Below are 140,240 nucleotides of genomic sequence, written 5' to 3' on the forward strand. Positions count from 1 at the left end.
GTTTAAGACTCTTGCTGAGCTTTCTTGTTGGCTCTCCAGAGCTTCTTTATCTTGAAGAACGGACTCTTCATTCATTAAACAATAACTCCCCGTTCCCTACTTCTTCCAGCCTGTGGCAACTACCGCTGTCTTTTCTGCCCGTATGAATTTGACTAGCAACCTCACGCATGTGGAATCACACGACACTTGTCTTGTTATGAATGCCTTGTTTCACTTAGCATAATGTTCTTAAGGGTCATTCATGTTCCTTCTGAGGTAGAATAATACTTCATTGTGTGGGCCACATTTTGTTATCAATAGACACCCTTTTCCTTACCTCTTGGCTATTGTGAATAACTCTGCGGCAGCAGCATTGGCTGGAGAACTGTCTTGTTGATGCGGCTTGTACCTCTTTTGGATTTACACAGAAGTGTGTGTGTGTGTGTGTGTGTGTGTGTAGGGCATGGGATAACCTCTGGCATTTTTCTTTTTCTTTTTTTTTTTTTGAGACAGGTCTCTCTCTCTCTCTCTCTCTCTCTCTCTCTCTCTCTCTCTCTCTCTCTCTCTCATCCCAGACCTTACTGAATAGGCTAGTCTAGCTGACCAGCCTGCCCAACACCCTCCATTTCTGAGATTAGAGTGTGTGTCACTGTCCCCAGCTTTTTATGTGGGCTTTGGGGATCCGAATTCAGATTCTCATACTTTTAAGGCAAATGCTTGACCGACTGAGCCATCTCCTCTGCCCATTAGTACTTACTTAAAAGCCCGTGTTTCTTGTGTCTTATCAATCATGTGGTGGGAACTAGGTCAGATACTTGATATATGCTGTCTCTTTCTCTCTCTGTATCAACCGGGTATAGCAGATAAAATCATCCCCAATTTATAGCTGACAAATAAAAGCTCAGAGAGATTGCTCATTTGCTCAAAGCCAAACAGCTCGGAAGCCTGGAGGCAGAGTTGAGAGCTGGCTGCTGCCCAAGCCTGCTTTTAATTGTCGTGAACTGCTGCCTCCCCGCGGCCTCAGCTCCACCTGTCTGGGCAATTTTCTGCCTCAGTAGTGCTGTTTCTCTGTCCTGCTCACATCCCCCCCATTTTCCTGCCTCTCCTGTGTTCACACTCACTGGAAACCCTGAACAACTTTCGTGAAAGCCCTTTGACTGCCAGGATGGTTTTGTGTGCTGGAAACTGACAGAGCAAGGCCTGTAATTTACTTTCTAATCATAGACCTCCAGATTCACAGTGGCTGCCGGGATCTCCTACCACATCATGTGGCCACCAGCTAGTGGATCTTCCATGAACCAGCCCGGGGCCAGGTTCTTGGGGGCAGGGACACTGTACTCCCACGGAGAGTCAGGGGAGGGCTCAGCCCACCTGGGTGAGGTTCTCCTAGCTCTCAGATTCTTGGCTGAACAACATAAGATTTTTCTCTCGAAAATTTTGTAGAAAGATTTCACAACACTTGCCCTTCTCTGACTTTCAAAACTGTCAGAGCAAAATATCCCAAAGTTTGGGTGATTTTGTGGATTTCTGCTCATATGAGACGGCCTTAAAATTTGCAGGCTTGCTGCCATCTTTTTTTATTGTGGAGAATTCCAAATGTATAGAAAAGTAGAGAGAACATAATGATTTCCAAGAAGCCACCGTACGTAGCTCTTCTAGCCAATGGTGTGGAAGATGGACTTTCCTGCATTCATAGCTCACTCATAGCTGCTCAGTAAATCTGCACGGTGACCAAGCACACGTTCCTTTTCCCATTGCTGCAGTAAGAAGCGAGGGCTGGTTAATTTTCAAAGAGAGTCAATGGCAAGAACATGCACTCTGGTGTCAGACACAGTTGTTCACATTCACAGAACTAGGTATCTTTAGGCAAGTTAGTGATCGGTTTTATTGTCTGTAAAATGGGCATAGAAATAGAAGTGCTTATTTCTTGGGACGTGATTGAGAGCATTTTGTAAAGATAAAATAACTGTCTTAGGTTTGTTTTGTCTGGAGACTGGGCTTGGAACTTGCTATGTAGCTAAGGATGTCCTTGAACTTCTGATCCTCTTGCCTTCACCTTCTAAATGCTGGGATTATAAGTATGCACACTATGCCCCGTTTATGCCAACATCAAATCCAGGGCTTCAAACAGGGTAGGGAGCTCTCTGCCAACTAGGCCACATTCTAGCCCTAGCTAAGGCATTTTAAAAAGTTTTCTTGTTTTTGATGCATGTTTGGTTTTGGTGCGCACGTGTGTGTGTGTGTGTGTGTGTGTGTGTGTGTAGCACAGGATCAAACCCAAGGCCTTGCCTTGCGCCTCTAGACAAGTACTCCACCATTGGTCTATATCCCCAGGCCTATTACCATTAATGCTTTTCATTATTGCTTTGAATATGAAACATTCTAGTGGGAAGAATCCATGTATTTTAAAAAGTACGTTTAAAATAAGTTGGAGTCTACTAGAATTGACACCCTGGCTTTGGCTCCATTTTTGTCCCAGTCAGCATTTAGCCGTAGGCTCAAGAAAAGGTTGCCATGCCACAGTCAGGGCCTGTGCCCCAAATGTGGAGGCTGGGAGCAGCCCCAGCATGGGGGCCATGCAGGCTGGCTCCACCTCTTTGCTTTGCTTCCATCTGCCCCCTGTGGGTGCAGTGACCCCCATGAGAGGGACAGGCCCAGCTGGAAGAGCCCAGCGGTGGTGAGCAGAGACACTGCGGGATGTCTTGTTGCTAGGAGACCCGAGGAGGCAGCAGGGCCCATTGCCAGAGGAGGGAGGGAACGGTGGTGGGTTGATGTGGGGATGCAGGGCACGTGGCCCCACATGGGCTTTTGTAGGGTTCTGGGAGCATGGTGCTGCAGCCATTGGGATCCTTGCCAGGAAGGGAGGATGGGTAGGAGCAGAGCCTGGAGAACCGGACCATGGGCTGAGGACAAGCCGCTCAGTTCTTCCTGCTCCCTGCATGTCAAAATCAGACCAGCATTGGCATCCTGATTCACTGTGTGGCTCTAGAAAGTTATGTGGCTACTGTGCTTGCTGGGCCGCAGTCAGGGTCTTCTTCATCTGCAGGGTGGCTCTGTCCACTCCACGATGTGGTTTCAAATGTGACCTACAAGGAGCAAGAGCAGGTGCAGACGTGGCTTTGCCACCGTGCCAGCATTTCTTCTCATGGATTTTTCCTTTGCTGTACAATGAAGGAACTGGAGTCCCTCTGACCTGGCTGGATTCATGGGTGTGGAGCCCTGGAGGGGACTGCCACTGTGGGCCTATGTCAGATGATGGAGACCTGCTGGCGGGGCTCCCAATTAGTGACACTCCAGGGAGTGGCTGAGAAGGGCGGCAAAGGTCACACGCAGAGAGAGGCTGAAACTGGGGCTCTGTTGAGATCCCAGGAAGGACTTTGAATAGGTCTAGCCAGAAGCCGAGTGTGAGTGAAAAATACCTCGGGTAACATTAATAAGTTATGTATTTTAAAACACGAGTGCCAGGCAGTGATGCCGCACGCACGCCCTTGATCCCGGCACTTGGGAGGAGGCAGAGGCAGGAACATTTCTTTCAGGTCTTAGACTACAAAGCCAATTCGAGGACAGCCAGGGCTACACAGAAAAACCTTGTCTTAAAAACCAAACCAAACCAACAGTTTGACCCCAGAACTGTGTTTTTTGTTTTGTTGTTGTTGTTGTTATGTTTTTAAAAGCTGGGTGTGATAACATGCATTTGTTTTTTTGTTTATTTTGTTTTGTTTTTGTTTTGTTTTGTCTTTCGAGACAGGGTTTCTCTGTATAGCCCTGGCTGTCCTGGAACTCACTCTGTAGACCAGGCTGGCCTCGAACTCAGAAATTCTGCCTCTGCCTCTCAAGTGCTGGGATTAAAGGCATGTGTCACCACCGCTGGGCGATGACATGCATTTGTAATCTCAGAGATCCTTGGGATTTGCTGGCCAACCAGTCTAGTCTATCTGGGGAGTCCCACGCCATTGGGAGAGCTGGTCTCCACACACATACACATACAGGTAGGTGTGTTTACACATAGAATATATATATATACATACATATATATATATATATATATATATATATATATATATATATATATATATATAATTTAGTGTGTGTTGAGTGTGTTCCTGCAGAGGCCAAGAGGGGGCACTGGATCCCCTAGAGCTGGAGTTTCCAGTTGTTGAGCTGCCTAATGCAGGTCCTAGGCACTGAACTCAGGTCCTCTGAAGAGCAGCACCCACTCTTTTTTTTTTTTTAAAGATTTATTTATTTATTTATTTATTTATTTAATGTGAGTACACTGTAGCTGTCTTCAGACACCCCAGAAGAGGGTGTCAGATCTCATTACGGGTGGTTGTGAGCCATTATGTGGTTTCTGGGATTTGAACTCAGGACCTTTGGAAGAGCAGTTGGTGCTCTTAACCGCTGAGCCATCTCTCCAGCCCCAGCAGCACCCACTCTTAACCAATGAGCCATCTCTCCGGTTCAAAAGGATTTTTCTAGTTGAACGTGATGGTTCAGGTTTGTGATCCCAGTTCTTGGGTGACTGAGGCAAGAGGATTCCAAGTTTGAAGCCAGCCTGGAAAAATGTTTCTCTCTCTCTCTCTCTCTCTCTCTCTCTCTATATATATATATATATATATATATATATATATATACACACACACACACACATGCACACTCTCCGCCTCATTTCAATATGTTTGTATTTCATAGCTGCTTGATGTTTAACTGTATTGTAGCTATGACTACTTAGCAATGTATTAAATCTTTATCATTATTTTGTATGTGTATGTGGTATGTGTGTTCTGTGTGTGTGGGGTTGATATTTGCACACGTATGTGTACATGTGGAGGCCAGAGATTGGAATTGTCTGTCCCCCTCTGTCACTCCCTACTTTATTTTTTGAGACGGGTCTCTTCACTGAATCTGGAGCTCTCCTGCTGGCTGGCGGTACTGGCTGGCCAGCGAATTCTGAGACTCCACCCACTTCTACTCTCGTTCCTTGACAAGGTCTAAATTGGCTGTTTCCTCAGTCCTTGCTATCTAGACCACAGTAGCTTGGTAGGTAGAGGGACGAGGCAGCAACAGCTACCCCTAAGGGACCCCGACTGGCCGGGCAGGGCTGGAAGGACTGTGTCACAGGGGTTTACCTGTGCGCTTGGACTGCCTTGGCTCATACTGGTCAGGGGAGATTGTGCTGGTCTGTAGCTCCGCTCTGGCTGCTCCTCTTCACACCTGGTACCCTTTTCCCTGCTGCCATGCTGGGCCTAGCCTGTTATGCTAAGCAAGGTCCAAGCCATCCATCCCAGAGGCTGGCATGGCTTCCCTGGCCAGGTTGACAGATGAGAGCATCCGCATGGTGGGCAGTGATCCGTGGGAGCTGGTGGTGGCAGTTGTATCTCTAACTGCCTTATGTCCTGTCACTTGTCCTCTGAAAATAACCCTGGTCTGTTCCAAGTGACCCATACTACGAGGTATCCAAAGGTACAGCCCATTGGCTTAGTTCCTAAAGTGGGAGTGGGGGGTGATTTGGGATGGGATTTGGGGAGCCTCTTTATTGGTTGGCCTCTGAGCCAAGGATTTGCAGTGGGGCAGGGATAGGAGGCAAGCCATGTTCTGCTCCTTCTGTTCTGCGGAGCTAGGGACAATCTGTCTATTTTGGGGGAAGCAGCAGAGGGGGCATGGTTTCAGGACTGCGTTGCTCATGCAGAGCTCTTGAGACAGCCAGCCAGGTTGGGACAGACAGCAAGGGTCCAACCTTCAACAGTGTTCTGCCAAAGCCCATTTCAAATCTTCCTTGGTGGACTCTTTTACTGCAGGATAAAGATTTGCAAGTTTGATGCTAGCCTGGGATATAGAATGTGATCCTATCTCAATACATATAACAAAAGTGAAAAGGTAAATACTGTTCTAATGTGTGTATACATAGAAAGAGTTTCTTTAAGTTATATAGGAATATAACACACACACATACACCGAGAGAGGGGGGACTTACCATTGTTGATTAGAGATCACCTAGGCCAATGATTCTAACCAATCATGGACCCAGAAGGTGATCGATGCATGGGCTTCAGGGAGTCTCTTGTACAGAGAAACTCTGTCTCAAAAAGTTTCTATGTATGCTTGTTTCTATTCTTTTTTCTTCTTGAGACAGGGTCTTACTTTGTAGCCCAGGCTGGCCCAAATTCACTATCCTCCTGTCTCTGCCTTACAAGTAATGTCCATTGAGTACTTGCTTTAATTAGATGTTTTACTTTTTCTTTTTTTCTGACACAGGGTCTCACTATGCTGTCCTCGAACTCACAGAGATCCTCTTGTCTCTGCTTCCCAAGTGCTGGGATTCTAAGATGTGATATATCACCTCTGTTAATCCTTATGATAACCACATAGAGCTGTAACAAGGGAACAGGGACACAGAGAGATTAAGCTCTCTGACTCCAGAGGCCAGAGCTGCTCTGGACCTATGTAGTGTGGCTCTGTGTTGTAGATATCAACTGTTAGCATCTTTCATAATGACAGGGGAACTGAGGGATGGATACTCTTGAGCTGGCTACTTATTCAGTAGTTCTGGGCGCATTCAGAGGATCCTACACTCGTGAGTTCCTGGTGATTCTGCTGCTGCAGGGAGAATACATGGAGAAGCACTGCCTGTCTGTTTACTGATAGGATAAGATTCTTTTATTTCCCGTGTTTGTATGTGTGTGTGCATGTGTGCATGTTCACAGGCGGGCACATTTGTGTCACAACAGACATGTAGAGGTCAGAGGACAACCTCACATTTCTGTTCTCATGTTCAACCTTGTTTGAGAAAAGACTTTTTTTTTTTTTTTTTTTTTAGCTATAGTGTTCACCTGATTAACTGCACCTCCAGCTCTGGGGATTCACCCATCTTTCCATGCCCCCCTCTATAGGTGTGCTCTTGGATTATGGACATGTGCACCCCTTCAAATTACAGAAAAACATGCCCCTGCCTGGCTTTTACTGAGGTCTGGGGATTTGAACTCAGGTCACCGGGCTTGGACAGCAAGCTCTCTTATCCTTCTCACCTGAGAAATGCATCTTGATCTCTGCGGGGCTGGGTGGGTAATGGCTCTCACCTTGGCTCCTGACCTCCCCTCTCCCTGTCAGGCACAAACCATCTCCAGCTGTATCCTGCCTCGTCCCCAAGTCCTTACCTGCTCTCCTGTTGTCTCCTTTCACTATGCCGTGGGAAGTTTCTGCGATGACCAACTGGTTCAAACCTTCAGAGTCCGCTCTGATAACCGCTGAGTGTATGTGGCTGTGAATTTTACATTTTGTTTCATTTTCTTTGGTTCAAATATAGGTCCCATGTGGCTAGCTGCTAGACAGGGCAGGAAACTACTTGGAATGTCATTCAAGGCTCTGACGGGCACCATCTGCCTTTCCAGCCCCAGCCTCAGTGCTCAGCATCCCAGGGGCCAAGCCACATGTGCCCAGTTTCCTACACTTGCTACCCATATCTTTTCCACCATGCCTGTTTTTGTGCAAGCTTTCGATCTGGGTTGTTCTGCAGCCCTGCCTTCAGAGCTCGGTCCAAGTGCCACCTCTTCCTGAAAATCTTTGACGTCTGCTTTCCTCCAATTTCTTTCCCCTCCAAATTCCTGCAAACATCATCTTTTCCTTTGCATCTTTCCTGATTTCTGTATTCTACTGTAGTTGGCTGCGATCCCTAGCTTATTTTCTACTGAACTGTGAGTTTTGAGAGCACGTAACCGTTTCCCATAGCAAGTTCTTTCTTCCCACCACAGGTCCCTTCCAAGTATACAGAGGAGCTAGATAAATGCCACAGACTTGCACTGGGAAAGCAAAGATGATAATGTGTCGTTCCTATCCTCCAGATGCCCAAGATGCTACCAGTCTCATCCGTGCCCAGAGAGCCATGGAAGCCAATGGTTATTTTGGGCAGGGAGATAAAAGTCACAGAGGGCTCTGTTGGCCAGGAGAGTCCGAGCAGGAGCGGTTGAAGCAGAAGGCTGTGTTTACACACAGATATTTTCTCTCCCCAGCCTGGCCTGGTACACGTAGATGGGTACACCCAGACATCGGTGCCTGGTTGCCTTCCAAAGCTGGGATTAAGTGGTGGTGCAGTGGCTGGTGTGGCCGTCTGGTCTCTGCAGATGGATGGATGAGGAGACGCTTGCAGAGACTGCAGAGCAGAGCCAGCTTGTGCAAATGGAATGCTGGCTGGGTGCTCCCAGGGCGGAGACTGGGAGGCAAGCTTATCAGCAGAACGCAGGGCAGCAGGTGACGTTTTGTTTGGCCAGGTTTGGTGATTCAGGAGGTTTTCAGATCGGCTCCTGTGTGAACGTAGAGACAGTTGGAAAGAAGCAAAGAGACATTTTGCTATTTTGAGATCCTAATGCTAAGTAAGAGTATTTCATGCCACCAAAATATCCAGGTTATAGAAAATATTTTTTTTTCTTTCTCAGGCCAGGCATGGTAGCTCATGCCTTTAATCCCAGCATATAGAGGCAGAGGCAGGCAGATCTCTGTGAGTTCACTAGCCTAATCTACATAGTGAGTTCCAGGACAGGTAAAGATCTTGAGAACCAACCTCCCCCCCCCCCCCCTCTCTCTCTCTCTCACACACACACACACACCAGCCTACCTTTCTTGAGCTGGGAGATACTTTGAAGATACAAGTTAAGTCCCCAGGACCCATGGTTTTGGTTTTGTTTTTAAATAAACCCGGCCTGGTGGTCCCTGCTTGTACTCTCAGTGCCAGGGAACAAGGGGCAGGCAGATCCCTGCCGCGGTGAGAGACCCTGTTGTAAAAACAAACCAGGTCGGGCTAGAGAGATAGCTCAGTGGTTAAGAGCACTGGCTGCTCTTCCAGAGGTCCTGAGTTCAAATCCCAGCTACCATATGATGGTTTATAACCACCAGTAATAAGATCTGATGCCCCCTTCTGGAGTGTCTGAAGACAGCTACAGTATGCTTTTATATAATAAATAAATAAATCTTTAAAAAACAAAACAAAACAAAAACAAAGCAGGTAGACAGCATCTTCAGAAGAGCGGCCAAGGCTGTGCTTTAGCTGTTACACACTCTTGCACATACACAATATGTAAACTATTGAAATAATAACACAGATACAAAAAAAAATGCACATAAGGGCATCAGAAATCGACACGTGCTTTGTGTAATTGTCCCTTGACAAGATCTAAAACATCTCATCATTTCCACAGTATGTTTGTGTTCAGCCAAATGAGTGCAGGGTCATGACGGGGCAAACACAAGCTCCTGTGTTAGGTAGTCTGCGGCCGAATCTTGGGTCCCCTGTCCATTACCAAAGGGACACTGGACTAGTGACTTCAGTTTCATCCCCTGTAAAATCGGGTGGATGTGTAATTTCTGCTTTACAGGGTAGTGAGAGATTTAAGATGGGAAATGTAGGCAAATTGCTAGGCAGCATGCCAGCCCGGAGCTGGGGATTCTAACGCTCTGCAAAGATGTTGCTGATTGATAAGACGCTGCAACCTCTTCCCACACCGGGACCACAGGCACACAGACAGCCCTTCTCCTCTCACCACCCCCTCCAACCTCTGTGTGATGCTCTCTGAGATCTCCTCTGACTACAAGGAACCTGAGAAGCCACAACAATGAAACCTCAGCTGACACTTCCGGTTCCTAAGAGACTAGGTGGCAGTCTGTATCCAGTGGGAACTTGGCCACACTTTTTATGTTCAGCCCCCATAGCATGGTTCCCAGACTCCTAGAGGAAGGCACATTTCCCAGACAGTGGCTGGAAGCATGGGGACCCCAGAAGGAATTGTAGCTAAGGTGAAATTGAGGCACTGGAACTCATCCTCGGGCTGCCCTGACATTTGGGTGGACTCCTAACTCGTCTTGCTTCCCGACCCTTGGCTCTGGGGTTAAGGTGACCAGAACGTGCATACATGACTATCAAGAAGGGTCCTTGTGGTTTGAAATATGCAAAGTGGCTTCTCTCCTAAAGCAACAGTGTGCCAGGGGGTTAAGGGCCTTCTGCAAGTCACATAACCTGTGGCCACTGGGGAAGGCCAGTATTGTAACTAGTCATGGGGGGGGTGTCTCAGGAGGGAATGAAGAAGGACTTCCTGGACGAGGACTAGAAGAGTGACCATGGGGAAGGGAAAATTCATCCAAGCAGAGGGCAAAGCTCGTGTGAGAGCAAGCACGTGTCAGAGCCACTGTACCCCGGGGACCCAGGACTATCAATCCGACAGAGCAAATCACATAGCTTCTGAGACTAAGGCTGAGGCACAAGGCGAGATCAGGCTGGTGAAGGGCTCAAGAGTCAAGCTGAGGTGAGTTCTTTCATCAGGGAACCGGATGCTGCTAAATGCTCTTCACTGAGAAGGTCCCCCTGATGTGACCCTGGAAATCAGCAGCAATAGTCAGCTGTCCCTGCCGGGAGCATGTCCAGCTCTGCCCAGGGCTTGCTTGTGGGTACCAAGATGGCAGTGGAGGGCAAGCTTCCTGCCCGAGAGGAGAGGCAGTTTAAGTCAGAGCCCCACCTTGACGACTGAACCTGGATTCAGAAGTAGAGATAAGGCATTAACTGGTTGCTAGTACAGCATGGTGGAGGAACCAGGCTGATAAGAAGTGGAAGGAGACAAGAGTAAGACAGAATAGAAGGAGACAAGGTGTGTCAGCATAGAAGAGGGGACAGGAAGTAGGGGTGGGGGAGTTCCTTGGAGAGAATACAATCTTGAGGATATATATGCACTTTCTTTTTTTTTTAAAGATTTATTTATTTATTATATGTAAGTACACTGTAGCTGTCTTCAAATACCCCAGAAGAGGGCATCAGATCTTGTTACAGATGGTTGTGAGCCACCATGTGGTTGCTGGGATTTGAACTCAGGACCTTCGGAAGAGCAGTCAGTGCTCTTAACTGCTGAGCCATCTCTCCAGCACCATATATGCACTTTCTAAAAATGATTTTGTTTTATTTTATTTTTTCGAGACAGGTTTTCTCTGTGTAGCCCTGGCTGTCCTGGAACTTTGTAGACCAGGCTGGCTTCAAACTCAGAAATTCTCCTGCCTCTGCCTCCCAAGTGTTGGGATTAAAAGACTATCTATCTATCTATCTATCTATCTATCTATCTATCTATCTAGATATCTAGATATCTAGATATCTAGATATCTAGATATCTATCTATTTAATGTGAGTACACTGTTGCTCTCTTCAGACCCACCAGAAGAGGGCATCAAATCCCATTACAGATGATTGTGAGCCACCACATGGTTGCTGGGAATTGAACTCAGGACCACTGGAAGAGCAGTCACTGCTCTTAACCACTGAGCCATCTTTCCAGCCCAGATATGTGCCCTTGAGAGAGACCAAGGACACTGCAGAGGTAGCTGAGGGGGTCTTACCTGTTTTGGAGGAGGGCATCTGAGCTGCCAGGCCGCTGGTGGATAATGTCCTATGATCCTGTAGCAGCGCTAAGAGGGAGTGCCTATAGTACCCCCAGGTTCAGGCCAGTCAAAGCATTGGCAAGGTCACGGAGCTCCTGTACTGAAGAATGTCCCCACCTTGTGCCAGCCCTTCACATGGGCAGCCTGGCTCCCCCACCATGCTATACTGGCGATGAACTAGCTAGTACCTTATTCTCATGGCCTGCCATGCAGCTGTGGGGCATCCACAGCTGTCTACACCAGACTACGTGGGATCTTTCAGTTTCCAATCTAGGCCAAGGTTCAAGAGGAGGTGAGACCCTTGGGGACTGCGGTTTGGGGAGACTTCCTAGTAAAGTGGAGGGAAGCGGCTAGCAGGCGAGGGCCCTGCCCTGTGTGTGCTGTTGCTCATCTGACCCAGCCTTCTCCTTCCTCTTGGACCCTGCTGCCCCGCAGCGCCTTCTCAAGAGTGAGTGCCAGCAGTGAGGGAGAGCAGCCTTGCCGGGCAGAATGTCCCAGGCCCGTGGGACACACTGCTTTAGAAAGTTTGGCTCCAGTAACTTCCTCCCTCTGGCTCAGCTCTTAGCTGCCTGGGGCTTAGCTCAGCCCACCCAGGCCCTGTTGCCCTGATGTCTCGCAGATCCCTTGCCCTGAAATACCCTTGTTGTGTGACCTCTGTTTTCATCCAGTGTATCTTAGCTGTCCCTCCTTCAAGATACCTTTTCTTATCTCCATAGGCTCCGTTAGGATTTCGGAGTATCTAAGTCCATACTAACCAAAAGAAGCACAGTGTGAACCACATGTGCAAGTCATACATGCAATTAAAAAGACAAAAAAGCAGCTCACACATGCTCTTAGTCTCAGCACTTGAGAAGATGAGTGGGAGGATCCCTTGAGTTCTGGAGTTCAAGTCCGGATCACTGGGCAACATAGCAAAACATTATGTAACAACAACAACAACAACAACAACAAAATGCTGAGTGTCCCAGCACTTGGGAGGCAGATGGTGATGGATCTAGCTGAGTTTGAGGCCAGCCTGGTTAGTCCAGCCACTGAGTTCAGTGAAGAGGTTCTGTCTCAAAAAGGTCAGGTAGAATGCATCCAATGCATTCCACATGTACTAACATATGTGTAAACCTACATGTACCTATGCATGTACTGCATACAGGACTGAGGTTGTAGCTTAGGGATTGAATGTTTGTCTAGCCTATACAAGATCCTGGGCTGGATCCCTAGAAATACACACACACACACACACACACACACCCCAAATGAAATCATTCTAATGAGATTTTATTTATAGCTATAACTTTTAGTTAATTACTTTGTTTTGAGACAGACTAGTCTCGAACTCCTTTTTCTTCTGCCTCCATCTCTTAAGTGTTGGGATTCCATACCAACGTACCTGGGTCCCATAATATTAAAACAAGAATTATTGAGGTATATAAACATTCTCTTTAATTTTAATACTCAGACTTCAAAACCCACTCTTACATTTACCACTCCTTTCCATTTGTGCATTTCGGGCACTTGGCAGCTACCGGTGACCAGCAGCTCTTGTGTTAATTAGTGCAGACCTGGAGGAGAGGGGGAGTCTGTGAGGGTTGAGGCTCAGTGTTTGGCATCAGATGGCTCTCTGGTCACATTCTAGTCCTGCCATTTATCAGCGGGCGAGCATTGGCACCTCATCAGTCCTCCGAGGCTCAGTCACTTCAGCTGTGAAAAGGATCGGTAATTTCAGGGCCTGAGAATCATTTCAGGGATTAATCCCCTGAATGTGTGTCTCGTGCCAGGCTCAGGGAGGTGCTTAGCAAGCAGCACAGAGGTTAGTCTCTAGGACCTTCCGCCATCGGGCCTTTTGGAATTCAGGGTCACACCCCCCAGTTCTTCCTCCTCTGGCATCTTGGGCTTGCCCCAGGGTAAACATCTCTGCTTCCTGAAGGAAAGCTGTTGGGAGGGCAGACTCAGGACAGAGAACAGAACTCCCTTATACCCCGTTCCTCCACCAGACCAAGACACTCTGGGTGATAAAATCTCTTGGGGGCCTGAGTTCCTCCTCTGGATGGTCAAAGGGTAGAGGGGGAGTCCCGTCTGGAGTTTGGTGGAGTCTCTGACCCACCATAGTTGTGGCGGCTTGGGGCGGATGCCCTGTGCTCTGCCTTCTGCTGTCCTGGCTTTCTTGGGTCTTAGACTTTTAAACTTTCAGGTCCCCTCATTGTTAAAACTTAAGAGGGAAGACTTTCCCCTCCTTCTTAGGCAGAGGCAACAGGAAGCGCGGTATCCTGTCCTCTTTCTCCTGTGAGCCCCTTTTGAGCTCCCCTCACAGCACCCCAGTAACAGATGGGCAGCAGGGAGTTCCTCTCAACAAGGCTCAGAGAGATCAACTTGTAGAAGTAAAACAGAAGGAAGAGACGGAGCCAGGGCTGGGAGCAGCCTGAAGCACACCCTAGGCCACAAGCGCTGGGCTCTTTCTCATCATGGTCCCTGATCTTTCTCTATGGTGACTTTCATGGGGTATGGTGGTGCTGAATCCCGTGCCTCAGTTTCCCTTCTTGGAGAATGGAGGCAAGAAAGTACCAGAGTAGTGATTTCAGTGATGCCTGCAGAACCCGTGCATTCTTTTGAGTTCCCATGCTGTGTCTTGTTTGTTAATTTCTCTGGAGAAATTATAAGGGGAAAGTGGAAGGGACCAGAAAGCCCACATTACCGAGTATCGTGACCTTAGCCAAATCACTCGCCATTCTGGGCCTTGGCTGCTTATTTATAACTTGGGGGGAGGGAGGGGTGGTGTTAACTCAGATGATGCTGTGGAATCAAGTACTTTGCAAACTGGAAAGAGCTAATAATAGACCTAGAAGAGAATCACAGAAAATGATAAAAACAATAGAAACAGAGACAGACATCATCCTAGAGACGGCCCAGCCTCCAGTGCGTTGCCACTGGCCGGAAGTGAATTGGGCCCTTTGGGTATGAATCTAAAATGAAGTCTGGGAACATCCTGCTTTGGTCCAGAAGTAGCCTGGGTTTTCCTGGGAAAGTGAGAGGCTCCATGTGGCCAAGGAGGCTGGGAACCAGGCTCTGCCCCAGGGGACGAATGGGGGTGGGGGGATGGCAATGTTGTCTGGGCTTCTGGGAAAGAGTTAAACTGAGGAATGGGGAGGGCCTTGGTTCTGCAGCCTTGGGAGCTTGCAGTTGAGAAAGCAGAAGAAAAGTTAGCTCGGAAGCCAAAGGCCTGGAGGCAGGCAGCCGTGGGCGGCCTCTCCACACTGTGCCCACGGAGGAGCAAGTTCCTCTGATGGCGCTCCTGAACTCCGCAGGTTGTTCCAGTCATTAATGTGAATAAACATCGCGCGCAAATAGTGTATCCCCCTTGAGAGTTAGTGACTTGCTTGGAGGAGACCTGTGTGAGCGAGGCTCCTTGGGTAAAGGATGCCAGGAGACACCGGCTGGCAGGAAGCCCCTCCCACTTGGCTTAAGCTGATTGGTTTCCCACCTCTTGTCTGGAGTGGGGTTGGCTAGTGTCATTCTGCTCTGTCCACTCCTGAGACAGCAGGAGCAGCCAGGAGCTAACTCTTGAGGCATCCAGTGAAGAAGGGACTTGTCCACACTCAAGAAAAGGCCTGGCTTGGAGGTTGAGCATAGTCTATAAGATTCTAGGTGTGGGGCAGCAATCTAATGTTATCCTAAAGGAAGGGGGAGGGAGTATGGGACACCCCTCCCCCACTTCCTACCTCCTCCATCCTCTTCACCGCCCCCACTCTCTGCCCAGTGTGGTATAGTACAGACACAACTGCAGTGTGTGTGTGTGTGTGTGTGTGTGTGTGTGACAGAGGGCTCAAGTACTATGGCCCAGACATTGGCTTACACATAGCAGGTATGCAGGGTGATTGGAAGACTGAAAGAAAAGTTGAGTATGCCTGCGGCTAATGGTGATGTTTAGAGGTGAGGGTCACATGGGTTGCCATTGTAGAACCATGGTTACCGTCTCTGGTGACCAAGTATGAGTTGCTGCCATTTCTCCCAAGCCTTCCTTGTACACTTGGGACCCAGAGACAGGTTAAGTCCGAATCTAATCCAGTCTTTCATGGTTTACAAACTGAAGCCTGGAGCAGGGCAGCAGCTTGCCAAAAGGACTTGCTGAACCAGTCGCAGAACTAGATTGGAACGCAGGCCCTCTATTTTTCAAAGTGCTCTGTGGCTGCCAAAGGCTTGGATAAAAGGGAGGTGACCTGGTGGAACTGGCTTTTTGAGTTGTAACAGTGAGGCTGGAGTGGAGGAGTAAGGTTTAGCTTGGCTTTGAGCCATGACCTCTGTGGCCCCTTCGTAGAACCTGGGAGCACACACCATGTCCGTGTATATATAGTAAACATGTCTGCCCAGGTCCAACCCCTACAGGATTCCTTCGCTGTTACACTACTGTCATGGTCACCTAGGCACAGAGGTACTGGGGAGCACACCCACCCTAGGGACACTCATGCCGGATGATTCCCTGAAGGCAGTTGCCTTGCGGATTCCCTACTGGGAGAAGAACGCTACGTCCCAGGCGGGTTCTGTCCCCGCGCTGAGCTTGCAGGGGAGTGAAGGGGACCCGAGTCTGTGGGATGGGAGGCCCACAGAGGCTGAGTCACCTCTTCTGAGTCAGGGATCCTCCTCTTTCTTCTCCCCTCCCCCTCCCTCTCTCCCCGAGCCCCCACTAGGGCTTGGCCCAGAGAGCCCGCGAGCGAGCTAGCGAGCGAGGAGGCCGGCTGGCCAGAGCCAGGGCGGAGACGGTCATCTCGTCCCGCAGTGGTCCGTGGGGTGGCGGGGGGGGGGGGGGAAAGGGCGGGGGAAGGCAAGGCAGGCAGCCGAGGAGGCGGAGGCAGGGGCTGGGCACAGCGAGCTAGGAGGCAGGCTCGCGGCCGCCCCTGGGCTGGGCGCGGAGGCCGCGGCGGGGGCGGGCCGCGCGGCGGGCGCCAGGCCCGGGGCTGTGGGCACGGTGCCCAGCCCCCGGCGCACGCCGACCGCCGCGGCCGCCGCCGCCGCTGCTGCAGTCGGCATCCATCAGCGGGCGGGGGTGTCGCGGAACAGGCTGCTCCGCAGAGCCCGCCCGCGCCGCCCCGCCCCGCGGCCTGCGGGCCCGGAGGAGCCGAGGGGACCGGCCCTCGCCCAGCCGGCCCGAGATGGGGACCCCCAGGCCCAGGTAGGCACGTGGGGACCGGTGATCAGACGGCATGGGGGACCCGGGATGTGCTATATCTAGGCCCAGTCTCCGGCTGTGGGGGTAGAGATGGGGTGAGATTAGGAGCTGAGTCTGAAGGCTCTTAGCCCCCTTGGCCAGTATTGGAGAGCCTTTTGCTGGTCCTCTCACCTCTACAGCTTCCACAGTGCCAGGAGTCAGATGTGTCAGCTGGCACCTTGGTGTAGAATGGGCCTTTGCTGGACGGTGGGCTCAGGAAGCTGGCCCACTCTGTTCTGGAAAACCATCCCAGCTGCTTCCTTTGGTGGCCCAGGGCTCTCTGGTTTTCTTCTCTTGGCTTCTGATGTTACAGGACAATATCTTGGCTAGAGGTCGGCTGCTTGGATACTGTTCTCAGTACCTTCCTCATCCTTTGCTACAGACCGTTTTCTCACTTGCGTTGGCTCTCCGTCCCTCCTCCTTTCCCTGCCTGAGCTGGGTGTATGAACCTTACCTCCAGGACGTTCTGAGGGTTCGGACTGGCTGGTAGTTCTACCCTCTGATCAGAGATACATGCCTCGTGTGTGTCATTTGTACCTGGAACCTTCACACTTGGAGAGGTCAAACTCCCAAGAGGCTGGGGTCTTGGCGACAGGTATAGGTGTTTCGGTAACTCAAACCACTATGGTATTTATTGGGTGCCGAAGTCTCCGACTGGTTGTATGGGTCAGAGAGTCCATGGTTTTGGAAAGGCTGAGCAAGCTCCTGGAGGATATTCTGAAGCTGCTGCCTCTCTCTCTCTCCTGCCAGCCATGGCTCTAGCATCTTGCTTCCCCCCCAGAGCTCTGCGATGCACTGGGTGGTGGGGGGTGGGGGAGAACTAACCACGTGTTCCTACCATCACTCTGTATTGGCATGTCACCTCTCCTGCACACCAAGGTGGGAGTGTAAAAGGGTTGGATTTAGGACCTCTCTGGAGTGTGTGGGAGCCAGCTGCTCCGTCGGCCTGGTCTCTGTGAGCCTTAGGAGCCTTCCAGATTCATAGCAGTTGGATGGTGGCCCCAGAGGCTCCTGTCCTAGGCTAGGGTGTACAGAATAGAAGTGCTGTGTGCCTGTCACCCATCCGTGACTCCAGATGGAGCTTGTGGCAGAGTCAGCCTGTACCAGCTTCTTGTCAGTCATGGTGGCCCAGAGAGACTGCCAGTCGTGGGGCCAGTTCTGGTGGCCGGCCTGAGATCCCACGTCCCCAGAAACTGATGCACAAAATGTATGACTTATAGGCACGGAGCCTCTAGGATTTGGGGGACACCTGACAGCAGGCCTGGAGGAGAGCATTGTGGGGAAGGGGCTTTGTTCCTTCCTCTTAAAGCATTCCCTGGGCCTTGGGGCAGAGCTCTGGGTCCTGCTCTGTGAGCTTCTTGAAGAAGTTCTATGGTGGAGCCCCACATGAGATAAGGCTGGGTCCTATTCTCACGGCATTAATATAGAGAGGTGGGTAAAGGTTTAGGAAGCAAGAGAGACGTGTCCAAGGTCACAGCTCCTGAGCAAGAGCCAGTACTCTCTTAAGTTGAGGACTTAAACTTTTTGATTAAGGTTTCTTCCTCACCCAGATGCCTGCCCCCTGGCTGCCATGGCTGTCTCTCCCTATGTCGCACTCTGCCAGAGGATGTGCCCTCCAGGCTGAGGCCAGGGCCCGCTTTCCCGAGAACCCTCACGCTGCCTCCCAGCTCAGCTTCCTCGTGGTGAACATGCAGACTGGCTCGTGAAGGGCCTTGGCTCTTCTTGGTGTATTCAGGATGGACAGGGCTCTTGGGGTCCAGAGATATTCTGCGCCTGAGCTTCCAGGGCAGGGAGAGGCGAGGTGGTAGAAAAGGGCTCTTGACTAAGCTAGCTGCAGTGGGAAGCTCCAACCTCACACCGTGTCTAGACTTCTCTGCACTCCTTATTAAAGGGACATGATCATTTCATCCTGGAGCAATCCTGGTGACCGTGCAATCAGAGGGACGGTATTTATTGAGCACTTAACGTGTGCCATGCCCTGATAAGTGCTTCGAATCCTCTCCCAGCTGCTCTATTAGATAATATTATTATACACTCTTAACAGATGAACAGAGGCTCACAGGGCTTGCCTGCCTGAGGTCACACGGCTGGAAAGTGTGGGGCTGCAGGAGCCCAGAGCCTCTTCTTTCACCATGACATTATAGCCGGGACAGTGTCTCGTCGGAGCACCTGGCTAGTGTCCAGCAGAACCCAGTAATTAGCTAGTAGACGGGGAGGGGGGCTGGTCCAGATAGAGAAGTCCATGTTCCCAGTAGGATGAGCCAACGGCAGCTCTATGGGCTGAATGCAGCCCTGGTCTTCAGGAGACGAGTCAATGAGGTATGGGTGGGAGGGGTCAGCTAGCTGGCCCTGCCGCTTGCCCCTGCTACATTTGGTAGGGCTCCAGCAGGCAGAAGCCACACAGAGGGGAATGTACAAGCACCGGCTGGGACAGTATCTCTGTCAGCAGGGACCTGTGCCTGGCTGGGGGTGGCAGCAAGCTGGCCCTGCTTTCTTAGTAGGAAGGAGACTTATGGATAAGAATAGCAACAGCTAACATTTATTGAGCTCCTACTACATGCCAGAAACTATTTTCACATCTTACGTGTACAACTCCTACATTCCTCACAAAACCCTGCGAGGTAGCGACTTTTCCTCCTCCTGCTTTCATATTAGTAGCTTACTGAAGGAAGCTGAGGTGTCTGGAGGCAGGCTGGGTTAGAGCCGATTTCCCGAGCTTTCACAGAGAGACACAGCCTGTACCCTTCAGGGTCATCTAATCAGATGTGGGCCATTTCTCAGAAGTCTCAGGTTTCGCTGGCCAGGCTGGCCATGGTGCACATGTCTGCGATAGCAGAACTTGGGAGGTGGAGGCAGAAGGATTGTCATGAATTTGAGGCTAGCTTGGGAATACAGAGTGAGCTCCTTGCTAACCAGCCATAGTGAGATTCAGTCACCAAAAACTGAACAAAGAGAAAGGACCAGCGAGATGGCTGAGTGAGCACGGTACCTTGCTGGACAAGCCTGCGGATCTGTCTACAGTAGAGGGGAGAACTGATTCATGAAAGTTGTCATTTGATGGCCATGCATGTGCCACACACCCATGTACATACTAATGATGATGATGATGGTAGTGGTGGTGGAGGTGATGACAAAGATAAATAAAATTTTAAAAGTTTGGAGAGACGGCTCAGTGATTAATCCTTTGCTGCTTTTGCGGGGGATCAGGATTTGTTCCCACCACTGATATTGGGTATTGCTGTCTGTAACCCCATCTGTAGGGAACTTGATATCCTCTTCTGGCCTTTGAGGGTGCGCTTGTGCATTTGAGCACACACACACACACACACACACACACACACACACACAAGGGGGGGGGGGGAAGGAGACCTCTAAAGGTCTTATCAAGTCATGGATTACAGAACCATCTTGGCCCCAGAGATAGATAGTGTCTGCCTATTTTGATGCACAGGGAAGGTTTTAAGAAGAGGTGGGCCCCTTAAGCTGGATACTAATTCTAGGTGAGAGTTTGGACGTTATAGGGATGTGGGAGGAAAATGGATGCCTTTGAAGAACAGGTGACACCATGTGCCGGTGCCAAGCCCAAGGTGCTGAGAGGTGACTCAGAAAGTCGGCTTGTGTGTGTGTCTCTGAGCAAGCTCTCCGATTCGCTCTGCTTGGGACCAGGTCTGTGGCCTTGGGGACATCACTTTGCTGCTTTGGACTGTGGGACCCTCATGGTGGTTATTACATAAAGCCTCTCCATGGTCCTGGCACATCGCAGCAACTCTGAGAATTTCTCCTCTTCCCCTTCTGTCTTTTAAATGTCTGGATGTGAGCCTGGAGATGCTGGGGACCTTTGAGAGGATTTGGCCCGCGGAGGCGTGTGGCGGGATGGTGTTTGGGAAAGGTCTCTCTGGTAGGTGTGTGGCCCACAGAGAAGGCCCGGACTGTGACCTTGCAGAGAAGCCTCCTATTGGAGAGTTGGGCTGGGAAGGGAGAAAGGTTGAAGCGCCATTGATGTCCCTCCATGGGATGTCACGTAGCTTGCCAGGTTGAGGGAGGAACAGTGTGGGAGTGGGAAGAGCCATGGGGAGTTCAGCTTGAGGCTTGGTGAGATAGAGAAGGGCTGGTCCCCTGTCAATCATTCGGCGGGTTGGACAGCATCTTACTTGAGCATCTGGCTTTTTTCTTTTGAATGAATTCCTTTGGATAAATCCCCGTCAGAGCTCATCTATAATAGCAGCAAATTGGGACTAAATGTCCAACAATAGGAAGATGATTGGGAACGTTTCGGAACATACACTGGATAAAATAGTTTGCAGTCGTGAACAGCCGCCAATCTCCTCAGAGCGTGGAGCTGGGTGCTGCAGAGTCCCTGGCCTCCATTCTGTGTGTCACGCTTATGACTGCCCAGTGCCAGCCATGCCGTGGGTCCCTTCCTGTGCATGAGAAGGGAAGGCTTGCCCATGTCATCTGGAGGGCGGGATTCCTGTCTTACTCCTGGCTTTATCCCTGCCATGTGCTTCCTCTGGGATCAGAGAAGCGAAGGGGGGAGGGGATTTGTTCAAGGTCGTGTACTTTTTTTGTTTCTTTGTTTGTTTGTTTGTTTGTTTGTTTTTCGAGACAGGGTTTCTCTGTATAGCCCCTGGCTGTCCTGGAACTCACTGTAGACCAGGCTGGCCTCAAACAAAAAAATCTGCCTGCCTCTGCCTCCCAAGTACTGGGATTAAAGGCATGCGCCACCACTGCCTAGCTGGCCACGTACTTTTTAAACTTTTATTTTTAAGTTTTTAAAATACTCATTTTTATTTTATGTGTCTGGGTGTTTTGCCTGCATGTATGCTGAGTACCACATGCATGCCTGGTGCCTGCAGAGGCCAGAAGAGGACATCAGACTCTCTGGGACTGGAGTCATAGGTGGTTGTGAGCCGCCGCATGGGGGCTGGGAATTAAGCTCTGGCCCTCTGGAGCAGCAGCCAGTGCTGTTAACCACTGGGGCAGCTTCGAAGTTCTCATTTCTTTGTTTGTTTGAAATTGTGTGTGTGTGTGTGTGTGTGTGTGTGTACCAAACCTTTGAGCCCAGTGTAGAGAGCAGTCTGCTCACTATGTCATCGAAGGGATGGCTTGGAGCTGGGACTCACCTTTTGTTTTGCCCAGCATCCCTGGATGGCTTTTTGTGGCAAGTTCTAGCTCAGGGAAATGTCAAAATTCAAAGTATAGTCTTACTAAATGCCTATTGTTTTCATCTCCTTGTAAAGTCAAAAATCACAAATTGAGGACCATCTTTAGTGTTGAGGGAGAAGAACAGGAAGACACCATGCAAGGACTTGGGAGTCTCACAGGTCAGGGCTGAAGTCGTATTTCTATATTTTAGCAGTTGCAAAGGGTTGGGGAAATCAGTCGATGTGTTTAAGACTCAGTTTCCTCCCCTTTACTGTGGACAGTCCCCATACCTGCTCCTAAGACTACCAGAGGACATTCATTAAGGCACACAAAGTGCTAGTGCTAGTTAGTCCACAGAAAAGCACTGATGAAAAGGCCGTGAGGTGGTAGGATTGATGTTTAATGAGAAGACCCCACAAAACTCGCCAACATGCAGATTACAGTGGTGTAAGACTGGGTTGGCTCATTAGACACAGGTGGGAAGGGGTCAGCTGGAGTCCCCAAGTACAGTGAGAGGGAAAGAAGACGGACGCAAGCAAATCGTTTTTAAAGTGCTCTCTTGCTCTCTCTCTCTCTCTCTCTCTCTCTCTCTCTCTCATATTTGTGCGCGCATGTGTGTGTGTGTGATATTTTCTGTGAGAGAAGACACACAGTGGCACAGAAATGGAGGTTGAAGGACAACTTACAGGAGATGGCTCTCAACTCCTGCCTTGTTTAGAGGCCGATCTCTCTTCCCTCTCTGCTTGGCCTGTGAACTTCCGGGAGATTCTTTTCTCTGTCCCTTCCACCCCATGGAAGTATTGAGATTACAGATTCGAACTACCATGCCTGGCTTTTTATGTGAGTTCTAGAGACCCACACCGGAGGTCACCAGGCTTGTGCCGCCAGTGCTCCGACTCCCTGAGCCATTCTCTAACACCTTAGTGGCTTCGCTGTGTTAATTAATTCAATTTATTTTTACCTTCTATCTTCACATGGACTGAACTGGGTTGTCAGGCCTGCAAGTGCTTTTACCAGCAGAGCTGCCTCTTAGTTTAATTACAAAGAGGGTCCAGAGAGATGGCTGAGCCGTGTGAAGTACTCGTCCAAGTCTGATGATCTGCATTCTCAGGAAACACTTGGTGGAACTTTAGTGAAACCTACTTCCAAAAATTACCCCTGATTTTCACATGTGCCATGACATGCACCCCCTATGTGTACGTACACACATACACACGCACACACACATACACACAAAATAAGTAAATATAATTTTACAAAAGATTTTTTTTTTAAATCAGAGTAATTCAGAAAATGTTCTCATTTTCTCCACCAAAATCCTACTTTATAGAGGAAGCCAGACCCAATGTGAATCCTTACAGCAGATTTCTGTGTCAGGTCAGGGTCACGAACAGCATCCTTGTTTTGTAGTTGCATTTTAATTTGAGGGTTTATTGTTATTTTTCATGTGCATAAGTAAAATGAGTCTCACAGATGTTCATACCCAAAGATATAGTGTAGTGTCGGGTGCTCCCCAACCCTGGGTTCAGGCCTCAGAACTTCAAGGAAAATGACCACATTAGGCAAATAATGCTTTTGTAGTGGCTTTAATGGATAAATCCTAGCTGGTCTGTCCAGCCTTCTGTTGATGGGCTTTTGAGGTTTTCAGTTTTACTCTGTTCTCAGCAGTACTAACAAGGGAACTCTATTGGTGTTTAAACAACTTCTAAGAATCAAGTGGAGAGAGAGAGAAAAAAAAAGAAACCTCGAGGCCATGAGTCGTCCTTGAAGGTCCGTTTCTCCTGCCTCTTCCCTTCAAGAAGCTTTCCTGACACTCTGAGCTTGAGAAGGAAGGGCCCTGACTTTCTCTTCTCTAATGTGCCCCTGGCCAGCGACATTCTCAGCTTCCTTAGGATGCTGTAAGCTGCCCTGTTGGATCTTGCTGCATCTTATGCTCTGTGTCCTTGGACAAGTCTGTCTGTCTATGTCCTCTGACCGTGGGCACCACTGCCCCAGCAGGTACCTGCTGTGTGTTGTGTGCTGGGCCAGGGTGAGCAGGGCATGTGGCTCCAGGTTGTTTCAGTCTCACTAAATGCCTTTGCCGTAAGAGGCCCTGTTCCCATCTTGCCTGCTCACACTGGCTTCCAGAGAGGCAAACTAAGGTGCCCAAGTTTGGCTAACCCCTTGGTTTTGTGACCTCCACTCTGGCTTCATTTTCAGAACTACTTTTCTCTGTGCTTCTTCAACCAACCACCTCTCTGTCATTGGTGAGATCCAAACAAAATACTAATTCTGGAAGAATATTCTAGTGGGGCATGAAGATGATCCCAGCTCGTGGGAAGCTGTGTCAGGGTGCTCTCTGAAGGTCAAGGACAGTCTCACCCCCATATTGACTCAGACAAATCAACCAAATAAAAACAAGAATCCTTTAAACTGTAAAGTGTCCTTCATGTGTGTGGGAGAATTAATAATACTATAATTATTTCTACGTCCAGGGCAACAGTAGTTTTGGCTCCGTGGTTTACAGCAAGTTAGAGGTTGTTGGATGTAGCCGGGTGGAGATAGAGCCATCCCAGACTTCCAGCCAGTGGACCTGGGTCTGGTCCTGACTGTGCTCAAGCTGACTAGCTGTGTGACGTCAGCTACCTGATCCAGCCTGGAGTAAACCCTCCACCCTGTATGGCAGCATGAGGAAAGGCCCTGAAAGACTTTCAGACTACTCTGACAAAAGGAGGCCTGGCTGCCTCCTGCAGTGGTTAGCGTGGTCCAAGCAGGAGGTATCTTTCCTCTTTGATGTCCGTACTCTGCAGATCAAGGAAGTCCTGCGGTCCCTGTCCCACACTAGCTAATCCCTCTGCGGCTCCACAATGGCCTCTGAAACTTGTAGACAGAAAGCCAGTGCTGGTAGGTGGTAGCCTCATTGTCCTGTTTCATTTCATTTAATGCCGTTCTTGTGGATACCACAGGCCTTTGACAAAGTGTCCTCTCCCAGTGTCACATCCATGCCTGAGCACCCACCTGTAAGGACAACTGGAGGCTCAGATCCTTTTAGACCACGTGGGCCTGGCTCAGAAAGAGCACAGCCCACACCCTCCCGTTGATTCATTCACATTCGTCTGTCCATCCGTCCGTCCACATGTCTGTCTACTGTGACTGAAGGAAGCCAGTGTTCTCAGCCTTGGGGAAAACCCTGTGGGATGGAGCCCTGCTTCCAGAAGAGAGAGAGTTGCCCTAGGCGGACACCTTTGATGCTTTCTTTGGTGACTTCTCAAGCTTATTCACAGTGGGAACAATGAACGCCCAGAGACAAAAACTACAAGTCCCACATTTTCCTCTCTGAAGGAGTGTGAGTGTTAGCGTGTTGGTCTTTGAATAAAGGTGAGGATGCTGAATATCTCTGGAGCACTAGCTGTGGGTGGGGCTTAATATCACCAAATGCTTTATTGGAGCCTTGCTCATAGAAACGGAGAAGTTGAGTTACAGAGGAGGGTTTTAGAGACTTGCTTGACGTTGTCCTGCTGAATCACCTAACCCGTGAGGGGTATGCTGCCTCTTCCCAGCTCCCGCACCCCCACCCCCACCCCCAGCAGGAACAGGAACAGGACCCTGGCTGGGGAGCAGAATTCCAGCAATGCCTCAGCTCAGGACCTGCTGGTGCACAGGAGAGAAGAGTTAAGGGAACCCAGAGGCATTTGTTGAGGCCCCCATGCTGGCAAGGACAGAAACAGATTTCAGTCCCCAGACCAGATGGGCCAAAGGAGGGAGCAGGGTCACCTGAGCACCACAGTAGCAGGAGCTAGGCAGGGAGCTGAAGAGCTGTCACCACTTCCCACAGAGAGGAAACCAGGAAGGCAGCTCACCACTGTCTTTCTCCTGTCTTCCAGCCAAACCCTTTGAAATCTGCAGTCATGGGAGCTTGAAGGGACAGTTCAGTGGGCTAGCCTCCTGCTTCATGCATATACAGTCTGGATAGGGAAGTACAGACGGACCCACAAGCAAACAAACCAAGCCTGGTAGGCATTGTTGCCAGGGGGTGGGAGAGATGTGTCCCCTTGACACCCCCCCCCCCAAAAAAGAAAGAAGTCTTGTTTGTTGAAAACACCTGCCTGGAATCTCTTGGTGTTTAAGTTGTCTCCTGCACCTCTGACAGTTTCTTTAGCCGTTTCCTCTTTCCCAACTTCCTTCCCACCTCCTTCACGTCCTTCCTCTCCCTTCCTCTCCCCTCCTTCCTACTGCTGCTTCTAGTCCTGAATCAGAGTCCCCTGGAAAACCTGGGGAGAAGTCTTTGGTGTCATCCATGCCCAGGATTTAGAAGAGACAGACACCGTCTAGAGGGTGACTGCTCATGCGCACTCTCCTCTGACTGCAGAGTCCTGGCAGTGTCTGTGACCTGTTATCCTCATGGTATTACTCCAGTGGGTGGGAGGCACACAGGGAAACAGGGAAGTAGCTTACCTGGATGCTCCTCAGGTAGGAAGTGGTAGCGTTGAGAGGAAAACCAATGGTCCAGATTCCCAATGGCTTTGTATCTCAATCTTGAGAAGGCTGCCCTTTGCCAGCTTCACCCCTGAAACACTTAGCATCCACTGAGCTCCCCCAGCCTGAGGATGTTGACATGCAGCATATAGGAGAAGCCTGGATATCCTAGCAATCTAGCCCAGCGTTACGTCCTTGCGAAAGTCAGTTTCTTGGCAGCTGCCGGTTCTCATCAATTTGGTAAGGAGGATAGTGGCAGGAGATTGGTTTAAAAATCCTGTGATTCGGGTCTGATAAATCAGAGGAGAGACTGCCTGGCTAGGAGCCACGAGGGCTCCTGAGGTGACTGCAGCCCAGAAATCCTGGCACCGGTACCAGTTGTCTGATCTTGGGCAGGTTGCTTAACTTTTCTGCTTTATTTTTTCCCATTTGGAAAATGGAGATCCTAAGAGTACCTATTACAGGCTCTTGTAAGGATTAACTATGCAGATTCCATAGATCAATACCTGGCAGACAGCAAGCTATGAATGTTTACTTTGTATAATATTAATTTTCTTATCGTTTCATTTTGAGGTAGTCTCGTTATGTAACTTAGGCTAGTCTTGAACTTCATATCCTCCTGCCTCAACCTCCCAAACTCTGAGATTGCTGACACAAGCCACCACCCAGGGTTCTGTCTGGCTTGGAGGTGGGGTCTTGGGGTTGCCCAGACTGGTCATGAACTCGGTTTCCCATACACTGTGCTCAATATTTATAGTCATTTATCAAAAATTGCTAGAAGGCCTGGCCATAATGGTGAATGAGACAGAAAGCTCCACGGAGCTCATATTCCAGAGGAGAAATAGAAATAAGCAAATCAATCACTGAATGTAATGTCAGTTTGCGATGATGTCTCAAAAAAAAAAAACCCACTGGAAAAACAGACAGACAAAAGGACTTGAATTAACACAATCATAAACAAATTAGCATGCTGTCATGATGGGAAGTTACAGAGACAGACCCATGTCAGATAGGGTGGACAGATGGATGTGAAAGTTGTCACACCAGGAGAGGGGACAGAGTCACTGCTCATGAACAGGGAAGGCAAAGTCCTGATGTAGGGACAAGACGGCACAACCGAAGCACAGGCAGAGGCTGCAAGGACAGCCTTACTGTAGAGGAGGCAGTGTCCGCTGGCAGGGGTAGGAGCAGATGCTAGACAGACAAGGGCAGAGGCCTCTAGAGTGTAATGAGGAGGGTGTGTCTTATTTTGATGGGAAGCCATTAGAGTTATTTTGGGTTTTGTTTGTTGAACAAGAGGCTCAATATGTTGCCCAAGCTGGCCTTGAACTAAGATCCTCCTGCCTCAGCCTCCTGAGGGTTATGATTACAGGCTTGTGCAGCCACATACCACTGGAGGGTTTAATAAGGGCATCCGACTATACTTCTGCAAAGATTCCTGTGGGTGCTTGTGGAGAATAAATCCTAGGAGTGACTGCAGGGAGGGAGACCCCGAATCAAGCAGGTTTTGGCCCCCGGCGGTAGCTAGGGTGGTTGAGAAATGAAGATATCTGATGACTGGACTTGGAGATGCTGACTCACCCCACTCTGGTTCGAAGGTTAACCAGATGTCAGCTGATTCATTTTAAAGAGCTGGTACAGCCGCCAGGCCTAGTGGATATTGCCTCGGCTGAGGAGCCGTCTTCCTGCAGGCTGGAGCCCCAGATGCTGACATCCTGCTGAGCCAGCGCTAGCCCAGGCCACACGGGGCCCCTCCCTCCAGAAGGAGGTGGTATGGGCCCCGTTCACTCTGACATTCTGACTGACCTTTCTTGTCTCTAACCCTGTGTATTTGCCTTCGTTTCGGTGCCACAAGGCTGGCCCTGCTGGCTGGCCTTTGTCTTGTGAAGCCTCCTCTTCCTGCCTGTGTTCTAGGCAGCCATGTCAGCGCTCCTGGTCTGAGTGTTCACTGCTGTGCCAGAAGAGGTCTATGAATGGTGAGGACTCCTTAGCCTGGGCCTGGCCACATTGGTGCTCCGTGATGCGAGTCCTGACACTTGTGACTTGCGGGAAGCTGCCTGCAGGACGCTGGTTCCAGCTCCTCTGCCTGGTCAGCCAGTCCCTCCTGCCAGGTGGTATGAAGCCTCCTTTGTATGGTTCTTGAGAAGAAAGAGCATCACAGCCTGGCCCTTGGCCCACAGGATGACTCAGCCCAAGTGCCTCCTCCTCCTATATGTTTCACCTCTGTTCCTGCCCCCTACCCTAGAAGCCTGCCTTGGGAACAAAGACCACATTCTGGATCAGCCCAGAGGTACCCAGACTCTTGTGCAAGGCTAAAACATACCTCGGAGGATCTAAACCCCTGCAGTGAGCTCCATGGGAACCAGCACAGGTTCCCCCAAGGGCCCTGACTGTACCGCGTCTGCCTGGCCACCCAGCAGCTCTCCCAGTGTGTGCTGGCCTGAATAAGAACCACGTGCACGTGACATAGCCTGCTGTGACAGAAGCCACAGTGCTGTTCTTGGCTCCCTTTCTATGGCCTAGTGAGAGACAATGCTGTTATCCTTGGGCTTGTCAAAGAAAGATTCTTATTATACATTTTTAAAATGTTATTTTTATTTTTAATTAATAAAATTTTAAAATAGGCTTAAACAGGATTTGTTGAGCTCCTTCTCATCCTGTTATGTGAAGCCATGAGCATCTGAAAAAAATTACTTTTTAACATCTAGGGTTTATGTATATGGATTTAGTTGTTTATTTGAGGCCAGATCTTACTTTGCACTTACTATATAATACAGGCTGGCCTCAGACTCATAGCAAGCCTCTGCCACAGCTAGGATCACAGGCATGAACTTCCTTTCATACCTGGATAGCCTCAAGTTTTAAGGCAATTGTTTAAAGATTTGGGCCCTGCCATGGAAGCAGGCGAGGTGGACAACACCTTTCAATCCCAGCACTTGGGATGCAGAGGCAGGTTGGTTTCTGGGAATTCCAGGACAACCTGGTCTACAAAGCAAGTTCCCCGCCAACCAGATGCAGAAGGAAGGAGATGGAAGTGGGATGGGCAGAGAAGGAAAGAAAGAGAGGGAAATCTGGTAGGATCAGCATCATTGTCACCAGCCTGTGGCATGGTGGCGTGTCCTTGGGACGGAGAGGGAAGATTACTTGAGGCCAGGTGTTTGATGCGAGTCTGATCTTGAACAAACTAGAAGGAAAATGTTAGTCTGTTCTGATACTTGGAGATAACATAGTTTGCTGAAATGTCCCTTGCAGATGCCATTTGACTTTCCAGGATGCTGTCCTGACAAGCCTGCTGTAAGCTGAAAACGAAGGCACACTTCATTATTCCCGCTTTATTGGTGATATACTGTAGACAGCCAGGACTTCCTAAAGAGACACAGTGGCAGCACAGAACTAGGAGGAAGAACCCCTGTCCTCAGAGAGCATGGCAGAGGGTGCTGGCTTGTAGTCTCAAGTCTATTTGTTTAAGAATTAGGAGCTACTGAGAAACTTGGAGTGAAAGTGAACCAGGCTGATGTGGTGTGGGGATCGCTGTGGTGTTCAGGAAGAAAGTGACAACCCTAAAACACTGCACTGAAATGTAAAATCCCCAGTAGCAGAGTACTTGGGTTTTCAAATATAAAAGCCTCAGTATTTTCATAGGTTTACTTGTATGACATACTGTCTAGGTGATTTTAATATGCAGTCTTGAAACACACCACCAAGGAGATAGAAGTGCTGCTCGATGTGGAGAAATGGGAATGTTGTGAGCACTGGGACAAGAACAAGTGACTGACAAATGTGGGAAACACGATGTGGGAGCAGAACGCTTTCATGGAAGTCACACAGGGCTCTTTTGCTTGTCTTTGAAGACCTAAGAGATCCCACTCTGTCTTCCATGGGTCCATTCTTATCCCCACACCAACATTACATATGACCACAGCGGGGTCTGTTCAGTTCTAGTTTCCAGTAGATGTGACCCTTAACCCTGAAAGGAACACCACAGTGGACACAGCACAGTGTGAAAGGCCAAGGCGAAGCCAACATGGAATCAGTACAGATGACGCTTGCCAAAAAAACGTGCAGGGAAAAGAATGTTCCGCGAGGTGCGGCTGTAAGAGTGTGCAGATGCTCTGGCGGGGAGACGGCTGGGAAAGGCTTTCTGGAAGCAGGAACAGTTAAGCCACATATTCAGGAAAGGATGTGGAGCAGGCAGAGCACTTGAGGATGCAGGCTGTACCACGCACACCACGAACCTCGGCATGTATCTGGGAGCAATGTAATTCCGTGTTTACCTTGTGCCGGAGCGTTATGTAAGGAGGCGCTTGAAAATTCATGGGGAGTGCTGAGACGGATGTAATGAGAGAGGCCAGATAAAGGAGTTTGAAATTTTAATGCAGGAAATGATGAGCTGTCAGGTTTAAGCTGGAAGGTGGGGATGGGACCAGCATCTGCGAGTCTAGGCAAGCTGAAGTGTTTCTATTCCTGGGCTGAAGCTTTGAAGTCCCGCAACTCTTCTTCTTTTAATGGGGGCTGTGGGGTCCTCAGCATTCATTTCCCTAGCTGTTCATATTTTTAATGCTTTTATTAGCATATATTAAGTTACACAGTGACAGGTTTTCCCATTTCCCATTGTCATGAGGATCTGTGTGTTTACTAAGATGGTGTCGTATGTGTGGATCGTCCACACCTGCCCGTTCGCTCAAATGCTTGCCGAGAAGATACGCCTGCATCTGTGTATCAAGCCCTCTGGCTGTGGCCTCACTGTAGCTCCTTGGTGTTCAGCCTGGGCCTGGTTATGTTGGGTTGGTTTGCTGGGGGTAGTGGAGTACAGGAGAGAGATGGGCTTACCATTCAGATCTGGAGAGCTAGGCCGCCAGTGGGGGAGAGCAGACTGAAGATGCTAAGGGGCAACATTTGAAGATGTGACTGTAACTCAGGTCTTACCTGTGACAGAAGTGGAGTAAGGTAGTTATTTCTCAAATGGTGTCCAGATTTCCACCTGGAAATTCCCCTTGAATGAGTATTTCCTCTGGAATGGCTACCAGAGGATCTGCAGGGAAGTTTGGAATATTCCCTTAAAAATTTCTCTCCTAGCTATTTCCAGGAAGTTACATGTTGAGGAAAGAGTTCCAAGGGTCTGGGCTGAAGCCAAACAGAAGGCCCAGGAAGGGGATCTGTGGATGTACCCTAAAGGCTGCCTGGACACTAGGGTCATGTGAATTCTGCTAGCCACAGCCAAAAGTGTCTAAATATATGCTTTCTGATTTTTAAAACAATTTTAAATATGTTTTATGACTTATGTGTATTTGCCCCGTGTGTGTGTGTGTGTGTGTGTGTGTGTGTGTGTGTGTGTGTGTTGGTGATGGCAGAGGCCCTAAGATGGAGCCAGATAGCCCTCCCCACCCCGCAGCTGAGTACCAGGCAGTTCTGAGCTCCCTGATGTGGGTGCTGGGAATTGAACATCAGGCCCTTTACAAGAACAGCAGGTGTTCTTAACCACTGAGTTCTCTCTTCACCCATCTTTGGATTTGTTTTAAACACAAAGCTATGTAAAGAGTTTTTGCCCATTGACCCCACCAGACCAGGACTGGATGCCCTCAAGCACAGGCTGAAGGAATGAGGGCTCAGCAGATAGGACTGTGAGTGTGACTTTGGTCTCCCTCAGAGCGGCTGTTGTGTGTGTCCAGAGCTCACGTGAGTGGCGGAGTGTCTATGTGAATGGCTTGAAGCTGTCTCCTGGCTCCTTAAGATCAGGGTAGTGGCTGGAATAGAGCCTCTAAGTGAAGCAGTGTGGTCCCGCCCGCTCTTCCTCCCCATCTAGCTGCACACCAGAAGCAGTGGGAGCTGCACCAGCACCAGCTCACAAGGACTTCATGTGGGCCTGTGAGTGGAGGACCCTGGTGACCTCCTCACGGCCCTGGGTTCTCCTGGGCTCTGTTCTGGGCTTGTCCAGTGCCCATGGGAATGCAGCGAGGCAGGCATAGTGACCTGTGGGCTCGAGGCCCTGGAAACCACCCCCCTCCACAGATTTGAATAGGTGAATAAATTAAATGTTTTGTTTGATGTGCCTTGGTTTGGATTTTTTTTTTTTTTGAGATAGGTCTCATTTTGTAGCCTAGGCTGCCCTCAAACTTGTGACAATTCTCCTGCCTCAGCTTCTCACATGCTAGTCATATAGGTGTGACACCCCCCCCCCAACACCTGGCATAGATAAATAAAATGTCTGTGAGCCCTGAAGCACGTGGGTGGTTCCGAGGGCTGGCTGCCTGTCTCTCAGGCCTTGTGTGAATGTTGCTCATATACAGGGCCCTTAGAGGAAGGGTCTAGACCAAAGAGAGATGGTTCCTGCCCATTTCTCTTACTCTGGGTGTGGTCGGGGAAGGGGTGCTTTTGGCTTTAAAACCAAACAACCTTACAAGGTAATATACTTATTACAAATACTCACGTGTTGGTCATGATGGCACAGGCCTGTAACCTCAGCTGGAATCAAGAGTTCAAGCTTCAAGCCCGGTGGGTGGTGGTGGCGCACGCCCTTAATCCCAGCACTTTGGAGGCAGAGGCAGGCGGATTTCTGAGTTCGAGGCCAGCCTGGTCTACAGAGTGAGTTCCAGGACAGCCAGGGCTACACAGAGAAATTCTGTCTCGAAAAAAAACAAACAAAAAAAAAAAACAAAAACAAACAAACAAACAAAAAAAGAGTTCAAGCTTTGGCTGCTGGGGCTGCAGGGCTAGGTTGGACCCCCAGAACCAATCATGGAAGAGAGAACCAAGTTCTGAAAAGTCGTCCTCTGTGTATGTACATGTGTATACATGCAATGGCAACAATAATAAACATTTAAAAATAGTTTTAGTGCCGGCACGGACCACATAGTGAGTTCAAGGCTAGCTCGCCTAGGCTGGGTGCTGAGACCTATGTCTCAAAACTAAAAAAGATCCAAGTGATTCCAAAGTGTCTGGAGTGTAAGTGAAGCTTCCCTCTTGTCCCGTCTCATCCCTAAGGTCTTTTAATTTCCCTAACTTCTCTTGATGGTGGCAAGGACAATCCTAACAACATGAGTAAAACACGGAGCTGCACTGTTGAGTTTGCTGTCTGTAGCATCAGAATAGCTGGACAGCAGCTCCATAGCCTTCTCTGGCATCTCATTTAATGTTTCAGAGGGGAAACCTGTCCCAGAGATATCCCCCCCCCCCCCGAAGTCCCTCAGTCTGTGGACGAGTCCCAGAGAGGCGAAGTGACACATTTGTGGCAGACAGCCTGAGCCCTGCTACCCTGACCACTCCATGGGCAGTAAGGAGAATTTTCTACTGCTATCTACCTGTATTGATCCACGGGGCCCCATCTTGACAGCATTCTGTGAAGCTGAGGCTGGTGTGTGTGTGTGTGTGTGTGTGTGTGTGTGTGTGTTAGAGTTATTGCATTATTGCAGCTTGGGAAGTGAGGGAGCTGCCTAAACTCACACACACAGGTCTGGAATCCAAGGCTTTCTCAGTTTGCACTCAGTGTCCTGCATTAGCTGAGGGGCTGTTATAGGCCAGGTGTAGTGGGACAGTCAGCATGACCGGGGCCTTGCTGGCACCTGGTGCAGAGCACAGCACCCTAGAGACACCCTCATCATCCTTAGAAAGGGTCCAGATCCCAGGTCTGGACACTGAGCGCAGAAGGCCCCACACACTCTCCTTCCCCGTGGCCCCTCTGTCCCTGTCTCCCACCCCTGCCTCCTCTCTGGTTCTTTGTCCATTTGTCTCTGTCCCTCACTGAGTGTGGTTCCTGCCTCCTTGTCACATTATTATCCTTCCTCCTGTCACATGCTCTCTGTCATTCCAATGCAGGCGTGCTTGTCACCATGACAACAGAGACAGGCCCAGATTCTGAGGTGAAGAAGGCTCAGGAGGAGACTCCCCAGCAGCCTGAGGCTGCCGCAGCTGTGACCACCCCGGTGACCCCCACGGGCCACAGCCACGCAGAGACCAATTCCAATGAGAAGCATCTGACCCAGCAGGACACGAGGCCTGCTGAACAGGTGTGTACTGGGGTCTGGGACATCCCTCCTCCCTCCCCACTAGTCCTCCTGGTCCAGTTCTTAGGGTCCTGGTATTTCCTCAGCTGGAAAGGAAGGATTCAGATGTGTTCGTGACCTATTACACATTAAACTCTGGGCTGGGGCATGCTGGCCATTTTATATTTAATTCCCCAGTCCCAAGAGAGAAGGCGTCATCTCTCCCATTTTATGCTGAGAGGATCTGTGACTCAGTGCAGTGAACCCTGTTACCCAAAGCCACATACAAAGCCAGAGGTGGAGCTGAGACCCAGAACGCAAGCCTTTTCACATTAGTCTCTGCCTTCTGCTCAAGCTTGACAAAGCCGGTGAGACCTTGACGGACTCATCCCCTGAGAACTACAGAAGCCTGAGGGGCTCACTGAGCCCTCCATTTACGCTTTCCTCATCTGTAACAGGCACAGAGAGGCAAGGACTTGGCCACACTGATGGAGGAAGCCAGCTCTTTCCTCCATTGTGGTCACCACAGCTTCCATCTTACGTTAGACCTAGAACAGGTAAGATGGGAGAGACCAGACAGATGTCCTGATGAGTCACTCACTGTTCTAGGGAGAGGGACAGGGCAGCTGGTGCTGACTCTGGTTCTCTGGGCTGCTCCTATCTGCAGAGGCTGTCCATCGTAGTAGTAGCCTGCAGGAAGACGACACAGACCCCTCAGCTTGCATGGAAACCGCAAATTCCTATCATTATACACCAATCTGTTTACAACCCCTGGTCACCCTGAGGGTCTTAGAAGGTGGCACGTCTTGTTTTATGGGCATCTTGGCCTCAGGCACCCAGCTACTCCTGGTTGTTTCAAGTTCTCTGACTTCCTTCTTGCTTGGCCCACAGAGCCTGGACATGGGGGATAAGGATTACTCTGAGGCCGATGGCCTGTCGGAGAGGACCACACCCAGTAAGGCCCAGAAATCACCCCAGAAGATTGCCAAGAAGTTCAAGAGTGCCATCTGCCGAGTCACCCTGCTTGATGCCTCTGAGTACGAGTGTGAGGTGGAGGTAGGAACGCCCAGCGCCATATGCCCTGCCCCAGGCTGGCTGGCCGCAGCGCCAGGCGAGCTCCTGTGTGTCCTGAGTCCAAGCCAAAGCACAAGAGGAGCCACTGTGGTGTCCGGAGCGGTGGCTTGGCCTCGTACACCCGAATGCAGATGGTGACACCAAGGTCCAGGAAGGGTCATTACTCCAAATTAAGACTCAGCACAGCCTAGTATCAGGAAAAAAGGTGTCTTGGGGTGCCCGTGCCTTGGTAAAAATGTCACCATTTAAGGATTGATATGCAGAGCTGACCACAGAAGGACAGTCCCACTGTGATTCCAAGTTCCACTCTGTCTCCTGTAACCCCCATCCGCAACCAAAGGCTCACATCTTTTTTTTTTGTTTGTTTGTTTGTTTTTTTGTTTTATCGAGACAGGGTTTCTCTGTGTAGTCCTGGCTGTCCTGGAACTCACTCTGTAGACCAGGCTGGCCTCGAACTCAGAAATCCGCCTGCTTCTGCCTCCCAAGTGCTGGGATTAAAGGCGTGTACCACCACCGCCCGGCTAGGCTCACATCTTTTGATGGGCAGGGAGGCGTCTTCTCTTTCTCTCCCACAAGCCTTAGAACTTTGGGTTTCAGCTGCTTCTCTTGATTTCTGTTAAGCAGAAATCTCCAGAATGCTCCCCTGCAGGTCCATGGTCTAGGAAGACCCTGGCAGGGCCTATAAGAGAAACCTAGATGCTGTGGACATTGCGAACCCAGACAGCAGCGCCTGTGGCAGGAGTGCTGGAGCCTGCCTCCTGTGGGAAGGCTTGCGGGGACTCTTTCTTTGGGCAATGGATCCTGGATCAACTCCCAGCCCCACCAGCAGGTCCACTAGCCTCACAAAACCTCTTCTCTCTTCCTCAGAAGCACGGCCGGGGCCAGGTGCTGTTTGACCTGGTCTGTGAGCACCTTAACCTCCTGGAGAAGGACTACTTCGGTCTGACCTTCTGCGATGCTGACAGCCAGAAGGTGCCCGGCTGGGGAGGCAGGGTGTGGTGAGAGGGCAGGGAGGCTTCTGTAGGCCTGACTTCCAGCTTCCCCCAGACTTTCAATAGGCATCTCCTGTTTCTACATTAGCAGCCCTAACTGCACACAGGTCTCTGGCCTGGCTCCCGGCCCCTAGTCTTTTCTAAGGTATTCCCAAATGGGTAACTGGAGCGCTGTGGTGAGCTTGCCTGGGTTCCCTGAGTAACCGAGCAGTCCTGCCCACCGTCTTCCTCCCACCCTAGTCGGGCTGCCTGGCTTTCCCGCTAGTTACAGCTGCAGTGCTTGGTCACCGTGGCCATCTCAGGGCAATACCAGCCCTGGCACCATGTCTAAACCCTGCTGGGAATCCAGGCCTCATTCCCTAATGCCAATTAAGTGGATCCAGACAAGGATGTCCCTGTACGCGTCTGTGGCTGGCCACTTCTGGATAGCTGTCTCCCCCGGTTCCACCCTGCCCACTCCTGCGACTTCCTTCTAAAGGACAAATCTGTCCTCTTGCAGAACTGGCTGGACCCCTCCAAGGAAATCAAGAAGCAGATCCGGAGTGAGTGTTTGCTTGTGGTGGGTGTGTGAAGATGGGTGGGCAGGGCCTGGCTCCAGTGCTCCCACCTGCTTTGTAGTGTGCTCCTGGATCTCCATACTCGTCTGCCACTCATGGAGGGCCTAAGAGAAGGCAGTGCAGGAATGATGTAGCACTACCTTATAGGTAACAAGTCTGAGGTCCAGAGAACGGAAGTGACAGTAAGAGCCACACAGCAAATTAGCAAAGAGACCATAAATGCGTACAGGAAATCAGCTCTGCAGAGTCTTCCAGAAAAAGGGGTCAAACAGATGACCTAGAAATAGCTAGCCTTCTGTCCAGGGATTGTGTAGTAACTAATAGCCCTTAACTCAGGTCCAGCGAGTGGTAGCTACTTACACAAGGTCACAGAGCCAAGTGCTGGCTCAGCCTATCTTGAGCCCTGGCTTTTGTCTTGTTCTCTGTTTCAATGCCTCTGGAGGAGGGAGATGAGCCGGTCGGCAGCCTGTCTTTTCTGACCTGGGGAGAAGCATGTTGGAAGGGGTGCGAAGGCTTTCGAATAGTGGCAGGAGGCGGTGGGGAGCCTTAGCAAACGTGGACACCTGGGACCTCCATCCCAGGCCCCGCACCTTCCATATGCTTGGCCTCTGCAGGGTTGGACTCCCCGGTCCCCTGGCTGGGAAGCTGCAGCTGAATCTGTTGCTATGGCAGCAGGTAGCTGGCCCCTGGAAGCCAGCTGACTACAGGAGGGGGCTGGAGGAGCTTTTCCTGCAGGTTCCTGACAGTTGGAGACAAAGAGGCAGGCACAGAAGCAGAGCACGCTTCTGTGGGTCAGCAGGGTTTTAGGTCTGAATTTTACACTGTCTTCTAGTAGTGCCAGTCCTGCTGGGAGGCCAGCCTTTCATGCCTTGAAAGAATTGGAACAGATACAGGCAGCCAAGTGGGTAGAGGTAATAAAGACTAGTAGCCTGGAAAAGAGAGGCAGGCAGGCCCAGTGACAAAGCCCTAGGGTCACTGCCCAGAGCAAGCCTGGAGGTCCCGCCCACCTGTCTCCACACATGGGCATGGTCCTGTGACAACTCAAGCCATGGCCTTCACACCTTGTAGCCTCAGACCTTAGGAAGCACCTCCTCCAGAGGACAGGGGAATTGCCGTACTAGGCAATTACGTGCTTGCTACTTAAGCACATGGACCCAAGTTCAGATTCTCAGCACCGAGGTGAAGGCAAGAGGGCAGTGCACATTCGTAACACGGGTGGATTGCAGGGCCTGCTGGGAGCTACGTTGATATGCTTCGAGTTCAGAGCCTAGTATCAGAAAATTAGGTGAAAGTGGGCGACCCAGCATCCATGCCGACCGTCTGTGACAACTCGAGTCTGTCATAAGGAAAAGAGGGAGGACTTAAGGGTGACAGTATGGGGTGTGTGGGGTATGGGGAGGCATGCGATACATGGTGCACATGTATGAACCTGTCAAGAGTAAGGAGTGCTAGAGGGATGGCCCAGTGGTTAAAGAAAGCACTTGCTCTTGCACAGGACCTGGGGAAGCTTCCCAGCACCCACCATCTGTAACTCCACTTCCGGGGGAATCTGGTGCCCTCTTCTGGCTTCTGCCGGCACTGCACGCACATGGTGCACTTGTTACACAGGCAAAACTCTTATATGTGTTGAATAAAAATAAATAAATCGGAGCTAGAGAGATGGCTCAGTGGTTAAGAGCACTGACTGCTCTTTCAAAGGTTTTGAGTTCAAGTCCCAGCAACCACTTGGTGGCTCACAACCATCTGTAAAGAAATCTGACGCCCTCCTTCTAGTGTGCCTGAAGACAGCTGCAGTGTACTTAGATATGATAATAAATAAACCTTTAGGTGGCAGTGTGCAAGGCCAGAGTGAGTGAGAAAGCTAGCAGGACTGACCAGAGCAAGCAGAGGTCCTGAATTCAAATTCCCAGCAACCAATGATGGCTCACAACCATCAGTACAGCTGCAGTGTACTCATATTCATACATACAAATAAATAAAGAAACAAATCTTTAAATAAATAGATAAATCTTTAAAATAATAATAGAGCATTAGAGAAAGATACAGCACATCAACTTGTGGTCTCCATAGTACATGAACAAGGTCAACACACAGTGAGTGCACACACACACACACACAGTGAGCACGTGCGCGCACACACACACACACAGTGAGTGCACACACACACACACATGCACACACACACACAGTGAACACACACACAGTGAGCGCACACACACACAGTGAGCGCATACACACACACAGTGAGCGCACACACACACACAGTGAGCGCACACACACACACAGTGAGCGCACACACACACAGTGAGCGCACACACACACACAGTGAGCGCACACACACACAGTGAGCGCATACACACACACAGTGAGCGCATACACACACACAGTGAGCGCACACACACACACAGTGAGCGCACACACACACAGTGAGCGCATACACACACACAGTGAGCGCATACACACACACAGTGAGCGCACACACACACACAGTGAGCGCACACACACACACAGTGAGCGCGTGCACACACACACAGTGAGCACATACACACACACAGTGAGCGCACGCACACACACACAGTGAGCGCACGCACACACACACAGTGAGCGCACACACACACACACATACACACACACACACACACACACAGGGTGAGCGCACACATGCACACACACACACACACACACACCTCCTCTATTAGAGCTTTGCCTCTGTGCCCGTCTCTGAAATGCCCACCTACTCACCTGCAGTGGTCACTTCCCCTCTCCCTTGATCGCAGTGGCTGCAGAGCCCTGATACCCTGGCTTTCCCAGATAGCTATCCTTCCCTCAAGCCACACTGCCTGTCACCTAAGACACCTTGGGCCATGCCTCTGAGGCTCTGCTTCTTATTGGCAAGTGGACCCGCCTTTCCTGCCTTAGCTGGAGTGACAGGAACGTGACGCGTATTTAGACATGACCAGGCACAGCTGCCATCGGCTTCTGGCCACAGTGCTTGACTGTGAATTCTAGCTCAGTGCCTACATCTTGCGTTTCAGAACTGTCCCGTGTCTCAGTCTCCTCGCTGTAAGGTGGGGTCATGAGAGCAGGGCTTTGGGTCAACAGGGTTTTAGGTCTGAATTTTAGACTATCTTCTAGACACAGAGGCAATTGCCCGGGCACTCAGTGTGCACTGGCTCTGAGTACTATTTGCTGTCGCTGCTGTCCTTCCTGAGACAGAGCCTGTGTCCCTGGAGGCCTTTTCTAAGGGGTCTATGTAACTAAGAACCTGGGCTCTAGGGTCAGCTGACCAGAGTTTGGAAACCTGCTCTCTGTTACCAGTTAGCTGGCTGGTCCTTAAAAGCTTCATCTATGAAAAGGAAACAGAGTTTGGAAAGGTAACTTGCCGGCAGAGTGCTTGCCTGGCAGAGTCAGGGCCCTGGTTTGATCCTGAGTGCTGCAAAAAACCTGCAGCAAAACAGAACAGCAACAAAGTTAACCAGCCAACCAATCAGCAAACACTGCACTCTTAGGGGCATTATGAAATCTAAATTCCGATGCCGTAGATAGAGGTGGTCACCTTGTTGACTGGGTTTCTGTGTTCTCATCCATTAACCATGTTTTAGTGAAGGGTTACTTTTCTTGTGTGTGTGTGTGTGTGTGTGTGTGTGTGTGTGTGTGTGTGTGTGTGAGAGAGAGAGAGAGAGAGAGAGAGAGAGAGAGAGAGAGAGAGAGAGAGAGAGAGAGGTGGGTGGAGGCATGCCACACATGTGGAGGTCACAGGATGCTCTCAGGAGTTTCTCTTTTCTGTGGGTTCCGGAGCCTGGAAGTCATCCAGCTTGTGTGACAGGACTGTTCCCCACTGAGCCACCTCACTGGCCTACTCCCAAGTTGTTAGCCTGGGCCTCTGTTTCCCTGTCTATCAGATGGGAATGATGTTCCAGGACGGGGAAATCCATGGAAGATTGCTCACAGGCTAGCGCGTCTAGAGGTTGGTGAGGCCTCCCTGACACCTTCCGCCTGGTGATGTCGCCTCCCCCTCTTCCTCTTAGGTAGCCCCTGGAGCTTCGCCTTCACTGTCAAGTTCTACCCTCCCGACCCCGCCCAGCTGACAGAAGACATCACAAGGTAAGGATTGAGAAGAGAGGGGTGGTGTGCTGGTCCTGTGGATCTGTGAGTGGGGCCGGGCATGCTGGCCCTGGGAGACAGAGTCTGTGTGTGATAGAGTGGCAAATGCAGATGCCTTTCCGAGCCAGTGTCTCAAGAAAGCAGAGACTGTGAGGGTGTGAGGACCACAGTGCAAAGGTCACCTCAGCGCTGGTGTTAGACCCATGCGCCTTTGAAAGGGCAGATGTATCTAAATGCTGTGTGACCAGCAGCATGGTTCGTGAGGTAAAGGCTCGTGCTCCACAGACCCGACACCTTGAGTCCGAGTCCAGTCCGTGAGAGCCAAGCAAAAACAGGAGAGAAAACAATTCCAAAGCCGTCAATTAAAATGGTTGTTGTCGGGCTCTGGGAAATCTCTAACCTATGGGAACTGGGCCTGAAAGTTGAGTGAAGTTAAATATTTTAGATATTTATGTTAGAAAAAACACACATTTTAGATCTTGACGAACTTTTTGTAAACCCAGTGGGAACCCTCCCTGGGCCAAGCGACCTGGCAGGCATAAAGTCTGATGTTTTGGGTGGAGCACCAGACTGTGGTGTCGAGAGAGAAGGAGGATGGCAGGCTTTGTGTGTGGGAGTTTGACGTCCTCTGTGCAGGTCAGGCCTGTGGAGGTAAGGAAGCAGGTGAGCCCTGTCGGGGCGCCTCGGCTGCTGCCGTGACCAGGGACATAGGCTCAGTGGCTTGAGAATTGGCAGTGGGAGCCGAGTGTCCCTCGGGGTAGAGCTTGCGTGAGCTCACCCTGCCACTGGAAAGCAGGACAGGGAGAAGCCCCTGTCTTCCTCATCATAGGGTATCCTGGTCTGGCACCGTTCACACCGTGGGCCTTACACCCCCAAAGTAAGCAGAGGACTGGGAGCTTTGCGCAGTGGGAGGGGCTGCTAGGCCACGCTTGCTCCTGCCCACCTCGCCTGTTTCTTTTCTCTCTTCTTTTGAACCTAAGGCCTCATGCATTTTAGACAAGCACTGTGCACAAGCTATATCTCCAGCCCTCTTTTTTTTATTAAAAAATTTAATATTTATTATTTTATTTTAATATTATTTTAAATTATTTTTTAAGTATTCTTTTATTAATACTTAGATGTCTGTGTGAGGTGTGTGTAGGTGCCTGTAGAGGCCAGAAGTAGGTGTCAGATCTCCTGGCTCTAGCATTTCAGGCAATTGTGAATGACCCGCAAGGGTCATGGGAGCAGCACAGGTCCTCTGGAACCTGTGTATGTTTATTCCTAACCACTGAGCATCTTCCCAGTCACTTCTTAAGAAATTTTAAAAGTCTCAGTAATCTTCCTGGGCTGGCTTTGAACTTCTGATCTTCCCACCTCAGCCTCCTTAGCCTGAAGTTATAGGCCTATACCACCAGGCCTGGGTATCAGGTCCACTGTTAATGGCTGATACCCACTGGCTAGACAGTATACCAAGTTTTAGGATGCTGCCTCTGGCCTTGGGAGAGACAACAGATGTTTCTGAAATAGAGCAGGTCCCAGGCCTTGGCCTCATAGCCCTTCTGTGAGCCCCGAGATCAGCTTGGGGCCAAGGTGACAGTAGCCATCTCCTAATCCATAACTTTAGGTCAGCACAGCTACCAGAATGTGTCTTTTCTTGTGTGCCAGACCCTGGGCATGGGGTTTCTGGGGACACCGGGAGGAAGGTTGGCCCTGTCCAGCACAGATGGCTCCAGAAGGTAGGGTCGGAGGAGCAGCTGATACAGTCAAAAATAGTGAGGCCCCAAATAAACTGGTCAAAATGACAAATTGATGGAAATGAAGGATTGGCCAGAGCGTTGGCAATGATCTTTGAATTTTTAGACTCTTGAATAAATGTCACAGGCCCGTGCTGGACTCCTGTGGTGTGTCAGCCGCTGCAGATCCTGGCCTGTGCACACCCTGACATTGCATGTGACCGTTCCTGGCTTTGGTTCTGAATTTGAAACAATGTCACAGAACACTAAGTATTCTACTAAGTCAAAGTGACTTTGAAGGAGGAGACTTGGGCCGTGAGTGAAAAATTGACAAAACTCAGAAGAAAAGGGCATGGAGACGTCCCTGGCTGAGGAAGCAGCAGCCCAGGCCTTTCCTCAGTGAGCAATAACTGTGGAAGAGGTCGCAAAATGGCTTAAACGGTAAAACCATCCAACCGTGAATGTAAGCAGAAAAAGCCTTAGCCTGGTGTCTGGAAATGTTTCCTTAGACCAGATTGGTTAGTAAACAATTCACGTAGGACTGGAGGCAGAAGAAAGTTTGCGGAAAGGGCCAGCAAGATGGTTCAGTGGTAAAGGTGCTGGCTACCAAGTCTGATGACCTGAGTTCGATCCCCAGGACCCCACGTGTTAGAAGGAGAGAATCTACTCCCGAAGTTGACCTCTGACCTCTGCACACTCTGTGACATGCTCATGACTCCTCCCTGCCATATACTCTCTCTCCCCACCCCGCCCACCTCTCTCTCACTGAATCAGTGTAGAAAAAGCCCTGATAAACAGGTCCACCAGGGCTGTAGAATGTGGTAGAGAGGTTATATACGCATGGAGAGTTCTGAGTGCTAATGGGGAAACCTCTCTTAAGTTATGGCCTTGGGTGTGACAAAGAGCTCTAGAACCCAACAAAGCTTTTGGTCCTGTTTGCATATTAAAGCAGCCGTCAGTTAAAGCCTTGTGCCTGTCTGTGTTCACAGAGCAGCAGTGTTTGAACACCATGTGACTAACTGGTGGCCTTGGAGAAGGAGCTGGAAATGGCCCTCTAGAGGAAACTCAGAGACACTGCTAAAGTTTCCTCCCTTCCCCCATCTGAAAAAAATATCAACTTGCAAGAGCAGGGGAGGTAGAGCGTGTGCCTAGCTTGCAGGGAGCCCTGGGTTCTGTCCCCAGCACTGCATAAGCCACATGTGGTGGTGCAGGCCTGCTATCCTGTCACTTAGGAGACTGAGTCTGAGTCTGGGGCCAGCTTCAGTTATGCAGTGATAGCCTTTAAAACGGAAAACACAGAGCATGTTAGATCTCATAACAGCCTGGCATAGTGGAGCATACCTATAATCCCAGCACGTGTAAGGTGGAGGCAGGAGGACTCGTATTCAAGAATAGCCTGGGCTATATAATGAGTTCCAGGCCAGTCTGAGACCCTTGAAACCAACTAATTGGGTGAGGGAGATGGTTCAGTGGGTTAAGTTCTTGCACATAAGTGTGTGGAACCGAGTTTGAGTCCCCAGAACAGATGTGAAAGGGCAGCCGTGGTAATGTGCGTCTGTCATCCCTGTGCCCCTGTGGTAGGATGGGAGGTAGAGACAGCAGACGCCTCACAAGTTCCACAGCCAGATATCTTGCTGTACACAGGAGTGAACAACATAAAGAGGCTGCTGCACACAAGGATCAACAGTCACGATTGCTCTCTGGGACTGGAGAGATGGCTCAGTGGTTACGATCACTTGTTGCGCTTACAGACAACCCAGGTTCAACTCCCAGCATCCACACGGTGGCTCGCCACCATTCAGAACTCTAGTGTTGAGGGATCTGATGTCCTCTTCAGACCTCCACAGACACCAAGCAAGCACATCATACACACACATACACACGGGCAAAACACTCATTCACATACAGTAAAATGAATAACCTTTTTTTTTTTAAGATTTATTTATTTTATGTATGTGGTGAATACACTGTAGCTGTCTCCAGACACACCAGAAGAGGGCATCAGCTCCATTACAGATGGCTGTGAGTCACCATGTGGTTGTTGGGAATTGAACTCAGGACCTCTGGAAGAGCAGAGACAGTGCTCTTAACCACTGAGCCATCTCTCCAGCCCAATAACTCTTAAAAACTGTTCTCTGACTTCCACACACACACACTGGTATGTGTGCACTTGCACACATTGTACACACATACCGCCAAACAAACCAATTAACAAAACAAACAAAAACCTGCAAGTCATTTTCCCCCAAGAGCCAAACTAGTGGTCGTCCCACTGAGCTTGTCTCTCATGGTGTCTCTCACAGCGTGTCTCTCACGGCGTGTCTCTCACGGCGTGTCTCAAAACCTGTTCATCAGACACAGCCTCTCGTCAGCCAGGACATCTCACTGTCCGGTGGGCTGCTTTTGTTTGGTTCTCTGGGCCTTGTGGAGGGGTAGAGCCATGCCCACCTCTCTCCCTGCTGTCCTCAGGTACTACCTGTGCCTGCAGCTGAGGGCAGACATCGTCACAGGCCGTCTGCCCTGCTCCTTTGTCACGCACGCCCTGCTGGGCTCCTACGCAGTGCAGGCTGAGCTGGGTGACCATGATGCCGAGGAGCACGTGGGCAACTACGTCAGCGAGCTGCGCTTCGCCCCGAACCAGACCCGGGAGCTGGAGGAGAGGATCATGGAGTTACACAAGACATACAGGTGAGCGAGCCCGGTCCACGCCGCAGCCCTCGCAGGCTGAAGGGCTAGGCCTCGGCTGCTGGGGCCCACGTAGGCCACCGGGCACTGCTCCCACCCCGAGCTGCCTGGGAACAGGTCATGTCTCTGGGGTGGGAATAACTGGGACCATCTGTGTGATGGTGAGTAACCACTTGGATCTCCACTTCTTGGGTTCCTGTGTGGGTCAAATTTCCTGTCCTGAGCCTGCAGGGATCAGTTTTCCTGTTACTCAGAGATATAATAATGGTGGCATGTCTCTGGGTAAGGGTCCTGATGCAGAGGCTTTGGTAGATATTCTAAAGTTTGAATGCAGATGCCAACCTGACTGTGCCACTTTGTAACCAGGGGATGGTGACAGGACGTTTCGCTTCCCCGTGCTTTGCTGTGCTCATCTGTTGGGCGTGGCACTGGTCAACATGCCCCATGCAGCTATGAGGGAGGCTACACGGCAGATATTAAAGACACATCACATGTGGGCTGAGTGTCACTCTCCGTCAATTGGGGCATTTGTTTTGTTGATCACGCACTTTGTAGAGTTGTTGATTGCTTATTTGTTGAGTTGTTGATTGCATACTTTGTTCTGGAGTTAGAAGATAATTGGCCAGATGTGTGATTGTTGGCTCATGGCTGAACCTCTGTGAGCGCCGTTCTCACCTATAAATACCCAGTCTGAGATGATGTGTGTGGCTCAGAAGCTGGTGTCTGGAACAGCAGAATTCCTCAGGCAGGGTCTTAAGCTTCCTGGGCTGCAGACACTGAAAGCCCGAAACACCCCTAAGCCATGGTGACAGAGGGAGTAGAGTTCACTGGCACTTCTCGGTGCCTGCTCTGCAGAGAATGCTACCTACCGGGGATCGAACTGATCTGTAGGGTCTTTTTAGGCTGGAAGTGCTTAAAAGGATCCAAGCTCAAGGTTGTTATGGGCACATTCTAAAGGGTACAGTGCCAACCTACAGGAAAGACTGGTGATATTATCTCGTCCCTATACTTCGAGGGAGCAGGGAGGGTTGTGTGCTGTGAACTGCATCTGGAGAGGATGATCATGACCAGATGTGATGATTCATCTATGGGGATATGCCTGCTCAGTGTGATGGATGCTGGGTCAAAGATGGCAAATAAATGCTCTCAGAGATTTGCACGCCAACGTGGCTGGGTTCATACTGACTACATGGAATCATGTTGAGCAGGACATAAATTGCCATGACCACCTGGAGATTCGATGAGGATGTCCTGCCTGGCATATGCTGTCCTAGAGAGCAAGGTGCCCTGGGGATTTGTAAGAGTCGTAGTAATTCATAGACAGACAGATCAATATGAGCTTGGTCAGTGCCAGCAGCAATCCTCATAAGTCTTTGGACTTAAAGCACATCGACGTCTGGCATCCGTGAATCCCACACAGACCTCCAAGGTGCACAGGGTGCGGTAAATGGAGGCCAGAGGACGTCAGAGACAGATTTGCCTTTGAAATACAACTCAAGCCGTATTGCCTAGAGTTACATTCAGACACAGCTGTTGCTTAATAGTGGCGTGCTCTTCAGCAAGCTAACGAACCTCCCCCAGCACAGGCTGCCTCATCTGAGAGCAGCGCCCGCCTTAGAGTGTATAGGCTGAGTGACCGCAGATAGGTCAAGTGTGCAAACAGGTAACAGCACCATGGTGTACGCTGTCACTGTAACCTGTAGCCTGAGCTCCCTGGCAGCCAGAGCAAAGATGGAACTTGATCTCTGACACAACTCTTACGAAAGGGGTCTGTTTCTTAAGGGAGATTAATTGGCATCTGACACTAAACTGTCTTCTGAGGGGGATGAATAGGAGCCACATTGGGTGATTCTAAAGAACACTCTCTTCATAAGTGGGGTGCCAGTCATGAGAAGCGGCTCTGTAAACTTTATACTTGGGGGCTGGAGAGCTGGCTCAGCGGTTAAGAGCACTGACTGCTCTTCCAAAGGTCCTAAGTTCAAATCCCAGCAACCTCATGGTGGCTCAAAACCACCCATAAAGAGATCTGACTCCTTCTTCTAGTGTGTCTGAGGACAGTTATAGTGTACTTACATGTAACAATAAATACATCTTTAAAAAAATTTATACTTAATTTGGTAGAAACTGAAATATCCTGACTCCCAGTTTAACCCTTGTCTGCTTCCTGAACAAAACAGACCAGACCTGAGTGTTGCAGAAGACAGGGCCTAAAATCCAGTCGCTCTCAGTCCTGTCCTGAGCGCAGAGGGAGGGTCTCAGACAAGGCTCAGCCATTATCTTTCTGGAATGGCCGGGTCTAAAGGTGATACCTACAGCCATGGGCCTTTGTCACAGTCCCCAATCATCACTTTCTTTCCTCAGGGGCATGACCCCGGGCGAGGCCGAGATCCACTTCCTGGAGAATGCCAAGAAGCTCTCCATGTATGGAGTTGACCTGCACCATGCTAAGGTAGCACTGAGCTCCAGCAAGCCCTCTCCTCAGGTGGTTCCTGGGGAACTGCAGGCCCTCCAAAGATGTTTTGCCTCCAGACTGTTTTGCCTCCAGCTTGGAACCTTTGGGGTTCTCGTTTCTCAAAGTTCATAACCTTTAATCCTCTCAACCTTTGCCATCTCCCCTTGGATTGAGTTTCCTCTAAAGCCTGTCTGTGCCACCACTAGACTGGGTGCCTGTGAGAGACAGACTGAGGCCTTAGCTTAGTTTGGTCACACCCATGGCCTGACATGAGTATGTTCCTAAATGTTTGTCGAGTGGATGCACAATTGACAGACCAAGTGACCTAAGAATGGGTGGCCAATCGGGTGAGGTGAGGGGGACAGCTAGGTGACCATAGGGGTTACTAGTTGAGGACTCCACCTACCCCCAGAGCTCAGGATGATGGCAGGCTGCTCCACCTGGCTCCAGAACTCCCATTTTGTGCTCTCTTCTTATGCAGGACTCTGAGGGCATTGACATCATGCTAGGTGTCTGCGCCAACGGCCTGCTCATCTACCGGGACCGCCTAAGAATCAACCGCTTTGCCTGGCCCAAGATTCTCAAGATCTCCTACAAGAGGAGTAACTTCTACATCAAGATCCGGCCTGGCGAGGTGAGCCTGGCCCAAAGCTCTGTCTCCTCACTCACCCCCACACTCCAGGGGTGACCAAACCCAGTAGAGCAGACCGCAGCAGCTGGCCTGGGCTTCTCCTACCCTGGAAACATGAACGGAGTTCTGGGGCTTATGGAAGATGGGTCTCCTTCCTCCCTGCATCTCTGTAGATGGCAGACTCTGGACATGTGACTTTAGATTTTATTCGTGTGTGTTTGTATGCTCAAGCATGCGCACATGCATTCACATGTGCACATGTGCCATGGTCCACATGTGGAGACCAGAGGTCAGGTCATTGGTCGTTTTGCTGTAGTCAGTTTTTCATTATACCATTATTGGTCCTGGGGATCAGACTCGGGTTGTCAGACTGAGTGGCAAGTGCCATTGTGCTGAGCCCTCTCGCCAGCCCTGGCCGTGCACTTTCAAGCAACATGTGTGCATGTGAGCATGCGTTCTCACACATATACTTTATGAGCAAAAATAAAGTGACAACCACATGGATTCAGGCTACATGGAAAAATCAGTACATGTCTGTGTGCGTGCACAGATTTGCCTGCGTGCAATAGTTCACTGTGTCTGCACACCAAGACACACAAAGGCATGTGGTCTTTGTGTGACACACAGTAGGGACACAGGCAGGCATCCACACCTCTTCCCCTTTAACTGCACAGTCCCCTCAAATGCCCTTTTGACTCCACTGCTGGACTAACCATGACCCACCTGCACTCCTCACCACTGTGCCAGCCACAGCAGCCACTATCTGTCACCTGTAAATCAGATCCTACCAACCACTGCCATCTCCACCCCCTACACACACCAACCTGCTGTCACTGTAACAAAATACCTGGTGTAATCTGACTATGGAGAGGAAAGGTTTGCTGTGCTCACAGTTGGGGAGGTTCAGTTCATGTCTGATTAGCCCATGATTTTGGGCTCATGGAGAAGCAGTGCACTGTGGCAGGGGCAGGGTGGGGTAGGGCATAAAGGACTAGAATGGCCATGCCATGGTCACAGCGCAAAGCAGACAAGAAGAACAGAGACGCCAGCATGTGAGGCAGACCCCACTTCTTAAAGGTTTCCTACACCTTCCAAATGCACCTCACTGGGATAAGTGTTTCACACCTTCACCTTTGGGAACATCGAAGATCCTGACTGTAACACGACCCTGGCCTTCCGGTCTCAGCACGATGCCCATGTGTCTGGAGAGCAGGCCTTTCTCTGACCATCCACTCAAGCCTGCCCAACAAACCCTTCCTTCTTCTCTTAACTCTTGCCCAGATCTGCAGTGATCTTACTGATTTTGTCCTGTGAGTGTGTGTGTATGTGTGTGTGTGTGTGTGTACGTGTGTGAGTGTGTATAGTATGTACATGAGTGTAGTAGTTATGTGTGTGATTGTACATGAATGTGTGCGTGGTGTGTATATGAGTGCGTGTGTGTGGTCGTACATTAGTATTTGTATATATGTGTATGTGTGTGGTGTATACATAAATGTGTGTATAGATGTGTATACCAGTCTGTGCTATGTATGGTGTGTACATGAGAGTGTAAGGAGTGTGGTATATACATGAGTGTGTGTGATGTGTACACGAGTATGTGTATGGTGTGTGGTTGTTCATGAGTGTGTATATGAGTGTGGATGTACATGAATATATGTGTTATTGTACATGAGTGTGTGGTGTGTACATGAGTGTGCATATGTGTGGTTGTACATAAGTGCGTGTATGAGTATGTACGTGTTTGCATATGTGTGTGTAATTGTACATGAGTGTGTGTATGTGGTATGTACATGAGTGTGTATGATTGTACATGATTATGTGTATGGTTGTACATGATTGTGTATGATTGTCTATGAGTGTGTGTGTGTGTATGTGTGTGTGCACGTGTGTGTGTATATGTGTGTGTGTGTATGTGTGTGTGCGCGCACACGCGCACGTGTGTATATGTGTGTGTGTGTGTGTGTGTGTTTGCAGGTGGAGGCTGATGGAGGACGGCTCAGTCGTTCTTCCTCCTTATTCAGTGAGGCGGGGTCTCTCTGCCAAAGCCAGCGCTCCCCAGTGTGGCTGGTCTCAGGGTCTAGCTGGGCAGATTGCTCTGGGACCCTCCCTCTTCCTCTTCTGGGGCTGCAATTGCTGGTGATCTGCTGCATCCTCCTGCCTTTTATCTAAGTTCTGGGGACTTGAACTCAGGTCCTTAAAGTTGCAAGGCATGCACTCCACCCTGCAGCCTCCCCCCCCCCCCCCCCGCATCCCCCGCCCCTCAGCCCTCTTTAGTTATTTTGAGACCTCCTACTGCCTAGAATCTTCTGTGTTGATCCTGCCCGTGTCCAGCACAGGATCCGTCATAGAAAAGGGCTCAGTCCACCCTGTTTACATACTTGAACAGGCAGAAGTCACGCCTGCTGAGGAGAGGGTGGGCAGACGGGCTGGTGTGTGGCGGGCCCACCTCTAACCCACCCTTCTTGGCTTCTCAGTACGAGCAGTTTGAGAGCACCATTGGCTTCAAGCTCCCTAACCACCGCTCGGCCAAGCGGCTGTGGAAGGTCTGCATTGAGCACCACACGTTCTTCCGGTGAGTGGAATGAGGGGATAGGATAAGAGAGGCCATGACGGTTCAGGGGAGCAGGAGGTGGAGTTAGCACAGAGGCAAGCCTCACCTTTCCCTAAGTGTCCCCTTTTGGGACTGTGAAGTATCGTAGTTGGTGGGACACTGGAATGAAAAGTCGGCTGATGTCTGACCTTCGGCCTGGAAGTGGAAGATTGGTTCCTATTCTTCATCTGCATTACTTTCTTGTAGGCTGGTGTCTCCGGAGCCCCCACCCAAGGGCTTTCTGGTGATGGGCTCCAAGTTCCGGTACAGTGGGAGGACCCAGGCACAGACCCGCCAAGCCAGTGCCCTTATCGACCGGCCAGCGCCCTTCTTTGAACGTTCTTCCAGCAAACGATACACCATGTCCCGCAGCCTTGATGGAGGTGTGGCTCAGGCTGCAGTCGAGTGGTCCTCTGGGGAGACAAGGGGTGTGGGCATGGCAGGCTCTGCAGAGGAGGCAGATAGCGGTAGTAGTTGCGGAGGATGCTCCCAAGGTTGTTAGCACTGGACAGGGTGATCCTGGGCACCGTTGCCCCTGGGCACCATTGCTCCTGGGCAGTGCTGGCTCAGGCATGACCCAGGGATGTGACACAGACCCTGAGGTCTTCTCTGGGCCATGACCTTGTAGAGTGCCAGGTTCTCCCGTCTGATTTTCTGAGCCTCTGACCAGGAAGCTCTGCAGCACACATTTGGCATTCTACCAGGAGAGTGACATCACATGGTTTACAAGACGGCAAGAGGACCTGGCCTGGGCCTGGGCCTGGCCCTTTCCTACAGGCCCCATTTCTGAGACTGGGCTGAGCGGAACCTAGATTGGAGGGAAGGTAGTGACAGAGGTTAGCCCAGAGCTGGGAGAACCTGTCAGGGAACCAGAAGAAGTCTGCACTGTAGTCCTGAAGGTTACACTTCTTGTGTTGACTTCCTGAAAGGATACCTACAAAACCTTCCCCTCTTGAAGCCGCAACTTAGCCTGTCAAATGGAGGTGGTAATTCCAAGGCCAACCCCAAGCACAGAACAACGGAAATCAAGCCAGGCAGCCACTCAGCAGAGGGAAGTAGCCCTGAAATCTCACCATGGCAGAGGGAAACTGGCATCTCTCTCTAAGGGAGGCCAACCCCAGGTTCTGGTTGTTTTCATGAAGTTTTTTTTTTCCAAGCCTTTTTTCTACTAAGATTCAGTCTGCAGCATTTTGGGTTGTACCCAGGGCTTGGTGCAGTCTTTAAGCCTGTTCTTCCTATATTCAGAAAAGTATTTTAGAATCAGGGCAAGAGAGATAGATGGACATTAAGGAATCCCTTTGAATTCCTGTTGATTTATTCAGAAGGTAAACCATTTGTAAACTTCTGCTGCTGAGTCAAAGCTAATCTCTCGGTATTGCTAAATAATGATGCGTCGGGGACCACAACCCAAACAGCAGTGTTTGCTTGGCCAGCACCGATGGAAGGCTCCCTCTGGGCCAGACGCTCTCCTCAATACTTCGATACATTAGTTTATTTGGTCCTCATCTCATCTTTCCGGCATAGATACTACTTACTGATGAGGAAACTGAGGCCCAAAGGGGTTGTGTAACTTACCCACTATCACACAGCCAGGAAGGGGTTGGATTTGAGATGCAAACCCAGACTCTACTGCTGTAGAAATTAGGACAGAGCCCAAGGCCAGGAAGCAGCTTTGGAGTCCTCCGGCCGTGGACCAGGGTATGCAGTGGGTTGCAGCGGGTTGCAGTAGAGGAGTTGTCTGTCCCATTGCTGATGCTGTTAGCACTGGCAGGGGTGGCTTTCTGACTGTGCGGGAGCTGCCTCACACAGTCACTCTGCCACCTCTGCCCACTTTAGCAGAGTTCTCCCGCCCTGCCTCAGTCAGTGAGAATCATGATGCGGGACCTGATGGGGACAAGCGGGAAGATGACGCTGAGTCAGGGGGTCGTCGATCAGAGGCTGAAGAAGGAGAGGTCAGGACGCCCACCAAGATCAAGGAGCTGAAGGTAGGGGCCTACTGGGATGCCATATGCTCTGTTGCCCCGGGGGACCCGGAGGGTGGCTGAGGCCTCGATGTAGCCTTGACCTTCTAAGTTCCAATTGTATTCAGGCACCCTTGCTGTGAGGTGCACCATGGACAGGATCTGGGCTTTGGACTGTTCTCCACGCCTGGACATGCGGAGTGGGTGGGGTTGGGGGTGGGCATGCTGACCCCTTTTGCCCACCTTCCCTGGGTTGAAGGTGCTAACCTCCTAGGAGTCTCAGACACCTTCCTCCTTAACTCCTCGTCTCCCTTTTAAGTGTTGTCTGGCTGTGTCTCCTCTCGTCCCCTGAGCATGACCAGGTCACCAGAGACCTCAGTGTGGAATATTAATGTGTCCTTTCCTGCAGCCTGACCCTCACTGTGACATACACACCCCAGTGAACATATGTACATGTTCCCCAGTCTTAGACTCAGGCAGACATGATGACAACACAGGGACAGGCTTGGCCACGCACAGGCTGGGTGTGCCTTCCTTGGCATTGCCGAGCGGTCCTTTTCTGTCATGTTCTGTCATGTGAATACAGGTCCCCTAAACACACCCTCACTGCTGGAAGCAGCCGGAAACCCCAGACATACATCTACCCGTTGGCGTTTCTCCACCCACAAGGCCTCTAGTTCCCTGGCCCCTCTGCCTTCCTGCCCCACAAGTCCCTCTGTCTGTCCACCTAGCAGCCTAGCAGCTGTCCTGGCCTGTGCTGCATGGTGAGACTGGGTGTGAGTGCACCTAGCCTCACCTGATCTGCTGGATCAGGCTGAGGTGGTGTCTCTAATGTTTGTCCTACTGACCCTGCTGGTTCCTTTCCCTCCCGCTATCCTACCAGCCGGAGCAGGAAACCACGCCAAGACACAAGCAGGAGGTACTGCATGGGCCCGCCCCTCCCCATAGCCATCAGATTCCCATCTCATTCCATCCCTGGCTCCCGTCACTCACCTTCTGTCCTGTGTTTGCCCTCCTTCCGCACCCTCGTACTTTATCTTCCTTACTGGTCACCGCCCTCTCCATTAAGCTCCTGTCTTCAACTCCCAGGTCAGATTCTAGTTCCATCCATGTGCAGTCCCCACCACCCAATGTCCCTCATTCCTGGGCCTGCTAATCTATGCTTGCCTCCCACCCCACTTGCATCCATTCAGCTCCTCCCCCCACTCCCACCCTTCCTTCCTTAGCATCACCTCCCCCCCACACCCCCATCTTCTCTGTGTTCTTTGTACCTGCTGACAACCAGATGTGAGGGTGGGGCTTGTGTTGGGAAGGAGGAGCATCTGCTCAGTCAGACTCCAGTCCCACTGCCCTCCTAAGTGGGCTGCTGGTGCCTCCCAGGAAACCTCCTCTCCTCCTCTCTTCTCATCTTCTTATTCTCTTCATCAACTTCTGCCTCCTACCCACCCCCTTGTTGCCTTTCACAGCGTCCAGATCTCTGTGGACATCAGTACAAGAGAGGCAGGTTATTCTTGCTGAGAGCAGGCCACAGTCAGAGCCTGTCATGGTGTCCTGTATCCTGGCTGCAGCCCAGCTCCACTACCGACTTTGAGTCTTAGACGTCATGGCCCTGATCTCCAGTTACAGCCGGGCAAGCATATTACTGTGCCTCCAGCTGTACCTGCCTTATTCTTGTGCCAGGCTTTGACACTCAGCCCTTGGTTTCTCCACGGCCTTTAGGCTCTAGGAATTCCAGGACTCAACAGTTGTTCTTTTGGGAGCACACCTCACCCCTCCCCCTCCGAGTCCAGCAGGCCCATTTGAGATCATCTGCTGTTAAGACCCACTAACCACTGAGGCCAATTCTCAAACTCTGTGCAAAGTCCATCGAGTTTGACCTCTTAGACAGACTGTGGCCAGCTTAGCCTGGGTGGGAGGCCTAAGGTCCAAGCAGGTGTCTAGGGAGAAGGCAGAAGCCTCAGATGGGTTGGCTTTCTTCCTGAGAAGGTTTGAAAACAACTGCAGTGACTCTTAGATGCCAGAGTTGAGTCCAGGGGAAGACTATAGCCTTACCCAAGGGCAAGAAACCAGGTGGTTCCTCTCAAATAGCCTTACAGATAGGCTTTGGGCTGCCCGCCCACCTCGCTGTATCCCAGAAGACGTCCCACGCAGACGACCAGCGTGGCAGCTCTCTGTGGCACACTGCTTCATCTACAGCACGGGCATGGGCTCACACGTCATAGATTAGTTAGGGACACACCCAGGGCTCCAGCTCTGCCTGACACACCCGTGTGCTAGGCCTTGACGCTCATCTCTCTTCTTCCTCATCTCAAAGTTCTTGCCCCCACAAAACCTTCACTTCCACCCCAGCATCCTGGTCTCTCTGATGGTGTCTGACTTTTTCTACTTTTAGAGGGTCAGTAATCAGAAGGCATCTGGAAGGTTCTGGGTGACAGAGAAGGCAGTAGCTCATGGCAAAGAATGCAGCATAATCTTCCTCTGGCCCCGAGGGAAGGAACAGGGCCCAGTTTTCTAAGTGGTTCAGCTTAGACACGTTTTTATCCCAGGCCTCCACGGGGCCTGAGCAGTTGGATAGGGGCTCCGAAGAGCCCAGACTGAGCACACTATCGAGTACAGTGGTCCGAGTCTGGACCAGAGGTAGGAGCTACGATGCAAGGGGGTTCTGGGAAGCCAGTGCAGCTCAGTGACCAGAGCGGGGACGTCTCACCTTGGTACACGCAGCCTACTGTGCCTGGATCATAAACAGGAAAGTGTGTCTGACTCAGTCTGTGCTCAGAGCACAATGGGAACTCACCCTGACTTGAGGGCTCAGTGGAGCTGAATGTTTTTGAGTAAGGGAGGCAGGGGAAGAGAGGGCGTGGTGCCCTTGGAGGTGCTGCCCTGGCTCCTCGCACTGTTAAGAGGAGACAGTGTAGGGATGGGTGGTGGAGGGCGGTGGTGTGGTTCTTCCCGTGTCTTCTGCTCACAGTAGGTCTCCTGCCCTCTCCTCTCATGCCTAGTTCCTGGACAAGCCAGAGGATGTCTTGCTGAAGCACCAGGCCAGCATCAATGAGCTCAAGAGGACCCTGAAGGAGCCCAACAGCAAACTGATCCACCGGGATCGAGACTGGGACCGCGAGCGCAGGCTGCCATCGTCGCCCGCCTCCCCCTCCCCCAAGGGCACCCCTGAGAAAGCCGGCGAGGTAGGTAGCACGCTGAGACCCTTGACAGGGACTTTGAGTAAAGAGACACAGGGTGGGGCTGGGGGAGGGGGCTAAGCACATATCTTCATTTATCCTCCACACAAATAATGCGTCCCCTTGTTGCTAATAGACGGGTGGGATGGGGAGGCAGGTTAGGCTGAGAAAGTCAAACCCACTAAACACTGGGTCCTAGGTTAAAACATGAAAAACTCCAAAACCTCATGGCATCTTGTTTGTATCCCCCTTCAGTCAAGCAAAGAAAACTGGGAAAAGGGTGCTTGTTAGAAATGCGGGTCCTGCGACCCCATGTGGGACCCACTGAATCAGCTGTTTGCCAGGAGCGTTCCAGGGAACCAGCCTTTTAAACAAGTGCCCCAGACAAGTCTCTTGCATACTCAACTTTAAGAATCCTGAAGCCCTACCCAGGAGCCAGCCCCTTGGGGGCTTGTGTGAAAGGACAGGGAAAACACAGTATCTCTTGGAAGGATTCTCGGGTTCACCAAAGTAGTAAGTCCACTATACAAACCCAACTGCTCCTAAGACCTTCCCAGAAGGACCCATGTGTCCTGCCCTCCAGGGTGGAAATCATGGGGCTGTTTTCTTGAGAAGGATGAGGATAGGCTTTGGGGAACTCCCATGTCTATACCCCAAGCCATTGTATGGCTTGATTCACTTGCTGAGTCTTGGCAGGATTTACCCATTTCAGTGTAGGTGTCTTCGCTCCCACGCTGCCGCTCTCTGATCACCAGATTGATCGTGGTCTAGACTTAGGCTCCTGGTTCCATTATTTGTCAGTCAGAGGATTCTGAGCTTGTTACTTAATCTCTCTGAGGACCTGTTAGGTGAATAAGGATGTTTATAAAGGTCAGATGAAATAATGCCCGGAGAGGGACCACATGGCAATCATGCTGTCTGATACGAAAAACCTGGTGTTCCTTATGGAGTCCCAGGACCGAGCCTTGCAGAACTCCAAAGCTGGAAGGGCCCTGGGAACCGCCTCTGTTTAAATGCTGCCTTGTACTAAGACCCAAAAAGACAAAGACCGACTCGGCATGACGGCTGCGTTTGTGTCCACGAGTCACTGTGCTTGCTTGTCTTTAATTCACAGCTCACTTGAGGCAAGACCAGGTCGTGTGCAGAGCAGTCAAAGAGCCAGCTGTGTATGCGCTTTCTCTCCAGCGCTTTGAAAATTGGTGATGCAGCTATGATTTAATTCATAGAGCGTTTGATTGAACTGGTACTCGCCATGGTCTGAGCTCACCAGATAACAAGAGAGCTTGTCTTGTGAGACACGAAACTAACACAGCTGGGATTCCATGGCTGCCAGCATCACAGGATCATGGTTGCTTTGGCGACCTTGGAGCCTGGTACTGTAGAAAAGAGGCGAGTTTCTGCACCTTCTAGCAGAGGTGACAAACTTAAACATTATGACACCATGTTGTCAACTATGCATGTCTGGATTGACATTTGTAGTTACCCAGGATGCACGTGGTCCCCAGGCTGTAGATTGGAACAGCCCCTCTTCTGAGGGCTTCAGAGGTTCCAGCACAACCAAGACTCAGACTAGTACACAGCACTCTCCTCTTGACCATTCATTCCCTCGGCAAAGACTTGGTCAGGTGACTTCTAACAGTCCTGAGATGGGCCAGGTCTTGGCCTGGGTGCAATTGAAGTGTGATGGAGAAGCTACCCAAAGGGTGAGATGCTCGTGAGAAAGAATGGGTAGAATGAATGTTGGTGAGCTAGGACCAGAGTTGAGGGGTGTGCCCCACCTGCTGGTGATAACTGGAACTGCTGACAGAGGGACCTTATTAAAGATGGAGGCTGTTCCAGCCATTACCTCCTTAGCCCTGAAAACTGCAGCCAGCACTCCTGAGGAGTACAGGAGCCCACCTTGGAGTTATGGACCACTTAGAACTGCCTTTTAGGCCCCTTGGCATTTATGGGTTCTTTAGGATTTGCAAAATGGGGAGGAGCCATAGACAAGACCTTGACTCTGCCCTCAGGTGGGTGATGTCACCTCTGTGAGTCTCATTGCATAGGTCATCTTAAAGGGACCAGAATGTCATTCCGTTGGGAGGTCATTGTCAAGGCTAATCGAAACAATGGAGGTGAAGCTCAGCGTCCCCTAAGAAGTGTTAATAGTTACGGGGCCACTGCTGAAGGTGACTGGATCCCTGGCCAATGTGGCTCTACAGAGGACCCTGCAAGGGCATACCCCCAGAGACGTCTCTGAGCTTATGGGTCCCACCCAAGCCAAGGGGTAAAGCAACAGGAACATGAACTGTTCCCAGTGGTCAAACCCAGGTAGTTTGAAAGCCAATTGTGTGTGTATGTGTGGGTGGGTGGGTAGTGGTGTGGGGGTGTGCACAGGTGCATTACTGCGTGTGCACGTGTGTGTGTGTGTGTGTGTGTGTGTGTGTGTATGTGTGTGTGTGTGTAGGCCAGAGGTTTACATTGGGCATCTTCCTTAATCACTCTCTACTCTTTTTTATTATATCTTTATTTATTTGTGTGTTCATATGCAGTGTGTGTATATGTGTGTGTGTGTATGTATGTGTCTGTGTGTTGTATCGAGGTCAGAGGACCACTTTGCAGAGTCTCTCCTTCGTCCCTTGGCAACGGGCACTGTCACCCACTGAGCCATCTCACTAGCTCCTCTACTTTAGGTGTTGAGAGAAACCAACCATGGAACCTGGAGCTCACTTATTCAACTAGTCTGTCTGGCCAGCGAGCTCCGGGCGTCTGCCTGGCTCCTCCTCCCCAGAGCTGGGGCCACACCTGGCTTTGTTTCATAGGCACTGGGGATCTGAACAGAAATCCTCATGCCTGTGTGAGAATTTTACTAATTATGGCGTTTCCTCAGCTTCTCAAGGCCAGCTTTTAAAATATGTGACTGTGACCTCACCTACAAGTTCCAACCATAGTCTAAGCCATGGTGCCTCTGGCGGGCTTGAAGTCAGAGTCTAAACTCCCTCGGGTGTTAGTGAGAATGGGGGACTGGCCAGAAGCCACAGGATTCCCTTGCTATTGTTTTCCCCTCAAAATGACTCCTAACTGACTATGAACTAACATGATAATATGGGGTTTACGAAGCTGGACTATTTACAAACTATGTGTAAATACATTACAAAAATGTGTGTGTCTCCTGCCTCTCTCTCTCTCTCTCTCTCTCTCTCTCTCTCTCTCTCTCTCTCTCTCTCTCTCTCCTTTTCCTTGGCCTGGGCCTCTCCTGCAGGCCCAGAGGATCCAGGACACTTCTCAGCAGGACTTGGTGCCTGGAACAGCAGCGGGCTTGGAAGTGTTCACTCAGAAAAGCCTCGCAGCGTCTCCTGAGGTTACTGTCTTCACTTTCCCACACCCCTTGGCCCTGGGCCACCGGCCCATCCCTGTCTACCCTCCGGGATCTTAAAGTGCTTTCCCTAGGGTGAGGGTACTAGGCCAGCCTCTGCCGTGGAGAGGATAACAAAGGTGGTCCTGTTGTCCCTGTGCTATAAATGGCCCCCATCCTAGGGATCCATGAAGGGCCAGCCTCTCCCTCATCTGTTATGTACCAGTGAGGACAGAATTGCATCTATGCCCAGAAGACAGAAAAACCGGTTGCCTCTAGCTCCAAAGGGGCAAAGACGATTGCTCCTCTCTGGAGGCAGGCTCTGACAGTAAGCTTGGGATTAGGTGTCTTGACCCTTGAACACATCCTGCTCTGAGGTCTTGTCTGTGTTTAGGAGCCTGACTATAGTCTGTGGGTCGGGCGGGACACAGTCTCCCTTCCTTCCTCCGCTTCTAGCCATCTAAACTCATCGGACATTGGTCTGAGTCTCCAGGAAGGCAACAGTATATGTCTTCCCTCCAAAAGCATCCTTGAGTTTGTAGAGAGACAAGCCTTCTAAGTGAGGGGGGCATTGCTTCTGGGTCCAGGCGAGCATCAGGTCAAAGGTTCTTGGGGTCTCCCATGGCCTTGTGTGGATGCTGGGGATGGATTCCCACAGCCCCCATCTGCTGAGGTTTCATTATCTGTTGGCACTGGGAGTCTACTGATAGGAAAACATCCTTCATCTAGCCTCTGTGCCCCATCTGTCTGTCGGTGTGGCTTCCGGGGATACAGATGCTGTTCCTTCCACAGAGACAACTTGTGTCGCTGACGTGAGTTTGCTGTGAATGTGGGATGGAGATGAGGCAGCTCCGGACAAGGGGAGCACAAACCGAGGCTCTCCTTGAAGTCGTCTTCATGTAAACATGCAAACAAACCATTCATGTTCTCTCCGGAGGGCAAGTGAGACAGGCATCAGCAGCAACCCAGCATTAGGGACATGAAGATGTCCTGGTGTCTGGAGATGCTCTTAGAAGCAAGGACAGAGCCTTGTGAGGACTGAGCCAAGTGTGCACCTTTCTCCAGTGACCTGCCACATCGGCCTTACTGTCTTGTCTACAGTCAACTGGAGCTTTTGTTCCTCCCTGCCTCCCTACACACCCTCTACCACCCTCACCCTCTGTCTTATCCCTCCTTCCACAAGGTCCTTCCATGTTGCCCTGGCTGGACTCAAATGTATGGCCCTCCTGCTTTGGCCTCCCAAGTGCTGAGCATGAAGTTTTCTGTCCTTCTGACTGAAGTCTGTCCTGATCAGGACTTCTTGCTACCTAGTGGCCATGGTCTGCTCTGCAGCCTCCCTGAAGCTGTCCCTCAAGAAATTGAACACCTCCTCTCTGTATGTACCTCTTCCAACAGCTTCTCCTAGGATACGGGTTCAAGAGAGCCCCCTTCCTGGGCCTCCTCTGACCCCAGATGTAATTAAGAGTTCCAGGTGGGGCCAGAACAGCCAGGAGTCAGCGGAGCTGCCCTCTGGAGTTTCTTCTTGTCCATCATGAAGTGGACTTGTCCCCTTCTTCACTCCTGTGGCTGGAGCAGAGGCAGCTCTGTCAGATGGCAAGGGGGCACTCTCAGTAAGGCCCTGGAGAACCAGGGACTCAGGAGAGACCCCATGGGGGGCTGGCCCATCTGCAGAGATCCCAGTGTCGCACCATCTTGGGACTCAGACCAGATGTGGTTTGACCAGTGCACTGGTGCCAGCCAAGTGGTCCTTTCTTTTCTTTCCTAAATCATGCCCCACCCCCATCCGTGTTGCTTTTTTAGCACCAGAGCCCTTGTTTCTTCCCTCAACACTCCTATGTGATCTTCTGCAAATGCCTTCATCGGGAACCCTGGTTCCCCCCTGCAACAAGGTTGCCAACTGGAGGAAATTTAATTATGTAGATGAAAGGCTGGCACTGCCTGGCATCTAATAACTAAACATTACCATGTGTTTCCCTTCTCTGCCTCTGGAATCCTTCCTGTCTGTGCCAGCTCCTGCCGCACACACTAGTGCTCTTCTAGCCTATTTGTTATTTGGAATTGGAATGGGATATTCCAAAAGGGGCCTCTTTGGTCAACTTTGACCACCATCATCAGGCTGATAATATTAGATGCTGAAATGGAAGCAGCTGACAGAACTTGCTTCCTGAGAAAATGAGACAGGTCCTTACCTCTGCAGGCTGGCAGAACAGGTCCCTCTGAAGCCTTAGGTAGAGACACCCGAACCAACGTCTCAGAAAGCTGCACTAGGCTGAGTCTGGACCTTCCCTTCCTTTGATCTTTCTTATTGGCAAGATTCTCTTAATGAGGTCAGATTCCCTGACCTGGGAAAAATGTCTTACAGTGTTGATCTGCATCGAGCTCTGTCAGACCATACAGGCTCGGCAGGCTCATCACCAAGTCCCAGCCTGAAAAAGAGCCTGTTTCTGGGAGGAGTTTCAAGAATACCTCTTCATAGAAGCTGTCATGGGATGGTGGGGAGGTTAAACTTAAGAGACCTCAGAACCGTGTCTTGGGTTCTGGGGTCCATAACTAGCTGGTCAAGAGCTGTTTTCCTCCCCTATGCCTTGATTTGGAAGTTGATTTCCATGTCTGCATCTTGAAGGCGTTAAGTGAAGTCAGTGACTTCAGGCCTTTAACTTCCCCAACAGGGCTGCTCACTGTTTGCATTATGCATTTATGAGATGGACCTTTGATGATATTTTGGGGGAGAAAGTAATCTATGGTCGGAAGAGTAAAATCCCAATGGTCTTAGGGCTCTGGTAAGGATTCAAGAAGGGAATCATCATTGCCCCTAAGCTGGTGGGGATGGATAGAATACTGTAAAGTGTTCTGTGAAATCCGAGAGGGCCACACTGTCTCTTCGGCTCTGCAATACTCCTGTCTGTGCTTCTTTCCTTCTGTGGTATCACGATCATGTGAATCTGGTCAGTTCTTTTCTAATTTCCATGGGTTTTTGTTAGAATTCTCCGAGGATTGGTCTTAAGATTGTTTCTTTTGGGCCGAACCCCAGAATGTTCAAGCTGTTAGGCCATTGCTCCCCAGAGAGAGATGACACTGGATGTCTTTGGAGCTCTTTTGCCTCAATATCCAGAGATTCCTTGTGGTGTGAGTGCCTTCCCCTCTGACAGAGGCAAGCATTCATTTACCAGAGGAAGAGGCCTGGCCCCCGTGGGTCTCCCTGTCCCACTGTTCCCAGGGAGGGCGCAAGACACTCTCCCAATCTATCAGGTTGGAATCAGTGATTGAAGAGGGTCTTAATGGGAAAAAGAACTTTGGCAGTAATGATGGGCTTTGTCACCCCTTTCTGTCCCTGGTCAGTTCAGGGGACATAGCATAGACCCTTTGGTGGTAGATTGGCCCCTTTTACAGAGGGAAGAGGCCATCCCTTTAGGTGCCTGCTATGTCATGTTAACTCTTCTTACTCCAATTGAAACACAGGGCTCAGAGCATTGGGTATTTATAGAAAGAGTACACACTAAGCCGGAAGACCTTGGCCTGCTAACAGTGGCCTCCACACAACGAAAAGCAAGTGAATCAAGCCTCACTGAGATCCTCGCTGATGGCAGACTCTCCAAGGTAGATGTTCTGGTGGACAAGTTCAAAGTTGAAGTGGCCACAGAAGAAACAGTGAGGGCCAGAAGAACAAGTACTCAACGGCAAGGGGAAATGATGGCAAGTCCAGAAGACTCTGAAACAATGAGAGAGGAAGACTCATGCATCAGGGGAGGCCCCAGAGAGGCTCCTCGGGCTGCAGGCCACACATCAACAGACAAGCTCCCTGAGGGCTCCAAGCTCAAGATCAGAAACCACCGAGTCTCAAATGGTCAACCAGAGAGCCAAATAGAATTGAGCAAGGGGCCAGAGAGGCCCCCAACCTGGGGAAGACCAACAGCTGCAGGGACTGGGCCAGTGCAGGGAGAGGTTCTTTCTCCTGAGTCAGACAAGGGCGGACTCCAGTCCTTCCTGTTGGATCCAACCCAAGCAGAAGCCAGAGCTGACTCAAGCGATGAGACCGACAACTCCGCAGAGAGGAGCTTCTGTCTGAACTATGGAGAGAAAGTCTCTGAAGACCAACTTCTCGCTCCATCCTCAGAGGGCAGAGAAGAGCACCTGGATGCCCGTCCTGGAGACGGGACCTGGCAGGAGCTGGCCGGGGTGCACACAGAGACCTGGGAGCCAAAGTCCTCAGACCCAAGGACTTCTGCTCCAGGTTCCAGTCAGAATAAAGATGAAGCCCACATGGCTTCCTCAGCAGAAGAAGACTGGGCCCCCAGGCACCATGGAAGACCCGAGGACCTGCTGGGTGCTACTGTCAGTCAGATTCTTGAAGAGGGCTGGGAAAACACACAGCAAGGGCTGGAAGGAGAGTCGGCCTACCCAGTGGCCAGTGTAGCTGAAGATGAGGTCCCCACGAGTATAGACTGGATGGGGATGACTGAGAAAAGTCCCCCTGCAAGGTGGAAGAAGAACCCCCCTGGTGGAGGAGGTGGGGTGCACCTAGATGGCCAGGCTCGTGCCCTTCTGAGGACCATCCCTCCCTGCGTTAGGAAGCCAGCCAGGCCAGACCAAGACAGCTTCCTGCCCAAAGAGAAGGGGGAAGTTTCCACTCATGCAGTAGGACCTGAGACAGAGCACAGGGAGGCAGTCACCCGCCTGCCAGCCCCCTCTGCTCACACTGAGGTTCTGACAACTACGGAGGACACTTCTCTAAAACCAGTCTCTCCTGGGTCAGGGGAGCCTTCAGAGTCCAGGGATTTCTTTAGAGATCAGTTCCCTGTAGTTCTCAAATATATCCATCTTCCTGAAGAGAGCCCAGGATCCAAGGACCCACAAGGAGAACGCAAGGCACCTCCAGTTGCCAGCAAGAAGCCTAGAGTTGTCCCTGAAGGAACCGAGGGACCTGCCCTCCTGGGGTTGATGTTCCCTTCAGGAAAGCAGGAGACTTCACACCAGGAGAGGGACCAAGGCGGTTCCCAGGAAGATATTAGCAAAACCTCAGTGGCTAACAAAATTCGGATATTTGAGACCCATGGAGCTGAGCCATGCAGAGCCAGTCAGGGTGAAGCGAGGATCCTTCCACATGAGCTGTCTTCGGAAGCTTCCCCAGGACAGGCAGAACAGTGCAAGAAGCTTCTAGACTTGGGCCTTGTCCAACTCCAGCCCCCTGGGGACTTGGCCAGCCCCAGAGTTACCTGTTCTTCTGCCATGCTTCTGGCTACCCAGCACTATGGAGAGGTCACCCCAACTACCTCCCACCAGGGAAGATGCACAGACCCCGAGCTCGTGTCCCCTGATTCAGGCTGTGAAACCACGCTGGAGGAAGCTACTGGGATAACTGGCCACGTGAGCCCCTGCACCCACTAAGTCCCCATCTGTGGAGGCTGAGCGCATGCTACGTGGCTTAGAATCCTGTTTCAGTGACCCTCACCATTCCTGCAATGATGCTGCTTGTTCATCCTTAGAAGGTCTTCTCCTACATGGTCCTGAGATAGCCCAGGCTGAAAGACGGGGCCATCTGCTTAGCTCGTTAGATTCCCCCGCCTTTGCTGTGACCTTATGTTCAGAGGATCACACAATGGCCACAGAGAAGGAGCCACCTGCAGCAGCAGTTTACATACCTGCTTTGCCTTGCCCCTCCCACCTGCCCGGCCCCTCCCTGTCACGCTTGGCTTAGCCAGTGGTCTCTCTTCACCCTTTCCCACCCCTGTATCCTACTTTGTAGAGGCTGACAGTTCAGATGTTTCCTCCACTGTTTCCCTCACCTTCCTTCTACCTCCTTAAGACTAACTGTCTTCTCTAATCCAGAGCAAACCCGGAGACGTGGGCAGGGAAGACAAGAGCTCCTCCGGCCGCTTAGCGCCAAATACCCCTGGAAAGGGGGGGCGTCTGAGATTCGCCAGCCCTCCGGGCCCTCAGGTCTCTGCAGTCCCTCTGTGCCCAATGACCTCGGTCATCTTCATCCAAGCGGGATGCGCCAGTCCCTAGATTCCCACCTGCTCTAGTAGCAACCCCTGTGGCTGCTCGTACTCTGGCCTGTCTGCAGTGTATCCCTCACACCTCTCAACCTTCCAGAACCTGGCCACATGGAGGGAGGCTGGTTAACAAGGGAATCTCTGGAGTGTACTGAAACGTGTTCTTTGAAAATATCGTATGGGTGTTAGATTGGTCTTGGAAAAAAAAAAGTCACAAACCAAGCCAAAAAAAAAAAAAAATGCATGTGTGGTGTTTAATCCCTGACAGGCCAGTTGAGAGGTATGTATTCAGGACACAGTTTGCTGGTTCTCCTTGGGTGTTCCCTTGGCCTGCCGTTGTCAATTACACTGATGTGGACAGAACTTCCTCTCAATGGTTACCATCAAGTTCAAGGTGGTACTGGTGTGGCTCCTGGAAGCTGGGGTCCAGAGGGCCTGGGCCAGTTGTTCTTCCTCTGGACCATGCTGCCCCTCCCCCAGAGACTCAGTGCAATTGACAGCCGCCTGTTTCCTCTGTGTTCCTCCAGCTTCCGGCTCCAGCCGCTCTGCCTCCTCTCCCGGGTTCCCCCGAATCCCTGGCCTTCTTCCTCAGTTTGCCTCTCGATGCCGCCTGCACGGATGGGCCTGTGGTCCAGGCCTCCATCCCTGCCTTTTGCACAATGCTGCTTCTGATAGGCTTTCGGATCCCAGCCTTGGAGGGGCCTCCTGTCCAGAACTCGCTGGAAGGATGCTAGCTTTGGCTTTGGCATCCATGCGAGACCCTCCAAAGGAGTATCCCCACTCTCGAGAAGGTTTTGTTTTGTTTTGTTTCGTTTTGAGTTGGATTCCAAGGAAACCTTTCTGGGGTGTTTCTTCATTTCCCAACCTGTTCTTCCGCTTGGGAACATCATCAGGACCTTGTGATTTCCTTTGGCATTCACCATCTTGACCTCTCTCTCTTCCCGCCCCACACCCCATCCCCTTGATTTTATCTGGCCATAGAGAGCAGGGCTGAGGGAGGGCTCGGAGGAGAAAGTCAGACCAGTGCGCCCACGTGCCCCGGAGAGCGACACGGGAGATGAGGACCAGGACCAGGAGAGGGATGCAGTCTTCCTGAAGGACAACCACCTGGCTATTGAACGCAAGTGCTCCAGCATTACAGTCAGCTCCACGTCCAGCCTGGAGGCTGAGGTGGACTTCACAGTTATCGGTGACTACCACGGGGGCGCCTTTGAAGACTTCTCCCGAAGCCTCCCCGAGCTCGACCGGGATAAGAGTGACTCTGAGACAGAGGGCCTGGTGTTCGCCCGGGATCTCAAGGGGCCCTCCAGCCAAGAGGATGAATCTGGGGGCGCTGAGGACAGCCCGGATCGAGGGGCCTGTTCCACCCCAGAAATGCCCCAGTTTGAGGTACAGTGAGCTTCATGGAAACAGGGCACTGCATGTTCAGAGGGCTCTGGGCCGTCAGTAAGAAGAGCAGCCATCAGCTGCAGCCCGAAGCTCTGGTGTTGCATGACTGCCCAGCCTCGTAGAACAGCATGGTTCTGCAACGCATGTCTGCAGTGTCGGTCACCACTTACAGGTGCTCCGCCGTGGGGGTTTTAACCCTGTGGCTCCCATCACTCGCTGAGGTCAAGTGATGTCTTACAGACTCCTTGACCCTGAACCGTGTTGCATGACAGGTGGAGAGAGCATGTGTCCGTGGACTCTTGAGGCCCCCACAGCTGCTCTGAACACTGAGTGGTTTTTCAGGCCAGGGCTCATTTTACCAGGGCCTGGACAAGAGGCACTTATTTAAATCTACCAGGTCCTGAGACGTTAGGGCTGGACGCTCCAGCAGAAGAGAAGACACAGCGTGTGGGGAGGATGCAGGGCCGGCATCCGAGCTTCTCTGAGTGTGGCTCCATTATAGAGCTGCACAGAGGATTCTCAGAGACTCCCCCTTGCCCTTTACCTCTAGCTGATCCCCACTCCTCCCTCCCACCCCAGACAGTGATCCCACTCCTCCCTCACACCAGACAGCGAACACTAGCTTCTCCACCCTGGGACCCTGTCCCCTCTGGGTGGAAGGCTTGCTCTTCCTTTCCATGCCTCACCGTGATCCAGGACGGCCTGCGCATGCTCTCTCCACGCTTCTCTGGCTCCCCGGGAGGCAGTGCCACCCCTCCCACATCCTGCTCCGCCCAGTCAGGCTTTGGCTCTAAAGCTTCCCCGCACAGTCAGGACAGTGACTGGTCACTCTGCCCGTCTCCCAGCAGGTGGCAGCTGTTCTAAGGCTGAGGTACACTCAGCACCAAGGGACCATTAAATGAATGAGCGGCTAGAGCAGAGGATTCTGGAAGAATCTCTCCCTTCTCCCTCTTCCTTCCATCAATGTGAAAAGCTAGATCCATTCATCAGACCTTCAGTGTGTATAGCCACGAGCTAGGCCTGAGTGAAGAGTGAAGAGAAGCTATCCCTTAGCGTGAGACACCCAGAAGAGTTTATAAAGCTATGACCCTGGGCCACAGCCAGCCGAACAATGTGTTTTCTCTGGATTTAATTTAAAAATTACAACATTGTATTTTCTTATATCATAAAAAATACCAAAGAAAAGCAAACCAGCCAGAGGCCATGATAACAGCCGCCTGAATGGAATCCCCCCCCCCTTTCCACTTCTTCCGGCCAGCAAGCCTCCTTCCCTGTTCCCATCCGCTGCCCCTGGATACGTCCATGTGTATAGTTCTTGCTCTGAACAGCAGTTTACACGAAGTGACTAAAAGGTGTAGGCGATGTGTGTGTGTGTGAGGAGAATGCTAAGCATCAAGTGTAACTATCCCAGTGCAACCTCAAAAGACCGCAGTCCCGGGGCGTGGAGTCAGGTCCTCCTCAGGCAGGAGGGGGCTTTGGCCCTCTCTTTGGGCCATTTCTCGGTGACACCAACCATGCCTTTATATACTTCTCCAGAAACTTGACCAACCATGGGGTTGGAAGAAAGCTTTCTCCTCCTGCCTCCCTGTTGTCTGTGAAGAAGAGTTGTGTCCCGGCTTGAGTTTTCAAGTGTTCTCTTTATGTTCCTGTAGTCTGTGAAAGCAGAAACCATGACCGTCAGCAGCCTGGCAATCAGGAAGAAGATTGAGCCAGAGGCCATGCTGCAAAACAGAGTCTCCGCTGCAGAGAGCACCCAGGTAACCTGTGCCCCTACTGTGACGTGACGCAAGGACCGGGCACTTGAGCGTGGGGTCCTCACTGAAGTGGCCAAGCCCTTTGGGTCAACCTTTTCCTTCCCCTCATCCTCCCTGAGGCCAGAGATGGGACAGGGAAAAACCATGCTTCCCATCTGTAAATGGGGTGATCCTGCCTCCTCCCTCGTCCTGGGAGTGTTCAGTGCTCATGGCGAGCAGACTAGGGCCATGGCTTTCAGGCTGCTTGATAGGTGTAGACAGGTTCTTTCCAAGGCAGCTTGGGGGAGAGAAAGGAGACTTCGCAATCACGGTTGGTTCAGAACAGCTTACCTGGGTTGTTTTTTTATGCTTGGAGGTTCCACATTCAATTGGGAAGATGAACAAACCAGGCCCAGATGACTGAAGGATGTGTCAGTGAGGCGGGACTCGCTCACACCCTGGAGAAGGCTGGCCAGCATGGACACATCCCACAGCTCAGTTCACACTGCCTCTGTGTCCTCTGTGGGTCTTCAACTTAGAAAATGTCTAGGTCTGATTTATGGGTGTGAGCGATTGCCCCTGCTTCTTCTTGCCCACAGGACTTCAGAGTCTAGTCCCTTCTCCTGGTGACTCAAGTGACTGCTCAGTGGACCCTGGAGTTTCACCCCACCCCAGCACAGACAACTTGGAATATGACATAAAATAACACAAATGTATTTTCCAGATTTTTTTTTCTGTTACGGTGTACCAAGTAATAGCTATGCAGCTGCTCCTCCCATTGGAGAGTCACAAGCCGGGTCACCCGGACAGGCCCCACCTTCCCCATTTGCTCTGTCTTAGTAACCTTTGTTTTTAATGCAAAGTATAAAGAAACTAAAATGACCTTAAATCCCATAACCTGGCAATTCTTGTCATCAAAACCTCAAAATGTCCAGTTATAAAACTCAATAGACTGGATGACATTATCCATATGTTGTCTCCTGGGGGAAAAATGCTAACACAGATGTTCACATCTGTTTATACTTAAAATTATTAGATAAAAGAGACTACTGACTTTCACAGTGTACCCTTTGTACTAAAGAAGTTTAGAACTTACTCATTTGCTGTCTCTGTCTCTGCCCCCCCCCTTCGTGAGACAGGGTCCCTGCTAGGTATCCCAGGCTGACCTCAAACGTATTGTGCAGCTGAGGGTGAATTTCCTCCTGCCTCTACCCCATAGGTGTTGGGGTTACAGGTCCCAGCACAACACCTAGTTTTTGTGTGTGTGTGTGTGTTTTTTAATGGGGTCTGGGAATAAAACCCAAGCTCCACATGTGCTAAGCGAGTGCTCCTCACCAGCCATGCGACCTCCCAGCCCTGTGTCCACTTGGGAAGCATGTCCTGATCGTGTTTTCGTCTCCCCTCACTGTATAACTCTCAGGTCATGATCCATCACTGAGGGAGCTTCAGCCAGGAACCTGGAGACAGGAACTGAAGCAGAGGCCATAGAGGAATGTTGCTTACTGGTTGCTCTTCCTGGCTTGCTCAGTCTGCTTTCTTTCATGTCTTCCTTCTTCCTTCCTTTGTTTCTTTTCTTTTTCCTGTTTTTTGTTTTGTTTTGTTTTTTGACAGGGTATCTCTGTGTAGCCCTGGCTGACCTAGAACTAGCTCTATAGACTAGGCTGGCCTTGAACTCACAGAGATCTGCCTGTCTTTGCCTCCTGAGTGCCCCCCATCTTCAGCCTCCTTTCTTATACCATCCAGGAGCATCTGCGCAGGGCTGGTATAAGAGACCTGGGCCATCTCACACCAATCATTAATCAAGAGAATGCCTGACAGACTTGCCTATAGGTCAATCTTGTGGAGACATTTTCCCAGTTGAGAGTCCCTCTTCCCAAATGACTTTAGCTTATGTCAAGTTGACATTAAACTAATCAACATGACATCAAATGGTAACTTTCTGGGGATTGCTAAATCAAAGGTCAGGCAGAATTCATCAACTTGCACGGTTGCTTTGTCCAATAGAGTGGTTGAAATAAGTCTTTGAAGAGCCTTGGGGTCCCTCCACAGTACAGTGTGAGCACCCCCAGTGCATGCCCACTCCTGACACCTGTCACCTTGTAACCAGAAGTGCTACAGCTGGGTGACAGATACTGCAGGTATATATGGTCCTGTCATCTCTCATGCCTGCCCTTCTGCCTCACAGGTTGATGGGGGTGCTCCAAGTGCGAAAGACTTCATGACGACTCCCCCCTGCATCACCACAGAGACCATCTCAACCACCATGGTGAGTGGAGCCCAGGGAGCTCCTCTCTCTGACCCGCCCCGTACTCTCTCTCAACTCCCAGTACCCAGAACCTGGCAGCTGCTTCCGCAAGCCCTCAGCTGCCCTCCTGGCAGAGAGACAGATGCCCAGATTCCTGTTGTCTGGTTCCTCGGCTGCTCTAGTACAGACTGTCAGTCTTTGTTTGTGCCAATTGAACAACGTGTGGAGTGGAGGTCTAACTCTCAGTTATCTGGGCCATCGCAGGCATGCAGGGGGAAAGGGAAGGTAAAATGATCGGATTCTCGGCATGCAGGAATCTTGCAATTCCAGGCAAATCTTACCTGCCCGAAAGTCCTCATCCCACCCCATCCTCCAGCCAGCCAGCAACCCCAAAGCACCCTCAGTGCTGCAGACCACTTTCTCACTATGGCCAGTAGATGGCAGCAGTGAGCCTGGTCGGAATAGTCAGGGTTTTTTAGATTCCTTTTAAGGGACCTGGTGGGTTTTGCTATTTATTTGCTGTCTAACTGGTAATGAAAAGTCCTTGCTCTCAAGTGTTTTCCTCTGTAAAATAAGAATCACTCCCTTCCATGTGGCTCACAGCCTCTTATGGGACTCTGAGCAAGACTTCTCAACCTTCCTGATGCTGGGACCCTCTAACACAGGTCCTCAGGTTGTGGTGACCCCCGACCATAAAATTATTTCAGTGCCACTTCATAACTGTAATTTTGCTACTATTATGAATCATAATGTAGATATCTGATAGGCAGGATATCTGACATGTGAACCCTGTGTAAGGGTCCCTAGGTCACGACCCTCAGGTTGAGAACTGCCTCTCCAGAGCCTTTAGCGACAGAACAGAACAGACATGATTCTGCACACAGGTTTTTGTGACAGACAGCCTCCTGAGAAGTTTGACCTTTGGTTTATTAACCGTGGTTATCTACCGGTCTTTCTTTTACATTCTTTACAAAGGAAAAAACTTAAGTTTAGGGGGATAAAAGGATGAACCCAAGGTCACATGACCAATAAATATCAGTTTAGCCTCAGGCATTCTGACATCGGAAGTTTCACTTTCATTGTCAATCTGCCCATGCCCTGACCTGTGAGGACATCAGGTCTGTGGGTCTGGGGCTAAGAATGTAGTAATACCTGATCCAGATCCTTCTTGAGTTATTGAGAGCTGTTTTTGAATGGCATCCCTTGTCCAACCCCTGACCTATACCTGAGAAGAGAGCGTCATTAAGGCCGACTCCTCAGCAGGTGGGTTTTAAGTCAAGCATCCCAGGATTGATCGGCAAACAGATGGCACATGAATCTCTGATCACTCGGTTCTTTCTCTCCCTCCCAACCATTACTCTGAGGCTCTGAGATACTTGTGAGGGTAAATTTAAATGTCTTTATGGTGCATAGACAGTTAAACTTCATTCATCTCCTCATCCATCCATTCATCCATTCATTCGTTCCAAAGCCAGTGCCGAGTCCGTCTGCCTAGCGCAGGGGTGCAGAGCTGTGGACGCTGCGCTGCCCACTAGCATTCATTCAGCTGCTGTCATAGGTGCCTGTCATCTGTAGCTCCCTCGCTGGCACAGTGAGGAGCAAGGCCCACCCTTCTCGCTTCCTGGCTGGATGGCCTTGGGCAAGTCACCTGAGCCTCTCTAAGCCTTCTTGCCACATCTGTAACATAGGGGTGGGAACAATATGTGCCTCAAAGGGTTTCTGTGAGACCCAGTAAGTACCCTGTGCAAAGCCGACAAAACAGTGCCTGGCCTGTAATGTATCCAGATGTTAGCTGCTGCTATCTCTTTCTTGCCTTCATGGAAAAATGCAACAAGCTTCCCTAGGGGCCGCTGGGAGGGGCTAGGAGAGTGCAGGGAAGACGTGTGGAAGCTGCTTGTCGCCTAGGCAGGGACAGTGGAGTTGTGAGTAGAGGAGAGAGGCGTGGCCACAAGAGAAGGATGGGGGAGGCGCGGCCAAGGGAGAAGGATGGGGAGGCGTGGCCACACAGGAGAAGGATGGGAAGGCAAGGCTTCGGGAGAAGGCTGGGGGCGTGGCCACAGGAGGATGGGGAGGCAGGGGAGGGAGGCGTGGTTACAGGAGAAGGATAGAGGGAGGCGTGGCCACAGGTTAGGGATGCAGGGGAAGCTTGGTCACAGGAGGTTTCCAGGCTGTGAGAGTCAGGTTGAGAGGGGTCAGCAGGTGAAGAAAGCACTTGTGGCTGGCAGATGTGTACAGGAAGGCGAGGGTGAGGAGGAAGAGGGCTGCGAAGACAGACTGAAGCAGAACGGGAAGTGTTTGCAGTGCCTCGTAGGATGGTAAACTTGAGTCCAGAGACAAGAGGGCAATGGTGTCTTTAGAGCAGAAGCACGTGGCCAGCTGCCTGTGTGTGTGGAGTGTGATCGGAGACAAAGATCCCGCCTTCCTGCTTCCCCTTCCTCCTTCCAGCCTCTTCCCTTCCCTTAATAAATATTGATTGAACACCCACGATGTGTGAAGTACTGTGCCAGACACTGAATCTGGCCCTAGAGGAGACAGTGTCTTTATCCCTGGGGTCCACATAAGGACAGAAGAAGGTGGGAACCTGTCGCAGGGCTGCTGTCTACATGGAGCACACTGCCAGGCTTCAAGAAAGTAGATAGAGCAGAGATTTAGGGACTAGGAAATCCTAGAACAGGAAAGTACAGTATCTGGTCTCTGGTAAGATGTTCAGGAGACTGGACAGATGGACAGGGGACAGTGTCTACTGGCCAATGGTTCTTACAGTGTGGTCCCAGGTTCCTATGACAAAGGCACATTTCCTACCTGGCTCCAAAAAAGCCTAATTCAGAAGCTGGGAGAAGCCTGGCAGTCTGTTCCCAAGTGATCCCGTGTGAGAGTGTGATATTTGTATGTTAGGATCCTGCAGATCTGATTAGTGTGAGGAGCTAGTGGGGTGTTTCCAGGAAAGGCCCAGGAGAAAATTGGTTTTGAAGATTTGGGGTTCAAGAAAAATCTGGGCGACAGGTAGAGGCATAGTAGATAAAGCGGTAGACAACCCTGGGTATCTGAGTGGATAGAGGGGAGCCCTGAGGAGAGATCGAGGGGTTGCCCTGCCCAAGAACTGTGCTTCCATGAGTTGAGAGATGGCCCTGACTACACAAGCAGCCAGGGCAGTGAGAAGGAAAGCCCATAGGCTTTGAACAGCCCTGCCCCCTTTAGTGGCTTCTGTTTTCGTTGCAAAGATGGAGGTGAGCTTTGGATGCTGGCCTCAGGCAGAGAGGGAAGGAACACTGAGATTAAGAGACAATGAGAGCGTGGTCTGAGGGTGAGAAGGATCAAAGGGATGGTGGCCATTCCCTGCCTACAAACAACCTCTGCGGTCTGGAATCCAGGATACTGCAGGGATGTATGTACCTCATGCTGGTGCACTGAGCGACTCGGCCACCGACAGTGGGCAGGAGTAGGCGTTGCAGAGGCTAGGAGGGAGCAGAAGGCTCCATCCTCCCCCATGCTTGGCAGGGAGATAGTGGTCTGGCTCCTTGCCGTGCACAAACCAAGACTGGGGTCCGTTTGTCTGAGACACTGCATACTAGAGGCTAGCTAGAGGCTACAGAAGTGAGAGGCAGCACAGAGAACCTTGGTGCCCCTTACCCAGATACTGGACACTAAGTCTAAGGCAATTCCAGGGAGATAGACCAGTTACAATCCAGGGCCCGACCAGGGGAGCTGGCTCAAGAGTGCTGTGCCGGCCATGAGCACCGAGCAGCCTTGGAGGCTGCCTGCTCAGGGTTAACCTCTGCTCCCACCACTGCCGTGCCATGGGACTTGAACAAGCCACGTCCTGCCTGCCATGTTCCCTCCTGTGTGTCCTCTGTAGAACAGGACAGCTACCAAGGATTGCCTTCAGTGGCTTCAAAGGTTAAATGAGGTCTCATGTATGCACACACCTAGTGGAATGCGTAGTGGCCAGCAGGTACTAGGAAGTACTTACTAGATCCATCCACCCGCGCTCCTGCTTTTGTTTACAAAGCCCCTTTACCTAGGTTCTTTGATAATGGTGGCATGGAATCAGGCAAAGGTCCCTTTTTACAGATAGTAGGGAGGAAGTGGCTCTGCCTCCAGGTGCACAGCAGGTCCAGGACAAGAGGCTGGGCATCCTAACCTTTAGTGCTTCCAGAGAGCAGAGCCGTTTCTTGCTCACCATGACATCCCTCTAGCGGAGATGCAGTACATCTTTGTGGAGTGAATATGCGAGCGAGCAGGTGTGTGTGGTTGAGTCTGTGGGGGTCGGATGCAGGTGTGTGGGGTTGAGTCTGTGGGGTCGGATGCAGGTGTGTGTGTGGTTGAGTCTGTGGGGGTCGGATGCAGGTGTGTGTGTGGTTGAGTCTGTGGGGTCGGATGCAGGTGTGTGTGTGGTTGAGTCTGTGGGGTCGGATGCAGGTGTGTGTGGGGTTGAGTCTGTGGGGGTCAGATGCAGGTGTGTGGGGTTGAGTCTGTGGGGTCGGATGCAGGTGTGTGTGGGGTTGAGTCTGTGGGGGTCGGATGCAGGTGTGTGGAGTTGAGTCTGCGGGGGGTCGGATGCAGGTGTGTGGGGTTGAGTCTGTGGGGGTCGGATGCAGGTGTGTGTGGGGTTGAGCCTGTGGGGGTCGGATGCAGGTGTGTGGGGTTGAGTCTGTGGGGGTCGGATGCAGGTGTGTGGGGTTGAGTCTGTGGGGGTCGGATGCAGGTGTGTGGGGTTGAGTCTGTGGGGGTCGGATGCAGGTGTGTGTGGGGTTGAGTCTGCGGGGGTCGGATGCAGGTGTGTGTGGTTGAGTCTGTGGGGGTCGGATGCAGGTGTGTGTGGTTGAGTCTGTGGGGTCGGATGCAGGTGTGTGTGGGGTTGAGTCTGCGGGGTCGGATGCAGGTGTGTGGGGTTGAGTCTGTGGGGGTCGGATGCAGGTGTGTGGGGTTGAGTCTGTGGGGGTCGGATGCAGGTGTGTGGGGTTGAGTCTGTGGGGGTCGGATGCAGGTGTGTGGGGTTGAGTCTGTGGGGTCGGACGCCTCAGCTCTGTGCTTCCGTGTCACTTCTCAACCTGATGGTGATGATAACCACATGGTCACATGCCCTGGCTATCCTGGAGACCTACTGAACTGAGACCTGGCCATCTGAGCACTATTGTCTCCCCAGGAGAACAGTCTCAAGTCCGGGAAGGGGGCAGCCGCCATGATCCCAGGCCCACAGACGGTGGCCACGGAAATCCGTTCTCTTTCACCGGTAAGTAGGCAGGGCCAGCTCAGGCTAGGGGACTCAGGGCTGAGGATGCAGGCGTGTAGCCCGCAGCACGTGCGGTGAGGGCTCAGAACCATTCGCAGATGCCCATTGGCTCCTCAAGGTGTCCCTCAGTGCCCCATTGTGTAACCAAAGATTGGCATCAGGGCTGGAGGTAAAGAGGACACAGACACACGGACACACATACACATACATACATACACATGCACGCATGCAGGCATGTACACTCATGCACACACACGCATGCACACATGTACACACACACATCTGCATCATCTTGTAGACCAGGAAGAGCAGGGAACTAGGAGTCCCGAGGCTTGGATTCCAGGCCGATTTCTGATGGTGGCTGCCGCAGCAGTGACCCTGAGTCCCTCACGGACACATCTTCTCTAGTGCTTTGATTCTGGTTGTTCTGAGTCTAGTCCAAAGAGAGCATGTTCCTGCCTGTGGCAGGATGAGGACCTGGGGGGCTCTGTCTCCTGCCTGGAGGCAACTTTTCATTATTCTAGGATTCGTAGATTCTAGGGTGTTGTTAGGACTGGGGGGCTCTAGGAATTTCAGATTCTAAAAGTTATAGATCCCTGGGGTTGGGAATGTTCTAGGTCTAGAATTGGAAAGATTTTGGTATTCTTGTGTAAGAAGCAATATTTCAGAGCATCTTGGCCTCCATGCTCCCCCTTTCCCGGTCCCCTCTTCATCCCTGGGGAAGCTGCCCTAGCCCTACCTGCCCCTTCAGAGCCCAGTGCCCTGACCTGACCCCCGGGGTGGGGGTGGTTGTATTCTGCAGATCATCGGGAAAGATGTCCTCACCAGCACGTACGGCGCCACCGCGGAAACCCTCTCAACCTCTACCACCACCCATGTCACCAAAGTGAGTAGCATCAGGCTCCCGGGCCCCAGCGGGCTGCAGGGGGGACGGTCATTTTCATGGCTGACCTCTGGCTCATTCTCTAAGGCATAGAGGGGACCTTTGCCAGTTCTTGAGTGCGTTGTCCTGTGCTACTGCTGTTCTAGGGGTAGGCCTTGCACACAGCGTTGGCAGCTAGTCCATGGGGTCATACACTCTCCTCCAAAGTAATTATGAACAATGTTTGCATCCTACAGGCCCTGACAGCCAGACAAATTCAGAAGTGTGTTGTGAGCAGGAAGCTCCCCAAAGTCAGGAAGTGACATGTGGAGAAGTTGCTATTTGCCAGGCCTGATGGTACAGGCCTCTGATCCCAGCTACTTAGAAAGCCGATGGAGAACTGAAAATCCAGGCTGGCTTAGGCAACCTGGTGGGACTCTGTTCAAAATAATAAGAGGGCTAGAGATATTTTCCATTGGTGTAGTTTTTGCCTAGCAAGGCCCCTCGGTTTAATCCTAACAAGAACATTACTGTCCTCCATGCCTGACCACCCCCCACCTAAAACAAGAGAGAGAAAGCAGGGTCCTGGGACTCCCAACAGAACACCTAAGGCGGAGGAGCCCAGTGAGGTACCCTAGCAAAAGGGGCAGATGCTATGTGTTTACCTGTTAAGTGACTGCTAGTGAGAAGCAACCTTACTGGACTCTGGACCTGCTGGCAGTGACGTAAGTGAGGTGTGCTTGTTAGGAAACCAGGAAGCAGTGTGTAGATAGAAATGGAACAGGGAGATTAAGTTGCACTTGGGGCAAGGAAATACAGACTCTGGAGGCAAATGAGCGAGGCACCAGGCACTGGTGCTGGCTTGGCCGTGGATGATCTTAATCTAAAGGAAATTGGAGAGCTGGAGAAAGGTTTTAACTTGGGCAATGCTTCAGGGAAAATAGACTTGCTGGGGGTGCAGCTCAGTGGCAGAGTGTGGTTGGTGTGCACAGGTGCTGGGTTCGATCCTCAGCAGTACAAATTTAAAAGGATGTATCAGAGGATGGGGCAGGGAGAGTTCTAGAGAACCTGATAAGACTGGAGAGCAGGGGCTGAGGCTTTGGGACAGGTAGGAGCTAGAGACAAGGAGAGGGCAGGCTAGAAGAAGGAGATATTCCCAGTGGCTATCAGCCATGACGGCCCAGGAGTTTAGAAAGGCTGAGCTCCGGGAGGCTGCAACAAGAAGTGGGCCCAGCCCTGGCTGGGAGCCCGAGGACCAGCAGAGCACGGGCAATGACTCGAAGGTCCAGCTCATCCACCAAAGGGAAGGCCTGGTTGGTAACACTGTCCCTCCGTCCACGCTGTTCAGGGGCCTGCCTGCAACTTGGTAGCTTTGTCACCTTGTCACATTTCTCGGGAAGGAACCTCTCAAAAACCATTAGAGAACAGCGGCGACTTTCCTGCTGGTTTTATGGGACGCCTACACGGCACAGCCCACAGGGTATATAGCTAAGGAAACGCCCCTCTGGACCTTCCCACTTGGAGCCCCTCTCTCTCTTCATCTTTGCTTGCTTCCAGCTAGGATTTCCTCTGTCACATCCTCCATGAGTGTGCCAACAGTCAGGTCCTGCCCCATCCTCTGGTCTAGCCTCTCTCCTTGAGAAAACAGCGGCGGTGATATTTTACCTTCATAGGATTGTTCCAAGTCATTTAAAGTAGAGCTTTGTCACCATTTACATCTCATTCATATGTTCATTCAACAGATCTACATGTAGCACTGTCAGGATGGCCTGGGAAAGGAGGGGATACTGAGGTGGTCAGAATACAAGCCACTCTCCAGAGCCTGGAGCCTGGAGCCATGAGCACACAACAGGTGGACATAGACCAGAACCATGCTGAGGCCCCAAACCATGAGAGACACAGGCTCAGCATGTGGGGAAGGCCAGACGGAATACCTCAGGATTCTGCCAACCAAGGAGCAGCATCCAGGTTGGGGGGGAGGGGAGGGCAAAAACAGGACAGCTTGGTAGCTAGGGAGTGGTGACAACCCTGCAGGAGCTACTGCCTGAAGTCCCCAGACTAGAAAAGGTGAATCCTCAGGAGCCAGGAGAGATGTGATCTGCTGGCTCTCAGCTGTGTCAGCTGAGCCTGGATGAGGTGTGTAGGCCTCCAGTGAAGGCAGACTCAGAGGGACCTCACCTTTCTCTCCCGGCCCTCTGCTTCTCTCTCCACAGACTGTGAAGGGAGGGTTTTCTGAGACAAGGATCGAGAAGCGAATCATCATAACTGGGGATGAAGATGTCGATCAAGACCAGGTACAGGGCTCGGGAACAGCAATTCCAGGGCACAGCCTGGTACCCCGTTCCTCCTATAAGGGGTGACCTTTGGCTACCCTTCCAGGCAGAGAAAAAGTCCATTCCTTGATGACCCCATTCATCTAAGAAGGAGCATTGATTGGGGACCAGAAGACTCAAATTCTAGTCTCTTCCTCTAACTATTTAACTTGGCCCCTTCTGGGCCTCAGTTTCCCCAGCTGTGAAGTAATTCTGTTTGTCTCAGCATCACTGCTCTGTGGTGCCTCACTGTGCTGTTCTGCCCTCCAGGCCCTGGCTTTAGCCATCAAGGAAGCCAAACTACAGCATCCAGACATGCTTGTAACCAAAGCTGTTGTCTATAGAGAAACAGACCCATCCCCAGAGGAGAGGGACAAGAAGCCACAGGTAAGGCTCTGAGGCTCAGCAGTGTGGGACGAGGGGGAAGTGGTAAAAAGATTCTTTGGGAGGGTCAGTTTCACAGAGAGCCCGGGTGACATGACCCTAACCTGGCTTGTGGCTCCAAGGAGAGAGACGACGGCCCTGCTCCAGACCTGAGGAAGGGGGAGCACAGATACTGTCTGGTTTCTTTACAGTTTCAGAACCCAAGTCCAGAGCAGCAAGGAAAGGGTGCTGAGGATTGACAGGAGACCCGATGTAAATGGAGCTGCCACTTTCCCTCCCCTAGTCTGTCTCCACCAGAGCCACGGGGTGTGGCTGAGGGAACGCGATGCCCAGAGCCTTTAACCCATCTGCTTTGTTTGTGTACAAACCCAGGAGTTCTCAGGCCCTACAGGGTGGGACTCTCAGGGACCCAGCCATCACTAAAAGCCTTCAAAGTCTCAGATAATGCAGTGTGGGCTATGTCAGGCTTCTCACAGTGTACACTGGGAAGGGGGTTCTCTGCCTCTCTGGAAGCTTGCTGAATTTTATCAGACTTGGAATACAAAAATCTCAGGCATGAGCAGTGCCTACTGTGTGATTTCATTCACTGGTAGTGAATAGCAGGCAACATTTGCCTCCCATTGGGAATAAAAGCAGAATAGTGTTGCTAGAGAGCCAGGGCTGGGAAATGTGACTGCAGAGTCCTTACTCCTTTAGGTGACCAAAAGGTAGTTACAATCTAGGCTCTGGTACAATCTGGTAGTTGCAATCTAGGTTTCTTTGTTTCTATGTTTGTGGTTGTGTTGATGTTTCTTTAAGCACTGCCCTTTAGTCCAGGGCATGCCCATGGGGAATAGATAGGAAAAGCCAAGGAAGCCAGAAGACCTGCAGCCAGAGTGAAACAGAGAACTGAGAGGAGGCAGGGAGGAAAAGCAAAAGACGTCACCTCCGCACATGCACCCACACATGTGTGCACTTGACTCTGGGGTCAGGTGCATCTGAGTCACTCCTTAGTTGTCACAAGTGGGCTGTGTAGCCTTGGGCAGGTCTCTTTCTCTCTCTCTCTCTCTCTCTCTCTCTCTCTCTCTCTCTCTCTCTCTGGGCCACAATGCAGGGTAAAAGGGTAGCTAAAACTGCTCGCTGTGTGTTTAAAGGTGAATGGGTAAAGTAACTAATTTCCTTTGTCTTCCCACCATCCCCCTGCCTCTGGCACCCAGGAATCCTGACCTCTGTGAAGAGATGCTGGCGTGTCTGGTCCATCCCAAGCCAGAGGACCATTAAGAAGGGGCCTTCATTCTGGATTCTCCGACAACACCAACATCCCAGCTGCGACGTACTGTCACTGATGAGAGACTGGGAAGGGAAAGCATATATATATAGATATATAGAGATATAGATATATATACAGGAAACACCGCGTCCTTGCACCGCTGCTGGGGCTGGCGGAGCAGTCAGCCGATGGCCACAACCGACGTCTGCAACAACCTTCATTTCCTGTGCAGACAAATTGAATTGGTGGGAATTTTTTTTTTTCCAGGAAAATGTATAACAATCGTAATCTCTCGCTCCCTAACCCCTTCTGCAAACTACAAAAGCAGACCGCCATGATTGTAGACATTCCCTTGAACCCCGGCTGCACAGACTCCAGGATGGACGAGCACCTGTTTGTTGTCCAGCCTTGCTCCCTCTAAGGCAAAGGAAATAAGATCATGTAGCCAAGGAAGAGAAATCACAGCAGCAAGACATGCACAGTCGGCTATTTTCCAAGACAGAATGGAAGTCTCCCACACGGGGAAGGGAGGAACGCTCAACCGTTCCTTTCTGGGTCTTGACATTGGGCTGCGAAATCCCCTCTCTGTTCTTCTGCCTCCCTGCTTCACCCCTGACTCCCACTCATCCTGTCTTCATTTTCTGTCTCAGCTCCTCTCTGCCTCTCTCCCTGACCCTCCTGTTCTGTGTCCGGGTCCTGCTGAGGGCCACTGCCGAGAACTCTCATTGGAAGACAAAGAAACTACAAGAGTAAAAGGGAGCCAGGGGAAGGGAAGTAGACACTGTATGCTTCCTGTTTCTCATGACGGAGGTGCAGGTCGTAGGAGATTATATGACTGTGATTTTAAGTTATGTATATTACATGTAACAGGAACAAATATTAAAATAAACTGTGCTGGTAAGTATGCAGCTGACATTTCCACGTTATAATTACCTGACTGTGATTGATGTATCCTAAGGTTCCTAGATCTTGCCAAACTGGCCCCGCCAAGGACACTGGACTCTGGGTGTGGCCAGCTCCCAGTAGGGCTGACAGATTCAGTGTAGTGAAACTGTGTGTGGTGTTTGTAACTGGGTGATTGGTGGGGAGGGTGGGGAAGCTCTCCATGGAGGGGTGAGGGTCCCGGCCAGAAGGGGGCAGCACAGATGTAATCCTGAATATGCCAGGCCAAAATGCCTTCTCCCCAGCAGTAGCTGTCAGGTCAGGTCTGTGCTCAGGACACAGCTGCTAAGGTCCCCTAGGTCACTCCTCCTACCTCCTCCGGGGCTTGCCTTGGTTTTTCGGTCCTCTCGTTCTGTTTTACTATTACCAGGGTCTTTGTTTGGGTTTGTGGTCTACCGTGTCTCGCCCTGCTCTTCAGCAGCTTGGCACAATTAGTTCTTTATCTAAAGGGAGGTGGCGCCCTGCCCGAGGTGGGGAGCAGCGACTCTAACCTGGTTTTCTGAAATGCCCAGTCGGTCTTTCCCCTCTGCCTCTGTTCATCTTGTGAGTCATCCTCTTCTTCCTGAGCTAAAGTAGCCATAATAAAGAGGCCATGAGCACAGGGAAGGCCATGATAGGCCCACACTGCATTTCCAAAAGCTTCAGCTGTCCTTAAACAATAGCAGGCGTGAGAAAGTGTTGCCCGCTGGCGCCATCCACATTAGACCTGGCTTGTGGGACCTTGGTCAGTCAGTATCCAAGCTCAGAAATGGCCTTGAGGTGACAGGAGCCCTTGGAGACACCCCTGCCACAGGCTGCTGTTGCGGACTGGCACATGCAGGCTTCCTCTGGCTTGCCTGCCATGTCTCCCCCGTTCTGAATGAAAGTAACCTGCAGCAATCCCCGACTCACTTCCTGTGCTGCTAAGGTAGTTCATGCATCTAGTCAGCAAATGTTTATGAGTTTCCTGTTTGTGTCAGGCTCTGTTTTCAAGGCGGAAGGAGAGAAGGGACCTGGGAAGCCACTGGACAAACCTGTCCCCAACCATAGCTGGCTCTTTCCAGAACACGTCTTAATCCTTCCACCTGATCAGACATTCCCCAGAAATGTCTCTCGAGAGCCCAGACTGGGTATGCCCTCTTGGCTTGCTTATTACTCTTACAATGCATACCTTACCTACTCACAGGTGCTGGCCTGACACAGGGCAGGAAGCTAGGATAGCTTATGTCTGACAGCTGAGAGGAGCCAGGCTCTTAGACAACAGAGTCAGCCATATGCCCCGGTGCAGGCTGGTAGGTAACAGAGTCAGTCAGCCATATGCCCCGGTGCAGGCTGGTAGGTAACAGAGTCAGTCAGCCATATGCCCCGGTGCAGGCTGGTAGGCCTGCTCTGCCCTAGGGTGGCAGCGCATTGTCTCTGCTCCAGGATCTTTGGCCATTCTTGATGGAGAAGCCACAGAACTCCCTTCCTGCTCTTCAGGGCACACAAAGCTCCCACTGCTTCTCTGAGCCTAGAGCAGGAAAGGCTCCATCCCTTAGAATCAGGCTCAGGTCTCGCCTGCTTTGGCAGGAACTCCCTGGCCTATACACACAGGACATACATACCTCAGAGGGAGCATCTTTTTTCAGAGACTTGTACCTGCTTTGAATGTGGCCTACAGGGCAAGGACGGAATGACCCAGCTTAGCTCGAGGGAGGTTAGGGTTTGGGGAGGTACTCCATGGATGTATTTTCTGACCGTTTTTCCCCCCAGAGAGGCAGTCAGCACCCCACCCAGGGGGAGGAGACCTGCACAGCTAAAATCTAGGGCACTGTCTCCTCCCCCTCCTCCACTTCATAGAGAATAAGGTCGTTGTGTTGTCTGACTTAAGCCCACTTTTTCTTTTTGCTTTTTGTGTGTGTGTTTCATCATCTCTGTGACACCTTGCTATCCAGGTGGGAGGTAACAGTGAGAAAAGCCTCAGAGAGCAGTCCAGGGTTCCAGGTGACCATCTCGCCGCCACCGCAGCTCCTAACTCACCATGTGACACTGGGCTACCCCATCCCAGGGGCAGGGCAAAGTCGTTGCACCCTGAGGCTTCTTCCCACACTGTGTCTCATGCACCTTTGTGTTCCCTGCGTTTGCTTCCTGTGAATCTTTTCCACACGAGGGTACAGGAAGTGCCAGGACCTGTTGCAGTTTCTGAATCCCGCAAGCACATACCAAGACTGGCCTGAAATTGCATGAGCAACATCACTCTAAATATCTATTTTTTTTTTCCCAAAAGCACCTTACCAGCCAACTGCGATGCTGTCCTGTTCCTTTTCTCCCACTCCCCTCTCTCCTCTCTCGTCCCCATGCTCCCCACCTCAGTGCTCCGTGCTGTATGCGTGTGATCTCTGTTCTTGTATACTCAATAAAAGTGAAATAAATGTGTTTGATGCTGAACCACGGACTCCCTCAGCCTCCCTTCTCTCTCCCTCCCCGCTGTCCCTCCTCTCTGACCTTGGCTACTGGAACAAGCTGACAGGGAACTGGAGTGGAGACACCCAACACAGAACACGCTGGTTTGGGTTTTGAGATAGGGGCTCACCATAGAGCACTAGCTTGGAACTCCAAAGAGACTCACTTCCCTCACCCTTCCCAGTGCTGAGGCCCCAAGCCAGGCTCTAATATAGAACAATTTTAATCAACAAATGTCTGGAGCTCCCATGGCAGGCTAGGCCCTGGCTTAGGTTCTCTGGGCACAAGGACAAAGTCCTTGCTGGTCCAGGGCTGTCAGTCCAGTGCAGGGATCAGCGAAACAAGAAAAAACTGGTTAGCGAGGTTTTTGTTTTTGTTTTTTTTGTTTTTTTAGCCAAATAAAGAGAAAGAGCCAGTAAGACTTTCTAGGCCAAGGGGACAGTAAGTAGGTGGGTCCCCAAGACCTGGGAGGGGAGGTGTAGTGTGGTCCGTCCTTCTGAAAGGAGATCAGACCCCCCCCCCATATGGGGGACTAGTGAGAAGTGTGCACAACAGTCACGGGCTCATGTCAACATCCCATTACTGACTTACTTTTCTTTAAAGTAACTCACTTTGAAAATAATTATTTAAAGCTGGGCAGTGGTGGCGCACGCCTTTAATCCCAGCACATGGGAGGCAGAGGCAGGTGGATTTCTAAGTTCGAGGCCAGCCTGGTCTACAGAGTGAATTCCAGGACAGCCAGGACTATACGGAGAAACCCTGTCTCGAAAAAACCAAATAAACAAACAAACAAACAAACAAACAAACAATTACTTAAGAAAGGAAATTAGGGGACTGGTGAGATGACTCACAGATAAAGCAAAAGCACCTGCCACCAAGCCTGGCAGCCTGAGCGCAGTCCCCAGACCCATGGGGTGGAAGGAGAGAACCTGCAAGGTGTCCGCCCATCTTCACATGCACTTCATGGCGCGCACACACACACACACACTCACAAACATAAAATGTTAAATAGAAATAGGGCTAGATCCTAGGTCCAACAGAGCAGTAGTACAAAAATTAGTTAATTCAAAATATAATTCCAAAAGTAAATAACTAATGCCACTTGCCAAAGAAAGGAATGTTCACAAAAATAGTGGAAAGGGCTAGGGGTGTAACCCAGTAATGTAGTACTTGCTAGCACACACACACACCATATATGCATACACACATACACACACACACACTACAGACACCACACACCACATACACACACACACACTACAGACACCACACACCATAGACACACACCACATACGTCACATACACAAAACATATACACCACACACACCACACACCACATAAACACATACACCACACACATGTACACACACACCACATAAACACACATACACCACACACATGTGCACACACACATACCACACACACATACCACATACACACACCACATACACATACCACATACACACACTACAGACACCACATACACAAAACACACACCACACACACACATACACCGCATACACACACACCAGATACATACCACACAGGCAGCACATAGACACCACACACAACACACACACATACCACATACACTTTGCAGATCCTACCACCGAAAGAAAGCAATGAATAAAGATTGAAATTAAAATCAAAATCTGGGGCTGGAGAGATGGCTTAGTGGTTAAGAGCACTGACTGCTCTTCCAGAGGTCATGAGTTCAATTCCCAGTAGCCACATGGTGGCTCGCAACCATGTGTAATAAGAAAGATGCCTTTTTCTGGTGTGTCTGAAAACAGCTACAGTATACTCACATAAATATAAAAAAATCTTTTAAAACATAAAAAAAAAAAAACAAAATCTATGTAAAACCTAAACTTTTTTCTCAGGGCATCTGAGGTATATGTTCTACAGTTTCTACTTTATCCTGTCAAGAAAATCACACCAGGTCCCTTTTCTAGATCTCTCCAAATCTCCCTAAATGCTTTATTTTTTATTTTTTATTTTTTTGGATTTGTTTTTTTCTAGACAAGGTTTCTCTGTATAGCCCTGGCTGTCCTGGAATGGAACTCACTCTGTAGACCAGGCTGGCCTCGAACTCAGAAATCCACCTGTCTCTGCCTCCCAAGTGCTGGGATTACAGGTGTGCGCCACCATGCCTGGCTCCCTACATGCTTTTAAAACTTAGATTCTGAACATTTTCCTATCATTTTAGATACTAAGTATTAGCTGCTTTCCTCTGTAAAGCCAGATTATTAAATGATACAAAGGCTGAAAGAATCCTAGTCTTCTCCAGAATCCTATTTGTTATGGAAGGCAATTGCCGCAAGGAGCTTTGAGAATGGTTTCCAGAATTTTCCTCATAAGTTCCATTTAATGATCAATAGCTTTTAGGATCCTGGGAAGCTCTTAGCTTACAGACATTGGGACTGCACACCTCCTGGACCTGTAGCACTCGTCTTTCTGCTTCTGGGGAATAACTGGAATAGCCCATCCAGCTCAACGCTTTCTCAGCTTGAGTTGGATAATGAAGCAATTTCTAGAAAGATTTTGCATCACATTTGACCAGTGTTCTAATTGGTCCTATTAGAGACTGGAGCCTGTGTTTGCAGCTAAACTTCTTCCAATCTACAGAACCAGCTGTCCACCACCAAGGATTTCCTGCCCTCGAATATCAATGGTACCAAAGTCGAGAAATCATGCTTTGGATGAACATGGTTCACAAAGTTGGATGTCCACGTCAGCATCTTATATCCGGCAGGTTCCATGTCCAGTGTTAGATGCCCTGGGTCTCTAAAAAGGTGGGGATGCCACCAGGAAGCTTGGAGACCGCACCACAGAGTCCAGCAACTAAGACAGGAGGGGGGAGGGGAGTGGGAGGGAGCTGGGCCACTTCCCAGGGGACATGGAACTGACTGGGAAGGTGGAGACTGACCACCTGACTCACCTCTGGCTAACCTGTGGCAGACCACTGTGATAAACCATGATTGCCCAGGCTAGCCCAGTCTGCAGCCCCCTAAGAGATGAACTGTGAAACTGTGAGTGGGGCAGATTGACGTGGTCAGCTGTCACTGGGGAGGTATGACACACAAGAAGCAGCAGCACAGGGGCCCGAACTCCAGCTGGTTTTAGATCAAGGTTTTGTTTTGTTTGCATCTGATCTCTGTACCCTTGGGTTTTGTAGTCCCTCGGTGAAGCTCAGTTTTCTCTTTTGTAGATTGAGAATCCTAATCACCAAGTTTTCATCCCCATACTTGGTCATTCTTCTCTCAGAATGTACCACCAGTAAAAGGACTGAGGACACATCTATCAGCAAGGGAGACTTAGACTTGGTTAGGAACAGGAATGGGAGATAAACTCAGATCAAGCCTTGACAAACTGGGGGATAGAGATATGCAGGTATGGTGCAATTAATTAATTAATTATGGCCAGTAAAGGGGGTGGAGGGACTCGTGTCCTTTCTGGGAATAGCAAGGCTTTTCCAGGAAGTTGGGCACACTTTTATGGCTTCTTTCCATTGACAACTATCATAGTGATGGAGGTAGGCCACTTAAGAAGCAGATGGGTGATAATGAAGGTTATTTGTCTTCTGCTCTGTCAGCCATCATAGGTACAGCCAGTCTTGGTAAAGTCACCCGAAGAAAAGATTGAAGGCCTTTGATAATCCTGTCTTTACAGATTAACAAGCTTACAATCAGGTCGGTAAAGTTGTCAGTACAAGATTTGAGGAGGGTCACACATTGGCTACGGTTAGTGAAAAGACTAGATGTCGTGTCTATATATCTCCCAGTGGCTCTGGTTCTTGATGGAATTATGATGGACAGAACCACTCAGCCAGCACAAGGCTAGGCCTGTGAATAGTCATTTACTATACACATTATTTGTTATTAAATACACAGTACATTTATGAATAGTCATTTACTATACACATTATTTGATTTGTTATTAAATACACAGTCCATTTATGAGGGCTATGTGCTAGGTTCTAAGGAAGTAGAGAAGAAAATGACAGGCAGGTTTCCTCACTCAGTGTGCATTTATAGCTTGACTGCTGTATTCTGGTAAGGCCTGGAAAACACTGGGTAGTCACTGCCAGAGGAACTGCTATGGTAGCTGTTGAAGGGACTGGTTCTCTCTTCAGGCAACAGCCTTGGTCTAAACTAGGCATGAATGTGTCTAGAAGCTGGGTCTTGGAGGTAACAGGGAACTTTTGACATGGTGACTGGCATAGTAAATGTGGCTACAGAGGGCCAACCATGACTGAGCCAGTCTGTGGCAACTGTGTGCCAACACCTGGACCATGCTTTGGCCTCTGTTTTTGGCCAGCCTGTGTCTGCTTGAGACCAAAGGACTGTGGATGGCGAGTATGTTTCTGGACGGGGATATAAAGTGTTTAGTTTAGTTAAGGTCGTTTTTCATAATTCAGGAAGTAAAGTGAAACAGTATGAAGAAAATGCGGTGCTTTATTGTGAGGAACCTGGAATCCCGGGCCATTTCTTCTAAGACCCGGGACTCCGCCGGAACACTTTTTCCGTAGCACCTATCCGGGGCCAAGGCAGCCGAACTTCCGTCCCGTTTCCGCGGAGCCCGAGTGTGAGGTGATACGGTGAGTGTAGGCTCCTGGTGCTCCTTTCGTCCTCTGGTTTCGTTATAAGTGGTTGGGCCACCTCGCTTTTTGTGTCAGAATCGCGCCGGCGGAGTCTGGACTTGTGAGCTGGTGTCTCAGGAGGCCTTTCTTTCTGAGAACCGATCACCAGGGACACCGCGGTCAGGCTCCCTGGGGCTCACGAAGTAACCTTTCCCCCTTTAACTGTGGAACTTGGGAACCAGAGAACGTGTACTCAGTCGAGCTGGTTCTGCGTGGCTTCCACCCGGCTTCCTGGCTTTATTTAAATGCAAATTATAGTAAGTAAAAATTCTAAGCTTCGTGTATATGCTAGGAATCTAGGACTTGAGTCTTGTGAACTTGACAGTCTTCAGTCAAGTACACAAAGTTACGCACCTGTCACTGGAATTGAACGGCAACAAGGTTTTTTGAGTATAATCACCGAAAATTTGACTTAGTCCCGGGTCGGGGAGGCATTACTAAGATTAAAAAAAAAAATGTTTGACAAAGTGCTGTGAGCAGTTTTCTCTGTTTTGAGGGTCAGAAAGAAGCCAGTGTGGTGGAAACAGTCCTTCGGGTTGGGGTCGTATTAAATAAGCTGAAGAGTTGCCAAGGGTAATTCATGCAGCGTTTTCAGGCCATAGTAAGAATTTTATGTTCCCTAAAGTCAGAGAATGAACGCATTGAGAACTAAGTACTGTCCACTCTTGGAAGGTGGAGACTAGGCTGAGGAGGTGTCTTTCTGTATTGCAGGGTTGTGAAGGATGTATCCCATTTGTATGTTTCAGACTGTTTTGACTGTGAGACGGACAGTCAGAAGACTTTTATGCTGTGATCACACACACACACACACACACACACACACACACACAAGCACTGATCTTCATGGAACCACCATTCCTACCCTTGTTATGCATGGCATTCTGATAGCTTAAAAATTCACTTCTTGGTGCTGGACCCGTGGCTTGGTGGTTAAGAGACTTGCCTGCTCATGCAGAGGACTTGGACTATATAGTTCATACCACCCTCGTGGTGCTAAAACCACCTCTAGCTCCAGTTTCAGGGAATTCAGCATCATCTGGCTTCTGTATAACTTTTTTCCATTATTTCAGATTAGCTTTATGTCTGAAAATGATTTCTTAACTAAGTTATGTCTTGCAATTTGAAAAATAATGCTGATTTAGGGGCTGGAGAAATGGCTCAGTGGTTAAGAGCACTAATTGCTCTTCCAGAGGTCCTGAGTTCAATTCCCAGCAACCACATGTTGGCTGACAACCATCTGTAATAGGGTCTGGTGCCCTCTTCTGGTGTGTCTGAAAAGAGCAATGGTGGTATACTCATATATAAAATAAATAAATAAATCTTTAAAAAAAGCTGGGTGTGGTGGCGCATGCCTATAATCCCAGAACTTGGGAGGCAGAGGCAGGCGGATTTCTGAGTTCGAGGCCAGCCTTTTCTACAGAATGAGTTCCAGGACAGCCAGGACTACACAGAGAAACCCTGTCTTGAAAAAATCTTAAAAACAAACAAACAAAAAGAATGCTGATTTAAAGTTCTTTCTCCTGTTTTGTTTTGGTTTTTTTAAAGACAAAGTGTGCTCCTAATATTTTTTGTAAAAGGACTTTTTGTTTGTTTATTTTAAATAAAAGAGAAACAGTGACAAGCACTTGAATTTTCTGACTGTGAATTTTGAGGCCACCTCTGTGTAAAATACAAATATCTCTTATTCTGTGGATATTCCTTTTAGGGCCCAGTAAAGATCCTGTATAGTGCCTGTAATCTGAGTGTTTGTCCATTGGACTAGTAAGTGACTCAGTATTCAGTTTAGTAAAAGTTGAAGTAGTTGGTTGGCTTAAATTGGTTCATGCTGAAAACGTTCTCACAAATACTGCAGAGACAGTGTCTGCTACACAGTTGTTTTAACACCGTGTGTGTGTGTGTGTGTGTGTGTGTGTGTGTGTGTGTGTGAGTGAGAGAGAGAGAGAGAGTGAGTGAGTGAGTGAGTGAGTGAGTGAGTGATGGGGTGGTGGGTCAGATTCGGGCCAAACGTGAAGGTTAGACAACTTTGTGGGTTTTCTTCTCTCCTTCCACCCTTATGTGGGAAGGCTTACAAAGCAAGTGCCTTTACTCCCTGCGTTTGCCAGCAACCCCCAACCCCTTTGTTTTTAATCAAAATGACCTTATAGGGAATTTAAATGTGGATAAAATAAATACTTACTGTAGACCTGCCATGTCAGTCTCCTCTGGAGGGATTGTGGCTCTGTGCGAAGCTGTTTGATCCCTGGACTTGGGGTAGTTTCGTTTTGTGATTGTTTCCTTGTTTTAAGACAGTGTCTTGTGTATGTGTCCCAGGCTGGCCTCCAATTCACTATGTAACTGAGAAAATGCCTTTAACGTCTGATTCTCCTGCCTCTGTCTTGTCTATCAAAGATTTGGTTTTCTTGGTGTGGTTCTAAGGATTCTTTGTGTGCAATGGACAAGCACTCTACTCGAGGAACTGTGTTCTCACCAGTGTTTGTTTTTATTGTTTGATTTCTGAGACAGTCTCTAGCAATCAAGGGTGATCTAGAACTCCTGATCTCTCTGCCTTGGTCCAGCAGGGGTTGGGAATACTGGCATGTGGCACTGCACCCGGGAAGGCTGTTTTGAGACTAGGAGGCCCGCCCTTTGTTCTCCCTCATCTCCAGCTCGGCTTCTGATAAGTGAGAGATCCTCAAATGCTGTGTTAACTTGAGATGCTCATGGGAGATTAGGTAGCTGGTTTGCTTTGGTTATCTTTAAAAGATCTTATGGTATTCTCCAGCAGCGTGTTTTAGGTAGAATGGTAGCTTAAGATGACTTTTGCATTGTTCTAGGTTTGTTGTTGTTGTTGTTGTTTTTCGAGACAGGGTTTCTCTGTATAGCCCTGGCTGCCCTGGAACTCACTCTGTAGACCAGGCTGGCCTGAACTCAGAAATCTGCCTGCCTCTGCCTCCCGGTGCTGGATTTAAAGGTATGCGTCACCACTGCCCTGTCACCGTCACTGCTTTTGAGAGATCTCTGATGGGCAGTGGGCATAAGCCTGCAGTGCCAGCAGGCAGGTTTCATTTTAGTACTATGTAACCACCTGTCTTTATGTGGTGCCCCTGGAGTGGTGGGATGAAGACTCTGGCTCCTTAAATCAAAATCCCCAAATCTCTTTGACCCTGACTTTTCTCATCTGTTAGACAGATGCAGGGTTGCCTTGAGGATTAAAGGGAGTTAATTTCTGTCAGGATCTAATTCAGTGTTTGATACAGAGAATGTGCAAGACATGAAGTAGCCTTTTCCCATATTCTCATCAGCTCATTCTTTCTTTCTCTCCCTGCCCTCTCTTTCTCTGCTGTTCTAGGAAACAGAGAAGAGGCCTGCTTTTGGTTACCCTCCACTGGCCTCATGGCTTCCATGCAGATGGATCCTGAGTTAGCCAAGCAACTCTTCTTTGAAGGAGCCACTGTGGTCATTCTGAACATGCCTAAGGGGACAGAGTTTGGCATTGACTACAACTCCTGGGAGGTGGGGCCCAAGTTCCGGGGTGTGAAGATGATCCCCCCTGGCGTGCACTTCCTCTACTACAGCTCTGTGGACAAGGCCAATCCCAGGGAGGTGGGCCCTCGCATGGGCTTCTTCCTTAGCCTGAAGCAGCGGGGGCTGACAGTCCTGCGCTGGAACGCAGTTCAGGAAGAAGTAGACCTGTCTCCAGCTCCAGAGGCTGAAGTAGAAGCTATGAGAGCCAATCTCCCGGAGCTAGACCAGTTTCTGGGACCCTACCCATATGGTACACTCAAGAAATGGATCTCACTCACCAACTTCATCAGTGAGGCCACCGTGGAGAAGCTGCAGCCAGAGAGCCGGCAGATCTGCGCCTTCTCAGACGTGCTGCCTGTGCTTTCCATGAAGCACACCAAGGACAGGGTGGAGCAGAACCTGCCCCTCTGTGGCACTGAATGCAAAAGCTACCAAGAGGGCTTAGCCCGGCTGCCTGAGATGAAGCCCAGGGCTGGGACAGAGATCCGCTTCTCAGAGTTGCCCACTCAGATGTTCCCTGCAGGCGCCACACCAGCAGAGATCACCAGGCACAGCATGGACTTGAGCTACGCCCTCGAGACTGTGCTCAGCAAGCAGTTCCCTGGCAACCCCCAGGATGTACTTGGTAAGAAGGAACTAGGCTTTGGGGGAAGGATGCTAGTGGGGGTACTTAGAATTGAGGGCTCATCTTGGGTTATCTAGCCCAGCATTCTTAAAAGGGGGCGGACTCTTAGTAGTCACTAGAATGCATCTTCACCTTAACCTAGAGATTTTAAGTCACGAGATCTGTAACAGGTCCAGCTGGCTGGCTAGCTGTCTTATCTAATAATTTGAGCATCTTTGATGAGCCTGTGCACATAATCCCATGTTCGATCATTGCTGACATAGCCTACCTCTGCAGAGAGAAAGGATTTGACCAATAGAGTGGTCACATTGAGATCGGAGCCCAAGGCTCCTGTTGACTGGGCCCGATCTGTCTGTATTCCTAGAAGCGTCCACCTGACACCTCAGTTTGCTTTTGAGTTCTTTTTTTTTCAAGAGTTTTGATTTCTTCCTTTTATTTATTTATTTATTTAAAGATTTATTATATGTGAATTCACTGTAGCTGTCTTCAGACACTACAGAAGAGGGCATCAGATCTCATTATGGATGGTTGTGAGCCACCATGTGGTTGCTGGGATTTGAACTCAGGACCTTTGGAAGATCAGTCAGTGCTCTTTAACCGCTGAGCCATCTCTCCAGCCCCTGCTTTTGAGTTCTTAAATTTTTTTTTCTGCACTGGCTTAGACCAGGACTTTTATTTTTACTTGAATTGTTATAGTTTTATTGCTACTTGCACTCTTAATGTTAAAATAAAATGCACTTATCACAGAATAAAAATAAAATTTACTCAATCCTGTACCTAGAAATATCTATTTTCATGGTTGAGTGCATTTTTCTTTTCTCTCTCTCCTTTTCCTGTGTATTTTTATGTATTTTGCTTGTCTTTTAGATTTCAGTCCTTTCACTTCAGTTTTATTGTAGGAGTGTATGTGATTTTCATAGAGACAGGATCAGAGAGCAGTGTTTTGGGCTGGGCTGGGCTGGACTGGGCTGTGAGCATTTTCCCCATCACTGCTCACCTGCTTATGGCTGTATAGTGCTCAGAGCTATGGAACTAGTTCTCAGTGGCCACTCCTTAGGTGCCCCTGTTTTCTGTTATAAATAGAACCTCATAAGCACTGTGGGGAAGGAACCTGGTTTAGGGTTGAATTGTGGAAGAGTTGCCAGATTTGCCTCCTCAGCACGGGGTAGGAGGCAGTTCACCACCTTAGACTGCACTCAGCATGGAATCTTAGCAAGGGCCTTTTCAGCTCATTGGTTGAAAAGCTGCCATCTTTCTATTTCTGAATATTAGTGACAGCAAACATTTGACATGCTGTTAATGTGTGTTTATGCACATGCCACATATGGGGGCCAAAGGTCAGCCTCTGGGGTATTGTTCCTAAAGTACTGTACCTTATTCTTTGGAGACAGGGCGTCTCACTGACCTAGGACTCTCCAAGCAGACTAGGCTGGCTGGGAGCAGTCCCTGGGTGGGCACCTCCCTGCCTCTGCCTCCCCAGTGCTGGGAGTGGGAGCGCTTGTGCCACTACTTGAGTCTTTAAATCTCAGGTCTGGGACCTGACTCTGGTCCACGTGCTTGAGAGACAAGCATTTCCCGGACTGAGCATCTCCCCAGCGCCTGTTACACCTCTAGTGCCTGTGCTTATTGCCTATTAACTGTCCAGAGCATCCACAGAACTTCCTGTTGGTGAAGGTTGCTTAGAAGTTTGGTTATAGACCTTTTTATATCCTTGGCTGAACTGATGATAAAATGGACATTTTAATAGGTGCATCATGGGGCTGGAGAGATGGCTCAGTGGGTAACAGCACTGACTGCTCCAATAAAAGACCCTGGTTCAATTCCAGCGCCCACATGGTAGCTCACAGCTGTCTGTAATGCCAGTTCCAGAGGATCTGGCACCCTCATACAGATGCTCAGACAGAACGCCAGTGCACCTAAAAAATAAATAAATCTTTAATAGGTGCATTGTAATGCATGGCATACTATGTTATATGAGTAATCCATGAATTCTTGCTTAAACATGATTAAGAATCTTGTTTTCTTTTTTTTAAAGATTTATTTATTTATTTTGTTCTTTTTCGAGACAGGGTTTCTCTGTGTAGCCCTGGCTGTCCTGGAGCTCACTCTGTAGACCAGGCTGGCCTCGAACTCAGAAATCTGCCTGCCTCAGCCTCCCAAGTGCTGGGATTAAAGGCATGCGCCTGGCTTATTTATTATATGTAAGTACACTGTCTTCAGACACACCAGAAGAGGGTGTCAGATCTCATTACGGATGGTTGTAAGCTACCATGTGGTTGCTGGGATTTGAACTCAGGACCTTTGGAAGAACAGTCAGTGCTCTTAACTGCTGAGCCATCTCACCAGCCCAAGAATCTTGTTTTCTGTCTCTTAAACATTTCAATATTCAGAATATATTTGTCCCAGGCTTGGGTGGCGTACATCTTGAATCCCAGCACAGGGAGGACAGGTAGATCTCAATGAATTCAATGCCAGCTTGGTCTGCATAGGGAGTTCCAGGCCACCCAAGACCACCTTGTTTTGATATTTCGAGATACATACATATATACATACGTGATGAAAAATTTGTTATAGAGCAAATTTGCTGGTAACAACTCCTTGAAATTATTTCTGATATAGTTTAAATTTTACACAATGTCAAAAACTCACAAATTTATGTTAATTCCCCTCCAGCCCCGCTTTGGCTAGTGAGACCCTTTCTCAACATGCCCCTTCAAATCAGTAACAGTAAATTAGTGCTGTGAATACAAAAGAATATGCTAATGTTAGTTTCACAGTTTAACCAGGTACAACGAAACAAAGAAATAAGTCATTATGCAAAGAAAATTTTACTGTATTTTGAAAAGATTCCACTGGCTGGAATCTGGGAACTAGTTTTCTCTGCCCTTACTAATGACCAATCAAACACCATGCAAATAAAGGGATATTTGCTGATTCTTTTTTTTTTAAGGCCCATATATACATAGCTTAAATTTGGCCACCTTTGAAGTCAGAGGGTGTATCTGGGAGTCAGCCTGAGGTCATTTCTTCAGAGTCAGGGTCTTGCTTTGTAATCCAGAATCCTGGAACTTGCAGTGGCAGTGATTCCCCAGCCTCTTCCCTCCTGAGTGCTGGAATTACAGGTTGAACCCACTATGTCCCACTCAGATATAGTCTGTTTGCTAGGCAGAACCCTAATGGCTTGCACACATACAGTGGCTTCCAGAGTATTAGGTCTTTGTTGGAGACAGGCATCAGTTGGAGATTGAGACTAGAAGCTAGCATTCTGAGTGCTGCTGTGTACCCCATATATTCTAAACACTTAACATGCACTGTAGTAAGTGATTTACTCTTCATTATAATACTCAAATAAGGAAATGGAGGCATAAACAGATTAAGTAACTTGCCTAAGGTCATACTGCTGCTAAGTGGGAGAGCTAAGATTTGAATCCAGGTAGTTTGGCTCTAAAGCCCATGCTTTTAGCCACTAGGCTGCTCACAGAGATGGAATCAGAGCCCTCTGGTTAAATAAACAAAACTAAGCTGACTGGTAGGCTAGCCCTACAATAAGAGCTTAGGGATTTCTTGCTGTGGGAGACTCTAGGCATATTCCTACCCAGCATCAAATTTGTTAGAGCATTCTTCCATTATTCAAAACATTAGTTATACAATGTTGGACACACCTTTGACCTCATCTGAAGATGAGGAAGATGCTACCTTTCCTGATGATCTAGAGGAATCAGGCTAAGGACTGAGTGTGGTGTATAATGACAGCTGTTCATCAGCCCTAGAGTCACTCATGTCATCTAGGATACAGAATAGTAGCCACTAAGAGGTGACCATGTCAGTGACTCAGATGTTAATTGTAAAATACTACCCTTAGGGGCTGGAGAGATGGCTCAGCGGTTAAGAGCATTGACTGCTCTTCTAGAGGTCCTGAGTTCAATTCCCAGCAACCACATGGTGGCTCACAACCATCTGTAATGGGATCTGATGCCCTCTTCTGGTGTGTCTGAGGACAGTGACAGTGTGCCCACATACAGCTTTACTTATTTACTTTCTTGTTTTTGAATTTTAGGACTTATTATTTTAAGCCTCGTGTGCGTGCGTGCGTGTGTGCGTGCATGCATGCGTGCGTGTGTCTATGAGTGCAGGCACACACAGAGGCTAGAATATCCCCTGCAGGTGGAGTCACAAGTGGCTCTTAGCTGCCTGTAGCAAGTTCTAGTAACTGAACTTTGGTCCTCTAGCAGAGCAGCGACTAGTCTTATTCTATAAGCCACCCTTCTAACCCTGGGCGGCTTTGCTCTTAATGAGATCTAGTAATTCTGATGGGCGGAGGCAGGTTCCGGGCCCACCTCTTAAAGCACCAGCTGTGTAGTAGTACCACCTCTCTTCTTGTGGCCTAATTTTGAGTAAATACCGGGCCACAGATTGGTGGCCCATGGTTTAAACTGATAGCAGTTCAGCAGATGTTTGCTGAGTACTTGCTGGATGAAGAATTCCATTCTAGGCTGGGCGGTGATGGTGCACGCCTGTAATCCTAGCACTCTGGGAGGCAGAGGCAGGCGGATTTCTGAGTTCGAGGCCAACCTGGTCTACAGAGTGAGTTCCAGGACAGCCAGGGCTATACAGAGAAACCCTGCCTCGAAAAAACCAAATCCAAAAACAAAAAAAACTAAGAATTCCATTCTAAGGTCTATAGGATGACAAGGGTACAGGCTCTCTGGTGCTAAGGTGTGGTGTGGGTGGCAGCATTGTAAATCCTGTAGGGAAGTGTCAGCCTGGCTCTGTGCTCTGAGGATCTTAGCCCTTCTCTGTACCTCACAGGTGAGCTCCAGTTTGCCTTTGTGTGCTTCCTGCTGGGCAATGTGTATGAGGCGTTTGAGCACTGGAAACGGCTCCTGAACCTCCTGTGTCGGTCTGAATCTGCCATGGTGAAGCACCATGACCTGTACGTCAGCCTCATCTCCATCCTGTACCACCAGCTTGCTGAGATCCCTGCTGACTTCTTTGTGGACATTGTCTCCCAGGACAACTTCCTCACCAGTACCTTACAGGTGAGTACTCTGAGCTGACACCCATGTGATTCATCAGGAGGGCACCCATGGGAGACCACCATCTGGTGGGTCACCTTTTTGTTTCTTGCTCTTCCTGATGTTTCCTACTTCTCTGTCTTGTACTGTGTTGTAAGCACCTCTCTGCCAGAGACCCCTGTCTGCACTGTCTCTCCGCACATCACCCACAAAGGGCCTACACTAGGTACTTAGAATCTGTATCCTCTCCACCACCAACTGTATTATTGGTTTTTTATTACTCTAAGGGAATATTTGAGGCAGTCTAATTTATTTTTTTTATTTCTTAAATGTAGTGTGTGAGGGTGGACACATGTGCCACAGGATGTGTGTGGAGGTCAGAGCACAAGTTGTGGGAGTCTCGTGGGTTCTAAGCATTGAGCTCAGGGCATCAAGCCATGCAGCAAGCCATTTATTTATTTATGTATGTGAGCACACTGTAGCTGTCCTCAAACACCATCGGATCCCATTACAGATGGCTGTGAGCCACCATGTAGTTGCTGGGATTTGAATTCAGGACCTCTGGAAGAGCAGTCAGTCATCTTGAATCTCTCCAGCGCCAGCGGTGAGTGCTTTTAAAGGAAGAACTGTCCACAGCCCCAGCAGAGGTGTATTTAGCTCTTGGTTTTGGAGGCTCAGAGCTTAAGACCTGGTGGCCTTACCAGTGACAACTTCTGTGAAAAACCAATCAAAGAACCCCACTATTGCTATATCCTTTCCAAGAGCACTACCCAGTGAGCTAAGAACCTCTCACCAGGCCCCACCTCTTACAATCACCAAACACATGAACTTCCAAGGCGTGAACCCAGGGGGATCAACTACAGTAAGCCAGAGCGCTAGCTTCTAGTTCTTGCTGAAGCTGTGAGTTGATGCAGCCTAGTGAGGCCAAGTTTTGAAGCTCATTATTCCCAAAGAAACATCTGCAGCTCCTTAGATCTCATTTAAGCATTAAAGCAACTTTGATTTCCTGTTCAAACAAAATGTGCTAGTTTCTACAGAGATTCTCTGACAGAAACAGTAAAATTTGCTTTTAACTTGGCAATTAAATTTTCATTATGAGTGGTAATTAGGGAAAGAGCTTCAAACAAGTTAGAATCCTCATCCTGTACTGTTTCCTCCCTTGGCAAACAGATCCCATTCCTTATGTACTTGGGACAGCCTCTGTCATTCACATTTTGTAACTTTCTCAGGTTTTGCAGAGACAGAAGCAGCTAGTTGTCTGTTCCCATAGCTCCTGTGCCAGCTTCTCCTGCGTGTGATGCCCCATAAGGCCCATCCCATGTGAGATGGTGTCTAGCTTCTCTCATTCCAGCCCACGGAAGAAACTAATATGTGTTAAAGCCATTGGGTAGCAGACAACCATAGTTATTGTGTTGTGTGATGTCTACGTTAGTTGATCTGTTGCTGTGATAAGGTAACCTGATAAAAGCAATGTAAAGGAGGATGTAGTGGGGTAGACCAGCAGCAGGAGTTTGAGGCAGCCGCTCGCACGGCTTCCACAGTGCACAAGCAGAGTGGCTAATGCCTGGGTTCAGCTCACTTGCTTCTCTCCACATTCCAGGATCCTAGCCTAGGGGCTACTGGGTGGAGCTTTGTGCCTCAGTGAACCTAGTCAACCTTAATCAACAAAATCCCCACAGGCATGCCCAGGTGATTCTAGCTCCTACCAGGCTGGCCCCTGATATTAACTAACCATCTTGTGTTGTTGGATAGACCAGATCATTCTCATTTTTCAAATGAAGAAACACACCTGATAAGTGTTTGCCTAACAATTTCAAGGCCTTAGGTTCAATTCTCAGCACTGGAAAAAATATTAGTACTGAATACAGCTGTGACCCCCCCCCCCCAATACAAAATCATGTGGATGTTGTTTCTCAGAAGGTACAGAACACTCTTCCAGAGCCGCCGTGCTATTGGAAGAGTCTCTGTAGTTAGGCAGCAGGTAGCTGCCTGGAAACTCTGGCATTTGGAGGACTTATGACTGTGGTGGTGTATCTGTAAGTGATGGCCTGAGCCTGTTGTGCTCTACTTCAGAAGCACCAAACTGCCCTTTTCTGCTCTTTGTGGGACACACATTAGATCTTTATTCCATCTCTATGGGCATGCTCCTCACAATGTCACGGCGCTGCCAGGCAGTGCGAGGCATCATCATGTGCTCACTCACGTCTGCAGTGGCTGCAGCCATGGGGAATGATGCACCCCAGGAAATGAGGTACTGCCCTCACGATGTGAGTGACCGCTGTCACACAAGCACAGGAAGGCCATGGTGTTCCCGCTTGTGGTGCAGCAGTGATCTGCAAAACATATCAAGGGCTCAGCTGCATTGCTCATACCCATGGATGGTGCAGGGCTCGAGTTTGAAAAAAATCTCTGAACAAGAAACTTAATGCCACTTGGTTGTTTGGGGCGTTTTGTTTTGTTTTGTTTTGTTTTGTTTTGTTTTGTTTTGTTTGACACTGTCTCTAGCTCTAGTTGGCCTCAAACTCCCTTTGTAGCAAAGAATGACCTTGTGTTTCAGATCCTGCATTGTCTACTTCCCAAGTCCTGGGATTACAGGTGTTTTCTTCCATCCAGGCAATCGATGGCTGTGGCCTGCTCACGGCTTCACGGCAAGCCCAAACAGGCCATGCTGGTCCACGCTTCTTCTCCTCTCTTCGCTTCTCTTTTCTTCTTTTCTTTTGAAATGGGATCTTGTTTTGTTTCTGAGGCTGGCTTTGAACTCCTTGGCATAAATTCTATCAGTTTAAGCACCTAGAACATATACATGAGCACTGTACCTAGTCTTCTTTTGTTTTAATTGTAAAAAGCACGTCCTCTGAGTCTGATTTCCTCTCTTAGCACATTTGAAATGTTCAAAGCAGTATTGACTATAAGCTTGTTTTTAGAATGTTCTCTGGAACCTCATATAACCAAAACTTTACATCCATATTTCATGCCTTCTAGACAGAGCCTGATTCTCCCCGGTCTGCCATGTCCTTGCCCGTACTCTCTCTGGGTGAAGCTATGCCTCGTCTCTGCCTCTCAAGGGTTGTGCTTCTTGAAGTTAACACAGCGTTTTCCACAAAGCCATAAGCCTGCAGTTTTTTCTCATTGGTCATTTCAACACCTAGTCAACACCTAATATTTGACATTTGACCATGCTACTGCTTGTTTTTTTCACATGTGAAGTGTTTATAATTCCTTTAACAAATAAATACGTGTATAAACAGTAAAGTCAGCCGGGCAGTGGTGGCACAGGCCTTTAATTCTAGCACGTGGGAGGCAGAGGCGGGCGGAGATCTGTGAGTTCCAGGCCAATCTGGTCTTCATAGAAACTCCATCTCAGAAAATAAAAAACAGGCACACAAAGAAACAGTAAAGTGTCATAAAGGCCGTCTGATACGTCAGAGAGGGAATGGCAGATTATGGCTGGGGTTAATATTTGAGGGGCTTGAGGGATTCCAGAAGAGCTTTATGTAGGGATATTGATATTTCAAAAGGCCAGTGTGAACTAGGATCTTACAAAACTGTTTTTTATTTTTTTTATGAGCCATCCTGACAGTGACACTCTGACCCCCACGCAGAGGCCCTCCCTTGGGAAATCTGTGGCTGACCGACTCAGGCCTTAAGACCTTCCTTAGCTCGCTGCACTCTCTCCGCTAGTCAAATGGAGCTGGCTTCCTTGCTTAGGAACATGAATGTCCATAGTCCGTGGAAAGGGGCCGGTATGTGTATGTGTAAGCACTTATAGACGTTAAGGACAGCCACATTAGCAGGGCTAAAATCAACCCCATAATGGCCTCAGCTACTGATATTTTTTTTCCCTCCAACCTTCCCATGTGAGACACTTGAATAAATGCTACAGGCTTTTACAAATCCCTTGTATAAAAAAAAAAAACAAAAAAAAAACAAATTTGGTTTGGGAAAAAAATTATTTGTTTTACAAAAAAGCTTTTTTTCCCCTTTCATTTAAAGCAACTTAACTCACCATAATTTCAATAAAAAGATAATCTGGAATTAATAGTGTGTTGGAAAGAGTTATGCACAAAGCCAGGGTTGCGTCTGCTGACTGCACAGGCATATGATCACACAGCCCATGGACTTGTTGCCTTGTCACAGCCGTAGACGCACTGCCGGCACGCTTCACGCTTTACCACTCTTTTGGTGCTGTCACCAACAGTTCCACTCATAGGGGGTTTGGCTTTTGTTTTGTTTTGTTTTGTTTTTTGTCTTATTTTTGAGATTGGTGAGGTCTAATTTATCTCATGATAGCCTCACTATAGACAGACATGATCTGTAACTTGTGATCCTCCTACCTCTACCTCCCAGGTGCCAGGTTTACTAGCATGTGCCACCATGTGCAGGTAATATGATGTTGGGGATGGACCCCAGGACTTGGTCCTTGTGAGGAAGGTACCAACTGAGCGACATCCCTATTGTCAATAATGTCTACAATGTTTTTATAGTAAACTTTTAAAAAATTAATGTCTGGGTGTTTTGCCTGCATGTATGTTTCTGCACCACTTGCATGCCTAGTGCCCATGGAGACCAGAAGAGGATGTCAGCTTCTCTGGAACTGAGAGTGTGGACTGTTGTGGGCTACCATGGGGGTGCTGGGAATCACACCCAGATCATCAGGAAGAGCAGACAGTGATCTTAACCACTGAGCCATCTTTCCAACTTCATATCATAAACATTTCTAATAGGTTTATCTACCTCCTTTGCCACCAACTGGCTTTTGTAATGCTCAATATACATTGTCTCATTTAGCCCTCAAAACAGTGCAGGACCTTGGGTATACAATCCCATCATATAGGTAGTACGTGCCTTATTCTTTGTTCACACTCAGAACGGGGCATCACAAAGCTGAGATTTGGATCTGAAGCCCATTGTAGGAGAGCCCTATATATAATATAGCTCCAGTTGAAACATCCCAGGTTTTCTGAATTGACCTTGAAAGACATGATTTCAGGCTGGGGAGGGAGCGCAGCAGATGAAGGTGCTTGCCACCAAGGCTGTTGACTTAAGTTTGACCTCAGGACCCCACGTGGTAGAAAGAGTCTTCTGACTCTACATGCATGCTATGTACACATGGGATCATATGAATTAAATAAATGTAATTCTTAGAAAAAAAAATAAAGACATGAGGCCAGGAGTGCTGGTACACACCTTGGGAGGCAGAGGCAGGGACTCTCTCTGAGTTCCAGGCTAGCCTGGTCTACATAACAAGTTCCTTGACAGTCGGGACTGCACAGAGACCCTGTGGTAAAAGAAGCTGTGACTCCTGGTGCTTTCCACTTTCTTTAGCTTGTCCCTGCCGTTGTGCAGTCCTGCCTCTAATACCACTCAGTTACGGGGACACCTATGCTCCTCTGACCTGTTTCCTTTGTACGTCAGTCACTTGAGCAGTTTTGTTGTTTTTTAAGGAAGCTTCTTTTTTGAACTAGAAAAAAAAAATCAGGATAAGACAGACTCAGCTATCCTCTGTGATATAGTCACTGTGCAGTTACCAAACTTTGCTTTTTAAAAAGCATTCATGTTTATGACTGGAGTTTTGGGGTTGGTTTGGTTTAGTTTGGTTTTGGGTTTATTTTTCTTTTTTCCACTTCATAATAGATTTAATAATTAAAGTGTGGTATTTTATTTTTTGGGCTTGGGGGACTTTTGTTTATTTTGTTTTGAGATAAGGTCACACTGTATCCTAGCCTGGCCTTGAACCTACAAATCTACCTGCCTCTGCCTCCTGAGTACTGGGACTAAAGTCGTGCGCCACTACCTTGCCTGGCCTATGGTTTTTATTTTAGATAAATGCATTCATTTGTAAAATGTGATCATACTGTTTTAAAAGTATTTTAAAAACAGAATCCAAGATTAATCAGCCAAAATTAAGATGATTCATTTTTTCTTGCTGTTAGAAATTTTTACATGAGCCGGGCAGTGGTGGCGCACACCTGTAATCCCAGCACTCTGGGAGGCAGAGGCAGGCGGATTTCTGAGTTCAAGGCCAGCCTGGTCTACAGAGAAACTTTGTCTCCAAAAAAATCCAAATCAAAAAAAAAAAGAAAAGAAAAGAAATCTTTACATGATTTTACATTAGAGAATAAAGTAACTAGATATTTACTAATTTTTCTAAAGAAAGCATGAAATTAATCCAAAAATTAAAAAACCAGGATAAATTATTGCTTGAATAAATGCCCTCCCCAAGTATCCCCTGCAGGAGGGAGGGTCACTGAAAACTGAGCCCAAGGCCTCACCAGTACTAGGCAATCACTCTGTTACTAAGTTGTGTACCAAGCCCTAACTAAATACTCTTAAACATCTTTTCTGAATTGATTTTTAACCATCAAGCAGAATGTGATAAGACTTACCTGTAGTCCCAGCACTTTCGAGGAAGCTGAGGCAGAGCTGAACATCAGAGGCCAAACTGGGTTACACAGTGAATTCAAAGCCTTTCTAAACTACGCACTGAGACAGTATCTTAGACAAAAACAAATTGATTATTAAGCTTGAAAAATTATATAAAAATAAAAGGTAGGGGTGAGGGAAGAAGGGCAGCACCAGAGCATTTTTAAGGGTGACCAACCTGCCCTGAGACCTGAGTGTGATGAGGCTTCAGCAAGTCCAGAGGCTGCTGGCTGAGAACTAGATTCTGAAAGAAAGAAATCCAATACCAGTGTATAATCGTTCACTGGTTGCACAGTTATGGCTGTTTACCCGAGTGAGTCAGACAGTGCCATGGGAACACTTAATTGTGTGCAGGTGTGCTTCAGTAAAGTTGGTCTTTACAACTGGCAGTCACTGTGGTTCTGTGGCCCAGGTTCTGGAGACCAGCAGACAACAGTTGCAGAAGCATCCACGGGGCAGGACTAAAAGTTTAGGATCAAGGATGTGTTTACTCTGTTGAGACAGAAGAAGGTTGTAGTGGAGAAATGATAAGATTGACTGTCGTTGCCTTAGCATGCTAGAGGCCTCAAAGAACAACTGCTGACCTTATTCCCAGCTGTGGGCTCTCTGGCACAGTCACCTGGTTAGTGACACACAACATACATCAGGTCAACTTGTTCAAAGTTGTGTTGGCTTCTGTCAACCCTATTTCTTTAGGGAACCTTTTAAAAGGGTGGTGCTAGTGAGTGACCTGACTTCTAGTTCAAAAATTATATCCCGTGCCTGCTGTGTCAGTGTTTACAGTAGTAAACATTTCTACTCACCTGGAGATCACTGCGAAGACAAACTTACTCAGGGTGAGGCTCTGAAGAGGGTTCCCTTCCCAGTCATCCAGGTCACTTGGGGAAAGTTGGTATGAGGCATTACTACCTGAAGAGGAACCAGAGCTTCTGCCCAACTGTCAACCTGTATAAATTGTGGATGTTGGTCAGCGAGCAGACACGGGTCAATGCAGCAAAAATCCAGACTGGAGCTGCTCCCATGGCAATATCTCCATGATATTGGAGATCGGACAAGGGAAGCGCCCTAAGCAACCAGCATCGTGAAGGCCGGACGTCAGCAGAAGGGCTGAAGACAAGATTAAGGTGAAGAAGAAGATTGACTGAACCAGCTTGGTCAGATTATGCTGAGCTTGGTGTAGTGACCCAACATCCTTATCTGTATAATGGGCGTATTAATCTCCTGCCCTCCAGTCTTCTAGGCTTGTAGTAAAGATTTAAATGACAACAAAGACAAAACACCTTTCAACTTAGAAGTTTAATAGAGAAGAGCAGAGACTTTGCTTGTGCCCACGACTAATTTTCTTCTCAGGCATGTTCAGAAGGGGGAGGAGGGTGGGTGAGGACTCTGGGCGCAGCTTGTTCCAGCCTCTCACTTCCGGCTATTGGCAAGAGCAACAATTTGAATCTGTGTGGGGTTCTTTCTGTTTGGGGCATCCTGGGGTCCTACCTAACCATGCCAGGCTCTGGGTGATATGCTGTGTTGGACACACTGGTAATTAGGACTCCTTCCCTATTCTGTAAGGCATAAGCCAGTGTGACATAGACAGGCCGTGAGGGAAGCCAGACCCAGTGCTAGAGGAGCAGCGTTCAGAGCAACTCATTTCAGCTTAGGCCTTTGCACGTCTCAGAAGCAGCAGCAGTCTGGGGCCTGGTGTGCAGGCTCATCCAGATGATCTCCAGTGCCGTCACATAATGGACAATCATCCAGTGCCAGAAACTGTGCGGAAGAGCCAAAAAGAAATTTTCTTTGAGCCCGAGGTCGCCTTCATTCTTCTGTGTAGTAAACAATTTTTCTGTTAGAGTACCAGGAGTCCATACTGCAGGTATGAAAGAGCCACTGTTGTGGACTGCTTTGTATGAGATCAGCTGTAAATAGCCTGTTATTTCAGTGAGATTGGGGTGACCCTGGGCTCAGGGAAGCACACAGGAGCTTTCCTACCCAGATCACAGAAGTGACTGTTCTGGCTTGCTGTCGCACTGGCTTGCTGTTGCAGTCCTGATCCCATTGTGGTGGAGAAGGTGGGGTTGCCACTTGGAATCAGCTGCAGAGTCTGTCTGTTGCCTTTGTCAGACAAGCTCCTTAAACCAAGTGGTGTACAGACCAGCTACAACTGGAGGAGACTGAATCACAGTTGCTGTGCCCTATGGCCGGGTCTGCAGTAGCCTGGAGGGTAACAGCGGCAGACGAAAGCCTTTGTATTCCCTTCTGGGTGACTGAATACCTTTCCATGCCATATCCTGGCAGTATGTGTGCTGAGGTGGATGTGGGCACGTGCCCTTAATTCCAGCATTGGAAGGGAGGGGCAGGCTGAGCTCTTTGCGCTCCAGGCCAGCCAGGGCTGCATAGAAAGACCTTGTCTTAAAAAAACTAATCAGTTAATTTGAAATGAATAATAAAACTACATTTGGTATGTTTTTCTCAGAGCATGGTGGAAGTACAGTTTGATTGTCTGAAACTTCTTTGAGACAGTAAGGTTTAAGAAGTAGTAGGCTTGCTATTCTCAGGAACTCGAATAGCCTTCAAATAGAATTGTAAAAAATTGTAAAATTGTAAAAATTGTTGTTTTTCCTCATTGTTCCTCATACATGTTTGAATCAGCTGAAACGGTTCGTGGGGACATCAAAATAAGCTCAGTATTAGAATGTATGTAACTCAACAATTGAACAGCCCAACCTAAAAACATCCAAAGAACTTGAGTAGACATTTGGCCAAAGAAAATATACAAATATACAATAACCTCATGAAGATATGTTTAACATCACTAATCATTAGAGAAGTACAAATCAAAATTACACCAAGATAGCTATCAGACCTATCAGAAGGGCTGTCGTCCAGAGATAAATAAGTAAGGCAAAGATGCGCTGAGCAGGCCACAGGGAACCAGAGCCCTGTGTTCTGCTGGCAGTGACGTCTGCTGTGCAGACAGTGTCCCGTAAGGTGGAGTAAGACTCCAGTGTCTGTACAGCTGTATTCATGGAAGCTTTATTCTCAGTACCTAAAATACAAACACCCTGAATGGCCACTGACAGGTGAATGGCAAACGGAATGTGGACTACCAGAAGCTGAGGAGCTGGATTAGGGTTTAATTGCTGCGGACCTGGGTTCAGTTCCCAGCAGCCATGTTAGGCAGCTCACAGCCACCTGTAACTCTAGCTCCAGGGCATTCAGCACCCACTCTGTCCTCTGCAGGCACCTGTGTGAGCATGGGCGTACTCAGACACAGAGGCACAAATGCACACACAAATAAAAATAAAACCCCTTTAAAAGGTAAATGTGTGTGTGTGTGTGTGTGTGAGAGAGAGAGAGAGAGAGAGAGAGAGAGAGAGAGAGAAAGAGAAAGAGAATATATGTGTGTGTTATAAACACATATAAACATGCTAGCCTATAAGTGTATGAATTGGGAGTGGGGAAGATTAGGGACAGGGTCTTACTGTGTAACCCAGGCTGGCCTTGAGCTTGAATTTCCTGTGCCTCAGCCCTCTGAGTGCTGGGATTACAGATGTGCACGACCATGTCTAGTTGGGATTACAGATGTGCACTACTGTGCCTAGCTGGGATTACAGATGTGCACCACCATGCCTAGCTGGAATTAAAGATCTGTACTGCCATGTTTAGCTCCACTCTTTAGTTTTTAAAAGAAAGGAGATTCTGATGTGTCCTTCAATATAAATGAACCTTGAAGACGGGCTAAATGATAAAAGGACAGATACTATGATTCCCCTCTAGTCAGATTCACAGAGACAGAAAGTAGAACAAGGGAGTGAGAGGGGATTGGTGTGTTGTGGGTAGAGTATCAGTTGGAGAAGATGAGGTTTCTAAAGATGAGCATTGGTAATAGTTGCACAGTGGGAATTTACATATTGACACTGGCTAATCACTTAAAAATAGTTTAAATGGTAGCTGCAACTGTTTTACCACGATTTAAACAATGGTAATGCTTTTTAAAATGAACATTAAAGATACCTTTTAAGAGGAATAGAAGCCACAAACTGACAGTCTGTGGCCCACTTAGAAGATTAGAGCAGCAATTCAGCCTTGTTGGCTGAGGGCCTAGAACTTTACAGGATCCAAGGGCTTATGGTCTCCCCAAACTTTTCTTTACAACACCTGGTATACTCTGTCACCTTCTGTGTTATTGCCTGGGTGCCCTGTAGATGTTCACACCTCATCCCACCCCAGGTGGAGTCGTAGTGGCAACTGTCATGGCCTTAGTTGTCATGGTACATCTTTGCTCAGCACGGTGATTTTCCATTCCAGTCCTGATCCAGTGTCTTCCTTCTTGGTTTGGGGGGTGCAGAGCAGGTGTCCTGGGGCAGTGCCAGCAGCAGCTGATCTACGCCCCGGAGAGCCGAACACCAGGAGGAAAATTCCATAGCTTTCTTGGCCCCCTGTTCTCAGGAGTAACTTACCCTCTGTTCTCTGTAGGTTTTCTTCTCTTCTGCCTGCAGTATTGCTGTAGAAGCCACCCTGAGGAAGAAAGCAGAAAAGTTCCAAGCCCACCTGACCAAGAAGTTCCGCTGGGACTTCGCTTCAGAGCCAGAAGACTGCGCCCCAGTGGTGGTGGAGCTCCCTGAGGGCATCGAGACGGCCTAACTGCAAATCCTCAAGCCATGGGAGACCCCTTCCCTCATCAGCGTCTCCCTGATTCATCTGTCTTAGAATCCTCCAGCGCAGTGATCCAGTCAGGTCCTGCAAAGATGGAGCCAGAACCTGTGTTCACCAGTAAATACATTCCTTTGCTGCAAAAGTGGCCATTTGTGGTTCCCTGTAGCCTGGCCCTGCCGCTGAATTTCAGGAAAAAAAGAGGTCAAAATGAATCCTGCCCCAGCAACAGACTAATTCCTTCTGACAATAAGAAAATGAACATTAAATCCAAAAGAACTAGCTGCTTATTCCATAGCTGCTTAAAAGAGGAAAGAAACCAGATCCATCCTAGGGTCTGTGGTATTAAGTCAGTGAGTTTTTAAGTTAAATGTAGGTTTGAAGTTGAATGTAGTTTGTATAGAATTTCTACCTGCTCCTGTGAATGGAAGGAAACCCAGAACTCGGGCCACTGACCTCTTAGGAGTCTAGCCTGGGAACAGGAGACAAGGAAGATGGTGGGTGAGTCTGGCAGGTAGCCAGCTTCATCTGCCACACCTCCTTTACACCTGAGTCAGCCACCAGATGTGGGGTCTCCTGCTACTGCCATTGTCATCCTGGGGCCTCACTGAAGCAGGAGGTGGAAGCTTCCCAGTGTCCCCATTTTCCACTAAGGCTACCATGATGCTTCTGATGACATGGAACTCAACAGCAAAAGGAGAGATTCTTGCTCTGAGCCTGCTTAGGCCCTGTTAAAGTCTGGTTTTCTTCAGAGCCATGGAGATAGCTGGGTAGCTTAACTCTCCCCAGCCCTGCTGTGGGGTTCTGAGTGCCAGCACGTTTCTGGTGTTAGGGAGTCTTGAGGGCACACCCATTGTGCAGTGTGGGCAGAGTTCTGCCTCAAGAAGGGCTCCCAGGCCCTCCACCCTGACCTCAGACTCTCTGCTGTACTATGGAGGCTTGAGATCACAGCAGGCCTCTGAGTGAGAGTCCTGCTGTTTAAGACTTTTGGTTCCTCTGTTTCCTTGGAGATGTTTTTCCAAGAGCATAATGTACATTAAAGTCTTTGAGTTGGGACTAATCCCCGTGTGAGTCTCTTACAGCTAATCTGCCCAGTTTCCAAAGTAGCCAAGCCATTGTCTATAGACAACACATCTACCTGCAGAGCCCACCCAGAAGACCCTGCTCACCCCCTGCAGTCTCTGGAGAAGGCAGCCAGCCAGCTTTGCCTCTTTGCAGAGAGACACACCCTGTAGCTCTACCTTAACCTGAATTCTCACCTTGTGGGAATTGCTATTCCTTTTTTTCCACAAAGCCCACCCATCACAACTACCTGGGGACTGTGTTAAAAGTGCAGATCCCAACAAATGAATTTCTGATGCAGACTGCAGTGTGTATAAACCTTGTGCCTGAGGCTGGGGAAATGGCTCAATGGGTTAAGTGCTTGGTATACAAGCATGCAGACCTTCAGATCCCCAGAGCTCGTGAAAAGCCAGGGCGGCAGTGCACAGCACTAATCAAAGTGCTGCAGAGGCTGGGTGGTCCTGGGGGCTTTCTGGTCAGCTGGAACTTGGTAAGCTGCAGGTTCAATGAGAGACCCTGTCTCAAAAATAAGGTGGAAAGTGATGGAAGACATCTAGTATCAACCTCTGACCTCTACATGCTTGCACACAAGTGCACCTAACACATACCATACGTTCACTAACACAGGATGTGCTGCAGGAAGGAGACCAGACTACAACAAGCTTTCCGCTCATATGCAGTACCCAGCATAGGCGCATCCGCATGGTGACAGATGAGGACCACCCATGGTGTGCCCTCAGAAGCAGTGATTTGTGGTGGGACACTTGTCAAGTCATACTCCACACAGATTTAAGAGCTTTAGTTCTAAGATACATTCAGCTTTTGTTTGTTGTTGTTGTTGTTTTATTAGATATTTTATTTACATTTCAAATGTTATCCCCTTGTTTCCCCTCCGAAAACCCCCTCACTCCTCCCCTGCTCTCTCTGTTGTTTTTTGAGTGACATTGTCAAGCAGTAACACATCATACTTGATTCGAGCAGTACCTCTAGGGCAACATGTGCCTTGCATGGTCATTCTGAAGAAGGCACCTTGATGTTGGACCATTCCCCAAGTGAACCTGGGTTTCCCCAGATACCCTTCTCTGTATATACTTAAAGTAGGTTGAACAAGAGAAGCTGCTGCTTGAAAAATGTTCACAGCAAACTGTGCAGCAAGTCTAATCATCAGTTATCCCTGTCTGCCTTGTGTGAAAATGAGCTCTGAGAGCATCACTTTCCCAGGGTCACGCAGCAGTAAGCACCGAGGACACGAGTCAAGCCTGTGCTTCCGGGCTCCCATGGCCTACTCTGTCTTGTGTTCACAGCTATGATTTCTCTTCACTACCCTTTTATGTGTAAGGCAGCCTTCCTTCCCTTCTATCCCTGCCAAGGTCCAGGCCTTGGCTTTTTTGACTAGCAACTATGTGACCATTTTTTGGGGGGAGCGTAGGTTTCCTTATATGGAAGAGAGCTTGGAATTGGGGGTTCAGATAAAAAATCTTCAGGTTCCTCCAAATATTAATAGTTGTCCCTGAGTTATTACATTTATATGAGGCAGAATATCTGGGGCCTGAAATGTCTGAAGCAGAAATGATAGCACTTTGGGTCTTTGCATGTCCCTCTGTGTATATGTGTGTCTGTCTCTCTTTGCATGTGTGTGTATGTATTTACATTTTTATGGAGTTCAGGACAACTGTCAGGAATCAACTTTCTCTCACCACCATGTTGGTCTAAGGGATCAAACTCCACCATCCTGTGTGATAAATAAGGAATCTGAAAACAAGGTAATTATTACTGAAAGCTTGCCGTGTTTACAGAAGAGAAGCCATCAATGTAGAATCCTCGGGATAGCTGATCTCTGAACTCTTTTCCCAGTTCCAACACATCCAGAAGTGAGGCTGTTGGCAAGACCTGCCCTGGTTTCCAGATCTCAAATGCAGGCCTCCTGGGGTCCGGCTCTTATTTGCACGGCTGGGTTATCCTATTAACAGAACCAGCAGCAGCAATGGCTTGCCAAACCCTCCTGCCGGCCTCCTTAACAACCCTTCTTCCTCGGAGCCTAGCTGTCACATCTCACCACTTGAACAGTGGAAGACTTCCCTGCCGTTGATTGCCTCTTACTGTCAGTAATTATGTCCCCAACGTCATCCCTTGTAAATATTATTTAATATTCCCAGGGCACTGTGACATGCTGGGCTCTCCAAATCATCAGGCCTTGGCTTAACTGAGATCCCATCCCCTGCTGAAGTGACTGGAAACAGCCGTGGTCAAAACCAACACTGGATCACACTACCGGATAATGGCCATGCTCACCTGAGCTGCCAAGGGATCCCCAAACCCTTGTGGTCCTTAACAGTCTCCATTTCATGCTGACCACAGACGTCTCAGTTTGTGTGTCTCCTCCGGGCAGGCCTATTCCCATTAGACCCATCTAGACCTTTCTTCCTGTGAAGTGGGTCCTGGTGCTAGCTCAGGTCTCTCTCTCCTAAAGTCCTGGTCTCCTGCTATAGACTGTGAGGAGAGCGAGATGAGGAGTTAAGGGTCCTAGCAGGGTGGGTGGAGATGCTTCCACTTGAATAGGGTCATTTTTGAGCAAAGATTAGAAAGGAACAAATAGTAGCAGAGAAAGTATTCTAGGCAGAATGACACAGAACACGGCCTGGGGGCCGGGGTCCAGGGGCCAGGTTAGGATTGGGAGAGTGGACCAATCAGAGCAGGGAAGAGTAGGACTCAGGTCGGAGCTGACCAGACTGTCTGTAGCTCAAAGCTCTGTTTGTTGTAGCTGGGCGTTTGGGTAGAAGAGAGGCATTAACTGACTTGCACCTGGACTGCTGTGTTGGACACAACTATAGTGTAGGGTAGAGCCAGGGAAACTTGCGAGGAGCTAATGCTACTCTTCAGGTGAGAGGCAACCAGGTAACCCAGCCAGGGTAATGACAGCACCCCACCTGCTCTGTGTGTTGATTCGGGAAGATTGGGAACCCCCAGAAGGCCGGGTCACCCCTCATTCTCTGAAGTCACAGACTACCTCATGTAGTTTTTATTGTCTATTTGCTCGCCCAGTCTCTTCGAGGAGGCTCTGACAGCCCTTCTGATTCTCACAGATCCATGGACTGTGTGGGAAGGTGGGGAAGTGAGGAAGTACTCAGATTTGGGAGACAGGATGGCAGTGGAGGACTCAGGATGGTTCTGAACAGAAGCATCAGGTAAGCCAGGCACCAGTAGGCTGTGGTCACACCTGAGGGTCAGGAGCCACTTGAGCATTTCTTCTGTTAACTGGCACGTGCATGTGTGGGGTCCCTGTTCACTGGACACTGCGTGGATCCTTCACTTAACTGCTTCCAGACCAGAGCACCTGTGATCTAGTTAGGACCAGTGTCTTCTTTCTTGTACAAGGGAGCCAGAATCATCAGGGCTCCCTCTGGGCTGGCTGCTCTTGCCTCCCTACAGCACGCCTCAGCCCATTCTTCAGTCTATCCCACTACTCCACAGGCGCACGGTCTGTTACATAAGGACAGAGGTCCTGAACCCAGCAGCCCAGACGAGCTGGGACTCTGGGACACTGGACCACACATGGGAGGAGGAAATTCTTGGCTGCAGACAGAAGGAAAGAGATCAAGAAAATCAAACAGGACTGGTAACATGATTCGCTGATCCCCCTACATGGGAACAGCTTTGAGACGAAAACGTCTTCAGCCAGAACCCCAGCTATGGGAGGCCAATAAATCTTTGGCTACAAAACTCTCAAGACTTATGCCATCATTTCAAATGACATGGATAAAAGTTTATGTTAGTTTGGTTATACAGTCCAAACTAACTTATAAAGAAAAACAAATGCCTTACCTGCTTGAACAGAGAGTAGAGTCTCATCTTTAACTGAACTGTGTTCACTGCACATTCCATACATGTTAATGCAGAAATGTATATTACCTGTGAGAGTTATATGTTTATAGACACCAATGAAGTCAATGCAGCCCTGACAGGATTCATCCTTGAGGATGCTGAGATGCAGATGCATGCTTATTCCAGCATCCTGCCTGACCCTACCTCAGGCTGCCTCAATAACTGTTTGCTCAAAAATCTCTATCCACAACAATTTCAAAATGGCTAACTAGATTGTCCAGCATCACAGACCATTCTAGCCAGGACGTCAGTTAAGCCCTGAACTTTCTTAGTATGCAGAGACTGGACAGCAAATGTTAAAGCTAGCTTTCTTAAGACTAGCCAAATTTCTTGGGCCTCCAAAAGAAAAACAACACCCCAAAACAGTAAGAAAGCAATTTAAAGATAATTATGCCCCTTCCCAAAAAGTGGGGTGGATGGTTTTTGATCATTCTATCTAAGAGTATTAGTAAGCCAAAAATCTTACATTGGTATCTAGCTTTGTATATTGATAAAAATTAAAGTTATATTTAGTTACATTGTATAGAGCTTTATATATTACTATGATTTAAGATTATATTTTGCTACAACATGCTAAGGTATTGTACCTATGCAATTCTTAAAAATACAGTGTTACATTCTAGTGCTTTTGAAAGTTGCTATTATAAACTGATTAGGATAATTGAGAAATTCATACTGGAGAGATTGCTCAGTGGTTAAGAGCACCAGCTGCTCTTCTGAAGGTCCTGAGTTCAAATCCCAACAACCACATGGTGGCTCACAACCATCTGTAATGAGATCTGATGCCCTCTTCTGGGGTGTCTGAACACAGCTACAGTGTACTTACATTAAATAAATAAATAAATAAATAAATAAATAAATAAGTAAATACATAAATAAATAAATATTAAGAAATGATAAATGTTAAGCCAGGCAGTGGTGGCACATGCCTTTAATCCCAGCACTTGGGAGACAGAAGCAGGTGGATTTCTGAGTTCAAGGCCAACCTGGTCTACAGAGTGAGTTCCAGAACAGCCAGGGCTGCACAGAGAAACCCTGTCTTAAAAAAAAAAAACAAAAAAAAAAAAAAAAACAAGAAATTCACATTAGCTGTCAGGCAATCAAACTCATGGCCATGTTAGGTACTAGTTTAGTTAATTACAAAAATGTCTTTCCTAGATTGAACAGCTAGTAAATAGCTAGAAACAATTCAGATATACTATAGATGGAGAGATGGTCATCAAAAACTTCAGAGATCCACAGAATATGACATTTAGAGAATATTTTATTAAATTAAACGTTTTGACAATGAGGCAGGTCAGCTCCTGGCAGCACCCACTCCATCTCAGAGAAGATGATGCGGACCAATGGCCTCCATGTGGAGTTGCTTCAGTTGTGGCCCGCTAGCCACTGGGCAAAGAAAAGCCCAGGCTTCACCTGCAGACAGAATGCTGCCAAGCTAGACAAACAAGACACCGGGAAGATGACTGCTGGACTTTGCAAGGACAAGACAGGCAGTCCTTCATAATTCTGCTTCCCAGAAAAGTCTGTCCGTTATCCTAGACCAGAAGGCTAAAGTTGATGCTCCAATGACGGAGAAGATTTGGGGAACTGTCCAGGCAGCCAACTGTGTCTGTCACATCTGTAGTTTTAGAAGCTGCTTGCTACATGTCCTGCACACTCAAGTGATAGCTATTCCTTCTCAGGTCTCTGATAGGGTTGAAGATTAGAGAGTTATAGTCTCCCATGTAAGTTTAAATTTTTAAGATTTAGGAAAATGTTTTAAGGTCTATGCAAGTTATGCTAAAGAATGATTTAGACACAGAACTCTAAACTCACCAAAATTAGAATAGATAATAGAATACTTTATCCAAAGTTGCCAATTAAGAAGAGCCTTTTAATTGTACTAAAAGTGTGGGGGGGCGATTACAGGCGTAATGTTATTGTGCCCTGTATAAAGACTCTCATATTATTCAAATGCTGACTTCTGTGCCCCCATATCTGTTTGCAATTCTTATTCTAAGGATCTCATGTCTCAATGTTATGTAAACATTGCTCCCAAATAAAGCTAGCTGATCAGCCAATGGCTAAGCAGGGGGAGAGATTAGGGCTGGACTTCCTCCCAGTCAGGGAAGAGGAAGGGGAGAAGGGAAGGGGGAGAGGGAGAAGGAAGAAGAGGGAGGTGGGGGAGGAGGGAGGAAAAGAGGGAAGGGAGGTGGGAAGTGGGGATTAGTCACAGGGAGAGTCCAGGAGACACCATGAGACAACACCTGGAGAGCCAGATCCACACTACAGTGCAAGTATCGCTGTGATTTTGACTGGGAGGTAGCCAAGTTAGCTTAGGGAATTAGAGTAATACTGCTCAGTTGTTGTGCCCTTAAAGCTTGTTAAATAAATATAATAATCCAGTCTCAATTCTGGGAGCTAGCTGGGTCCAGAGGAAGCACTTACTAAGCAGCCACTAACAGGAAGTAGCATCTGGCCCAGAGGGAGCAATCTCCACCCTACTGCCGTGGGCCTCGGCCTCGGCTACCCCAGGGGCACCTTGGCTAGAACGACCTGCATAGAAGCTTCTCCTCCCTCAGGCCATGTCCCACCAGAGTTTCTGGAGAGTTTTGCTGAGAAAAATATTGCCAAATGAGGAATCAATTATTTCTCTCTTGCTGGGATAAAACACCATGGTCAGCCAGGCAGTAGTGGTGCACACCTTTAATCCCAGCACTTGGGAGACAGAGGCAGGCAGATTTCTGAGTTCGAGGCCAGCCTGCTCTACAGAGTGAGTTCCAGAACAGCCAGGGATATACAGAGAAACCCTGTCTCGAAAACAAACAAATAAAAACAAAAACAAAAACCCCACCGTGGTCAGAGCAACTTCCTGGGACCTGATAGTTCTGAACGGATGTGTGCATTCTACCGCTCTATAAGCAGCGATCAGAGTGACCTGAAAATGGTGTATGACTCCTGAAACCTCAAAGCCTATCCCCAGTGACACACTTCCTCCGGCCACACCCCTAAGTCTCCCCAAACATTGCCACCAACTAGGGACCAAGTATTCAAATGCTGGAGACCATAAGGGACATATTCAAACCATCACAGGGGTTTCTGAGGGCTGAGCCAATGACCAGAGAGGCCTGGCATCTTCTGGCCCTCAACAAAAGAAGCACTACTATTCCAAGTGGAGGAGTGTGGGTGGAGACCAGGCTGTGTGTGTGTGTGTGTGTGTGTGTGTTATGGTATGTGTGAGTGTGTGTGGTGTGTCTGTGTGATATGGTGTGTGTGGTATGGTGTGCCTGTGTGTGTGTGTCTGTGTGTAGTATGCTGGGATTAAAGACATACATCACCAAGCCTAGCCTGAAATATCTTAATACTGTAAATATAAATGCCAGTTACTCTGCAGTTTTGTGACGTTTGGAAATGTCCCTTATGCCACGTGCCGAGGTTCCCCTTTTGATCTGATTTTCCCATCACCTTAAATGCCTGAAAGTCCACTCTGCCCTCAGGATGAAAATGCACATTAACCTATATTTTGTTCCAGTTTTCCCCAGTGCTCTTCTCCGTTGTTTCTACAGCCCTGCCCTGCCCTGCCCACCCCAGTGCTGCCTCTCATGCTCAGGTCTGCTCTCCATCTTTTTCTTCCTACATTTTAAATCCAGTCACACTGTCCACACCTCCAGCCTGTCCTTTCCTGGGCCACCAAGAGCTTCTCACAAACCCTGCATCCCCTCAGTGTCCACAGCCTAAGTACACACAGCCAGCCTTTGGGAGTGCAGCCTGGAGGAGGCAGGAGTGCAGCCTGGAGGAGGCGGGAGTGCAGCCTGGAGGAGGCAGGAGTGCAGCCTGGAGAAGGTGGCTCTTCTGATGCTTCCTTCCTTCTTCACCTCAAGCCATGGCTCATGTCCTGCCTTTTGGACTCCAAATGAGAGACCACTATACTGAATGGAAGATCTCTCTCTCTCTCTCTCTCTCTCTCTCTCTCCTTCCCTCCCTCCCTTCCTCCTTCTCTCCCCTTCTCTCCCCTCCTCTCACCCCATGTCTCCACAGAGACCCTCAGAGTGTCCAGTGTTGTCCAGTCACTGCTGCTACTGAAGGCTTCCCAGTGCACGTCATCAGATCAACTGGGATGGACGGCAAGGACAGCGAGGCCAAGCAGGGAGGTGGTGGTGCACGCCTGTAATCCCAGCACTTGTGAAGCAGAGGCAGGCAGATTTCTGAGTTCAAGGTCAGCCTGGTCTACAGAGTGAGTTCCAGGACAGCCAGGGCTACACAGAAAAACCCTATCTCGAAACCCCCCTCCCCAAAAGAACAGTGAGGCCAGTTGGCATTTTCCATGGGATGAGTCTCACAAAGACCCCAGCATCTCTTGGAGTTGCGGCACCAAAAGCCTCACAACCAGCTGGTCATCGCCATCAGAGAGCACTGTACCTGAGAGAGCACTGTACCTGAGTTGAACTTACGGCCCGCACAGAAGGAAGCTGGCCCAGGAGAGATCGAGGAGGAAAAGCTAATGGCCTTGGGACACCTGGACTCAGCCCTGTCTGCAGCTCACAAGCCCAGGCTCCCTTCTCCACAATCACGGGACCCAGCCTAATTTAAGCCGCCTTGTAACAGGCGCCTGCTCAGTGAATCCCCCCCTTTATCCTATGGTGGAAGAACGGGTGAGATGTGGTGACTGTCACTCTCATCCACGGTGACACTGAGCAGAAAATTCTTCCTCAGGGCAACGGAGCCTGACCTCAGGAGTGAAATGAAGAGAGATGGGCCTGTCGGCCTGAAGCCACAGTGCCCAGTGGGCGAGCAGAGCCGGAGCTGGTGTCCCGGCTGACACCGCCCTTAGAGATGTACTCTTCAGTATCTGCCCATCTGCATAGTCTGAGTCGGAAGGGACCTGCGGCCAGTCTCACCCTGAGCATGGTTAACCTGCTATCCCAAGAGGGAATAGAGCTTTCATCATGTGGTGACCATGAATTATTTCCTGCCCAGGCAGACTCAGAGCTCCAGCGGTCCCATCAGTACCCTGGACCCTGGACATGCTGCAGGCCTCTGGTGGCCGGAGGGCTCAGCATGGGTGTACTGTGCAGACACACTGTGCTGTCACATAAATGCCTGAAAGCTGGGCCGGGACACCCAGCTGCTGTTCCCAATCTGGTGGCCACACAGGGAAGGACAGTGGTAGGCCAGGCCTGCCCCCTGTAGAGTGCTTCCTTAGTGCCAGCTGCAGAGACACTAAGGAACCCTCCAGTCTTGCACAATTGAGTCACATGCTTGCCTGACCCTCCATCAGGCTGGCCTCACTGCCAAAGGTCCCTGCATCCAGGGAGGCAGATTCTGACGCCGACTGGGGCCAGGCAGACGAAGCGGTGTGTGGAGGGTCCTGTGAGGACAGAGAGGAAGCACACTGCTGATCTCCACACCATCCAGGACAACCTGTTCAAGGCCAATTCCTGGGAGCTTTTAGTTTTTCAAAAGAAGCTGGGAATCTGGGTTTTTATGTGAAACTTCTCTATTTTTAAATGTTGGCAACAAACTGAGATTTCTTTAAGGAAAAAAAAAAAACTTTGCCAACCAAAACCTCATTTGTAAGCCAGTGGGTTGCAAATTTCTCTACACTCTACACTCTTCCTGTAGCTCGTCCATCTGTCTGTCCTCCCTGTAGTGTCCGGCAAGACAGGCTTTCCTGGTTGTGGTTGGACCCAACCCTGGCCTGCTCTGGTATATGCCCTAGAGGCCTGTGAACACTAGGAATAGTGGAGGGCGGGGCCTTCGGGGCGGGGCTAGGAGAACAGTTTCAGAGGTAAGGAGGCTGAGAGCCAGTGAGGTGGTTATCTGAGGCTGGATCCTACTGTTCACACTGAAGGTTCAGTGGCCCTTGCTCCTAGGCCGTGTTAAGCCATAATAGGTAAGCTAATCCAACCACACTGGTGCTGCTCAGGGCCGTGTGACTTGCTAGAGGAAACAGATATTAGGATGTGAGCCCAGCCTGGCCCTGATGCTGCCGCCGCCAGGGGAAACCCCTGAGTCTCCAGGATGTCTCTGTACAGTGGGAACCAACTGAAGCAGCTCTGAGGATAAGCAGCAAGAACCAACTGTGCACAGAACGTGAAATGCTCGGTATACGGGTGGCTTAGCCCATTCAGAGGCAGAACACAGGGAGGCCTTGGTGGGTCTCGGGTCCTCGGCCTTTTCTTTCTTCCTTCCTTCCTTCCTTCCTTCCTTCCTTCCTTCCTTCCTTCCTTCCTTCCTTCCTTCCTTTCTTTCTTTCTTTCTTCAGGTCTCACTATGTAACTCTGGCTGTCCTGGAACTCACAGTGAAAACCAGACTGGCCTTGAACTCACAGAGATCTGCCTGCCTGCCTCTATCCCCAGATTAAATCCCAGTGTTGGGATTAAAGGCCTCCTAGGCCCAGCTCAGCCTCTTTCTCAGGTCACAATAGGCCTTAGGCACCTGTCAGAAGAGGCTGCGAGAGGGCATGGGGAACTGGCCATCACAGTTCTGTGGGACCAAGGATAGACCCGAGAAGGCAGACCCAGCTTCCCTCAGTGGCCACTGAGGCAGTGCTGGGCACAGTGCAAAAGGCCCCTGATGGTCGGTCTCATCTGCTTCCTGTCTCCCATGAGGCAGGATGGGGTTTTAAGAGTATTGTGTGAGATGGGGGTGGGGTTTGAGGCTCTCCTGCTCACAGGGTACCAGTGTGGGGAGGCCTCTCAACATCCTCTGGACAGGTCATCACAGAGCTCTTCTGTTCCGGTGGGGTGCCCAGACAGCCACAGCCATCTGAAGGAAGCTGCCCCTGACAGATGACCTGTTTCTCTTTCCCTCATCTCAGAATTAGGGAGATGAGCCTAGAGTTGGTATCGGCTATAGCTAAACTCACCAAACACACTTGTTCCACGGCCAGAGTCCGAGCTGTTCCCAGACTAGAGCCTAGACCTAAGAGGTAAGGCTGTCCTGTGTACAAGGTCCTTGGGCTCATCCAGACTACCCCAAGCTAGGGACTTCTGGTTTCCCCCAGAAGCTGCAGCCCTATAAGCATTCTGTAAGGCTAAGCCTGCACAACCCAAGGCCTCTGTGCAGCATCCCTAAACTGCAAGGGTTTCTCTGCAAAACAGGAGCATTGACTCTACCTCTGACTCCCATCAACTCCTAGCTCTGCCTCTGAGAGCTACACGCACTCCTTCCTTAGGAGCAGGAGAGCCTCGCAGCTCTTCAATGTGCTAAGCAGTCAGGATCTCTGCACCAGGATGCACTGAGCTATGGCAGCAGCTCTGACTTGGCTCAGTACTGGGGTTGGGGGCGTGTGCACTGAGATGCTGTATACACTGAGATGCTGTGTGCACTGAGATGCTGTGTGCACTGAGATGCTGTATACACTGAGATGCTGTGTGCACTGAGATGCTGTGTGCACTGAGATGCTGTGTGCACTGAGATGCTGTGTGCCCTGAGATGCTGTGTGCCCTGAGATGCTGTGTGCCCTGAGATGCTGTGTGCACTGAGATGCTGTGTGCCCTGAGATGCTGTGTGCCCTGAGATGCTGTGTGCACTGAGATGCTGTGTGCACTGAGATGCTGTGTGCACTGAGATGCTGTGTGCACTGAGATGCTGTGTGCACTGAGATGCTGTGTGCACTGAGATGCTGTGTGCACTGAGATGCTGTGTGCACTGAGATGCTGTGCTTGCTTCATTTCTGATCCATGGCTGTCAGATCTGTACCCAGCATCGCAGAGGACATTGGCAAATGGTTGGCTGAATAATATTCTAACAGCCCCTTCAATCAGGATCCTGTGGATGCCAAATTCTTAGCATAGCACCCGACATTCCAATAGCAGCCCTGTGCTGTAGAGGGACCCATGCCCTCCCCGTCACCCCTTCACCTGCCTGTGCATCCTGTTTTCCCTATGTCTCTGGAGCCCAAGGCTGCCCTCTGGTTTGAGCCAGTCCCAGGCAGGACAGCCAAATACAGGCATCCCCCTGCAGCTGTGTCCTACCCAGCAGAATGGTCCTTCATTGGCCTTCCCCAGCTTAGCTTGTCTGATACTTGACCTCCCTTGGAATGGTCCAGGTTTAGCTCTGAGGGCTTCAGAGGGCAAGACGGAGATGTGGGGTGAAGCCATGAGAGTTTGCCTGCAGCCTTAGGAGGAGCAAACACCGGCCTCAAGGCGGCCTCTCCCAGTGGATGAACTCTGAGGTGTGCACCGGGAGCCAGGCCTAGTGAACTTACGGACATCCACTAGAAAAGCAACCTCGCTTAACTGTTCTCGGAGCTTGGTTCCCAGTTTTTATATCACAAACTCTTCTAGAACTTTCTCCCCAAGCCATTCTCAGTCACAGTATTAGCAGACCCAGTTCAAAGCAGAGAAAGGGACTGCCCAGAGGCTGGAGGCCAGCTCTGTGATGACCCAGAAGGCTTAGGACCAGGGACCCAAGGACCAAGTTTCCTCCTTCAGAGGTGTCAGCAGTCCTCCATGGATCAAGGCCTAATCCAGCCCAAGAGCTTCCTACAACCAACCTGAAAGGAGGCTTCAGCCCTGAGCTGGAAGTGGGAGCCAGCACAAGACATCTGTGGGAACTAGAGGCGAGCTTGCCCAGAGCTTGAAGGCCCAAACAACCAACCCAGGAGAAAGGTGAGAGTCACACAGGAGCACAGCTTTCCACACCTTTCTTCTTGCAGGCTCCATAACACTCACCCTCCATCTGCCTCCCTAGTCTGCCACAGAGAGACGCCCCAGCACTCACAGGCAGACCCAGGCAGCACCACATCCAAATCCCACACAGACAGGCACAGGAACACGCCTCCCAGAGCCACATGCACCTTGCTCTGGAGGCCTCTCTCATGGGGCCACTCCTCCCTCTCCCCACAGCCATCCCTGCCCATGGCTCGGTGGGACCTGAGCCTGCCGGCAAAGCTCAGAGTCCCCTGAAGCATCGTGCCCAGCCCAGGGTTTGGCTCTGTCACCTGGAAGTTTAGCACGCGTTACACCTCTGAGACCCTCTGCTCTTCTGGAAGGCAAGCATAAACATGGGAGGAACCCCCAAAGTTCTTCATCTCCTTAAAGCCCCTGTTCCTCAGGAGACAGATGGTGGGGCCCAGCATGGGGAGCTGGGGACTTGTCACTCTTGCGCCTTCTTTGAGTTCTGCCTGGAGCCAGAACTTCACAGGGGAGGGGACAGGTTGGTGTTTCTGTGTCTTCACTGGGAAAGACAGCCTTAACCCCCCCCCCAGGAAGATGGGGCTCAGCTTGGGATGGTCTTTGACTATTTGACAGGTCGGTTTATTTTCGCTGGCTGGAACTCACAAATTGGCAGAGGATGATCTTGAACTTGAGGAACACGCACCAACTATACCTAGATGAATTGGTTTATTTGGAGACAGGGTCATGAGAGCATAAGACTAGGCTGGTCCCAGTTGTCTGTCTTCTCCTGTCTCAACCTCCCAAGTGCTAGGATTTACGGGCTGCCTCGGGGCCAGCCCAGACAGCTCAGACAGGCACAGGAGCAGCTGCTTCGCTAGCTAGGGCTGGCTCCAAATCCTAGCAATTGAATGTCAGCGCATTCTTGAGCCACAATGTACCAAAACCTGAGGCTCTTGCCAGGATATATTACGCTCTCTAAGACCTCCAAAGCACAAACCTCAGAATCTCAAGGCTGTGCAAGAGGCCTTGGAGACATCTGGTCCAGCTGCCTTTCCAAGATGGTCCTAGAAGCCAGGGACCTCCAAGTGGGAATAGAACTTGGAGCCCATTCCAGTTCCATTTGAGAGAAGAGGAAAATGAGATTCAGAGAGGGCGAGTAAATGGTGCAAGGTTTCACAGCAAGTCAGAGGAAGCACTGAAGGCCTTGGTCTCACAGGCTGAGACACAGCCTCTCAATCGAGGCCCAGGGGAAGTGTGGGAGATGGAAGAGGAAGTGTTTAGGCTAAAACAAGGACTTTCTGGAGAGCTGTTTTTGAAAAATCAAACCCAGGGAAAGCAGTGGCTTCCCTTGTTTTCTGCCTGCCTGCCTTCCTCTGGGCACTCACCGCAGCTCCTCACGGCCTCCAGCTCTGTTCACAAGCTGCTTCCAACCACCCACGGGCTTCCTAAAAACGGTCTCTGCAAGCTAATTCCAGAGGGTGAATGGCAGAGAGTGCCCGTGGGGAGGGGCGCTGCCTCAGCTGGCGCAGGCGCAGGCGCAGGGGCAGGGGCAGGGGCAGGGCACCACCACAGCAGCCCTGACCCCCCTCCCTCCCCAAAGGCTCCAGCCTCCCCCAGCCAGGAGGAGCCCAAATCCTGCCTCTGCCTCTATTGGGCAAGGCCTGACCCTCTCAGTGTAGGTTATTTTCCTTCTTAAAAATAACTTATTATGCTTTAAGACATACTTATGGTAAAATAAACAGGAAGGCAAAAAGAAAAAAAAAAACCTTCTGTAAGCGAGCCTGCTGAATGAATTGGCATCTGAGCATCTCCAGGCTCTGGACCAAGCAAATATATAGATGGGCGGATTCTGTACATGTTGTTCTAACGCCTGCTTTCCCTTGCAGTTGTACATCTTTCTGGTCAACAATTGCAGTTCTTCAACGTGGTTTTCAGGGACTGTGTGGCATCCGGCACATGACTGCGCCGCTCTCTGTTCTACCAATCTGTAGCACTGGAAATTGCAGTGTATGTCCTAAACCTTTGCCTAGGACAACTTCTTGGAATTTGAATTATGGGTCAGAGGGCACCTGTCACCAGTGTGTGTGTGTGTGTATGTGCGTGCGCGCATTGTCCTGTGTAGTGTGTACCTGTGTGTGCATTTGTGTGTCCGTTTGTGCAGAGACCAGAGGACACTGGTCATTCTGCTCTATCTTGCCCCACCGTAGGCTCTTGAGACGGGTCTCACACTGACTGTGGAACTAGATTGGCAGCCAGCAGGCTGCAGTGACCTTTCTGCATCCCCACCCCACCCCAAAGCAAGAGAATTTATCATATTTCCAACCCCTAATTTCTATTTAAAAGCACATAACTCTATTACTTACTTTCTGTGGTGACCATAGGATAATTATGTAATGAAGAAACCTCAGCCAGGTTCTACAGTAGCCACCAATAGTCCCGCCTACTTGAGAGACTGAGACAGGGGCATTGTTTAACCCTAGGAGTTCAACCAGAGGTTAAAAAACATATTGAGACCCTGTCTCAAAAGAAAAAAATTAGAAAATAGATAAGGGAAAGCCCATATATTTCTCCAAATCTTTTTTTTATTTTACTTTACTTTATTTTATTTTATTGAGACAGGATTTCTCTGTGTAGCTCTGACTATCCTGGAATTTGCTTTGTAGACCAGGCTGGCCTAGAACTCAGATCTTCCTGCCTCTGCCTGTAGAGTGCTAGGATTAAAGGCGTGCACCACCACCTCCAGGCTCATTTCTCCAAACTTAATACCAAGATGTGGTTAATTATTCTGCTGTGATGGAGCCGGGCAGTGGTGGCGCACGCCTGTAATCCCAGCACTTGGGAGGCAGAGGCAGGCGGATTTCTTTGTTCGAGGCCAGCCTGGTCTACAGAGTGAGTTCCAGGACAGCCAGGGCTATACAGAGAAACCCTGTCTCGTGTATGTGTGCATGTGTGTGTGTGTGTATGCGTGCGCGTGCGCGTGCGTGTGCGTGTGTGTGTATGCAGGCACATGCAGCAGGACAGCACTATGCAGGCTTCATAAAACTTTCACTATGAATGTGATATGTGTCAGTGGGTCTGCACTCCCGGCAGTACTTTATCGGTTGCAGTGTTGTGGGGTGTGTTTACCCTGGCGTAACCACTCTCCTTGTTGGGAACTAGACTTCTTACTTCGCACAAGTATAAATCGCTCGCTAATGAACCTGCTTGGAGAAGCATCTTTGTGTCTCGTCCACTCCTCTCCTTAGGCTCAATGTCCCTGACACACTGGATCAAGGAATTTTCCTCCTGATGACCTTCCCTGAGGTCTGCCAGAAGTGTCTGTGACAGTCATTGGAACTGAGAGAGCAAGGCTCCTGACAGCCACTGCCACTCTCTCTGCCTCTCTCCCTTCACGGGTTCCCAGAGCCGTCCTCCAGAGCTGTCCTCCAGAGCCGAACTCCACACCCAACTTGAGCAGCGGAGCTCAGGGCAGTCCCGGAGCCAGCGGCTGCACACAGGCGCATTGACAAACGAGGCCAAGCAGACCCGGACGCTGGCTGGAGCCGGGCCCTGTCCCTCTGACTGTGCTTCTCCTGATATTCTTGTGTTTGCTCAGGCCCCTGGAGTCATCCATCTAGTCCTCCTGAGATGAAGGGATGGCAGCAAGGGTGGAGCCTCCTCCTTTCTGCCCCACACCCGCAGAGGCATCCTTGGACAGCTACTCTGCTCCCAGCCAGGCTCCCCTCTGTTCCCTGATTCAAATGGGTTCTCTCTCCTGGCCTCTTTCCTTGCCCTGACTCTGCTGTTGGGAGAGGTGGGAGGAGCCTGAGCCCAGGTGTGACCATGGAGACAGGGTAGCTTCACATCATTTGTTGCGGGCGATAGAGCGACTTAGGATAAGGATAGACATCCTTCAGCCAGGGGTGGTCATGGAGAGAGAGCTTGGCTGAGGTCAAAGAATAAAAGTACTAATAGTCAGCACTTAGCGGGTCCCAACACATGCGTTGGGAACACATATGCTGGCGTGCCTTGCTTTCAGTCTCAAGAGGCAGACACTCCATTTCACAGATGAAGAGGGAGAGGAAAGTCGTTAGCCTTAGGTCTCTGCCAGCAGGTGGCAGAGCTGGGTTCAGAGCCTGCAACTGTCACCTAGAACCATTGTGGCTTTCTAGCTTTTGAGTCCTTCTTGACTTCCTAAATCCTCTCCTCTGGTCGAAACTGGAACCCACACAGTCCGAACGGAGAGATGCAGCCCGCGGTCTGCATCCGGTGATACCCACTCCCCAAGGAACCCCCTGTGGCTGGTGTAAGTGCTTTTGCAGCGCCCGTTCTGCAGAATGAGTGCGTAGGACAGTCCCTAGCAGATGGTGGCATGCAGCTGAGCTGCTGTTCAGAGAGGCCTTGAGTCAAGCTGTCGAACCAGCCAGCGCCAGCTGCACAGCTCTGGGTGGGTCACCATGAACCTCTGAGCTTCCCCGTCCCCACCAGTAAAGAGATGGCAGGTACCGTCTTCCCTTGGTGGACGCTGTGGACACTGTGGTGCTTACAACTGCTGTCACCCAAGGACACCAACAGGATTTGACCCTTCATCCAATCAGAAGTGCCACTGACAGCATCAGTCCCCTCCAGTCTACACCCGGGGAGCCCCGGCCGCAGCCCCAGCCTCAGCCCGTCCTTGGCTGCCTGTTCTTAGTCCCTCCCTGTATCACTCGTATCACTCATCTCTGGGCGGTTTTCCCTCCTAAACTCACTCCGTGTCTCCATAGGAACGGAGCAGGGGGATGGGGAGGGTCCTCCCCCACGGAAGGGAACTTCATCTGGGGGTGGCTGGGAGTGGCTGGCTGGCAGCGCCCAGTGGAACTTCCTCCACTGCCCCCCCCTCCCAGACCCCTCCACGAACAGCATGTTCCTCCGACTGTTATTTTTAATGCATTTATCCTGATGCTTAATTTATCCCGCATTGTGATCCTATTTAGCCAAGAGCACTCAGCGCTGGGCCTGCATATTCATGAGCCAGTTCATTCAGGCTGCTGCCCGCTGGCCACCCGGAGGATGGCAGGAGGATGGCAGGGAGGCAGCCACTGACCGAGGCCCGAGTCCAGGGATCTGGCTGCAGCAGAGCCTTCTGTGTGTTAGAGGTTAAGTGCTGGAGCTGCAGGCTATGAATGCAAGGAAGACTGTGGTGTGGGAGTGCGGCTGTGCCCAGGCCCTGGAGCCAAAGTGGATTTAAGCCCTTCCCTGCAGAAGGGGTCAGCGTGTCTGCTGGCCTTAAAGGGTCAGAGGGGCTCATTCTCATACATGTGCTCATGTATGTGTACATGCATGTATAGGTCAGAGGTCAACCTCAGGTGCCATTCCTCAAGGACCACCGCCTTGCTGTTTACCAGGGTCTCGTTGGCTTGCAGCAAACTGACTGGGCTAAAACACACCACCACACCCAGCTGGTTTTGCATCGGTTCTGGAGACTGAACTCAGGCTTACCCAGCAGGCACTCTGCTGGCTGAGTTATCGCCCCAGTCGCACGTGGTTTCCTGACACCTTTCCCTGTCGACATGACAGTTACTACTGAACAGTGGTTCCTCGAGGGGTTTAGGCTGTGCAAAGATGGAACAGGGCGAGATGGGCACCCGGGAGTCTGAGGGGACAGTGAAGACAGACACAGGGACCTGGCATGGTGAGTGTTGGCCAGGTGCAGGCTGAAAGCACGATGAACCTTGTCTTATGTAGGGCTTTAGTGCCGTGAAGAGACACCATGATGAAGGGACCTCTTATAAAGGCCAACTTTATAAGAGCTTTAAGGGGCCAGCTTACAGTTTCAGAAGTTTAGTTCTCACCAGGGCAGGAAGCCTGCAGGCAGACATGGTGCTGGAGGAGCTGACTTCTACATCTGGATCTTAAGGCAAGAGGAGGTCTGACTTCCTTCCACACTAGGCAGAGCTCAAGCATATATAGATGTGTGTGTGTGTGTGTGTGTGTGTGTGTGGTATGTGTGTGTGTAAAATCTCAAAGCCCATCCCCGCAGTGACACACTTCCTCTAATGAGGCCACACCTTCTCCAATAAGGCCACACCTCCTAATAGTGCCACTCCCCATGGGCCAAGCATTCAAACACATGTGCCCATGGGGGTCATTCCTATTCAAACCACCACACATCCCAGGAGGAGAGCCTCAGTTCCAGCCACCATCCCAAGGCAGGGAGTCGGAGGGTCCTGCTTCTGCCCCTTGCATTGTGCACGCACAGGAAAACACAGAGACCCTGGCCTGGCCTCCTGGTGACCATAGGGAGGCAGTTTCTCTGCAAGCCTAGAGACTGGTCAGGTGCCTGAGACATGGCTTGGTAGCCTTCAAGGTCCCAAGGCAGTGACAGGTCAGAGCTTCAACCAGGAATAAAACAAGCAACTCAGCAGCCATACTTGGTCCCCACACAGGGGTCCCCACACTGTCTCCGTGAGTCTTCACGGTAGACTGCAGTAAACGAAGCTACCACCAAAGACTCCCAGGATGTGTGGGGTCCTCACTACCTCTATGCTGGACAGTGGCTCCCAACCTCTTGTCCAGACCTGCAGCTTCTTACAAGAGCTGCACAAATAATCCTCTGAGTCCAAGAGTCTCTAAGTGATCGACTTTGAACACAGAGAGTCTGACTGCATCAAACCTGACTGTCAAACCACCCACTTGCAGAAACATGGACACTGGAACCCACAGCCCCTCTCACCTGCAAACACACACACACACACACACACACACACACACACGCACACGCACACGCACACAGCCAAAGAGTAACTGACAAGTCACTCACAGGAGAGCAACTGAGTTCCACACCACAGCCATCCTATTGGTTCTCACCATGTGTTTTTGGCTCAGTGTCTGTGACTCTGCCCAGCTCTGCCTGAGGCCTGGGGTCTTCAGGACACCACAGCCCCGCCCCCACCCAAGAGGGCTGGCAGGGAAGCCCCATCTCCACTAGGTGGGACATTCTCCCACAGCAGTGGCTTACACATTAGTTTCCCTCCCTTTCCTGATTTCCATCCTCCCAAGTAAACCACTTACACCAAACCCTCAGCCTCTGGGAAACGCAAGCCAAGACCCTCCCTCAAACTCCCACTTTGCAGCTTAATCCTTTTCATTGACATCTGAAAGGCAGGGACCTGGGGCTCCAGGGCAGGGAAGACCTGGTCAGAGAGAGGTTCCCTGAAACAGACTCCGCTGGACAAAGTAAGGGCAGATAGCAGGGCACCAGCTTCATGTCAGCGCCTTATCAGGAGCCAGCGGCAAATCCTGAGCTGAGGACTCTGTATTGATCCAGAGAGGAGCTAACTGGTCTTAGAAGTCAATGGGTAAGCACCTACTGTATACTGAAGATTTAGAATTGTAAGAAGAGGTATGCTTATCTAGGAGGTCAGAGCCCACTGAGGAAGAGAGATTAGTCAACCTGTAGATGAAGGATTGAGGTACGTTCAGGAGAACTTGACAGGACAGAGCCATACAATTTTTTTTTAAAGACACATCATTAAGCCCTTGCTGTATACACCATGTGGATGGAAGAGGAGAGAGGTAACGCTTATTAAGCTCTGAGTGTAGGCCAGGCTGAGAGGGTGCCTCCCGTCACTCACCTCAGGTCCTCTCAGAAGAAGCCCATGAGCAGAGGCTGTCGGTGTCCCCGCCACATGGCCGAGGTCCAGAAGAGTGATGTAACTTACAAGACCACAGAGCTGGCAGTGTCAGAGCTGGCCCTTAGGAACCTACATCTGTCACATTCCTAAGCCCCAATACTATTTTTTCTTGAATCAGACCAAGGTCTGTGGCTTTTGTCTTAAACACCCACTGAGTGAACCAGTTTTAAAGAGAACAAACCTTGGAAGCAAACCAGGCCAGATTCACAGCAGGCCCTTCCCTGGGTCGGCCCTTCCCTGGGTCCGGCTCCTGTGGGAAGCCCTGATCCTCAGCAGGGCCTAAGCCTGGCCTGTGACCTGCCTGCAAGACACCGAAAGCTGCCCTCATTCCCCCTGAAGGGTCAGAAAAGGGGGCTCAGGGGAACCCTGCTCTCTTTACCTCAGGTGTGGACTAATTTAAGGTTTAGTCAAGTTGCAGGCTCAGCCACACTGCCCAGGATCTAGTCAAGGGTCACCAAGGCTAGGCCTGCCTGGTGGGGGGTGGGGGTGGGATGGGGTGGGGTGGAGCGGCTAGAGCCTTGTTGGAAGTGTCCGTGCCTAGTGTACACAAACCCTGAGTTCCATCCTGGCACTGCATAACACCAGGTGTGGTAGCACATACACGAAAGCCTAGTGCTGAGGAGACAGAGGCCAGAAGATCAGAAGTTCAAGGTTATCCTGTTACATAAGTTAGATGCCAGCCAGGGCAGTGTGGGACTCTATCTCAAAAACACATCCACGGTAAATGTTTAGTGCTGTAACCGTCCAAAGCGCTCACTGATCTGTGGTTATGAATTTGGGCAGGGCACAGCAGAGACCTGTGCTCTGTCATGGGGTCTGACCTGGACAGACTTAGCAAGAGTGACTTGATGCCGAAGCCACTGGTGTGTCTTCACCCACATGTCTGACAGCTGCTGCTGGCTGTCGCCCTAACAGCTCCGCAGCTGGTTTGAGCTTCTTCACAGCACGGTAGTTGGGCTCCAAGGGTAAGGGACTCAGAGGGGAGTTGTTCAGCCTTTATGACTTCATCCTGGAAATCACACGGCCACATGATTTCTGTCATAGACATGGCTCACACAAACGACGCAGACCTCTTAGCAGGGCAGCGTGGAGAACTAGAGGTACCCCTGTGGCCTTCTCTGGTCACAGAATTTTCTACAAATATAAGCGGCTACTGAAGTCAGCAGGTGGCAGCTGGCATCAGATTTGGGCCATGGGGGTGAGCAGTGGCCTGGAGGCCCAGAGCAGCACTGAGCAGGGAAGTCTGCTTAAATGCAGTGTGGCTTGCCGGTGACTTCCAAGATCCAGGCTGAGTGAGTGCGGCAGCGAGGCCCTGCATGGCTGGCTGGGAGGGAGGGATGCTGTGTTTGTCTGCTCCCCTTTCATGCACAGCCACCCACCTGACTACCCACCCACCCACCATCAGTGACTCAGTTTACACAGCTGTAAAATAAAGATTGTAACTAACCTCACAGGATCACTTGGAGGAGTCAATTAGCCAGGAAATACAAAGTTTGAGGAGTGGTCCCAGTATACATTAAATAGTGAGTGTTAGTACTCAGGAGTGTTACTGCTATGTGAGTGTTAGGACTCAGTGTGTGCTGGTACTCAGTGTGTGCTGTTACTCAGTGGGTGCTGGTACTCAGTGAGTGTTAGTACTCAGTGAGTGTTGGTACTCAGTAAGTGTTGGTACTCAGTGACTATTAGTACTCAGTGGGTGTTAGTACTCAGTGACCGTTAGTCCTTAGCGGTGTGACTTCCAGGTCCCTGGCTAAGTGAGTACAGTAGCAAGGTACACAGTGAGTGTCAGTACATAGTATTAGTACTCAGTGAGTGTTAGTGTTCAGTGAACGTTAGTACTCAGTGAGTGTTAGTGGGTGTTAGTACTCAATGGGTGTTACTTCCTGTTATAATCACTACTATTAGTCAGCTTCAATTTTTGTTTTGTTTTTGGTTCATATGTGGAAAACCAAGTTAAAAGGCAGAGCTGGGCCGAGAGATGGCACCGGGGTAAAGGCACCCGCTGTCTAGTTATCCATGTTCAATCTCCAGGACTCAGAAAGTAGGAGAGGACCAGTTCCTGTAAGGTGTCTTCTGACTTCCACACGTGCACAGCATTTTCATGTCCACATATACATTTGCATATGCATGTAACACACACGCACACTTACACACACACACACACACACACAGTAAATCTAAAAACGTTACAAATTTTTTTAAAGCCAAGACTATCAAAATACATGTCTATACAGAGTGGGCAAGCACTGTGTGGGATGGGCGACAGGCAGGCTTCCGTTTGTGAGAAACATTTAAAGTCAACATCATGGGACAAGCGCTTGCCTTAAACACTCCCAGAAGAAAAGCTTGCCGGGAAGAACACGATGTCAGAAGACCCTGGAAAGACACAGGGTGCTGAGGAGACTTCAAGGAGAGCAGAAGGAAGGCACGAGGGACACCGGTTGGGAGAAAGACCTGAGTTCCAGCTGAGGCAGCAGGGACGTTGTTCCTCAGGTGAAGTCAGTTTCAGAAGTATATGGCTGTCACAGAAGAGGCGTCAAAGTAGGAGTCCCGGGTGGGAATGAAGCATCAGTACTCGGCATGGGGGGGGGATCCCCACTCTGGGTTTGAGAACTTAAAATATTGCCCCCGGGTTAAGAGTTAAGGCAGCAGACCATGACCCTCCACCAGCAGCAGGTGGTTAGAGGCCTTAGGTTCTGCCTGGCACAGGAAGGGCTGCTCCTGCCCAGAAGATCTTCAGATCTATTTGCCCTCGGCAGACTGTGGTTTGATTCTGGGCTCTCTAGGCTGTTCCCAGTGTTGTTTGTCCTTACATTTTCTAAATGCCATTTTGGAGTTCAATTACTGAATCTGAAGATTATTGTTTTCAAGCAGTTCTGGAAAGTTCTTTCAATACTTCTCTCTGGTTCTCTCTAGTGTCTAGAGACACCAAATAAACATGTTAGACTTTTTCTGTCTGTCCTCAAAACCAAAAACCAAACTCTCCCTCCCCCCACCCCCTCCCTGCTCCCTTCTCTCTCTCCTTCCCCTTTCCCTTTTCCCTCCCCCTTTCCCTCCCCTTCTACCTCTCCCTCCTCTCTCTCCCTCCCCTCTCCCCTCCCTCTCCCTTTCTATCCCCTCCCCTCCCCACCCTCCCCCTCTATTCCCTCCCCTCCCCTCCCCCCTCCCTCCCTCTCTCCCCCTCCCCACATTTCAGATGGCATTTTGCTGTTCACTAGAGGTTCACCTGCAGTTTAACCTTTCAGAGCATTACATCATCAATGATATTTTTTATTCTTGAAGTGTGGCTTGCTCTTTGTGCAGTCTCCTGCTTCCTCTGTTTTTCTGTCTACCTTAAGGCGGCTTTGTATGTGTGTGAGCGTGCGTGGTGCTCTGAATTTAATTTTACTTCTAGCTAGACCTGTACCTGTGGAGCCTTACTGACCACTGCACTGGTACTTGGGAGAGTCATGTGACTTTGCATCTACTGGGCACCTGGGAATATCCTGAGCTTTGTTTTCATGTTTCTCATATTTAGGACAACTGAGCTGCACTTTTTAAGAAAGTGTAATCCACACGTCTTGGGTTAAGGAATCAGTTCAAGTCTTAGCTGGAGAGACAATTGACATGATGTTCAAATCACAGGAGTGCAGGCCTGAGGCTGACCTAATACTGATGCACTAGAGGAAGCACAGCCAGGAGATCCCTTAGCACATGGCCAGCCACCTCGCCTATTGGAGGGGACAGGTCCCAGGGAGAGGCCCGGTCTCCAAAGCAAAACCAAACAAAACCCATTCAAGATGGGTCTGGGGAGATAGATCAGCAAATAAGATCATGTGCTACACAAACATAAGGAGCTGGGTTCATATCCTCAGAGCCCGTGTGAAAGGCTGAGGGTGACTGTGCATGCCTCAGTCCCTTCTGCTGGGACGGCCTGGTGGCCAGGGCTTGATGGTCTCTAGTCCACTCTGGGTTCACTGAGGGATCCTATCTCAAAAGGATGATGGAGAGGACAGGGCAGGACACCTGGTGTTGTCCTCTGGTGTCTACACACATGAAATATTATACATGTGTGTATGTGTGCATGAGTACATGAACCTACACATACATTATTTATACCACATACATATGTACACCACACATATATCACATATATGTATATATAATATGTATACATACATATGTGCACCACACATATCACATATATAAAATATATAATACATGTATATATAATATATACATACACATGTATACCACACATAATCACATGTAAATCATATATAATATATGCATATATACAATATATATACATATATACATATGTATACCACCCATATATCCCATTATATACCACCCATTATAATTATATGTATATAGAATATACATACACACACATACACACAAAGTATGCTCTTAAGGAATGATACCCACAAGGCTAATCTTTGGCCTCCATACAGCTACACACACACATATACACATTTACACATCCATATACATGAACATGTAAACACAAAATATACAAGACTTAGCCAGTTTGATGAATATTTGACAAAATATTTAAATTTGGAATTATGGGAAACATACATATATTAAGGTGAATTAATATCTTTCCCTGAAAGGATCTCACTGTGTAGCCCAAGCTAACCCTGCACTCATGACTCCCCTGTCTTACTGGGATTACAGTGTTCACTACCACACCAGTCAGAGTGCAATAATTCTGAATGTACATTATATTAGGTGTACACGTGTGTAGTAATTCCTCTAAATTAAGATCGAGAGAATTCTTAGCAGGCAAAGGAAATCTCCACCCCGAGAGGAAACCACTCTCGTGCAGCCTACCAAGTCACTGCTCTGTTATGAAATGTTACACAAATAAGGCTGTGGTGTATTGTATGTGTTTGTATTTTTGTATTTGTGTGTATACATGAGTGTATGTTATGTGTGTGTGTGTTTGTGTGGCCTGGACCAGAAGGTCATTCTTCAGTCTACAGAGAGAAACTCTGTCTCAAAAAAACCAAAAAAACCAAAAAAACCAAAAAAAAAAAAAAAAAGGAAAAAAAAAAAGAGGATGAGAAGACAAAAAAGGCAGGAGGTCTTGGGCCAAGCGTGTTCCTGGTTCAAGACAAAAGACAAGGGCCTGTGTCCTTCTCCTCAGGGAAAGCCTCAGAACAGCCTGGCTCCTGACATGCTTTTCCGTGTAAGACAAAGTGTTCCACTGAGCGTAGAGCTCATGACTGGTAGGCTGGCTGGGGTTACAGTCACCCCCCCAGCCCCTCACGGGTGGTGGGAATGTGGACTCGGTCATCATCCTTGCACAGTAAGCACTGGGCCCACCGAGCTGTCTCTCAGCCCACCACCTAGCATTCCTTAGCCTGCTGTTTGTCTGTGAGACTGTCATGAGGCTGCCAGGGTGATAATCCGGCCTCCTGAGAGTACCATAGCTCATTCATGTGGTCTCCTGTTAATGGACATGTGAGTAGTTTCTAGCTTGTCGCTATCACAAATAAAGCTTCCATGTAATAGTGTAAGCACTTTCTGTGAACACGGGACTTCTTTTGCTTGGGTGAATATCCAGGAAATCACCTGGAAATGTTGTCCATAGAAATGGGCTGGTGTCACCAACATTAGTCGGGTAGCTGTGCCCAATTCCTGAGAATTCCAAGGGCTCGGAGTCCTAACAGTGCTTGGCATAGCTGGGCTTTAAGTCTCGCTATTCTGATGGGTCTGTAATGGGATTTAATTGTGGTTCTAATTTGTATTTTCTGATAATTAATGACACAGAACTGTTTTTCCCCCCCATAGGTCGGCAACGATGATCAATTGGATGTGTTTACATCTGTCCCCTCCCCCATTCCATGAATTTAAGATTCATTGTAATTCTCTGGAAAAGTAAAGTGGTTCCCTTTTCCCACCCATGGCTCCTCCAGCTTCGCCAGGACAGTGGGTGGGAATTGTCACGGCAATTAGAAAGTCTGCCGTGTGGCATTGTCTCATTTCCAGAGCTGAAACCCCAGCCACAGCCAGTGTCGAGCCACTAACTGAACAGCTTAGGGCGTCTGCAAACATTTAACAAATGGCTCCTGTGAGCCTGGCTGGGGAACTCCAGGACACCATGACGTCTGGGGCAAAGCCTCTAATGAAACTAATTGATATTTCTGCAGCAAAACACGTAAATATTCACACTAATTGGCACGAAACAGCTTCATATCCACGGAGGTCAGATTTTTGCCCACAAATGAGTCAACCACCAATTAACTGCAAAAGAACCTTCTGTCTACGGGATCCTTGGGTTTTTCACGCTGCAGGAGAAGGGTCGTGGGCCTGCGTCAGCCGCTTGTCCACTCGGCAGATTTAGGGTAACTTGGAAAATCCTGTCAGGCTTTGGTAGGAAGTGGTGGTAGTGATTTTGAACTAAATGCTCTCCGAGGTCCTTTCAAGTTCTGGGAATCCATAGCCAGATTTTCAGGAAATAAACCAGACATGTGATGCCCACCTGTGAGCCAATGTACTGGGGAGGCAGGGGCATGAATATCAGAGGTTAAAGGTCAGCCTAAGCTATATAGTGAGTTCAAGGCTAATCGGGGTATGCTAGACTCTTTCGTGAAAACAAAACAAATTGACAGTTAAAGGAGGCTGAGGAAGGGCCGTGTCATCACTAACAAGATGCAAACTGAGGCTATGGAAGAATTAGGGTTTCCAGCCCCTTCCCTGCTGCTGGTGGGGGCTTCCTCATACTGGGACTCTGTGTCCTTATCTCTAAGAAGCCAGCAGTGGTTGTGTAGAGGAAGTTTACAGTGGCCAGCAGTGGTCTAAAGCCACATGACCGAGAGCCATGGCGGTTCCCTCTTTCCACGTTGTACATCCAAGCCCATCAGGTCCCAGTGCCTGGCGTCTAGAACTTTGAATGCCTTGGTTTTTATATCTAGATTTATGTTTACATAGATTACCGCGATTTCACTCTCTGTAGGGGTATCTAGTCTTGGTAGCTCTTACCCAGCACCCCTGTTTCAGAATAGCCTCACTTGCCAGGTTGTGGGTCTGGTCTGGGACTCTGTTCTGCACCCTGACCTACTGCACCATTTTCGGACTGTGACTTCACTAATTTACTTACTGTCATTGTTTCCCTGTGTGCAAATGGACACGTGCAATGCACATGTGTTCGCGGGCACACATGCTTATGCCGAGTGTGCAGAGGCCACAGGGCTGTTAAGAGCTCACCTCCACTGCTTACCTTCTCGCTTTGTGAGACAGGGTCTCTCACTGAACCTGGAGCCCACTTGTTGCTAGACTGTGGCCGCTGAGCCTCTCTCCCTGACTCCCCACCCCCAGCGCTGGTACTACAGGCATGCGCTGCCACGCCTGGCTTTTTACATGGATGTTGAAGATCCAAACTCAGGTCCCTGTGCCTACAAGGTAGACCCTTTACCCTCTGAACCATCCACGGGGTATGAAGCCCCTGTTAGATAGTGCGTGTGCGCTTTAAATACCATCTTGAGATGATAGGAGCCAGAAGGGAAAAGACGGTGCTCCCGTGTTTTCTTTACCAACCGGCTCCCTAATGTCCTGCCCACCCACAGCCTGACATCACTCAGGATGGTGGCAGAGACAGGCGGCCCTGGCTTCACTCAGATTACTCCAGCTTTGCACGTACTAGTTTGCACACAGGTGTGTATGTGCTTCTTCCCTTTATCCCTAACATCCCACAGCCCCACCAGTCATTACCAATCTATCCTCCGCTTCTGTGATTCTGTCATTTCAAAAATGCTACATAGGTGGGAACATATAATATCTACATAACATGTGACTATGGGGCATTGGCCTTTTGAAATTGGCATAAATTCCCTTGAGAATTGTATTCGTGGCAGTGTGTGTACCTGTGTGTGTTCCTTTTTTATTGTCAAGTAGCATTTCTTTTTTGTTTTGTTTAGGGTTTTTTTTGTTTGTTTGTTTACGTCAGGGTCTGATAATGTAGACTAAGCTGACCTGGAACTTGTGGCAGGCAGTTTTCCTGCCTCAGCCTCCCAAATGCTGGAATTACAAACAGGAGACATCCTTTGGCTATATAGCCCAGGCTAGCCTCAGATGCTGTATATAGCCCAGGCTAGCCTCAAATGCTGTGTGCTATGGTGATTGTATGCTTGCTTTTTTTTTTTTTAAGAGTCTTTTTTATGTATATAGATCTGGTGCTAAGCCTGGAGCTCAGGGTCTTGCATGCTCTCAGGCTCTGAGCTGCAGTCACAGTCTAGAACTTTGCTGTGTTTTTTTGTTTTGCTTGGTTTGGTTTTAGAGCTGTTTAGGTTCACAGAGAAGTAGAGCCAAAGACACAGTGTTTCCAATGTTCTGCTCTTCCTGTATAGAGTGCCCCCACTTGTTGGTGCTTAGTTGACCCTGGAATCCACTGTTGACACGCATTTCACTGTGGGTACAGCACATTCTCTGAACCTGATTCGTAATGACCTACATCCTCCATTGTACCATCAAATGGAGAATTTTCACTGCCCTAAAAATACTCTGCAATTGTCCAGTTCATCTCTTCCTTCTCCTTCAACCTCTGGCAACCACTGCTCTTGTTCCTGTCTCTATGATTTTCCTTTCTACAGATTGCCTTATGGTTAGAAACATTCCACCCTAAGCCTTCTCAGATGGTGGAGAGGCATGGCCCCCAGAGACTCCTGTTTGAATACTCGGCCCATAGGGAGTGGCACTATCGGGAAGTACAACCTTTTTGAAGTGGGTGTGTCACTGTGAGGGCGGGAGCTTTGAGATCTCATATGCTTAAACTATGTCCAGTGTGGCACACAGCCACTTCTGCTGTCTGGGGATGGAGATGTGGACCAAGAACTCTCAACACCACGTCTGCCTCCACGCCACCATGACTAAAGCTGTCAGCCAGCCCCAATGAAATGTTTTCCTTTACAAGAATTGCTGTGGTCATGGCGTCTCTTCACAGCAATAAAACCCTAAAAGACAGATGGTCTGTTTCACTTAGTTATATACATTGCAGGCTCCACTGGGTCTGCCTTTCGTGACTGAATAGATCATTTCCTTTTGAGCATTGAATACTATTCCACTGATTGGCCTGGCCACAGCTTTCTTACTCATTCCCTCTCTGAAGAACATGTTGTTTGCGTCCCAGTGTTGGCAGTCATGGGTCGATCTGAAGTAAACATTCACGTGCAGCTTTCTGCGTGGTCATGTTCTTAGCCCCTGTGGGTGCATACCAAAGGTGCGGTTGCCCAGTCACACTGGAAGGCTGTGCTCGGTTTTGTGAGAAGTTCCAGAGTGATTTAACATTTATTGTTCCCATCAGCTGTGTGTGTTCCTGTGGCCTCACATCCTGGGCAGCATCTGACAGCAGTGCTCTTGATTTCTGTCATTCTAGTAGATGTGTCTGTAGAGGGACAGGATGTTGTCATGTTGATTCGCAGGTGCTGCATGGATAAGATGCTGAGCAGTTCTCACATACCTGCAGCCTGGTGTCTGTGTGGTTTTTGCTGAGGTGAGTTTTAAGATCTTTTGCCTATTTAAAAGCCTCAGGAGCCGGGCGGTGGTGGCGCACGGCTGTAATCCCAGCACTCTGGGATGCAGAGGCAGGCAGATTTTGGAGTTTGAGGCCAGCCTGGTCTACAGAGTGAGTTCCCGAACAGCCAGGGCTATACAGAGAAACCCTATCTCAAACCCCCTCCTCCCCCAAAAAAAGCCTCAGGGACAGGCCAGATTGGTGCCACCAACCTTTAATCCCAGCATTTGGGAGGCAGAGGCAGGTGGAACTCTGTGAGTTCAAGACCAGCCTGGTCTACAGAGTGAGATCCACACCCCAAAAGTAGGGTAAAGAGTGAGATGAATCAGTAAGATTCATTTGTCCCCTGAGCCTGATGACTGAGTCTGATCCTTGGCACTCACGTGGGCAAAGGAGAGAACCAACTCCCTCAAACTGTCTTCTGACTGCTGCGTGCTCACGGCACCCCTCCACCCCACCCCCCGAGAGCCTATACATGAGAAATAAA

The 140,240-nt window shown here is 49.7% G+C and overlaps 2 protein-coding genes across 8 annotated transcripts; both read left to right on the forward strand.

The window, feature by feature from the left end:
* Window positions 1-16,295: 16,295 nt before the first annotated feature.
* On the forward strand, window positions 16,296-84,180 carry Epb41l1 (erythrocyte membrane protein band 4.1 like 1). 6 transcript variants are annotated; one of them, XM_052184087.1, is made up of 24 exons: window positions 16,296-16,543; window positions 33,992-34,182; window positions 35,050-35,214; window positions 36,100-36,204; window positions 36,724-36,766; window positions 40,810-40,885; window positions 45,070-45,288; window positions 47,647-47,734; window positions 48,219-48,371; window positions 50,843-50,940; window positions 51,166-51,341; window positions 52,798-52,943; window positions 53,803-53,838; window positions 55,919-56,101; window positions 62,892-64,796; window positions 65,259-65,369; window positions 66,407-66,814; window positions 68,467-68,571; window positions 70,733-70,813; window positions 75,939-76,025; window positions 76,828-76,911; window positions 79,101-79,181; window positions 79,470-79,586; window positions 80,780-84,180. In XM_052184087.1, exons 2-24 carry the CDS (start codon window positions 34,006-34,008, stop codon window positions 80,786-80,788), a joined length of 4,653 nt encoding a protein of 1,550 aa, XP_052040047.1. In that variant the 5' UTR covers window positions 16,296-16,543; window positions 33,992-34,005; the 3' UTR covers window positions 80,789-84,180. The 6 variants fall into 6 exon arrangements, with proteins under 6 accessions (XP_052040047.1, XP_052040048.1, XP_052040049.1 ...); XM_052184088.1 differs by lacking the exons at window positions 53,803-53,838; window positions 62,892-64,796; window positions 65,259-65,369 and having other exon boundaries at window positions 52,795-52,943; XM_052184089.1 differs by lacking the exons at window positions 53,803-53,838; window positions 62,892-64,796; window positions 65,259-65,369.
* A 4,553-nt stretch (window positions 84,181-88,733) lies between these two features.
* Aar2 (AAR2 splicing factor) lies at window positions 88,734-110,108 on the forward strand. 2 transcript variants are annotated; one of them, XM_052184106.1, is made up of 4 exons: window positions 88,734-88,795; window positions 92,166-92,966; window positions 97,776-98,005; window positions 108,872-110,108. In XM_052184106.1, exons 2-4 carry the CDS (start codon window positions 92,210-92,212, stop codon window positions 109,037-109,039), a joined length of 1,155 nt encoding a protein of 384 aa, XP_052040066.1. In that variant the 5' UTR covers window positions 88,734-88,795; window positions 92,166-92,209; the 3' UTR covers window positions 109,040-110,108. The 2 variants fall into 2 exon arrangements, with proteins under 2 accessions (XP_052040066.1, XP_052040065.1); XM_052184105.1 differs by lacking the exon at window positions 88,734-88,795 and adding an exon at window positions 88,804-89,094.
* Window positions 110,109-140,240: the final 30,132 nt, after the last annotated feature.

The sequence above is a fragment of the Apodemus sylvaticus genome, chromosome 5, assembly GCF_947179515.1.
Source record: "Apodemus sylvaticus chromosome 5, mApoSyl1.1, whole genome shotgun sequence".
Taxonomy (NCBI): Eukaryota; Metazoa; Chordata; class Mammalia; order Rodentia; family Muridae; genus Apodemus; species Apodemus sylvaticus.

What these genes read in the sequence shown, in the direction of transcription:
- Epb41l1 (XM_052184087.1), top strand. Translation starts at nt 34,006, where the DNA reads ATGACAACAGAGACAGGCCCAGATTCTGAGGTGAAGAAGGCTCAGGAG. An exon ending in GAGCACCACACGTTCTTCCG is followed by an intron (nt 50,941 to 51,165) that starts GTGAGTGGAATG and finishes ACTTTCTTGTAG; the next exon opens with GCTGGTGTCTCCGGAGCCCC. An exon ending in CCAGCCCTCCGGGCCCTCAG is followed by an intron (nt 65,370 to 66,406) that starts GTCTCTGCAGTC and finishes ATCTGGCCATAG; the next exon opens with AGAGCAGGGCTGAGGGAGGG.
- Aar2 (XM_052184106.1), top strand. Translation starts at nt 92,210, where the DNA reads ATGGCTTCCATGCAGATGGATCCTGAGTTAGCCAAGCAACTCTTCTTT. An exon ending in CAACCCCCAGGATGTACTTG is followed by an intron (nt 92,967 to 97,775) that starts GTAAGAAGGAAC and finishes TGTACCTCACAG; the next exon opens with GTGAGCTCCAGTTTGCCTTT. An exon ending in TCCTCACCAGTACCTTACAG is followed by an intron (nt 98,006 to 108,871) that starts GTGAGTACTCTG and finishes TGTTCTCTGTAG; the next exon opens with GTTTTCTTCTCTTCTGCCTG.